Here is a 133440-nt window from a genome sequence, read left to right as displayed (position 1 = left end):
ACTTAATCATCGTGAATACAATGGAAAAGGAGTTTTGTCGGGGTCAACGTCAATGAGACAGAAAACTACCAAGACTAAAAAACAGACATTTTAAGACTTTCAGACGGGATCTAATTCATCCTGCATTTTTTTCAAGTGTAGAATCAATTTAACATTGAATAGAGGACCAATGGCTAATGCAACAAACAATGTTCTTGAATAGACAAGAATTAAGACATTAGGAGAATTGTCGTCATTTTGAAAATCTAATAAAAATGTGTTTGGTGCATTTCGATGACAGTTTGAATTCCATGACACAAATCAAAACAAAAATATGACTTATGATGAGTTAAACAGAGTATTTCACTTCACATTAAACGAAATGCACGCCCGTCAGACAAGTTGCAAATTAAAAGATGTTTTCTGCTTTCGACAAGGTGTAATCCGAATGGTTCTTTTAAGCCAGAAAATGTTTCGAGTAGAATTCGTCTTTCTGTTCCATCCGAGAGAACACGTGTCACATTATATGATATACTGTCACAGAACAATATGTTACCCCTTATATCAATTTAAACACCACGAGGACATTGCATGTCATAAAGCATTATATTCCATAACTCTACTCCATGAAGCTCGTGACAATGGACTGATCTATGATAACTGTCGGTACACCATTGTTTCGTTTGAAGCAGTCGCATACCAAACATCATAGGTGATGCATCTGATCAGAATGTTAACATTTTTACCCATAGATAGAGTACATATACCTTTTTGTCGTACAGCAACATAAATAATTCCGCGAAAACAACAGTTACCAGAACAATGTCTATAAACAGGCATTCGCTTTGTCAGATCAGCAACCACAATGTAAGTTAAAGATCCATATGAAATGACTAAGTGTTTATCATCAAGTATAGCTACATCATACGGACTACAAGATACTAATTGTACTATTTACTTTTCCTGTTTTATCTTGCATGGTTTCCATTCCGATGAACAAACAAGTATAAATCATTTGGAAGTATCAAACAACCTGTTACAGGATGATTTTGCTCATTTGGTAGAACTGCTATTTCTTGCTTTTGGGATAAAAAAGTATTTGCTTGCGTCGAGTGTGGTCTTAAAATTGGAATTTGGGCTTGTCGTTGCTTACAATCACGCATTTCCATCGCCATTTGGAGGTAATCAATTTGCACTGCCCCTAACGATGTTGCCATTGTTCTTAATGACTCAAAAATAGGGTCAAATGACCCTGATAATTCATATTTCTTCATGTCTTTCATCCTGTTTTCTAAATTTCTCTGTAATTTTATAATCTTATTTTCAATATTCCTAGAAAACATATTTCCTTTGATGTGAATTTTTTCATACAATTGATTTCCATGTTAAGTTTTAAAATATCTATTTTATACTGTTCTATATCTGTAATTGAACTGTCTATTTCCCTTATACAATCTTTGTATCCCTCTTCCATGTTCTGTAGCATTTTAATCTCTAGTTCATTTAGATATTTGTTAACCTTTCCACCGAAGCCTTGCACAAAGACAAAGATATTTTATTTTCCAAACAACTACTTATATTATATTTTCAATGTTATCTTTAGTGTCAGCCAACCTGTTCTGTACATCTTGGAAAACTTCTGAATTCTTTCAGTGATCTGCTATTACCTTGATAGGAATGAAATTCTCGCAATGCCGATGTTTTTTCGGGAATGCATATAGTACAAACCGGTTCATCGTGAGCTGGACAAAACAATTCTAACTTTCGTCCATGGTCAGCACAGTTCGTATTTACCTCTGATGGTGATACATGTGTTAATGTTAACGCGTACTCTTGTATTGGAATAACTTTATGTTTCTTCATGGAAACAAGTGACCTATGATTATCTAAACATTCCTTACAGAGACCTTCTTGACATTCTTTGCATCACTTGATTGCATGGTTTGTTTTCCCTTCAAATAAATATGGACTGCATCTGATGTCTGATGAAATATTTGATCTGTTGTTTTCTTCGTCCTTTTAAATAAGTTATCTGTTATAAAAGAAATACAAAAAAATATCAAATCATATACCATAACAGGAAAAGACAAACAAGATGAACATACTATTACTTTAAATCACGGGGGTTACGTTTAAAAATGACGCGTTTCAAATAGCATTTCACATGTGTAGGATATGAGTCGCTTTGAACACTTGAAAAGCACTGAAGGTTCATTGAAATAAAGGGAAGTTAAAGGTTGATTATACACAAGACTTTAAAAGTATCATTAGCCAAACCAAACATTTATAAATGTAGAGCCACTGCATGCTGTCCTGTCTCGAGAAAACCAGTGTCTAAATAAAAGTGAGAAATTGGGTAATTTTAATATGCCAAAAAAATAGGAAAAAACCCTTATTAAAATCTCCCCATCTCGCATGGAAATTACATGCATACATTTATTTTACTCTTTATACTGTGCGAGAAAATTCATAAAACGAATACTTACCTTGTTGGTGCATCCCTTCAATCCTTTGTTACCCGTTGTACCTTAGGACAAATATGACTAATTTAACACAGTCAAATCCATGAATGGGATGATAAATATATAAAATCGTTACTGCAAGTTTATAGGCTTTGGGGGTATTTTTTTATAATCTGAAGGAGTTACAAAATAAAAATGCATAGCATCTTTTAAGCTAACATTGAAATGCCTAGCGTTGGAAACAACAACATCATTATCTAGTTCGAACGACTAAATAATAACGATACAAATAATGTCCTTTTTTCATTTAACAGACTTAACCCGCAAACAGTAAGTAGATTCAAACAAGCAACAAATAAGAAGAATCAAGCTAGCAATTTGTTTTATAATAATAAGATTCAAGATAGCAAACAATAGGGTAATTCATACTAGTAAACAATAGGAAGAATCGAGCTAGCAAAAAATAAGAAAACTCAAACTAGCAAACAAAAAGAAAGGTCAAGTTAGCAAACAATAGGAAGAATCGAGTTAGCAAACAATATGAACACTCAAACTAGCAAACAATAGAAAGACTCAAGCTAGCAAACAATAGGAAGACTCAAGCTAGCAAACAACAACAAAAAATCAAGCTGGAAAACAATAGGAAGAATCGAGCTTACAAACAATAGGAAGAATCGTGCTAGCAAACAATAGGACGAATTGAGCCAGAAACCAATAAGAAGAATCGAGCTAGCAAAAAATAGAAAGAACCTAGCTAGCAAACAATAAGAAGAATCAAGCTAGCAAACAATAAGAAGAATCAAGCTAGCAAATAAAATGAAAAATCAAGCTAGCAAACAATTGGAAGAATGCAGCTAAAAAGCAAACAATAGAATTAACTAGCGAAAATGTGTTACAAAATAGTAGGATGAATCAATTTACCAAAATATAAAACCTTAAAAACAGCCCCAATAGTAGAATATATTCCCCGAAGATTCAAAAGAGTATACATCAAACATTCCATTTTACTCAGAGAGAAAATAAAAATTTCGCAAAATGATAATTTGAATAAACAAACTCCCCTTACTCCAAAAATGGGAAAACCGGTCAACAAAGACTAGTAAAATTAAACGAAAAGGTCGTTGTTCTTTTTAGAATAACAATTCGATTCCATACAGAAGAAAACATAAATATGGAGATTGTTATTGTAATGGGGATTTGCTGACATTTTACTCAATACAAACAAGTTAATCCATACGTTAGAATTGTTTCAAGTCTTACAACTTGTATTTCGTTCTTACCTTACTTTTGTAAAAAAAAACCAAACACACAAAACAAATAACAATAAACAAACAAGCAAAAAACAACGAAAATACCACCCCCCCCCCCCCCAAAAAAAAAGTAAAAAAAGAAACACCTTTTAACAGAAATTACACCATCTTTTGTTCGCTAATTAAAACATCCATGTTATTCCCCTATTCTCATATCTTGGTTAATTTAATTAAGCGATACTACACGGTTTACTGTTGACGCTTTACGTACAGTGACAAATATTTCAATCATACTTAGGAAAAATATAAAATAACAATTGATATTGATTATTTGTTGTTTGTTTAACGCCCAGTGAGAAATTTTGCATGCATGAACAAGACAAGAAAAATTTTAAGCAACTAATACAATAGGAATTTTTGCAATATGGGTCGACCAAGATGAAGAGCGGAAAATTTGGAAGACCACTGGATAATGCGGGTGTGTTTGTAAATGGGCAGGAATTTAGCCCTGCAATAGACCATCTATGGACCCCTCAAAAAGTTGTTGCAAGGGTCTTTAACGTGCAGAGAGCGTGGCACTCTCTCTACACGAGACATCAGATAAAACGTTCCCAGTCTGACCAGACGTGACTGCGAATTTATACATCTCGCAAATAAATATCATTGCTTACGATTAGCTGTTAATTGAATTTTCCTGTACATATATTTAGTGTTTTACGGAGCACAACATTACATTTAACATGGACTTTCAAAGATAAAATACTTATTCAATGTGAACAAACAAACTTTTTATATGTTTTCACAGTAAGGCAATCCCCATTTAATAAACGTTTGGTATATTTGAGTAATATGTTTTTGAAGCATAAGTTTTATCTCCAAGTAATAGTATATAGTTATGTTGTCGATCAGCGATCCGTTGAAAAGAGAACTGACAAATATAAAGATGAAGAAGATTTAGTGATGCCTTAAAATATAGATATGAGAACCTATTCCCGATCTCCGCTATACACAATATAAAATATATTGCAAACACAACACCAAAATACGAATGATGGTTTCGATAAAACTTAATAAAAATCCATGTATTTGTTTTAAAGTCATAACATTTGTACAATTACTTTGAATAGCACAAACCAGATTCGAATTTTTTTTTTTCATAATACAATAAAATTAGAAGAAATGTGGCAAAACTGTTGTAAAAATATCAACCAAAGATGAATTTGGATAAATAAAAAGATTGAATATTGGATACAGCTAGGCTTGTTTCATATCGTGACAAAAATCTAGAAATTGATAGCTACTACTTGACTTTAGGTCCTTTTTTGGTTTAATCATCTCTTCAATGTTTATATAAATTTCAGCTATTTCAAATAAATTGGCCGGAAGATACAATTTTTGTAGGAACGCGCATTTGGTGTTGTAAAATTAGTACCGCTAATGTTGTTGTTTTACATTTACTTTCTTATGACACTGCATAAAAAAAGCCGCCATAAATTAGAAAAAAAACGACATAAGTGCGATAACTCTAATGCGTTTTAAGTCAGACAATCAGATCAGATTGCCGTAGACTTTAAATACTTAATATTTTCAAGATCTGATTTGTGGAACAGAGTCTTAAAATATCGTTAATAGAGGACTGTAATTCTAGATATAAATTAATTTATTGTGAACTTACTTCTTGGCGAATGATGTTAGTCAGTGACAAAACGTCCATAACCAGTGAGTTCAGGAAATATGCTACCGGTACTGAATGTTGTTAACAAACCAAATGTATACATGTGTAGTATGCAACTTAATCATCGAGAATACAATGTAAATGGAGTTTGGTCGGGGTCAACGTCAATGAGACAGAAAACTACCAAGACTAAAAAAAAAACATTTAAAGACTTTCGGACGGGATCTACTTCATCCTGCATTTTGTTTTTCAAGTGTAGAATCAATTCAACATTGAATAGACGACCAATGGCTAATGCAACAAACAATGTTCTTGAATAGACAACAATTAAGACATTAGAGAATTGTCTTCATTTTGGAAGTCTAATAAAAATGTGTTTGATGCATTTCGATTTTACTTTTAATTTCATAACATGTGTAGTATGCAACTTGCATGTAGAATACAAAACGTCAATGAGACATAAAACTACCAAGGCTAAAAAACAGATATTTGATGAGCCTTTACATGTACAGCAAATGTCGGGATCTACTTCATTATTTTTAAGAATTAAGACTTCAGTGGGTTGTCTTCATTTTGGAAATCTAATAAAAATGTGTTTGATGCATTTCGTACCCAACTTTTAATTTCATGGCACAAATCTAAACCAAAAATATGACTTATGATGAGTTAAACAGAGTATTTCACTTCACATTAAACGAAAATGCACGCCCGTCAGACAAGTTGCAAATTAAAAGATGTGTTCTGCTTTCGTCAAGGTGTAATCCGAATGGTTCTTTTAAGTCAGAAGATGTTTCGAGTAGAATTTGTCTTTTTGTTCCGTCCGAGAGCACACGTGTTACATTATTTGATTTACTGTCACAGAACAATATGTTACCCCTTATATCAATTTGAACACCACGAGGACATTGCATGTCATTAAGCATTATATTCCATAACTCTACTCCAAGAAGATCATGACAATGGACTGATCTATGTTTACTGTCGGTATATACCAGTTTTTCGCTTGAAGCAGCCACATACCCAACATCAAAGGTGATGCATCTGATCAGAATGTTGACATTTTTACCCATAGATAAAGTACATATACCTTTTTGTCGTACAGCAACATAAATAATTCCGCGAAAACAACAGATACCAGAACAATGTCCATTAACAGGCATTCGTTTTGTCAGCTGGTCATTAGAAAGATCAACAACCTCAATATAAGCTAAAGATCCATATGAAATGACCATGTGTTTATCCTCAAGTATAGCTACATCATACGGACTACCAGAAATACTAACTGTACTATTTACGTTTCCAGTTTTATCTTGTATAACGAGGTAGTTTCCATTCCGATGGACAAACAAGTATAAATCATTTGGAAGTATTAAACAACCTGTTACAAGATGATTTTGCATATTTGGTAGAACTTCTATTTTTTGTTTTTGGGATAAAATAGTGTTTGCCTGCGTCGAATGTGGTCTTGGAATTGGAATTTGGGCCTGTCGATGCTTACAATCTCGCATTTCCACCGACATCGGGAGTTTTTCAAATTGCACTGTCCCCAACGATGCAGTCATTGTTCTTAATGATGCAAAAATAGGGTCAAATGACAATGATATTTCAAATTTTCTCATGTCATCCATCCGATTTTCTAAATTTCTCTTTAATTTTATAATCTTTTTTTCAATGTTCCGTGTTCCGAGAAAACATTTTTCCTTTGATGTTAAATTTTTCATACGATCGATTTCACTGTTAAGTTTTAAAATATCTGTTTTGTAGTGTTCTATATCTGTAAGTGAACTATTTATTTCCTTAATACAATCTTTGTATCTTTCTTCCATGTTCTGTAGCATTTTAATCTCTAGTCCATCTAGATATTCATTAACCCTACGACGCAAGGCTTTCATGTCTTGTTGTTTTGAAGCCTTGCCCAAAGTCAAAGAGGTTTTATTTTCCAAACAGGTACTTATTATATTGTCAATGTTATGCTTTGTGTCTGACAAGCTGTTCTTAATGTCCTGGAAAGCTTCTGAACGCTTCCAGTGTTCTGCTATTTCCTTGATAGGAATGAAATTCTCGCAATGCCGATGTTTTTCAGGAATGCATATAGTACAAACCGGTTCATCGTGAGCTGGACAAAACAATTCTAACTTCCGTCCATGGTCGGCACAGTTCGTATTTACCTCTGATGGTGATATATGGGTTAAGGTTAAAACGTACTCTTGGATTGGAATCACTTTATGTTTCTTTGCGGAAACAAGTGCTCTATGATTATCTAAACAATCCTTACAGAGACCTTCTTGACATTCTTTACACCACTTGATTGCATGGTTTGTTTTCCCTTCAAATAAACATGGACTACATCTGATGTCTGATGAAAAATTTGAAATTTTGTTTTCTTTATCCATTTCAATAAGTGATCTGTTATAAAAAAAAAAGGAAAAAAAATAAACTGATAGGGCTACAAATTGGATACTACTAGTATAAGAGACAAACAAGTTGAGCATTCTTAAATCTAATTATAAAAAAATCTGTTATACTAAATCATATGGGTCACGTTTAAAAATGACGCCTTTCAAAATGCATTTCATACATATGAAGGATACGAGTCGCTCTGGACACTTGACAAACTATTGAGGGTTCATAAGAATAAAGGAATGTAAATGGTGATTATACATAAGACATTTAACGTCTCATTAGACCAACCAGGCATTTATGAATGTAGAGTCACTGCATGTTGTCCTGTCACTAGAAAATCCATGCTTAAATTAAACTGGGGGATTGGACAATTTTGAATATTTAAACAAATAGACAAAATCCTTATTAAAATCTACTCATCTCACATCGAAATTACATGAATGAATTTATTCTGATCTTTATACTGTGGGAGAAAATTCATAAAACGAATATTTACCTTGTTGGTGCATCCATTCAATCCTTTGTCATCCGTTGTACCTGAGGACAAATATGACTAACTATCACAGTCACATCCATGAATGGGATGATAAATACTACATGCATGTATAAAATCATTAACTTCAAGTTTAATGGATTTGAGGTATCTTTATGATCTTAAGGAGTTACAAAATAAAAATTCACAGCATATTTAAAACTAAAATTAAAATGCTTAGCAGTGGAAACAATAACAGCATTATTTAGTTCGAGCGACTATTGTTAGCTTTTGTAATACAGATACAAAAATTGTCCTTTAAACGTTCATTTAACAGACTCCAACTAGCAAACAATACGAAGAATCAAGGTAGCAAAAATAATAAAAATCGAACAAGCAAACAATAGGAAAAATCAAGCTGACAAAAAATAGAAAATATCAAGCTAGCAAACAATACAAAATATCAAGCTAGCAAACAATACAAAATATCAAGCTAGCAAACAATACAAAATATCAAGCTAGCAAACATTAAGAATAATCAAGCTTACAAACAACGAGAAATATCGAACTAGCAAACAATAGGAAAAATCAAGCCAGCAAACAATAAGACGAACCAAACTAACAAATAATAGTAGGAATCAAGCTATCATTTTTTAACAATAAGAAGATTCAAACTAGCAAACAATAGGGAGATTGAAGCAAGAAAACAATAGGAAGACTAAAACTAGCAAACAATAGGAAGAATCAAGCTAGCAAACAATAAGAAGAATCACGCTAGGAAACAATTAGAAGAATTAAGCTAGCAAACAATTAGAAGAATCAAGCTAGCAAACAATAGGAAGAATCAAGCTAGCAAACAATAGGAAGAATCAAGCTAGCAAATAATTAGAAGAATCAAGCTAGCAAACAATAGGAAGAATCAAGCTATCAAACAATAGGAAGACTAAAACTAGCAAACAATAGGAAGAATCAAGCTAGCAAACAATAGGAAGAATCAAGCTAGCAAACAATAGGAAGAATCAAGCTAGCAAACAATAGGAAGAATCTAGCTATCAAACAATAGGAAGACTCAAGCTAGCAAACAATAGGAAGAATCAAGCTATCAAACAATAGGAAGAGTCAAGCTAGGAAACAATAGGAAGAATCAAGCTAGCAAACAATAAGAAGAATCAAGCTATCAAACAATAAGAAGAATTAAGCTAGCAAACAATAGGAAGAATTAAGCTAGGAAACAATAGGAAGAATCAAGCTATCAAACAATAGGAAGAGTCAAGCTAGCAAACAATAGAAAGAGTCAAGCTAGCAAACAATTAGAAGGATCAAGCTAGCAAACAATAGGAAGAGTCAAGCCAGCTATCAATAGGAAGAACCAAGCTAGCAAACAATAGGAAGAGTCGAGCCAGCTAACAATAGAAGAATCAAGATAGCAATCAATAGGAACACTCAAACTATCAAACAATAGAAAGACTCAATCTAGCGAGCAAACAATAAGAAAAATCAAGCTAGCAAACAATAAGTAAATTGAGCTAGCAAACAATAGAAAGAATCAAGCTAGTAAACATTTTGAATAATCGAGCTAGCAAACAACAAGAAAAATCGAACCAGGAAACAATAGGAAAAACCAAGCTAGCTAACAATAAGAAGAATCAAGCTAGTAAACAATTAGAAGAATCCAGCTAGCAACCGATATGACGAATCAAACTAGCAAACAATAGAATTAACTAGCGAAAATGTGCCAACGCATAGTAGATGAATCAATTTACCAAAAAATAAGCCTTGGAAAAAAACCCAAATAGTAGTAAATATTCCCCGAAGAATCGAAAGAGTATGCATCAAACGTTTCATTTTTCTCAGCAAAAAAAAGATTGCGGTAATGTGATAGTTTGAAAAACATAAAATGACAAATTCATAAATGGGATAGTCGGTCAACATAGGCTAGTATAATAATAGGAAAAGGTCATTGTTCTTTTCAGAATAACAATTCGATTCCATACAGAAGCCAACATGAATATGGTGATTGTTATTGTAATGAGGATTTGCTGACATTTTATACTCAATACAAACAAGTTAATCCATACCTTAGAATTGTTTCAAGTCTAATAATTTGTATTTCGTTCATACATTCCTTTTGGAGAAAAATTGTGAATTGATGCCATGAAAATTGGTGACGTTATCCAATCAAAATGACTGTTGTTTGTCTTTTCGTCGTTTTTCGTTTGTTTTATTTTTGCCATTGCGTTGTCGGGCTTGTCAGTTTGTAGTTGACTTATATGAGTTTGAATGTCCCTTTGGTATCTTTCGCCCCTATGCTAAGTTATTTTCAATTTAAAACAACCGATGTTTCTGTTTATCAGAGGAAGATATGCCTGGAAATTACTCAATGTTCGTATAAAACACGAAAAATGTGGTACATAAATATGGACACATTTAATACAACTTTCGATTTGATCAAAACTAGCCTCGCAGTCTGGGACCAAAAATTACATAGGAAAATATTGAGACTCAGTGAATCGTCTTGTCTTAATAAGACATGGATGTACAACTTTTTGTCACACAATCATTTAACCACCAAGGCATTGATGTATGCAGATCTTTGTGACCATGACTTTGATTATAACCACAACTTCCGTCGGAATTTAGGATGACACGACGGGGAAAATGATGTGAAGAGGCTCTGTCGCCACTTCTTATGATAAATTGTTCATTCTGACGGAGTCTAGTGCATAATATCTTTCATTTATTATTATCTCTTCATATGATCACAGAAAAAAAAACAATGTATGTACTTATTATATAAGCACAAGCCAAATACGGTTTATACAACTAAACCCTCAACTTGAAAAAAAGTAAGCGGATCTTGTGACCAATAGGTATGCATAAGTCGGGGAACATAGGTATGCCAGCAAAAAGTAATGCTGATTTAATTCCTTACCGGGTTCAATGGAGTATGATTGCTACGCTTGACTATTTTGGAGAATGTCCATTAGGAAATTCTGACAAGACTATACAGAATATAACAGAGTATTCCACATGTCAGTCAAGATCAGTCATTTCGTGGAAAATCAGTACTGAATACAATGGACCCCATATGACAAGCAACATACCAGTTTTATATATATTTAAGCCGTTCATTGGGAAATTTCCACAATGATAGGCTGGGGCTAAGAGACCGGTCATTTGTAACCTGAAAAGGGGAGGGGCCGGAAGGAAATTAATGGGGCATGACAATTTTTGGGAATGGAAAGGGGGTTTCCAATTTTTCAATACTTCAGATGGGGGCATCGATTTTTGTTAACAACATTTGAGCAATTCTGTATTTCAAACAGGCAAAAGTTATAGCTATTTTGATTAATACACTAAATCAGTATATATCATTCAGGAAAAGTGTCTAACACTTGATTCAGATGTCCTATCTATATCTCTTGTGTCATCATTTTTTACTTCAAACTTTATTTCAATTTTTGTTTGATGTGAGTCATTTACCATCTTCTGTTTGTTTGTTGGACATGAAGAACGACAACATCAGGGACTTATGGTTTGATGTCTTAGTTTATGCGGGTTTTCTCGGAACTTGTCTGATTATACCTCTTTTCATACGATAAAACACTGATAAACTGTTGACCCAGATGGAGATATGTTTCGCCTGTGTGTCATTTTGATAGTAAAGTACAAACATTGAAATAAAAATAACAATACTTTGAAATGTAAAATATGCAAAATATTCAAAGTCACTGAACCATGACTGAAGGTACAGGGTCAAATAATTTCCGAGGAAATAAAATATGCCAATGCTATTACAACTGCGTTCCAAGTATCATTGGCTTATCATAAGTGGTTCCCATTAAACTTACCTAATCACAACTTTAACATGTGAACTCGGCGCGTTACGTTTGCGCGAATTCGTCCTACGTTTGCACGAAAAAAAATCTACGTTTGCGCGGCAAAACGCAATTACGTTGGAGCGAAATTTACCTGTTAAAAAGTCACTACGTTTGCGTGGATTGATTTCTATTTTTTTCATAAAATATAAACCATTGACTTTTTATAAACAAATTATGATTTCCGAAATTAAAAAAAAATATGATTTCTAATGCCTAATGAAGAAACAAAACATACCAACAATGGGCCAAAGAGTCTTTTCACAGCTATAACAATGAACAGCTTTATTCTACTCATCCAGCCATCTACACCTTCATTGAGATTATACTGCAAGTTCAGGCGACTACTGACATTCAAATTCTCAGTAGCGTTAACCAAGCTCTTGTAAAGCGCACAGACAAAGAAGTTTACTGTTCAAAATTTTATGTTGATATTCAGACTGGGAAAATTTCCCGCCAATGTTATCTGAAATCTCTATCGTACAAAATTAAGTACCAGGCAAGAACTGATTGGTAAAAAGTTCCCGTATATATTATATATATGTATACTGTGTTTTATTCATGACTGTATGCTTTCAATGTTTCTTTCAGGATATTCACTGTATTTTATTCAAAACTTTCTTGTACATAAATGTAGTGCTTTTAAATATTTATTTAAACGAATAAAGACTTTTTTAATATATTTCAATATATCAAAAAAGAAGATGTAGTATGATAGCCAATTTATGTTCAAAATAATAAACGAAAAACAAACAACCAACGAAATAACTCATTTTCCTAAAACAAAAACGTACAAATCAGATTGTTCCCAGGATTAAATCACAGGTTAAAACTCAGGTAAATTTACAAGTAAAGGAGTAGGCCCGGTAAGACCCTTTTTTGGCATATTTGATAGATTTTTCATATTAAAGCTTGAATTTGAGCGTCTTTAATGACTAAATCAGTTCAAATCTTTCACATACACTAATTGAATCGGCTGAAGTAGACACTTAAGTGTTTAAAAAGTGTCTAAAATCTTTCATCAGATGAACCTGAATTTTGAGGCCAAAATCGGCCCTTATCGGACCTACTCCTTTGCGCAAACGTAATATCATTTCTTCGCGCAAACGTAATGCTTGTCATATTCAAATTCGGGCAAATGTAGGTCGCCCTGTGAACTATGCAATTGTTTTAGTCAATAGACCATGACTGAGCGGGTGGTGCCAAATAATTGCTTTTACAATTGCATGCCAAATATCTTTGACTAATTATAAGTCCCTTAAACTGGCCTTGTCATATTTCTTCCAACATGTAAACTATGCAAAAGCGCGAAAGTCAATAGGTAATGCCTGAGAGTGCAGGGCTAAATTATCTCAATGGAAATAAGATGTGCCAATCCTTATGTATACTGCATACGAAATATATATCATTGATTTGCCATTAGTGGTTTACTTAAAACTGACCTAATCACTAACATTAACACATTGTTGAAGCTGCCCGAAAAATCATACGTACCTAAGTCTAACTTTTTGACTCCGTCAAGGCGAGACAATAATACTAATAGCTGTTTCCTTACATGGTTAATCGTAAAACACATGATTTAGCATATATTTCAATAGTTTTTTTAGATTATATCTGGCGGAGTCAAGTGTGGCAGTTTTAATATGTCTTTACGTGAATAATTTTCCTTTATGTCCTGGAGATGCGATCTCAGGCGACCCATACCCATCCTTTCCCCTTACGATAAAAAAAAACGTAATTTTGTTGGCATGAGAGACATCATTCATTTTCGCCTTGTTCTGCTCGGCACAATTCGTAAGATCCAAATCTTAAGGTTTCAACATGTTCTCCCAGGAAAGTTGTTTTAACTGAAGTTAATTTACTAACTTTTCAATTTAGCATAAGAACAGTGTGCTGAAATTGAATATAAGCGTGGTAAATGAATCGACAATGAGACCATAACGGGCATTTCCCAAAAAAAAAAAAAAAAAAGAACTTTCCTGATGAAGTCATAAGTTTTTCTTTATTCAACTTCCCCATTTGAAGCTCTATTTACACTTCTGATGCAATATTCAATTGAATAATAAAAATAGAAATAGAAATTGTATGCATGTTTTTTATTGTTGTTGTAAAGATTAAAAGTATAAAGAACTGTTGCAGGTTTGAATTTTCATGACTATGGAAGGGGGTCTGTTGTCAGGTCATTAAAGATGGTATATTTTGGTATTAATATTGATTCACTCATATGGTCTTTGCATCGGAAATAAACACATTTATTCTAAAACCAGTTGTTGGCATGATACGGGACCCCGGGGTTATGTTCTTCTCAGTATATTTTATGATGGTATGATACTAAACCCCTAACGGGAGAAATTGTGCTTGATTTTCATATGATGAAGACATAATCTTTCAATCAGTTTAATTGAGGTCTGGAGCTGGCATGTCAGTAACTGCTAGTAGTCCTTTGTTAATTTATGTATCATTGTCTTTTTGCTTAGTTTCTTTTGTTACCTATTCTAACATCGGACGCGGACTTCTTTTAAATGAGTTTTACTGTGCGTATTGCTGTGTGTTTGTTTATTTTACATTGGCTAGAGGTATAGGTGGAGGGTTATTGAGATCTAACAAAACATGTTTAACCCCGCCGCATTTTTTATACTTTAGTTCATTTTTATGTTTTGGAGTTTAGTGTGACGTCCATTTTCATTGAACTAGACACATTTTTGTTTAGGGGTCAGCTGAAGCCCGCCACCGGGTGCGGGATTTTCTCGCTGTGTTGAAGACCCATTGGTGGCCTAATTTGGTGTTATTGTTGAGTGTTTAATAATCATGATTGTTGTTTTAACTTGCATTATAAAATGAAATATATATATATACTTATGTTTTTTTTACCTCATAGATAGTGTACCTCCAAACTTCTTCTAATATGGAAATAAATGCCCTGGATCGAAACTGCTATAAGGTGTATTCAACACACACACACAAAAAAACGTTGTCAGAATCTCACTTTATTCATAAACAATGAAAAAAAATGTTTATAGAAATACACTATCCAAAACATGATTACGAATTATTCAATCATGACATAAAAAAAAAACGTTGTCAGAATCCCAATTCCGTTTGAAACAATAAAAAAGAAATATTTATAACAATACACTAACCAACACATGATTAAAAATTATTCAACACAAAAATAAAATACTGGTTGTCAGAATCTCACTTTATTTAACTACAACGAAAAAAAAATGTTTATAGCAATACATTTACCATGACACAAAAAAAAAACCTTGTCAGAATTTCACTTTATTTAGAAACAATGAAAAAATATATATTTATAGCAATACACTTACCAAAACTCGTTTACAAATTGTCTCTGAACAAAATAAATAAAAAATAGCATTGGTTATTTTGTACACAAATATTTTCTTTCAATGATTTTCGTTTGTATATTTTATTACATAAACTATTTTAAAATCTGATACATAGATTTAATTGGTTCTTTAGATCATCCGAATACGAAAGAGGAAATTTTTATGGTAAAACTTCATGGAGAATTTTCACCTGGTCGATAACCGGAAATACACAAATGACGTCATGCATTAGCATAAACACAAACTAGCCAGCCATTTTACCATTACTCGACGACGATCTGTTTGACAATTTATTGTTTTACTGGAATACTTTAAATACATGAAGGCTTAAAAATGATACGAAGGACATATTTATATTTATTATGTTTAATTTTAACAGAATACGTAATTTGTATGTCGGGTAAGTTAATAATTTAGCTTCGTATTTCACGAACAGGTGCTTGATTATATATATTTGTGTTTATATTTTAATCATCATTTAAACTAAGAAAATTGTTTTCCTGTCTGAAGAAAATTCCCTTTAACTCAGAATATTCTCAAGACATTACAAATAAAACCGGTTATTTAAAAGCTTATACATGTTATACAAAAAGCCCAGGTACGAACCAAAATGTGGTATTATTGTGCACATAGTTTTCTCCCGGTGAAGAGAATACAATGTAATTTAGGTGCACCACATTAATCTATTGGTCCCAGGCAATATTGGCATTTGAATTGAAAAAGAGAACAAGTCTGGAGCACAATAAAATAATTATCCCTATCCCCAAAAATAAGAAAATGAAAATAAAAAACCCACACCAAATAATAACTGAAATTCTGTTACTGTAATGTGTAACTTTTAATTTACTTTTTGACCTTTTTTCTTCCTTTCAAAATAAGAAACAGTCGCAGGAGAAAATAATATTCCCATAAAATTTTTTGGTCCATATAGAAGCAAGGATTTGTATAGTAAGACTAATACTATACAAATCCTTGATAGAAGTAATAACATACCTGACATATGATAAGTTTAGATAGAACTTAAATTCACCATGTTTACATACATGTAGGCAGATCCATGGGGGCCAGGGCCCCCTTTTTGTGGGAAAAATTTGGTTGATTATATAGGGAATCACTGAAGAATGACTGGAGTGGGGCCCCCCTTATCATGCTTATAAAAAGTTCTGGATCCGCCACTGATTCATTTCAGACTTGCATTTCTTAAATGGTCTAGTCTTAAAAATATGCCAGGGTCTTCTTTGTCAGATATAAAATGAATATATGTCAGGCATTAATTTTGGGTCTTAAACCGTGGAATGCTAGGGAAATTTAAATTTTGATACCGGTTGGGTAAATTAACAGGCGGTCCTCCAGGTGTTTAATACAATGCCACTTTACTTTGTAATTAGTGACTATAGTAGACTCAAAACTATACGTGTATAGACTGTCCTTTTGGGCATTATTTCCGTTAATTTCATTTAAAAATAGAAACTAAGATACCTGTAGTTGAAATAAACATATGTGCCACCGAAATGAAAACCATATATATATATATATTATATACTTTTGTAAAATAAACCACCCTCTCACCCCAAAGAAAATGATTAAGTATCATTAAGGCCAACTAAAATTAATTAGTAGATTTTCATCCAAATTTTTGAAAAAAATGGGGCGGGTGGGAGGATTTTATTTTTTAATTTTTATTTCCTCCGAAACCCTTTTGTGACGTGTTCTTCATATGCCAGTCTGATTAAAACCAGCCCCCACTTTCCATTTGCCTTTGTAGATATTGGGGGCTGGTTTCAATCAGACTGTGCATATGCAAGGGTAATATTAGCTTATATCATGTATATATAAGGAATTCTACATAAATTTTCAAAGTCTTAATAAAGATTTTGGATTGGCAACCACTGTTCTACATGTGATTGCCACTTTAGAAATTTTTTTTTAGTAAATAGCAAAAAGGTGGAGAAATGTTCTCTTTTAGACTACCTACATCAAATTCATTTTGCTTTCTAAGTAGTACTTTGTAGTGCCCATTACAAGTATTATGAGTACAGAGTGAAATAAAAACTCAAACTATGTTGCAAATACTATGGTTTATGCTTTTAAGGTTCATGTGGACCCTTTGGCTACAAGGGCTGCATTTTCACCTCAAAATTTACTCTGAGTACAGATAACCCTGTGTATCTGGAAAAGTTTTAAGACATAGCATTACATTGGCCGACTTTTTTGTACTCAATATATGGTCTTAGATCGCACAAGTTCGTGCTTGTGTCAATTTCTCTATCCCAGTCATGATTTTTATTGCAGCAATGTGTTCCACGATTCTTGTGCTTTGGATATCATTCACAGTCCAAATTTCCTGACACAAAGTCATTGTATGAATAAAAAAATCCACAGGTTTCTAATCACTGACCGCGATTTGCGTTCTTGGACACCGCCTGTCACTCGTAACCCGAATATTTCATGCCCTTCTCGTAAGCAATCTCTTTTCTCGGAAGATAATGCTGTCATCATAGAGCAGCAGAATATTTCGACTTAATCATTTTGGTTAAATTACTCGAAGAAATACGAAAACCGAAATTTGCTACAGGAAGTTATGAATGAAACGAAATTATCGGTGGTTTCCGGTAACGGAAATGAACAAAATCCGGAAATCGTAAATTTGTTACAATAAAAAAAATCGGGGCGGGACGATTTCAGAGGGGCGGGCGGGGATGAAAATCTATCAATTAATTTTAATTGGCCTAACATGATTAACATAAATAATTTTTGTGTTATACATGTATACCTTCTGAAAAATAAGATAATCTTATTGAAATGAAAACATATGGTGTATTAGAAGACATTATGTTATTGAGAATAGACGTAAAGATAATGGCACATGCTGTGATTTGTACATGTTTGACTTGTATGAGATGATCTCATTTTCTCCTATTTTTAATACATTTAGTTTAAGGTATCATCATGATCATAGCAATACCCTTTTCTAGATCCAGAAAAAAGTACATACATTGTACACGTATATATTATAAATAGTAATTTTACAAATTGTGACTTGGATGGAGAGTTGTCTCATTGGCACTCATACCACATCTTCTTATATCTAGTGATTGTTTTCACTGATCTTTGAAGTGTACATTAAACTACATTTAGGGTTTTGAGATAAATTTATGATTTGGTTGATTCTAACAAGGCATAATCAAAAATGATGGTGCTAGATCATTGCATGATTTATTAAGGGCATCATTTGAACTCATCAAGTACATGACAATGATAACATACGAATATGAAACAAGAATAGAAAAGAATGAAATTTATGAAAAAAATACACATGCCTGATGCACGTAAATTTGCTCATTGTCAAAGGCTGTACAGTGACCTATGGTTGTTAATTTCTATGTCATTTGGTCTCTTGTGGAGAGATGTCTCATTGGCAATCATACCACATCTTATTTTTATATGTATGAAAAAAAATTTATGAAAAAAGATCAGAAGTGATTAACATGAGATTAAATTTGGTCAAAATCAAAATTGCTTGCAGTAGTCAGAACACTTAAACACCCTAATGATCCTGAATTTTGTATTGGGTATACACAAGTCCTGTACAGTAGATTTTCAAATTTTAGCCTCAGCCTTAGTTGTCAGCCCTCCGTCAAGCTAGAGGTTACATAATGTTTTCAAATATCTCCCTATCAATTATTATAATATTCAATACAGAAAGACTATAAATCATGGAAACAATTACAATTTATAGATTTATGCAGTATAACCATGATAACAGAAGAAGACCAGATTCAAAAGCTTGAAAATTGAATTATTTTTACAGGTCTTTGAAGTTCCATAAATCATTCAGGTCCATATATTTGGTTCTTGTTTTACAAGATAAATCTCGTTCATTTACATACTCAATGGTAGATTGTGTCATACCCTCTGTTGTCATAATTGAGTTCAAGCTCCTGAATAATCCATCATAATGACTCTATTGGAATTTGTGATTAAATTTGTATGTTATTATTGGAAGTCATCTCAGGGATATAGTGTTTAGGACTGTGTATTGATCCTGTCTGTATGTGACCATTGCATTGGTTCATTTTGCTTTAGAGAAAAATTTCATTATTTCATCTGATTAGCAAAGAAGTAATAGCATTATTATTATTAGTTGTTAAAGAGGTAACTGACTTTGTAGAAAGATATATTTGTACATTTTGTTTGTATTGATGAAAAAAAACATTGCTGCTGTTTGTAAACAAGATAACTTCGTTATGAAATTGCATTAGGGGAAGCCATCCAGTTTTATTTAATCATGATTGTTCATTGCTTTGGTCTCAGTATGGACAATAACATGGTTAAGTCAGTTCTATAGTCTGTGCTGTTTTTCATATACTTAGCAATTTCTCATTTTAACTTCCAAGACTGATTTGTGGTTTCAGGATTGATTGTTAATTAAAACTATTGTTTGAAGAAACCAAGTACACATCAAAATATACAAGTATTTACTCAGAACTTGTTTCTTAGTATATACACACACCCTAATTTCTAACTCTGCCATTAATATTATGTACCCAAATTTAGTGACCAACTCAGTTGTCTTAAAACATGTAAAAATAGACAATTTTTGGGCTCACTAAACAAATCCAGGGCTGTATACAGTTTATAAAACTTTCAGTTTGTTGTTTTTCTGTTAGTCTAATTTACACATTGACAAAGGGTACTATGATCATCTTCAATAACTGGTATCAAATAAATTAAAATAAGTCTTCAAGTTTTGTTCATGTTTCATATCTACCAAAATATTACATATTCAAAAAGGTTCAAATGATAAATGCTAGAAGATCCTAGACAAAATTAGACATGGATTCTCTTGTAATGACTAACATAATGAATAAGTTCCTAGAAATCTATGATGTCCAATTGTTCAGACTGATTAAACAGACAGTTGTTGTAATATTGATGTTTTGTTAATCTCAAATCACCCATTATACTTTGTTATATCTATCTACATAGAGTTGACAAACATCAAGTTAAAAATAATTATTACACAATTATATTCTAAATCAAATTATTTCTGTTTTCTATGAAATAAGTTACAAAACAGTTAAAACAATTGTATAATACATGAATAATAGAATTGTATAATCTGCATTGTCTAAATTAGTTTGTATATATAGTTATATGGTTGTCATTATATCATGTTTCCATGTCATATATGTACAATGTTTGACAGTTGCTGTTTAGTATTTCCTCTCCTGAAATAAATTCAACATTGTTAAACTATTGAAATTCTTTGCATTCCATCCTGTATAGTTTTGGCACAACAATAGTGGTGCACCGGTTGTCAGCTCATTAGGGTAAACATTGTTGCAGATATATGTGTTTTACATGTACAAAAGTATATAAATAAAATTCCTTTTCAATTTATTTTAATATTTATAACAAATATGCTTTAACATGGTAATTTATATACAAATGTTACATCGCATTGCAACATAAAAGGAGAATCTAAAATTGTACTCTTACCACATCACTGTAAAACAAATTTGGGAGAACACTGTAATATACATGTACATGTACATGCCACAATGAGCTTAATTCAGATTACATGTACAATAGCCAATCTCACTTCACAATTATCATGAATATACATGTATTACCATAATCATGAGTTATCAAATGGGCATAGCTACCCCTTAGACTCTGTCTGTGTATGTATTGGGTTGGTGGCAATGGTTCTTGAAGTAGCTGGAATACCTCCTTTTACATGTTTCATAAACATTTATGGAAATATTCTGGAACCTTGTGTAGTTACAATAAGCACCTACTTTCAAAGTGCCTGGATGTTTCCCTGGGACTTAACAAATTTTCCAAGGTATAAATGTACATGTAGGATTATTTTTGCCACTATTTGATTGATCATTGATTGATTTCCATTTATCATATTTCAATGAATAAACAATTATTTGATTTGATTGCCTCATACTTTTTGTGAAAAGTTGATTATAAGATATCCCATTACATTTATGGACCTTGATTATGTGATTACTTTTCTGAATATTTTAATTTTGTGTATGTGTGATTGCCACTTACCAATGTAGAGCATGTAGAGCCTCATTGTTTATATATACTCTTGATATTTTGTGAATGGGATTACAAATATCCCCATTCACAGCCTCATTTCGCCACTATGAATGTATACATTTAGTCAGGTACAATACAGTGTCTTAATCAGTTATTTACATCTATTTTGCTTAGACATTTGTTAGAGGATATATATGACAGACAACAGTACCACCTTTACCTCAAGCTAGTCAAGTAATGTTGAATAAGTACACCTGTAAATTTTGACCTCTTTTGTGTTTAAATCGAGTGTACATTTCATACAAATGTGGGTAATATGTTTCAAGTTAAAGATTGATTATTGTTTCAGGGTGATATGATTAAGAGTAATGTACTGGTGTGGGTAGTTATGATTTATGTGGACACCCCCTGTCAAAGATTTGTATCTTAAATTCTATTGTAATATAACAAAGACTTAGGTTCATATTTTTAGTATGATAACAAAAAACAGATTTTTAAAACAGATGCATTTTATAGTAGTTCAGAATTTGACTCATGCAGAACAATGAAAATGTTCATGTAATTAGGTATTAAAAATTAGAATATATCTTTCATCTTAAAAGGCTCTATCTTACAATCTAGTCTGGAAGATTCAGGTCTATTCTAATTGATATACATTTATTGCGTTGTAATAATTTATCTGAAACATAAATACATGTATTTATTTATGTATTAAGATTTTAGGACATTTTGGATATAGGCAGATATTTTCTTTACAAAAACTTAAAAAGCCACCTACATGTTCAATGTGACTCCTAGTACATATGTTGCATGTTAACCACAATGACCACAAAACTTGCATTTACAATTTACATTTACATGTAGTCATTGATAATTAATTTAGCACAATCTACATGTACAAGTAACTAAAATAACTTGTCTTCTTATATTACATATAATCAGATTAAAAATGATCACAGTTGATAAAAAGCTTTCAGAAACTTTGGTGACACCTTTATAATGTCTTTTCCACTGCACTGGACTACTTAAGTAAGCACCAATCAATCAATCAATCTTTTTGACAGCCATTCATTATCATCATATTGTCTTTTCTGTTTCCTCTCAGACCTACTTGTGCATGTCAATGCAGGGTCTATATTTAGAAAAAATATATGCACAGTTAAGATGTGATGAAAGAAATAGTGAATTTGTACAGACTACGCTTTGATAATAATGTAAGATAAGAGCAAATGAATAAGTGCTAGTGCATGGCAATTCTTGCATTTTAAAAGATGCTTTAAAAAAAGGCAATAACACATAACTTATCATTCAGCATGTTCTTTCATCTTAAAATAACCAATGTTATATAAAGTATCAAGAAGAGTAGCTAAAGGTTCATGCTAAATCCAGGGAAGGGGGCCTCAGTTGTCGAGTGGTCTTAGTAGTACAACTACTGCATCAATTACTTGTGAGCACAGAAGTTGTGAGTTCGAATCCCCAATAAAAACTGATCACCACGAATAAGCCGCTGATAATGATAGTGCTGAAAGTGGAGTTGAAGACCAACCAAACAATCAAAATCCAGGAGAGAATACAAGTGTCAGACTAACATCTTACATGTCTTATACAACAATGATTTGAAAATGCCAAAAACTAGGACTGAAATTCTAAGTTGTAAATGCAATATAGTATGATATTTCTAATATTTATGATAATTTCAGTAAGCCACAAGAATAGATTCAGAGAATTTCTATGGAAATGCTGTCCTTTTTATAAGTCCCCTACCGACGAAGTCGAAGGGGACTTCAGGATTCAATTACACTCTGTCTGTCCGTCTGTCTGTTTGTCTGTCTGTCTGTCTGTCTGCCCAGGCAGATTCCAGAAAAGAAAAAGAAATGTCCGTCAAAAGGAACAGATTAATAAAAATAATAATTTGTGAATGTTTTAATGAATAGTAATGTTAAATGAAGCAAGAAAACCAATTATTGGATATGATTAAAAGTAGAAATTTGAAAGTTGAAAAATTTGAAATGTTTGACGGAAATTACTTTCCCATTTTTTGACACAAGGTTTATGTGTTACAATGTTTTATGTTGACACTGGTATCCCTGTTTCCAAATCTTTTGCTTTTCTTTTGTTGAAAACACCTGTGATATATTTTTTTTCAATTTCAAATACCTTGCTTATTAGATGCTTGTTTGTCAATAAATGTTATGATAGCAACATGTTCATAAAATCTTGCCACATCATTGTAGGTACTCATAAAAGCCTGTTAAAATTGTATTTCATAATGTGCACTAAACAAACACATGTTGATCGGATCTTTCAATTAACTTTATTTAATCAATAGTTTTATCAAATCTGTTGCTAACATAAGTTCTGTCAAACTTATCATCTTATGTTAGCACCATTTGGCCATGGATGTGCTATAAATTAGAGTTATTGGTCCTGGTTTGAAATCTTGTTAAATGTCAGGCGGCGGTATTTCACAGGAGTTCTTAATATGACTTTCAACTAGGATAAGATCTCCAATATTAGTTAAAAATCTCAAATATATATTGTCTGTCAAATTTATCTTATATTAGCACAATTTTATGTTAGCATCAAGTCCGTCAAAATCTTATGTTAGCAACACTATTTAGTCTGTCAAATCTTATGTTAGCAACACTATTTAGTCTGTCAAATCTTATGTTAGCAACAATAATGTCCGTCAAATCTTATGTTAGCAACAATAATGTCTGTCAAATCTTATGTTAGCAACACAACAGAAAAGTCCGTCAAATCTTATGTTAGCAACAAGAAAGTCCGTCAAATATTATGTTAGCAACAATAAAGTCTGTCAATTCTTATGTTAGCAACGACGTTCTTTTCTGTCAAATCTTATGTTAGCAGCATTGTTCATGTCTGTCAAATCTTATGTTAGCAATTCCAAGATAATCTTTTTATACGCCCGTTTACGGGACGTATTATGGTATACCGCTGTCCGTCCGTCGTCAACATGTCAGACATTAACTTAAAAACGCTTTAACCAATTTGCATAAAACTTTGGTGAATTGTTTATATCTATTGACGTGAGCTCCCTTTCGTTTTTTTATAAATTTTAGATTTTACTTTTCCGAGTTATGGGGTTTTATTCATTAAAAAAAGGGGGATTTTCCAGTTTTCGGACAATAACTCAAGAATGCTTTCACCAACTTGCAAGAAATTTTGGTTAATTGTTTATATCTATTGACATGAGCTCCCTTTTGATTTTTATAAATTTTAGATTTTACGTTTCCAAGTTAGGGGGTTTTATTCATTAAAAAAAGGGGGATTTTCCAGTTTTCGGACAATAACTCAAAATTGCTTTCAGCAATTCTTATGAAACTTTGGTGAATTGATTATATCTATTGATGTTAGCTCCCTTTAGAATTTTATAAATTTTATTTGTTTATAGTCTGACAACAGATTTACTAAGTATTGCGCAACAGCATAGTGTATTGCACAACAGCAAGAAATCTTTAATTGAATATAAATTCAATTCATATAACCAATTTCAAGTTCTTTGACTACATTTATTCAGAAACCTATAATATGTCAAATATTTAATTACAATCCAAATTCAGACCTGTATCAAGCTTGAATATTGTGTCAATTTTTGCCCCAGCTGTTCAGGGTTGGACCTCTGCGGGCGTATCCAGCTGCGCTCAGCGAAGCAGTTTATTTTTTAAAGTTATTACAATTCCTTTTTAAAGGCAGTGCTTTAATGCCTTTCTAGTTGCCGTGTTAATATTTCTTTCCGCGATATCCAACTTATCTACGTGGGGGGTCATTTAGCTCCAAGTAGATCCGGAAAATGTTGATTCTCTCCTCTTCTTATTGTGGTATAAAATGTTTTTTGTCTCATTTCATTTACATTGGGAAATAGAGAAACGATCATTGTGTTTTGTTAGTTTTAAAAACTTTTGATATATTTGTATTTTACATTATAAGCAGTCAACCGATTGACAAACTAGAATTATTTGAATTCCGTGTGGAAAGAGCTCGGGTTAATTTCGAGTGTTTTCTGCAATCTAGATGTTTATAAATCATTTCAGTCGTTGATATAATAATTAAAGGTCGACTGAACATGAATTATATTATACAATTTAAAGCGCATTTCTGTTTATGCACGCGAACCCGTCTAACGTTATTGTTATTTCGCAGTTATATAAAGTAGCAAATTATCGTTCCTGAATAGGTGGCGCCGTGGTAGCCGATCCTGTACTTCAACTTCCGGTTTCTGCACTGTGCAACTATTACAGTTGCATTTTTAATTAACGATGCCAAGTACTTGTTGTTGTGTACCTGGATGTCATTTAAGAGGAGGACATGCATTTCCAAATGACTTAAAAAGAAGAAAAAGTTGTATCAACGCCATGGCCCATACGTAGATTGGACGAGAACACGATGAAATCGTGGAGTCCATCTCAATCAGCTGTTGCTTGCAAGGCACATTTTACTGAAAAAGACTACGTGCAGGAAACTATTCATGGTAAAACTCTATTTTCTTTTTAAAATATATAGTTATATATGTAATCGCCATGCGAATAAACCAAAGTCAGTTTACAACCGCAATTATCGTTTTAGAATACAAGGGGGTGGTTAATTCAAGACGTCATAATTTTTTGGATTACGATTCAATGTGATCTGTTTGAGATTTTTTGGTGCTTGCTACAATTATAATGATTTCTTACAAGAGGTATATCATACTGAGAATTATTTTAGCAGTAATTATGCTTATGTAGTAATGACAGGAATGCATAAGCTATGCCTCATAGACTTTCTTGAAAAATATCAATGACAATGTTAACAGGAACAAAACAATGACATGCTCTCATCTATATTATAGTTATTTAGGTACAAACAATGTATGTTTGTTGCATACGTCTCTCATTGTTTGTCCTTTGGATTTACATAACATACATTTTGATGTACATTGAATCAGGCTAACATAGTTTTATCCAGATTGTAATGAATAAATCTAGTTAATATTTTGCCAGGTTATGAGTACAAAGGAATTATAGTTATCTCGTACCATTGTAACTCGTACCAATGTCAACTCGTACCACTAAACAAAAACTCGTTCCAATGCAAACTCGTACCACTGCTAACTCGTACCACGGTAAATTCATACCATTGTAAACTCGTACCCACTTATTTAAATGCATTCAAATGGTGTTTAACTGAATATATACTTTAATTTCACTCAATACCTCTTAAGTCTGTAAAATGTATATAATTTGAAATTACAATAACCAATTTGTAGCTAATTTTCCTTGTCTAATTGGATAGAGAAAACCGTGGCAGATTGGCTTTGTTGTCTCCCTTGAATAGACTCTTTTTTAAACTTTTACTGACAACTATTTGATTTAATTTTTAATCATTCCAAATCAGTAACATTGAATAGATTTGGGTATTTTTCTATTGTTTCTAAAAGGAATTTTATTTAATGAAAGAATTTATTGATTGTGTTTTAAAGGTTTAAAATTGTTTATGACCAACAGTTAGAAAGTATGAAATTTATTTTTATACAATATTCAGCACATTTCAGCAGAATATGACCATGCTTATATGATTATACAAGTTGATTAGTTAAAGATAAAAAAAACCAAGTTGATTAGTTAATAATCAACCAATAATCACACAATCAAAGGAATTTAATATATTTATTAGCATGGTAATTAAGAAATTACATTTGTATTTTTGTCTAAAGTTTTCATTAAAATCTGGTATAAATTTCAAAGATATTTTAATTTTTTGTATAAAGCTTAAAAAAAAATAATCATAAAACATTCGTATTTTTGTCTAAGTTTTCATTAAAATCTAGTATAAAATTCAAGTAATTCAACTTTTTTTATTTAGTTTACCAAAAAAAAAATCATAAAACTTTCGTATTTTTTAATATATTTTTAATGGTACGAGTTTGCAGTGGTACGAGTTCTGATTGGTACGACTTCCCAGTGGTACGAGTTTACGTTGGTACGAGTTTACAATGGTATGAGTTAACTTGCTTCTGTACAAAGTATGCATTGCTAATGGAAGTTCATTTAATTATCAAAAAACTAATGTTTTATAACCTTTTTCAGGGCACAAACCCACCATCCAGAGACTTAAGTCTACTGCCAATCCCAGCCTATTTTCCTGGACCAAGCAAGAGACTGAATCGTCCGCAAAAAGAAAAATCAGGGCAGTTTCCTGTGAAAACAAAAGAACTAAACTTGATGAATATTGTAGTAGAAATCTAGAGGAAAGTTTTGATTGTAAAGGTGGTTTTCCTGAAGAAGTAATTCATACTGCAGACAGGATTTATGACTGTCCACCACCAACTGCCGAGCTAATGTTGAGCTTCACAGATGGAATTACGCAAACACCATCAATGCCTATATTTTCAGCAGAGAATTTTGAAATGAAGACACGTGACACAGCCATGCATTTTTATACCGGTTTAGAGTTGTATACTAAATTTTTATTTGTTTTGACCACACTTGGTCCAACAGCACATTGTTTGAGATACATATATTTTCAAATTGATAGGGTGTCATTTGAAAATCAGTTTTTTTATGACTTTTATGAAATTGATGCATTATACAACCAACTTTGAACTGTCTAGATTCTAGATTGAAACTAGTGTTAAGAATATTGTGTAAACATGGATTGTTTTTATGTCTAAACAGTGGCGTGAGGCTAACACTTGGCCATTTAGTGGTTTAGTCAGGTATTTTTCGCCATCCAACTTAGAATTAAAGTTTCCTACAACTTGGATTATTATTGACAGCACAGAATATCCCGTGATAAAACCTAAAGCTCCTAGAGCTCAGGCAACCTTTTCATCATATAAAAACAGAAACACTGAAAATACTTGTATGTTCGACACCTGGTGGTTTAGTCAACTATGTCTCTAATGCATATGTTGGTTGTACCAGTGACTGTGAAATAGTTGAAAGATGTAGAATAGTTCAATTATGTGATCCAGGTGACAGTGTGATGGCAGACAAAGGTTTAAATGTGCAAGATTTGTTTGCTCACTTTTTTCAAAAAAAGAAACAGAATTAGTTCCAAAACTCTTATACGGGATAGAAAAGTCTCCAATTAACACGTGCACATAGAGCTAATTATTGGACTTGGCAAAACATACAAAATTCTAAGAAATCCTATGAATGGAACTGAAACAAAACTTTCATCTGAAATAACATTTAGTTGTTTTCTGTTGTGTAATTTTAGAACTTGTATTGTGCCAAAGGATGCATAAATAAAAGTGACGCAATGAAGTTTGTTCTGATATATATATATAAATATTATTTACAATTACATGCACATGTAAATTGTAATGCATATAAAAATAAGGAGATGTGGTATGATATTCAGTGAGTTTATCGAACCAAAGTGCATAAGAAATGGGTTAAGCAGTTACAGGTGTTACTGTCACCATACAATCTCCAACAATTAGAAAAACTTGAACCGTGTAAATAATTTCAGAGATCTTACAACTAAGTTTTGTTGTCTCACCTTGACTTTGGTGAATTGTTTATATCTGTTGATGTAAATATAAAAAAGAAGATGTGGTATGATTGCCAATGAGACAACTCTCCACAAGAGACCAAATGACACAGAAATTAACAGCTATAGGTCACAGTACGGCCTTCAACAATGAGCAAAGCACATACCGCACAGTGAGCTATAAAAGGCCCCGAAATGACAATGTAAAACAATTCAAACAAGAAAACTAACGGCCTAATTTATGTACAAAATATGAACGAATAACAAATATGCAACACATAAACAAACGACAACCACTGAATTACAGGCTCCTGACTTGGGACAGGCACATACATGTACATACAGAATGTGGCGGGGTTAAACATGTTCGCGGGATCCCAACCCACCCCCTAACCTGGGACAGTGGTGTAACAGTACAATATAAGAGCGAACTATAAAAATCAGTTGAAAGAGGCTTAACTCATCAGATGGATAAATACAAATACAAGTGGACGTGGCCGGGTAGTTGTACATCCAAACAACAAAAAGACACTTAGTACAGATCTGAGTGTACTTGCATTTACTGACAGCTAGTTCAAAGCCACAAACTGATAAAAAAATCTTGCATCTAAGACTAAATTATCAATCAGTAAGCTCCCTTTAGAATTTTATAAATTTTAGATTTTACATTATTGAGTTATGGGGTTTTATTCATTAAAAAGGGGGGGATTTTCCAGTTTTTGGACAACAACTCAAAAATGCTTTAAGCAGTTCGCATGAAACTTTGGTGGTTTATTTATAGCTATTGATGTAATCTCCCTATTGATTTTCATAAATTTCAAATATGACATTGAGAATAAATTGAACTTTTTTTTTATTTGTTTATAGTCTGGCAACAGATTTATTAAGTATTGCACAACAGCACAGTGTATTGCACAACAGCAAGAAATCTTTAACTGAATATAAATTCAATTCATATAACCGATTTCAAGTTCTTTGACTACATTTAATCAGAAACTATAATATGTCAAATATTTAATTACAATCCAAATTCAGACCTGTATCAAGCTTGAATATTGTGTCCATTTTTGCCTCAACTGTTCAGGGTTGGACCTCTGTGGGTGTATCCAGCTGCGCTCAGCGAATCAGTTTATTACTTAATTAAGAACTCCTTTTTGTCGAGCCTGCAACTTTTGTCGCAGAGAGCTCCACATAGGGATAGTGATCCGGCGGCGGCGTTAGCTAACTTCTTAAAAGCTTTATATTTTAGAAGGTGGAAGGTCTGGATGCTTCATACTTTGTATATGGATGCCTCATGTTACGAAGTTTCCGTCAGTCACATGTCCAATGTCCTTGACCTCATTTTCATGGTTCAGTGACTACTTGAAAAAAAAGTTAAGATTTTTTGTAATGTTGAATTCTCTCTTATTATAAGTAATAGGATAACTATATTTGGTATGTGCATATCTTGCAAGGTCCTCATGCCCGTCAGACAGTTTTCACTTGACCTCGACCTCATTTCATGGATCAGTGAACAAGGTTAAGTTTTGGTGGTCAAGTCCATATCTCAGATACTATAAGCAATAGGTCTAGTATATTCGGTGTATGGAAGGACTGTAAGGTGTACATGTCCAACTGGCAGGTGTCATCTGATCTTGACCTCATTTTCATGGTTCAGTGGTTATAGTTAAGTTTTTGTGTTTTGGTCTGTTTTTCTTATACTGTATGCAATAGGTCTACTATATTTGGTGTATGGAATGATTGTAAGGTGTACATGTCTAGCTGGCAGGTGTCATCTGACCTTGACCTCATTTTCACGGTTCAGTGGTCAAAGTTAAGTTTTTGAGTTTTGTCTTTTTTTCTAATACTATATGCAATAGTTCAACTATATTTGGTGTATGGAAATATTTTATGATCTATATGTCAGTCACGCAGGTTTTTTTTTTACCTTGACCTCATTTTCAAGGTTCATTGCTCAGTTTTAAGTTTTTGTGTTTTGGTCTGTTTTTCTTAAACTATAAGCAATAGGTCAACTATATTTGTTGTATTGAAGAATTGTTAGCTGTACATGCCTGCCTAGCATGGTTCATCTGACCTTGACCTCATTTTCTTGGTTCATTGGTCAATGTTTAGTTTACTTGGTTAATGTTAAGTTTATGTGACAGTTGTAATAAAGCTTTATATTTAGGACTATCAACATAATATCAATGATTAGTAAAGAAGGCGAGACATTTCAGCGTGTGCACTCTTGTTTCATTCATAAATTACTTTATACTTGGAAATATAATTTTGCTTGGAGTTATAGTTTCTAAAAAAAGTATTGTCATTGAAAGAGTTGACATGTTGCAATGTACATTTATTCTACATAGTTCTATGGTACCAAATCAAAAGTTTATATTAAAGAAAGAAGTCAAAGGTTTCCCATCATAGTTTAGTTACATACATTTTTTTTGTACCTGAGGTCGTTGAATACAGATCATTATATAAATAAGGAGATGTGTTATGATTGCCAATGAAACAACTATCATCCATACATTGTACTTACCAGTAACAAACCACATTTGCAAAGTTGAATAAAATACAGTTGATAACATTTACTTATTACTTAAAAGAAAATGCCAAACTATTTTAAACAGTATTTGACTATAAACATAGATAAAAAAGGTACTAACTGGACATAATGCACTAGTTCGTAAACAAGTGAGAACAATCGCCTTCATATAGTGCTCAGAATATGACATTCATAAAACTTGTTCAATATCATTAGAGAACTCTAAATCTGAAATACTGAAAGCCACCTCTGATAAGTACAATGTACTATGCAAGATAATGATATAACTGGACTAAAAATACACACAACCTGTAATTAACTGCCTTTACAGCGCTTTCACGCTTTGATTTATTGGTGCAGATGATAAGAAATATTTTATTCCAATTTGCCTTTTATATTTAAGCAAGATATACATCCAAACCTTGAAAATACTGAAGATATCAGGATTGTTTGTGTTGCTCACATAAGAATTTTCCATCAAAATGTCTGTCAATTTTCTTCAGATAGCAACATTTTTTTAAGGTGTCCTTTATTTAAAAAATATAATGTGAATAGATCTATTTTTTGTCAAAAAGTTATTACTTATACATAAGTCTAACATGTATTCCAAAACAGAACTTCATTAGTGTTGATTTTGTCAAACATAATTTTGGGAATTTTTCAACTTTCTTATTTGGAATCTGCCTCCATCCATCAGTCCGGCAAATCAGTTTTCCACACTTTTTTTCTTCATGCTTGAAGATATTGATTTGATATTTAGTGTATTGTTTTATCATGACAAATTACAGATCAAGTTAGAATTTTGTTCCGGTCTGATGATTTTGTGCAGAGTTATGGTCCTTGGACTTAGAAAATTAACTAAAATAATCATTTTTCAGCACTTTTTTTCGTCATGCTTGAAGATATTGATTTGAAAATTGGTATATAGTTTAATTTACACCATGACAAGTAATAGATCAAGTTAGAATTTTGTTCAAATACAATGAATTTTTAACCGGTAGGGGACTATGTATTGCCATGCAATGCGCACAGAATGCTTGTTGATCATCATTTCCACTTGCAAATGCATTTTAGACGCAGTTAAAATTTATGCGATGTCATAGCAAATTGCATAACTTATAATGTTAATTTTGAAATGTTGATTTTGGTTGTAAAAAAACACATATATATATATAAAATCTTTTATTTCAGAACCTAATCTCCATGATCCTGTTATTGAATCTAGAACTAAGAACAAACGAGGCGTTCCAGTGCTACGTGGAACGATTTTAGAAAATGAAAGTACAGTTCAGTTGGATCAGCCTTTACAGGCTACGGATGCTGATGAAATGGGTGGAGCAAGTAAGTTATATATTTTTTTTTAAACCAAATTCTTTGAAAATTGACAAATGACCTTCGACATGTTTGAGGAATAGGATCCCCTGGCACTCACTAATGAAAAATCATAAGACCAGTCTACTAATTCAGTGGGCTTAGTTCTGAATTCTACATCACACAACTGGCACTTTAACAGACAGACAAAACAATGAAAGTCTTGGATGCAACAATGTTTTCTAATGAATTCGTATTTTAATTGACATATTCTGACTTTTAAGACACAAGTGAAAGACATGCATTGAATTTCTTGCCAAGTGACTTGTTCTTCATTGATTAAGAGCTCGAGTTGCTCCTTCATCATAAACCAGCTACTTGTGATTTATAGAATATTTCTCCAATATTAGAAATATCAAGAATATTATGATTCAGAATTTTGAGCTACTCTTTTATCTTAAACCAGCTTTTTCATTTATAGAGAAATATCAGAAATATGGTGGGTCAGAATTTTGAGGTTCAGTCTTATATAAAAACTGGACAAACATGACAAATGTACTGTGTTGCATAATTTTTAAAAGAGAGATAGACAAAAGTAAATGTTGTTGATAAACATTTATACAGGGATTAACTGGTAACATTTATCTACTGCTTATAAGATTATCAAACATATGTCTCACAGTCTGTTCATAATGATTTAATGCACAGAATGTAAAGTACAGAAATGCATGTACAATTTATGTTTTATTTATTATGACATCTTTAGATTTAAAAAATTTGCACTAAGATTTGAAATTTCACTAAAAATTTAATATACATGCACTGTAAATTTGTAAACTTTACATACAGACAAATAATCTATGAAGTATATCCAGGTAAAAAAGAAGGTAAAAATGTTGATTTGTAATTTCAAAGACAAACAGGTGTTCCTGTGTTACAGGAATGCAGACATTATTTTGTATAATGATTAAGTCGTAAATCATTAATTTGTCACAAAGTCCTGAATATTTGAAAAGAAACGGTAAAGAACTATAATGAACTGATTGTGGCGGGAAGGACAGATATTTCATTGACATTTGTCAATTCATAGTTTTAATGTTTTATAACCTTAAAAGTTAACTTAATAAATGTACCTTGCTGCGCTGGAAAACATATTTTATTAAAATGTCTTTTTGTTGAATGCAAAGATTATCCTTAATAATTTTATTGATGACTTTTTGGTTCTAATGTACCTGTTAAATTAAGTAGGAGGATTTTCTGATTAAGTGTAAATAATTCTGATAAACATCAATAAATGGCTTCCCTGTCTGACAACCAGAGATAAAAGTTTTAAGCTCTTCCTTCATAAAATACTGTTTCATTTATTGAATCCATACATAATCGTATGTGTAGCTACATACGCCTACTGGTAAAGTACTGAACTAATAGGAGTACATACATTTTGTTATGACTGCATTTGTACAACCACATGTCACCTATTCACAAAAATGACAAAGGATTGGTTCAAAATCTAAATTTGTCCAGTGTTCAAAATTTCCCACCGCAGATTAGTCCATGAACCCTGGACTCCAGAGACTTAGGCTGGACTCTTACCCTTATTTTGTTTTGATGATCATGAACTTTCTTGCATAATGAATAAACAATAAAGGCTTTGGTTAATTGTGTTTCCTTTGATCTTTTGACTCATCATTTGCAAACATGTTCGTCTTTGGGCTTGCTTGAAAACATAAACATTGTTTAATGACAATATTGGTATATTTACATAAATAAACATCACTTCAACTTTTCACCACTGTATAGTTTCAGTTGCAGTCATTTGCTAAACTTGCATGGTGCCTACAAAATGTTTCATCTAGCCTTGCTTAATTACAGGATGTTCATGAAGGTCTGTTGTTAACCCAAGGCTTGGCATGCATGCTTTTTGTGATTTGATCATATTAAGAAGACACCATTTTCTGTCAAAACCATGTTTCCTTGGCTACAGTACTAGTGTACAACTGTACATGCATGAAATTTGTTGGTGAGATTTGCTGTTCTCACAGTACAACTGATAAATAAATAACTAGAAAATCTCTTGATACACAAAGTTGAAACTGACAGTCAATGACATTTATTTGAATTAAAGAAACAGAATGAAAGATTTAAGAACAGTGACATGTTAAACCAAACAATTAGTCATTCTATACACAAAGGTTGTACCTTGAAATGTCAATGTATCTCAGTGCATATGGATGTTCTTTGTCAATGTTTCTTTGACAGATGATATATTTCAATTTAAAAAAAAAGAAAGAAACCAATTTGTATCTATATACTAGGAATTTAAAACTTGATAGGAACACTAAATTTCCATTATTAACAATCATATGTTTCAGAACTTTGTATTTAAAGGCTTTGCTTACAGTGTATTCATTTACAATGAAAATGGTGATTTGTTAATTGTTTCTTATTTTAATGCTAGACAGAATTGAAAATGGGAAGTTATGAATAATTAAAAGAGGAAGTGAAAAATCGTTTGCCTTTATAAAGTTTTACTTATTTAACTTTAGAGGTCAGGTTTCTCCCTCCACCAGTTTATTAACACAAAATAGTGCAGAAATAATCATTAAAATAAGGGTTTCCCCTGGGTCAATTTTCTATTTTGCCACCCCTTTTGACAAAACAATGTTTTTTTGCCAACTTATATCCTTTTTTGCAAATAAAAGAATTTCAATTTGCCATGTCGTATTCTCTTGTACATGTAGAAATTTTAAATTAACGATTTAGTTTAAATATGCTAAAATTAACTGGCTGCTTTGAAATAAAGATTGATTGATTGGTGATTGGTTTATGCCGCATCAGCACAAAAAGGCTATATCATGGCGATTGAATTAAAGAAGATGTACACATCAGATAAACGGTATAGGAAGGGTGGGGTTAAAAAAATGCCCTTTTATTGATTGATTGTTTGTGTTTTAAAGCCACTTTCTGCACTATTGGCTGTATCCTTATTCCTAACACTGATACACAGGAGATGAGCTACTAAGACCACTTGGCCACCCTTTTATAGCACTGGATACAGTATTTTCATTCATAAAGAATCTCAATTTCATTTGGCCGCTGTAAATGCAAAAATTACAATTTATTACATTCATGACATTGCATTGGTTGCAATGAATTACCGTGATTTCCCAGTGAAATAAAAACCTATAATTTCACATGTGAAATATACTCAATAATTTCACTCCTCTGACGTCATACAACAAAAGGTGTTGTCAAGAAGTTGTCAATGACCTTGCATCAAAACAAATTGTGAATGCACAGGAAAGGATATAGTTCCTTGCATTTTCCACTTTGTTTTCATTAAAAAGCCAATTTAATAATCAATGTAATAAAAAGAATAATTAATCAAAGAATTCAAATATCGAAAAATATTCAACTCGTGACCGAACATCGATTACTTATTCTATAATTATTATATAATTAGTATTTATGCAGAAAATTGGTGTGGTGTTTAGCACATTTGATATAAGTAATAAAAAATTATCAACAGTAATGTACTGTCAGACTGATCTAACAGAGTTTTATATAGCAGTAATAATTCTGGCATTTTTGATAGTTGTGACGAATTTGCAATAATGAGAACATGCATTATTTGCTAATGTGTGAATAAGCATGATTTTTAGTCATGATTTGAGTTGATAATTTAATAAAGATTATCACCAAGACTGCATGAATAATTTTTTATAGCTAAAACTACATGTATGTAATTGAAGTCATAAAATATACTTGCTAAAGGATAATCTCTTTTCTGAGTGATAATGTTATCATATATATATACGAGAATTATTAGATTAGTGAATGATTTTCTTTTGTTTTATAATCATTGACATTTATGATATACCAGATTGTCTGTAAACATGGTAAATATGACAAGGGGAGTGCAGCTCAGATTGTCAGTAAATAAGACAAGGGAGTGCAGCTCAGATTGTCTGTAAATATGACAAGGGGAGTGCAGCTCAGATTGTCTGTAAATATGACAAGGGGAGTGCAGCTCAGATTGTCAGTAAATAAGACAAGGGAGTGCAGCTCAGATTGTCTGTAAATATGACAAGGGGAGTGCAGCTCAGATTGTCTGTAAATATGACAAGGGGAGTGCAGCTCAGATTGTCTGTAAATATGACAAGGGGAGTGCAGCTCAGATTGTCTGTAAATATGACAAGGGGAGTGCAGCTCAGATTGTCTGTAAATATGACAAGGGGAGTGCAGCTCAGATTGTCTGTAAATATGACAAGGGGAGTGCAGCTCAGATTGTCTGTAAATATGACAAGGGGAGTGCAGCTCAGATTGTCTATAAATAAGACAAGGGGAGTACAGCTTAGATTGTCACTAAATAAGACAATGGGAGTGCAGCTCAGATTGTCTGTAAATATGACAAGGGGAGTGCAGCTCAGATTGTCTGTAAATATGACAAGGGGAGTGCAGCTCAGATTGTCTGTAAATATGACAAGGGGAGTGCAGCTCAGATTGTCTGTAAATATGACAAGGGGAGTGCAGCTCAGATTGTCTATAAATAAGACAAGGGGAGTACAGCTTAGATTGTCACTAAATAAGACAATGGGAGTGCAGCTCAGATTGTCTGTAAATATGACAAGGGGAGTGCAGCTCAGATTGTCTGTAAATATGACAAGGGGAGTGCAGCTCAGATTGTCTGTAAATAAAACAAGGGGAGTGCAGCTCAGATTGTCTGTAAATATGACAAGGGGAGTGCAGCTCAGATTGTCTGTAAATTAGACAAGGGGAGTGCAGCTCAGATTGTCTGTAAATATGACCAGCGAAGTGCAGCTCAGGCCAAAAATTAAAATGTTATTTTTTCTCTTTACATTACTATCTACCTATAACAATTGACCCTACCAAATTGATTTTATTGTCTCTTCTGTATGTGTCACATAGGGGTTACTCGGCAATGTAAGCTATTTGTATAAACTCTATATTTCAGACGATAAAAGACCTGGATGCTTCATACCTTGTATGCAGATACAGATATATAGTATATAGATGCCTTATGTTACGAAGTTTTCGTCTGGCATTTGTCCATTGTCCTAGACCTCATTTTCATGGTTCAGCGACTGATTGAAAAAAAATTACAGTTTTTTTGGTAAATTGTGAATTTCTCACTTATTATGAGTAAAAGGATAACTATATTTAGTATATGGGTTCCTTGCAAGTCTACATGTCTGTTAGACAGGGTTCACCTGACCTCCACCTCATTTCATGTATTATTGATCAAGGTTTAAGTTATGTGATTAGGTCTGTTTCTCAGATACTATAAGCAGTAGGTCATTATATGTGGTGTATGGAATGATTGTAGGGGGTGCAGGTCATGTCAGGTTTCATCTAACCTTGACCTCAATTTCATGGTTCATTGGTCAATGTTATGTTTTTGTGTTTCTGTCTGTTTTTCAAATATTAATAGCAAAAGGACAGCTATATTTGGTGTATGGAATAAATGTAAGGTGTACATTTCTGTTTGGCAGGTATCATCTGACCTTGACCTCATTTTCATAGTTCATTGGTCAATGTTAAGTATTTGTATTTTGGTCTGTTTTTCAATTACCATTTAGCATTAGGTCAGCTATATTTTTATATATATAGAATAATTGTCTGTCTGACAGGATTTATCTGACTTAAACCTCATTGTCATGGATCTTTAAAAAAGTTAAGTTAATGTGATTGTTGTAGGAAAATTTTTATCTTTAAGACTTACATTATAAAATCAATAGTCATTTAAGCCAGCTAGACATTTCAGCCTGTGCACTCTTGTTTAATGCTAGAATTAAAATTTTGTTGATACCCCCCACACAAGGGGGTTACTGGTTTATCTCTGTATGTCTGTGCATCCGTCTATCCTTATAAAATATCATGAATATGCCTGTAAATATGGAGATATTGTATGATTGCCAATGAGACAACTTTTCACCAGAGACCAAATGATGTAGAAGGTTAGCAATCATAGTTCAACATATGACATTCAACTATGAGCAAAACCCATACCTCATAGTAATCTATCAAAGGCCCAACATGACAGTATCATAGGTCAAACAATCCAATGGCCTGATATATATGTACAAAAAGTACTTAGTTTATAGACTTAAGTATTTAGACAAATGGTATAGAAATCCATTTAGAATATAGATATAGTGCTATGTACATGTAACAGTGAACATTTATTCCTTAGAAGTGTGTCAGATGCAATGTTTTTTTAATTTAGAAATGCATTTTAAATAGCCATAACAATTAAGTAGTACTCAATAATCTAAATCAAATCAGAAGGAAATTTGCCTGTAATGATTGATGGTTTAATTGTTATGCAATGCTCATGATGTTTAATGATTTGATGTTCTTCATAGTACATGTAATAGAAAAAGTGCTGGAGTTAATTTTTATATAGAGTATTCCCAAAACTGTTTTCTAGAGTAACATGTATGATTGAACTTATTTGTTTTTGGTATAATATAATTCAAATGGAATTTGTTTCTATGGGAACTAAGTAACAGTAAAAAATCAAGACATATATATTGATGTTTCTTCTTTGTAAAACTAAAATAATCACTGGGCCAATGTCTGAGGCCAAAAAATATGTTACTTTCTATAAAGCATTTTAATCTCCCTAAAAATGGTCTTGAAATAACTTGGAATTTTATTGTCTTAGTCCATTATACTTTACTTCATTTTTATGTTTCATCTAGTAGATAGTTAGTCAAGTAAGGCTATCTATGGTCCTTTATGATTTGTTGGTTTTAGTGGTAACAAAAAAAGCTGATTGCAGATGAAATAAGGCTATCTATAGTCCTTTATGATTTGTTGGTTTTAGTGATAACAAAAAAGCTGATTGCAGATGAATAAAGGCCATCTATAGTCCTTTATGATTTGTTGGTTTTAGTGGTAACAAAAAAGCTGATTGCAGATGAAGTAAGGCTATCTATAGTCTTTTATGATTTGTTGGTTTTAGTCATGGTAACAAAAAAGCTGATTGCAGATGAAGTAAGGCTATCTATATTCCTTTATGATTTGTTGGTTTTAGTGGTAACAAAAAGCTGATTGCAGATGAAGTAAGGCTGTCTATAGCATGTATAGTCCTTTATGATTTGTTGGTTTTAGTGGTAACAAAAAAGCTGATTACAGATGAAGACCAGGATCATCAGGCAATTTCTTACTTGTATAAAATAGCAAAAGTACTGTGGATTCATTTATTTTCTTGGGTACCAATTTCCGCGTATTGCGGAAAACTTGTCTTTTTGTTGATATGTGATTTCTTGGGTCTGCCAAAGTCTGCATACAACCTGATAGAAAATTTGTAATTCGTTGAAAATTTGAATTCTTGGTTCACCTGTACCCATGAAAACCACGAAAATTGGTATTCAATGAATAATAATGAATTCACAGTATGCTATTTGAAGTTGATATCAATATAAATTTATTTTCAATAAAACTGATATTCATAAGCTTTTGATAATGACATTTGCTTCAAGCAGTTAAGGTTGCCTCAGTGGACGAGCGATAGTAGTTCATCTGCAGTGATTTATAGGCAGTCAACACTGAGGTTGTGAGTTTAAATCCTGCCAGTGGCAAGGTGCGTTTAATGTCGATTTTTAATTATCTAGGAGTGCCAGTTTTCTTGCTGAAGGTCAGGGTTCTCTTTTGGCACTCTGGCTTCCTGCGCCAATAAAAGCAGACTGTTATTATATAGCCAAGAGTGCTGAAAGTGGCATAAAACATCAACAATCAATCAATCAATAGAGTGGTTATAAATAGGAACAGAGATTCTCTGTACATGATATGGGTGTGACAAAGCTGAATGTAAAAATGTATAATTATATTTAATTTTGTTAGTAGAACATCAATATCTACTACTGAATTCTTGAAAAAAAAAGGGACAATAAAACTCAACACAACACAAAGCAAAGAAGAGCTTTAATCGATTTGGAAAAGAGTTCTTCAATAAACCACCTCATAAAATGTAAAAAAATGCAAATCGGATTTAATCATGAAAGGCTCAGTTTCATCATCAAGCAATTCTTCAGGACTAAATATGGCTTAGAATATCCTAAGCACTTCACATCTGAAAATTGGATGTGTTAATTGTTTTCTTTGATAAAGGGTCCGTGATGGTATTTTGAAATGTCAATGGCATAGCGGAAAAAAACCTGCTGGCACTAAATTGAACTAGCAATCCAGTAATGAAAAGCTTTTGTAATTAGTACACAGAAAATATGTGCAGTTGTCAAATTATTGGTTGATATAATAATTGAAAAAGTTGAAAAAATTACATCAATATTTAATAGTCTTATGTTGGCAGATTTGATGTAAGTTGCTTAAGGCAAAGCACATTTAATTTATAAAGTACATTTGTGATTTAATTGAAATTCTATTGTCACGAAACAATAATATTCAACATATTCCAATAATCAAATTATTTTCTAATTCAAGGATGTTTTTTTTTTCCGTTCTAATTCCAGCATATTTTTTTATTAATTCCAGCATGTTTTTTTTTTCTTCTAATTCCAGCATGTTTTTTTTTCTAATTCCAGCATACTTTTTTTTTCTTATTCCAGCATGTTTTTCTAATTCCATTATGTTTTTTTTCTAATTCCAGCATACTTTTTTTGTTATTCCATGCAGCATGTTTTTTTCTAATTCCAGCATGTTTTTTTTTCTAATTCCAGCATGTTTTTTTTTCTCTAATTCCAGCATCCTTTTTTCTGAAACTTGTGGAATAAAGTAGAAATTGTAAAATTGCAAAATATTCATGGATTTATTGAAGTTTTTTTTTACCCTTGAATCTTCAAACTCATTCTAAATATCATTGCATAAATAAGTGATGGTTATCAAATAATGTTATGTACTTATCTTGAATGTTGGCTGCAAAAGGAATGAAGTTATTTTCAAGAAGTTTGTACACAAAATTAAGTCAGCAATTTAAATGTCTAGTTTTCTTTGGAGATGATAATGATTTCGAACTCAGCTTATCAGTTGATTTCATGTTTGGGAATTTGGATTTAATTTTGAATACAACTAAACCAGAAAGTGAATTATAGCTCTGAATGACAAATATATATTGAGTTTTGAATTTGAAATTAGATTTAAAACATATTAAACTTATTCTCTTTAATACAGTATAAATTGTAAGTAAGTTAAGCAAGAAATAACAGAACTGATTTAATCTTCAATCAAGAGATAACTTTTTTGTAGATCAATGTAAAAACTTGTCATAGGCATGTCCAGACTACTTGACCACTAGTTTATTAACATACATGTAGATCTGGTAGGCCAAAGTAAAGATTGTGCAATTTCTGTAGAATAATCGCAACATGAACCCTGGTTAATTATAGGTGTTATTCAGTAAACAAACTTTTTTTCTTAGATCTTCTTTAACCCTTACTCGTTGTATTCATATAAGATAAGCTCCAATATATTCTCATATTTGCGTTATTTTTATATTTGCAAAAGCTAGCTTTTATAGCTCAGGAAAATTACTTGGTTTCAGTAATTTAATATTTTAAAATATTTATCACTAACAGTAAGAATTGGCCATATGCTGATGCTTTGAATTAATACCTGTTTTGTATCTAGTAGCAGTTCTTCTTACGAAGAAACATGCAATGTAGTCATTACTTTCCGTTTATCTTCCATGAAGTATATTGATTGTTACATCATGAAAAGACAGTTATAAAATACGAAAAATGCTGGAAGTTTTATTACCTTATTCAAAATGTAGTTTAAAAGTAGCATTATTACATGACTTCATTAAAAGTCTTGGATCCTCTATCGTATCTCTAAGGAATTATTGACTTATTTTGAATCGTCTGATAGACATGCAATCGCCATTCATCAGAGTTATTAATAATTAAAGCATTATTATATATGTTTGATTGTTTGCAGTGAAATTCTGATGAGAATAATATTACATGCAATTTATCATGAAGTGACAATGGAGAGTATTCCTTTTCAGTAGATATCCTGTTATTATCTAAGGAATCTGTAGTAAAACTCTTAAGTTATTTTTGTACCATCCAGACTTCGGTGACGAACCTTGTAAATCTAATTCATTTATCAATATATTTACTGGTACAAATTTTAAAAAATACAGGTATTATTTATTATTTCCATTGAAAAGAACAAAGTCTTTTTATTTAAAGATACTATATTTCATTTGATGTATAAATGTTAGGTTGACTTTTATACTATAATTTCTTCATAGAGTATTTGTTTTCATTTAATCACACGAAAATTTAAAAAGATTGTTTAACAGTTTACAAATTTGTCAACAGTCTTCAATAACTCACTGTAAAGTATATAGTCTTGTGAAAAAGTATATCTTTTCCTTTATTTAGGTATACATGTGACCATGCAAGCTTACATAGACTCTAAATAAAATGTATGTGTAAATTATAATATGTCACATACAGAATCCTAAGATATCCAAATTTTAACCTGATTTTTGAAAGAAAAATTGGTTATTGATTTGGTGATGTACGGCGGGCGGTTGGATGGCTGCCAAACAGTGTCCGTTCATTAACATGAAAACGCTTTGACCAAATCTTTTTTTCAAGGTTGTACTGTTAGGTTCATATCTTGATGTAAATAAGATCTTTTGAATTGTTTTTAAATATAAAAATAAGAAGATGTGGTATAATTGCCAACGAGACAACTCTCCACAAGAGACCAAATGACACAGAAATGTAAGCTTGTTTGTATCAGGTCTGGAGATCGACAAATCTAAGCTTCATTCAAAGTAAAAGGGCACTGAGTGACTGTGATGTGTAACTAGACCTAAAAGCCTACAAGCATTTTGACTAAATATTGTAATTTTAACCAAAAGTGTGCGCAAATACAATTGGTGAAAGGGATGTAAATTCAAATCCAAACCTTAACAATAATAACTGTATCAAGAGGTCATGTTTATGGATTTTTATATGTACAACTGCATGGATCTATTACAGTTCTTTCATTTAATTTGTCTTAATGATTTTATCATGCTTGTGAGGATTGTTTCAATTTAACACTAACTTAATCAAGAATAATCTGAAAGTTGTCACAAAGTGTTTTGGTAATGAAAGTCAATATAAAAATTCAAACATTTAATATTATATAAGATTTCTTCAAATTTATTCAGCACTTCTTTGTTGGTTCAATATGAAAACCTGTCATTATAGTTGATAGATTGAATTACAGATTTGTGGAATATCCTAAACTGTCAGGTTTCAAATAGATCTTGTATCATGATTACTTTTAAAACTGAATTTTGATGAAATTAAATTGAATTTCAATTTGCTGTTCACAGATCTCTGATCAACATTCAAGCTCATTAATAAATGGAAGTAAAAGGAAATTTTAAGGAAGATTTCCTTCTATTTGTCAGATATTTGTGATTAAATAACTCGGTATTAGTAGAGTGATTTGTATATATCGGAGGCTGGAAAACTTTCAAATGCAATGAATAAAATTGACAGTTAAATGGCTGATGCAGTTAAAATACAAAATGTTAAAAATATGAAAAAGAACAAAATGTTTGTTATTCTGAAAGGTTATTACATGTATTAAGAGGTTTACATGTTTTGAAACCATCATCAACAGAACTTAACTTTTTTCTCTATGTACCATTGTCTAAAACAAATGAAAATGGCTAACAGACAAAACCAGTCATTATAACTTGCTTTGTTTGTATTTTTGCATATTTCTGCTCTTTTTGATAATTTGACCAAATTAGTTCACTATAAATCTGACTGGGCCAGACAGAAATATTTACAAATCTTGAAAAAAGTCCTAATAGCTAGTTACACAACTTTTACGGCTATTCTTAATTGATAAGTTACTCTGAACTGCCAGTTAAGCACAACAGCTTATTCAAATGTTTACTTGTAATTTGCATACTGGGTAAATTTATTGGAACATTGTCATTATTGTTAAAAGCTTTTTGTTGTAATTCATTATATCTTTCAGTCTCTCTCAGGTTAATTTGTGGAAATCTTTTATTTATGTGTAGCTTTTGTATACTGCACTTGTTAAGCATTCTATAAAGACAGATAACATCCACAATGAAATTGTTGATAATGTTAAAGTTAAGAACTTAAGTATTAATTGTAAGGAAGTAATGTTGAAATTCAACAGAAAATGTCATGGTTTGCACTTAAATATCTTAGAAAGGCCAAACACAAACAAATATATGTTTAAAGAGAAAGCCTTTATGTTGGGTTATATCATCTAGGAAAACATTTTTTGAAAGGCTTAGAATTGGCATTGATATTGTTGACCTTTGAACAGAAAATGATGTTGAAGAGTCTTAGTTGGTACAATACAATTAGTTGTACTTTGATACATTAATTTTGAGATCCTACTTATTTCCAAAGGAACTGAGTATTGATCCGTAGTGCAATTAATTAATTGCCAATAAAATAACCAGGGCAAAAGTCATTTATTATTTGAAATTTAATGAGCATAGGGTATGATATCTAATAAAAGCCACTTGAAGACCAACCTTCATTAAAGGTCTGTATGATCATGACTACCAAGAAAGTATTTGTACTTATTATGTTTGAAATATATTCTACTGAACCATCTGCAATTGATGATCAATAATTGTTTGCTTAACATCCAGTGGCAAATATTTCATGGATATTCAGGACAAGAAGTATTTATGTACAAGTCACAGTTGTTTATTATTCCTCTGTATAAATGCTAAGACACGATGGAATTCTATATTTGTTTGAATAAGACTTTTTGCAACATAATTTTTAAGACATTGATTTTTTCATTAAGAAAAAATCATTATGAACAGTAGATAATCGTTTCAGATATTTTAATTCTGTGATGTTTCTAATGTTATCTGGGGAAAAAAGAGAATAAACTGATGTAATGATCGATAAGTCATCTTGCTATTGAAAAAAATAGATGTTTTGTACGAAATTGACAAGTAAGATAAAGGACAGCATTATCGATTTAATATTGATCTTGTAAAACGTATTTACCATCCTAACTCTCACTTGGAGATAGCAAATTCCTTTAAGGTCTTAAGTTGTTTAAGATAATAACACAATATTTTTGTTTTTAGCCTGTTGACATTTTAAACGTGAAATCTAAGAAAGATTGAATATTTTCTTAAGTTGATAGAATTAATCAGGCATGGATACTGACAGTGAACAATTATTGGTCGATTGTCACCTGAAGCTATGTACCATAATAAATGATATAAAATCAACAGATCAAGAATTACTGCAATAATTCAAAGGAGCATTAGGCAAGTCGCAGACTGAGGATATATGATATATGATCATTTGGGGAACTCTTTGTGGTTAGGTTGTCGTTCTGTTTGAAAATATGACATTTCTTAAGCTACAGATTTATCTTTTGTAAACAGATTATTTTATAGATTTTTTTTTAACCAAATTGATTGAAGATATAGAGGGTTCATTTTCATGTCAAGTTGTTCAAAAACATAGAGTTAGTAAACAAGTCCATGGATGACTTGCACATGCAAGAAGTTTTATGTTTAAATGAAGATAATTTGTTATTAACAGACCTGCCAACTATCCCGATTTATGGGGGATATCCCCTATGAGAGGTCTCTGACAACCTGTATTTTGAAATTCATTATTTTATAACTTGAACACCTCAAAACAGACATTAAAATGAGATAAAAGGGTATTTAAGCACATACATAATCATTCAAACAATTTTGAAGTATATTAAAAACACTTATGGTAATAACAGAGGAGCATTAGTTCCTCTTTTCGCTTAAAATCCCCCATGAAATTTTGAAAAGTTGGCAGGTATGTATTAAGCCTTTTTTCTGGAATGTACTTCGGGATTGGTAGAAAACCTTAATAAATGAATTAACTATAAGGGATCAGTGGAAGAAAACAAAATGTTTGTCAAATCTATCTTGGTTTACGGTGGATTAATTACTATGCATGGGATACCAATTTTCAAGGATTTTGTGGGTAAATGGTGAACCACGAGTTTCACTGTTCAAGGAAGTACAAATTTTCTATCAGCTTGTATGCAAAACCACAAATCAAATATCCATGTAAATGCAATTTTTCTTTAATCCACGAAAATAAATGAATCCACATGTTTGGTCTCTGAATAAATGACAATAGACCTCTGAACAAACATCTGCACCACCTGTTAAAACAAATGTTTGGGCCCATGTGAGGCTTTTAAGGTTGTGCATGTACTTAATCATGTCTGTTTAAACTGAGAAACACTTAAACTAATAAATATTGTAAAGGTCCAATAAAACACTGGTTGATCAAGAAAAAAATACTGGACCATATGTCTGCAACTAATCTTAGACCTTTTGAATCAATGTAAAACATCTAATGATGTCATTATTAGGTGTTAACCAAATATATGTTTTATTTTTCAGAAATAATATGTGGATACAGAGTTCTGTCAGCCAAACACAACTGTCCATTTACAGTGCAAATGATAGACAGAAAAAAGGGCACAGCTGAAATTAGATTGAAAGAAGGACAGAAACTGAATTTTGAGAAAAGAATAAGATATAAATTCTCAGTTGTAGCTTATGATTGTGGAGAGATTGCTAGAGAATCAGACAGGTAAAAATAAAGCAATACTTATATTAGCATCAGTATATATAATTAAGTTGCGTTTCAAGTTGACACCTACATGTATGAGTCAAAACAAATGTTGGATTTTTCAGTTTAGTTGAGAACCCCAAAAGGGGGTATGGCTGCTTGGATAGATATTTTTTACCTAACTAAGATTATCATATAAACTTTAACATTATGTTTGTGTAAATATGCAAAATTTTCCAAATTGTTTTTCCGTTGTTGATGGTTATCTTGGTATTGTTTTTCAAGATCAGGTAAAAACAAGTATGATACTCAGATAAGAACAAAAAACAAAACGAGATGTTTCGTCATCAAATTTTAACTTAAAATTCAATGACATTTATACTGCAGTTTGTAACAGACAAGAGGAATGATTTAGTTTGAGTCAGAAATGGCACAATTTTTTCCCTCATTTTGAATATAAAAAGATAAAAGAGGGAGTGAGGGTTGGTTGGCTTATTAAAACCAGTAATAAATCATTTTTTCTTGACCTCAATTAAAGGCTATTTCTAGTATGGTATTTAAACAAAGGGAGAAATTATGCTAATTATAACTAATATTAATAACTATTTAACAGGGTGTGTGGATGTAGTTGGTAGTTTCCTCCAGTTATATAATGTACAATGATGAAATGGCATAAATAAATAGATGGTGGTGTTAATTACACTCCCCCCCCCCTTTTTTACAAAAAAATTTAAATTGGAACTTACTTATTCTTGTCTTCAACAGACAGTCATACATGTACATTAAAGTACAAACAGTTGAATTTCTAATTGTGCACGGTCAGGTTATCCTGTTTGATCAAGTGTAATTTAAATTGTCGCCAAGAGCTGTGTAAACTATTAAAATTTAAAATCATACAAATCCATTAGAATATGTCATTTTCAAATAATTAAATAATTGGAAATCAATATATATACCAGAGTGTAGTGGAAGATTTGTTAAATGTTGATAACAGCCATTTATTTTCAAAAGAACTGTGGAATCTTGCTGTCAAGGAGACACTAATTATCACAATTTATCTTTTTAATTCCAAAGTCTTTCAGGATTCTACGTCTTGATAATCAGAATTATTGCATCTTCATCTGTGAAAATTAATGCAATATTCAAACTTCATGATTAGATTAATTATTGATGTATGACGTTTATTTTGTTTTAAATTAATTTGAGCATCAAATAGTTCTAACAGAATTGATATCTGCTAACGAGATGTGGTATGGTTGCCATTGAGACAACCATCCACCAGAGTTCAAATGAAGTGGATATACATGTAAGCAGTTATAGGTAACCGTACAGCCTTCAGCAATGAGAAAAAACACATACCATTTAGTCTGCTAGACTACTAGTACTGGTATTCATTCTAACAATTTAAGGGTTTTTCAACCATTGAAACCAATATTGAACTAGCACGGATAGATAAAAAAAACTACAATAACAAACACACAATGAAGCATGTATACAGCATAAATTCACTTTATTTTAATGAAAATGATTTTTATGGTTTCATAAATAGTTGCTGTTAATTGTAGTTTTAAGATCTGCACCTATGAGATCATTTGGAATGGAAAATTATGCTGTTTAGTGAAAACTCAAAAGTATTATACAAAAATAAAAATCTAATGGTCAAACAGCCAACATACATGTAAAATACTGATGAAACAAATGTTAAAGGACTGTCATAATCCAGAGTATTATGTACACTTTCCACTATCATAATCTAAAGCTAGTTTATACACTTTTCATAGAAAATTTGTATTTAGCATATGATAATTATTAATTCATAGAAATCTATATGCTATTCGATCAAAAAGATTTACAACATACATGTAAACTATTCCTGTGTTTAACAATTCTCTTTCAAGTAGTTTCAATTTTATTTAGATTGTTACATATGCATTTGAGGGGGGAAAAACCGTATTGATTTTTTTTATATTTTGAAATTGAAATTTATAAAGTGGGATAGGTTTATTCAGTTCACTCTATGGTAGATTTACTTCTTATGTTTCAACTTTAGAAAATTGCTTCCTGCATGCAAGAATTTTTCTTGTTTTAAATAGAATTAAGCCATTTGACTGTGCAAGATGTAAAAATACTCTTAAATAAAATAAGGTTTAGCACATGTTTTGTAGTTGTGTAAGATCCATGAATATGCAGCCACTTCAGACTACATGAGAACCAGACAGATTGTTATGTTAAAAGTGGAAAGATTAAAACACAAAAATAAACTTGGTTTATTAACCTAATAATTTCATTTGAAAGTGACTGTAACATATATGTACCAAGACAATACCCCTGATGACACTCTGACTTGAATAGCCAACCTTCAATCTGAATCTCAATTTAAATAGTCTGATAATATTATTTTAGGGGGTTCATCTCCAGCACCCCTGTGTACGGATGTGTTTAGGATTCATAGATCTCTTATAATTGAAGTAGCAATTGTAGAAACATAGGTGCATTTGGAGTCAAGTATTGTTATATTATATACTGTAAATTCAAAATTTTTTGCGAGGTTTTTTTTTGTTGTGAAAAATGCAACTGGGTGATAATAGCAATGCTAAGAACTTACATTCTGATATCTTAATTATACATAGAAGTGTATGCAGATTTTCCTGAAATCGTAATAATAAATATCTCATTTTTGTCCTTTCTTCAAAAATCCCAATAAAAAATGCAGGCAATAATTTCTGAATTTACAGTAATGTGTCAAATCATAAGAGAATAGCTTGATCAAACACTAATCTTAGTATCATTTACTTATTGTATATTTCAGGGCTGTTGTTTTTGTAAAAGTTTTAGACGTGGATGAATTTTCACCCAAGTTTGAGAAAACTAATTTGTTTGCTGATTTAAGAGAAGGGAAGTTATACGATTCCCTGGTTAAAGTTCAGGCAATAGACCAAGACGAATCTCAACAATATGGGAAAATCTGTTCATATGAAGTTATCACACCAGGAGTGCCATTTTCAGTTGATAATGAGGGTAATTTAATGTTTCAAACACATATATGTGTTAATTTCAGTATACTGTATAAAGGAATGGTTAGGTCAAGTGCAAGTACAGGGTAGCTGCATTTGTAATGCTCAGACTACATGTCTGCTTATAATATACATAATTCAGAATTACTAATGAGTATTTTTTTTTTGACAGATTTCCAAAATGTTTCTATATTAGGAATAAGTAAAACCACATAATTCAACGATTATCAAATGTACTACATGTGTAGCAATTTGATATTTTGTAGGTGTAGGTCCAATAGGTATCAGCAGAAAAACATTAAAAAAGAAAATTTAAGATTAGATGCATCAACTAATACATTGTTGATAAAAATCTATAGCAAATTTTCTAAAATATAAAGATGAACTGATTTTTGCATAATATGCACATTGTAAGTTTTAACAAAAATAACAAAATATAAAAAATTAAATTAGATAAAATTTTGCTGGCAATGGGGTAAAATATTCACCAGTTTTAATATCAATATGAAGAAATGAATCCAAACTGCAACTTGGAAAAATCACATTAGCCAATTGCTATTTTTACAAAAGCTTATGGAATACAATGGAATAAGCACAGTTGATTAATTTAACATGGCAGTAGGAATCTTTGAGAAATAACAGTTTTCTGTTGTAATGGTCACTGTCCTTGTTGTATCTTTAGTAACCATGGAAATTCATTGTCAGGAGAATAGATATAGGAGATAGTAATTACCAACAATAAAATGATAAATTAATATTGCTAGGTGTAAAACTCAGTCTAAATTAATGATATTTTTGTGCTATTGATTATGAAATTTTAGCAGACTTACGAAGGTGAGGTCATAGAAAGTTTAGTTGATTAAATCTGGTCATTTCTTCCTCCTTAAAGATATACGAGATAACACCCACCGGATCAAAAGTGTAAATTGGATACTGCAAATGTAGAAATATTTTGGATGTTTTCATTATCGGGAAAATTGCCATGTGATAGAGGTTTAACAAAAAAATACCCTAACAATTTAACTTTGATCGCATTATTTCTATGCTGCCTTTCTTGAAATCGTAATATTAAATTAATCTGCCAGTTGTGTCCATTATGCAACAATCTCAATAATAAATGCACATCAAAATTTCTCAATGTTCAGTAAATATTATTTTTATATGACTGTGAAAATAAAAAAAAATTTTTTATACGACCGCAAAAATTATTTTGGTCGTATATTGGTATCACGTCGTCGTTATCGTTGTCATCATCAGAAGACAGATGGTTTCCGGATAATAACTTTAGTATAAGTAAATAGAAATCAATAAAATTTTAACACAAGGTTTATAACCACTAAAGGAAGGTTGGGATTGCTTTTGGGGGTTATGGTCCCAACTGTTTTGGAATTAGGGGCCAAAAAGGGGCCCAAATAAGCATTTTTGTAGTTTCCAGACAATAACTTGTGTTAAAGTATATGAATCTCTCTGAAATTATACCACAAGTTTTCATACTACAAAGAGATGGTTAGGATTGACTTTGGGGGGTTATGGCTCAAACCAATTAGTAATTAGGGGCAAAAAAAGGGGAAAAACAAGGGTTTTTCCTGTTAAAGGACAATTGAGACAATTTAAAAGCAGTGTAAGGGAGGTAATCCAAATCAATTAAAGAACACTGTTTGATTACCTCCCATACACTGCTTGTAAATTATGTATGAAGAAATGATGATTGTCTTGAGGTGATTAGCTGTCAATTTATCTTTAGCAGTTACTATTAATAAATATTAATTTTAGCCATGACTATGTATGTCATTTTATATTTTAAAACTTTTATGATGTATTTAAATGGGTAGTTATGGTTACAAACTCCAATAGAAATTTGAATTGAGATACTGACCATATCTTGATGGAAAGACATTTTTTGGGGAATAAGGGAAAAGGGGGGGTGAAAAAAATTGGAGGGGGGACAATTTTTCTCATTTCAGGTTTCAGAAATTAAAAGAAAATTTATTCAAATATTTTTTTTTGGGGGTTAATATTCAACAGCATAGTGTATTGCACAAAAGCCAAAAACCGGGGTAAAATTAATTTTTTTTGGGGGGGGGGGGGGTTCAATTCGCAACAGCATAGTGTATTGCACAAAAGCAAATTTAGTTACAATCCAAATTCAGACCTATATCAAGCGTGAATATTGTGTCCATTTTGGCCCCAACTTTTCAGGGTTGGACATCTGCGGTTGTATCCAGCTGCGCTCAGCGAAGCAATTTATTGATATTTGGAATAGTCATTGTCATCTGAATAAGTACATGTATGTGTAGTAATTATTGAAAACAAATTAGTTAGCTATGAATGTCAAATCCAGTTGCTTCCAAATTCCATTTGTTTTTGGACCATTTATATTTTCTTTTAGACTTTTAAATTAGCAATGTTATGAGTTGTTGTTGGAAACCTATGGTGATTTTTTGTCCAATTTTATATCATTCAGAATGACATATGTTAGTATGCTTGGTGCGTTATCATTGGGGTACTTTATTTGAGTTGAGTCATATCTTTGCTGATCCCAGAAGTCATGTGTGCATAAAGCCATTATGCATGCACATAACAATATAAATGTGTCAAATAACATGAATAAAGGCTCATGATTCTGGAATTTTTTTAACAAAAAATAAAGACTGAAAAATGATTGATTCGAAATTTCAGAGTTAATATTGTAGAAACAATTTGCAGGCCACATATAGGTTTATGCGATTTCAGTTTCAGAGGAGTTGTGGCTCATAAAAAATTGCCACTGAATAAGTAGTATAGACTCGTAGTTTAGAGTAAAATACAATATTTGGGATATTCTATCTCAAAGAAAAGAGATACTGACTGACATGACTTGTTTACAGTCATGTGTTGGGAGGAAATTCATTTATCGTGTTTATGGACACATATATAAGCAATTATTTACAGGCTAATTTTATTTAGAAACCTTTTAGCATCAAATACTTAATCAAGCATTGACCTAGAGCTGAGGTGATCATACTAAATGCTGTCCAAGTACTTTAAGGCTTAAGAAGGCAACTAAATCTTTATTTTAAGTACTTTTTGGCTTCTTCAGAAGGCATCTATATCCTTATTAAGTACTATTATCATGATTATTATTAGACGGTACAACTCTGAGTACTACAGAAAAAACAAATTCAGCGTCATATTGATTTGTTTTGAAATTACCAATGATATAGACACTGGTATACTAATTGAATACGAATCGTGAAGTTATATTGATGGCTTAGGATCAATGAATGTTGTGATCTAAAGAAATGTGACTCATCTCTTGTATTTATAGAAGTACGTCTGAAATTGTAATGGGATGGGGGTATGAATATCTTCATTCTGAGGATTATTTTCTTTATTGCCGTAGATGAGTTGTCAAGAACTGTCATTCATCTCTTTAAAGCAATGAACTTTTCTGTTTTATGATGTGATTATGTTTTTGTATGACATATTCCTTATAGGATAGGTAGATAAGATTTCTAAAGAATCATTATGTCATGTATGTCTGCTTAGGGGTATTTTTTAATTTTTTTTATTCGAATAGAAAAATTGTAATAGTTACCTTTTTATTTTTTAATAGGGTTACATGAGTAGGGTATGGGCCCTAATTTGCCTCAAATATTTAGTCCATTAAATTGTTTCGAGTTAATGCATATACATGTTAGAAAGTAAAATCGAATGATTTTTGTAGCTTTAACATTTACACTCTAAAAGGGTAAAAAATTAGATTTTGATGAAAGCTGACTAAATATCCTGTTTTATCTGTCTAGAAAGTGAAATACCCAAGATTCAACAATATAAGTATTCAAGTTAGATGTGTTCTAACAAACCTTATTGTCAATTTATGCAATTTATGTTCTGATGGAAAGCTGCATTTTCTCAGAATTTTGCAGTCTATGCTAATTTTGATGTCATTTAAAGCAAACTTATTTTCTATTTAGTCATTATTTTAACTGTAATTCTTTGTGAAAACACCCATTAAATCCTAATTGGCCGAAAAATAAAAAATTGAATAGCGGCCATATAGGGGCCTTATCGAACTTACTCCTTTTGTAACATTGTACGTGTGCAGAAGTTTGAGTTTGTTTTTTCTAAATATTGATTTTAAGAACAATGTTTTCTGTAAGTGAAACGTATCTCCTCTGTTAGTTGTCATAATGAGGTAAAACTGTAATAGTTCTAATCAAATACTATCATGACTATGGGGGATGTTTTTCCAGTTTCATCACTTTGGATGAGTCATTTTGCGGAGTTGGCAAAATTTACCATAATTGTCCTGATGCTAATGTCGTCTTTCAGGACAATAAATAATTAGTTTTGTAATGTATCTCATAATTTCAATTACCAATTTTAATTGTTAACACTTAGGATATCAATGAAAGTGCCATTTCTTACATAACAATTACACAACAGACATGACAAAATAAGTACATGTAATTAGATGTTTGAGATTATAGCAGAATGCTCAGTTTTGTTATAGCAGGATAATGAGGTTTGTAAATAATGGGAGGTTTTGGGTATAGATTTTCTCTGAACTGAAAAAAAAACCCAAATATTCTGAAGAATTTAGATGCCCATCCTTATCCATGTAAGGCTGTATATAAAATATGGATTTCATCTTTAGAGATTTTGAAAATAAAGCTGAATATGACATGTTCCACATACTGTGGATTCAGTTTTTTTTTTTTTGGGTGGGGGGTGTCTGATTTTTCATTGATTGGGAAAAAGTCGTATTTTCGTGGATATTTGATTTTGAAAAAGTTTGTATATATTAACCTATAGAAAATTTATAAGTTGTTGAACCAGTGTTCTCCTCAGATATTTCATTTAGCATCCTGGTAAACAGGGGGAATTGAAATACCATCTTGTTTCTAAAAATTATAACATCACATCCATAACATAATCTATAAGAAAACCAATTCAGATAACATCACATTCTAGCAATATAGCATCACATTACATTGATGCTAAAAGGCCCTGGGGAGAACACTGGTTGAACATTTGAATTTGTGGTTTCCTTTTTTAACAACAAATATTGGTACTCATGAACATGATGAATAATTAGAAATTCACAGTTTTAAAGAAAAAAAATCAATTTAGAAATAATTATAAGAAGGTCTATTGACATAGATGCTCAAAAGTTTTGGATAAAAAGTTACTTTTTTAAAAGAATTAAATTATATTTTTCAGGAACTGTTAAGAATACAAGGGCATTATATTACAATGAAATGCATAGCTACATTATACAAGTGGTGGCCAAAGACTGTGGAGGCAAGAAATCTAAACCAATCTCTATCAATATCAGAGTTAAGGAAGTCTGTAAAAATGGATGGAAAGGTGAGATCATATAAGATATTTAATGGAAGCTACATGTATTACAAGAACTAACCCCTACTTCAGTGAACAGTACATCTTAACAAGAACTATTGGCTTAGTGTTCCTATTTTGGATTGAGCTTTGGCATTTTAACTAAAAAAAACTAAAAACAAACCAAAGAAAAGAAACTAAAGAAAAGATAAAAAATTAAGATTAAACACAAAATAAAAAATATATATTCATAATTGAATGCACATCTTAATTTGTTTGCTATTTTTTTTAACTCAGCATATTAAAGAATTTAAACTGGACCCCCCCCCCCCCCCCCCCCCACACACACACACACCAAAAAAACCCCAAAAAGATACACAAAACAACACAAAACAAAAACAAAACAATAAAAAAACCTAAAAGATAGAACAGAAATAATAAATATCACTAAAAAAGTTGTATTATGATATCATTGGCCCTTAATAATTGTTTCAGACATTGGTTCCTGGATTATCTTGTTAATTAATAAAGTTACAAACAGCTATACAGCAGCAAAGAGTTGTAGTTTTAAGATTTTGAAAAATCATTTTCAAAGGCAATTTTATTTTATTACAGATTTTCCATCAGCAATGGAATATTTGCCCCAGTCTGGAGCCCAGAAGATAGCTCCTCATGCCAGCCTGGATTGGTGTGATGCCTGTGTGCCAGAGAAAGTCAGCCTAAAGATGCATCTGGCTACAAAACATATCGGTAAAGGATGTGATAGAGACACGTACTCTATAGCTTCACAGAGGAAACTATGTGGTAAGGATCACTTCAGTTTTATTATTGAAAAAAAAAAATGTGGTATGATTGCCAATGAGACGACTCTCCACCAGAGATCAAATGACATAAGTGAGCAATTATAGGTCATTGTATGGCCTTCAACAAGGAGCAAAATTAATACTGTATTACAAATCTATAAAAGGTTCTGAAATGACAAATGTAAAACAATTCAAACAAGAAAACTAACGGCCTGATTTATGTACAAAACAATAAATGATAAACAAATATGATACACAGCAACAAACGACAACCACTGAATTAAAGGCTCTTGACTTGGGACAGGAATATACCAAAGTCTTTTATTGGATTTTGAAATTCAAAAACATCAAGACAAGAAAATTTTGTAAGAAAACATTGCCATGGAAAAATGCAAAGGATGGCACAATAACATGATGATATGGATAAAATGACATGTGGGGTTTATGCCAATGAGGAAGCAACCTAACAACACAAAAAAACCAAAAGCCATAGTTCAACATATGGTCTTATCCAAAAGACAGGTGTCTATACAACATGTTCGCTTTTCATTGTGTAATGATTTTAGTCATTTTACAATGGCTATTGCTAGACCTGGGATTACTTTTCTGAATCTCTGAATTAAATATTTTGACTTGTATGGTGGAATAAGTAATTGTATTGAATTCTCTGACTGATTTGTCCAGGTTGTAGGCAGGAATTGAAGTCTTATTGGTTGCTAAGATATAGTCCATCAGAATATGTTTTATAGAATAAGATTGCACTTTTGTACCTTCTGTTTATGTATTGTAAGTCATTCACATTTGAAATTTGTGAAAAGGAAATTTTTTTAAAGAACTGTCATGTATCTTATAGGTCTTTAAAAGGAAATTATCAGGCATACCTGCCAACTGTCACTATTTGCAGGGGATTTCCCCCATGAAGGCTCCTAATTGGTAAATTTGAAAGAGCAATTTTGTCCACAATTTAAAACAAAACAATCAATTTTACCATGAATATAGGATTATAAAAGTATGAAGAAGCAAATAAACAAACATTGAAATAAATTTGAAAGCCCCTTTAAAGGTTTTTTAGGACTATGAGAGCCATCTTGCATGTAAAACCCCCTTGGGCATTTTGAAATGTTGGCAGGTATGATCAGGATAGTTATTGATTGTAGTACTGGAACCATTTTCATTGTGGAATGTGACAATACTAATACTCTTGACAAAATATTGATTATCTGATCATGAAAGATGTAGACCTATTGCATAATTGATGTTTGTATTTCTAGATTTTCAAATTCAAATTCAAATTTAAAGTACATTAATCCAATTTCTTTTAGTTGTATTATGATATTGTCATGCTGAATGCTTAAGGTGTCACATCATCTTATTTGTATATATAGTTGTATTTTCTGCATCTGTGGTATCAAAAATTCATTGTTTGTAGATCACTTTAGTCGCACCCCTCTCGTGATAAATTTTTTTGCTGTAGTAGAAAGTTATCATTTAAATTTGCAACAAATGGGCGTGACTACTGTGGATTCATTAATAGGGAACTAATTTTCATAGATTTCATGAAATCGGTTAACCACAAGTTTTAGACTTCAACGAAATACAATTTCCCTAAAGGCTTGTTAATAGAATTTGCTCAAACCATGGAAACACAATGTTTCCCTATCCACGAAAATTTGGTACTACGGCAGTAAATGAGTCCACAGTAGTGTTATTGTTTTGTTAGTCCCTTACAGACAAAGTCAAAGTTGAAGGGAACTTTAGGTTTGCACTCCGTCTGTCTGTCTGGCAAATCAGTTTTGTCTGTCTGTCTGTCTGTCTGTCTGTCAGTCTGGCAAATCAGTTTTCCACACCTTTTTTCTTTATGCTTGAAGATATTTGATTTGATATTTGGTATATTATTTTATCATGACAAGTTTCAGATCAAGTTCGAATTTTGTTCCGGTCTGATGATTTTGTGCAGAGTTATGGTCCTTGGACTTAAAAAATTCATTTAAACAATCAGTTTTCCACACTTTTTTTCGTCATGCTTGGAGATATTGACTTGATATTTGTTATATAGTTTACAACATGACAAGTTATAGATTAAGTCAGCATTTTGTTTCAGTACAATAAATTTTAACCGGTAGGGAACTATGTATTGCCATGCAATACTCTCAGAATGCTTGTTTAATTTTTGATTTATTTTTAACATTTTCCCCTTTGTGATGGCATATATATTTTTATTTTCCAGGTGCCAGTGGTGAGAGTATAGACTTATTACCATCTCCGGGAGTGGGTACAGGATGGACCAAAAATCTGCCCACTGATGACGGCAAGGAAAGTGACCAGATCTTCTATTTCGATGGAAAGACAAATGCTGTTGAGGTCCCTAAGGCTTCATTCAACCACACATTACACAAACATTTTACAATTTCTACATGGATGAAACACACTTTTTCAGAAGACACAGAATCAAAAAAGAAGACACAAAAGGAACATATTTTATGTAACAGTGATGGGGATGGTAAGATTTTTTGTTTTCAAGTGTGCATTAAAGTGTGTATTTAAGTGTGTATTTCATTGAAAAAGATTAAACACAGCTGAATGCACCACAGATGAGGAGGATTTTACTCGTTCGACATATGCCAAGTCCGGGGGGGGGGGGGGGGGGGGGGGGGGGGGTATATGAGTGGCAAAAGAGAGGGGGAAGATACCTAAAGGGATATTCAGACTCATATGCGATTGACATCGCCATGGCAAAAAAAAACACACACAAAAGACAAACAACAGTCTACAAAACACAACACAGAAAACTAAAGACTGAGTAACACTATCTCCAACAAAACCTGTAGGTGATCACAGGTGCTCTGGAAGGGTAAGCATATCCTGCTCCACATCATGTGGCACAATTCCAGCTTGTATACTCTAGTTATCCCATTGAACAGAAATGATAAAAGAAAGCAAACTCAGATAAACATCTATACAAGTTTTTTTTATGAAAGAAGAGACAGCAATTGAAATGTGTGGCCTAGCCAATATGGAAAAGATAAAATTCATGTAAACTGGTGTTCTTCAGATATGACATAATAAACATAGATATAGAATCAAATAATAATCATGTAATTGTTTGAGTGGAAGAAGATTAGGTTTCTTGTCTTGTTACAGGAGTATTTAACAATATTCTCTTACTTTCAGTTTCAATTTTAAGGTAGAATTTGTCAGGTTATGTTAGATTTAAAATGTAAAGAGAACCAATTTAAAAAAAAACATATTTTGATGCCTCATATTACACATGTTTATCAACTTTTTTGTATTAACTTGAAGAAGAAGATGTTGAGTAAACATCAACGAGACAGCACCTGAACATATTGTGTTGATGAAAAAAGCCATCTAGATGGAATTTGTGCACTAAGATAGTATCTTTACATATCATTTTGATAAGAATTGATGTGCAAATAATTTTTGTAGCTTTCTGTTTTGTTGGATCACTGCCTCAGTGGCATATACACCCAATATCTCCTTTTATTAATATCTAAAGTTTTCCATACAACTTGCAACAATGGACAGCCATTCACAATTTTTACAAGCATTTAACACTTTTTATAATTGAAATGATTATAATATTACATGTGTAAATGTTAACAGGAATGGACAGACATCATTATTCCATGTTTGTACATGGAGAGAAATTTGTTTTCTTACTGAGACGTGAAGCAGAGGATGAAACGGACATGGATGTGTTTAAACCAGCTGAGTGGAGGTGGCACATACCACAGATCAATGATAACGAGTGGCATCATTATGCTGTCAGTGTGGACTTCCCTGAGGTAATACCACTATTTGTAAATTTAGTGCATAGTTCACGAATACTGTCATTTCTTTCATTTGATGCTTGTTTTTTACCAATTATAATTTCTTCCAATTATAAATGACAGTTACGATATGAAAAACATCACATCATCAGATTTTGTCAACAAATGTTTTATCTACCTTAATTAGAAGTGGTGTTAGTTGCCATATTATAACTGTTATTTAATCTTAAGACTTGTAGCAGTCATTGGCTTTCTAAATTAAAATGTTTGGAGGCACCAAAGCATGAAAATATCCCAATCTGGGGATTGTCTTATGGAAATCAATTTGAATAGGAAACTCCACAGTGTATTTATATTTATAAGCAAACAAATTATTTTTCCTAAATAGGAAATGTTTTTCGTGCACATAGATGATTTTCACATAAATTTAGCTAAGACCTAAATCACCTGGGAATATTTCTTAATCAGGTATAGACAATTCATGTTTAACTAACATCTTGATTGGTAGTGCCTGATTAGAATCGTGATATATTGTTTCAATACCAAACATACATTTCCTCCTGATCCTTGTATTTAACTAATTTACTCAGTTTACGGTGGCTTTGATTTGACAGAACAAATAGCACACATATTAAATGTCGACGAAAATTGAAGTATTGATAAGTTTAACAGATAATGTTGGGCTGTGAATGTACATGTATACCAAGATACTAGTAAGTCTGGAATATCAGAGGAATCTTTTTCCAAAGAAAATGTCTTAAATTTTTGGCAAAAATTGAGGATAAGAATGTAAGTAAAATAGAGAAAATGAGGTGAAAAAAGAGGATATGAAAAATAAAATGATTTAATTTAAGTACTTATATATATTGGTTATTTGTTTTTCGGTTAGATGATATATTGATTTTGATTTTGATTTTTTGATTTTTTGTGTTTTTAACGCCACTTTTAATCACTGCTTTTGGGCTATTACGTGGCGGCCAGTTTTTATTGGTGGAGGAAGCTGGAGTGCCTGGGGAAAACCACGACCATCGATAGGAAAACTGACAATCCTAGTCAATTAAGATTGGAGTCGAGTGCACCCGCACGAGCGGGGTTTGAACTCACAACCTCAGTGTTAACTGGCTAGTGATTACAGTAGTAACTACTTAGACCACTCGGCCACCGAGGCCCTGATGATATATTGATGGGATGTTACTGTTCCCAGATTTTTAATTAAATATTGGTCATTTTATTTCTAGGTTAGATTATATATCGATGGTATGCTTCTGATCCCAGATACTTCTAATGAAGAAATCTTAGATGACTGGCCAATCCATAATTCAAAGAAAGTCCATTTTACAAAACTTGTTGTTGGAGCCTGTTGGCAAGGTAAGAAGGAAATTAAATATTGAAGAACATTTGCGCATAATTTATGTTACATTTGTAATAGTTCAATATTCAGATTTTGAAATTGTAAAATGGGCAAAATAAGCTTATAATAACCAAAACAATAATACATGGAAAGGATACAAGAAATATTGGATGGTACAACATACCCCACCAACCACTGACTCCTCCAAGAAAATAGATGTACAAATACAAAGACAAAGGAACACCACATTCAAAGTAGAGTACTGTGATTCAATTATAATTCGTGGAATACTAATTTTCTTTGATTCTGTGTTTATAGGTTAACAAAAAATTCAAATGTTCAGCCAAGTACAAATTAACCATAGGATTGTATGCAGATTTTGTCAAAACCACAAAATCAAATATCTAAGAAACTACAATTTTCCCTCTTATCCAAGAAAATTGGTATTCACAAAAATAATCCACAGTAAATCAAATAGAAAAGTAAAAAAAATGCTTTAAATTCCATTTTGATAAAATTGTACAAATTGTAGATCAGTGGTTGTAATAAACGTATTTACACTTTTTGTATTTAGCTGAATTTTGTCTCTGAATGACCTTAGATCTGCTTCGAATAACCTTCTGACGTCAAGCAACAATCACTTTTTAGTTGTGACGTCAAATTTTTTAAATTGTGATGTCAAATTTTATGTAATGGTGAACAAATTTATATACAAGTGTAAATACATCTATTGTAAAGATTATTTACATATTTTTTGCAGGAAAAGAAAATGAATTTGGTAAATATTTCCATGGATATTTAGCTGGATTGTCTATACTGAAGGATAAAACAGAGAGTGAAAGAGTTATCAGATGTTTAAATGACTGTAAAGAAAACTTAGAATTTCATGCTCTGTCAGAAATGGAAAGTGGTACAGTAAGTATAAGTTTTCACAGGTAACATAACCCTGCCACATGGTCATGTGCCTGGTCCAAATCAGGAACCTTGTTGGTATTAAAATAATGAGATGTTGTATGATTGCCAATGAGACAACTATCCAGCAGAGTCAAAATGACTTGGATGTAAGCAACTATAGGTCACAGTAGGGCCTTTAACAATAAACAAAACCCCTAGTCAGCTTTTAAAGGCCCCAACATGACAAAATGAGAAACAATTCATATGAGGAGACCAATGGCCTGATTAATAACAGAACACAAACAGTTGTCTTTTGTTTTGTTCTAAAGTTTCTTGTCTTTAGTGAATTTACAATACACGATATTCTGATGGGTCATTTGGATCATTTGGGAGGAAAACGTGTCATTGGATATTGTGATTTAAAGATATGTGCTTTTCTGAGGTCAATTTTTCTGGGAAAAAGCACCAATTAGAAGCTTAAATTGCCCAGAATTTGCCCCCCCCCCCCCCCCCCCCCAAAAAAAAAAGAATTTTATTTAAAATCAAAATTCTGCATTTATTGATGCTATTAAAAATTATGATGAGATTGTCCAGAATGCAAAATATATGAAAATAATTGAAATGTATTTGAATTTGTAATGGATACATATGATGTTCTGAAGTATGCTAGTCAAATAATGTTAAATTTTATACTTTGAGAAATAAAACAGAAATATAAACATCAAAATCAATGTTGTACATACAATTGATTTGTAATTTCAGTCTGTAAGCTTCAACAGTGAAATGACAGAGTTCAGTATTACCAGTCATAATATTACTGAAGTAGAGAGACTGCTGCATGAAGTATCATATATCAACTCCAGACGATATCCTACACCCGGCAGACGTAATATTGATATGAGGACTTCTATCTTGTAAGTAATAAAACACAATCCAATTGAAGAGTAGGAAATACATATATATTTTTACAAAAGTAAACATCTGTTTTACAATAATCAGTATATTTTGATTGATTGATTTATTAATTGGTTGACAAATGCTTTACACAAATAACTTTCTATTTAGAAAAAACCCAATTCCAATTTTCCTAACACATTCTCTGTAATATCATTTCTGAAATAAGATTTAACAGTTGAAATTGATTGATTGATTGATTGATTGATTAATTGTTGGTATTAAACTAAAACATAAAGAAGCAGAGAAACATTACATCATAATTGAATTTTGACCAATGATCAAACGAGAACAATTGAATCTCACATTAATTTAAGAATAAAATGAAAAACCATTCAGGAAAGTATAACTAGGCTAAAATAAAGAAATGCAATTCTGCTATATTATCCAAATGGGGACAATGCATGTTCAACCTTTAACTCTGAAGTTCAAGAGACTGAAGAGAATATATGCTAATCACTAAGTTAAATCTCAAAATATCTTTCAAAAATATTATTTGACTGTATTAGAGATTATCTGCTGTTATCTCTATTTTGGGTATTTTTCCTTTGATCTATTTTTGTGAAAATTTTTCATATCATGCTACTTGCTTGAGATAGAAAATTATCGCTAGAAACTAAGGACGCACATGCCATTGTCAATATAAACATCTATGTCATCATAGGCAAAATTATTATAAACAATTTATCAACGGTCTTTCAAAGTTAAGCTTGTTTCTCAGCCACATTTTATCTCAGGGCTGTCACCCTTTGATGAGATTGTATCTGAGAAACACCCTCTAGTATGAAAAACCATCAATAATCTATAGTTATACATTTAATTTTTTTCCAGATGTAAAGAGAAAGAGACCATTCTACCTCTATCTGAGAGTTACATAATGGTACAACAATCTGCTCAACCAACCTTAACCATCCAAGGAAAGTCAAATATAGATGCTTCCGTCAAAGATCTGAAAGCTGGACGTAGAATATTTGAAGATATTGGCATCAATGTCGACATGCATATTCAAGGTGACTTTGTGGATGAAATTTTGGATGATGGGAATAATGCGGTTCAGGACGACTTAAATAATTTAAATTATAGAGCTAAAGCTTATAAGATGCAGAAGAAATTAGAGAAAAAATTAAAATTACGTAAGTATGGCTCAGTAACGTAAGGACAAGAAGAACCAAACGTAAGCATTTTCACATCGGTATTCAAGGAATCTGCACAGGATCAGAACTCTCGGTCTTTAAGCTTTACTCATTACTCCAAGTACAAAATTTGTGCTCAAAATACCAAATCCAGTATTTTGTTTGGTTGAATTCTAACTCTGATTACTGTAATCATACTCAAAATTTGTGTAACTGCAAGGCCAGAACTTATTTTATGGTTCAAAATTGTGTATAATTTTTCAAAAACTGTTTTAAAAAAAAATCAAATTTTAAAGTTTTTCAATAAATTATGTTAAACCAGTTCCAATAAGGATGTTAAAAAGAAACACTGAATTAGTTATTCTCTGTGCATTTTCTTAGAATTACTAGTGCATGCTTATGTGATGGGGCAGCAAATTCTATAGAGCTTTCTTGCTTTTTCAGTTTAGATTATTTGTCTTCAAAAACAGTGCTTACTGCATAAATAAATATTTGGTTTTGGAGAATATCTTGTTTTTGACATGTTTTTATAGAATTATTTTGTTTTATGATTGGACAATTTTATACTATTCAGTAAAGCATAAAATTTTTTCTTAGTAAAGCTTAGTTCATTTCTTTTTTTAAAAAAAAACCATTATGTCAAATTTTGGAAAATTTTCTAACTGAATCGATAAATGTTACGGAAGATAGTGTTGCCGTAGTTGTTTTTATGTGCTATTGCTCAAAGTAAAATAGGGCAAAACATTTGAAAAATTTTCGGGATAACAAAAAGGTTCAAGAATACACTTTAAAAGTTTTTTTTAACAGTTTGAATTTTACTCTATATTCTATATAAAGATGCAAATCTAAATTTGATATTCATTTATGATATTGATGATTATTTGTCAACTTGTTAAATTTTGGATATTGTAAATCACCTTATTTTCGCAGACAATTTTTTTCGTATTGAGTCCTTTCTATCCATTTTTGTGACAGTTTATGCCCGAGATTTTCTAATTTTCATAACATACATGTATTTAAATAAGAAAAGATTCAAGTTTTACATATTGGCGATGATCTATATTGATGTTATTTTTCCACTTTCAAAAGTTGTGAAATTTAGTTGGTTTACAGCATTAATTAGCATAGATGAAATGTGCCCTTTAAGAAGAAGGTTTACAGCTTTAATTAGCATAGATGAAATGTGCCCTTTAAGAAGAAGGTTTACAGCTTTAATTAGCATAGATGAAATGTGCCCTTTAAGAAGAAGGTTTACAGCATTAATTAGCATAGATGAAATGTGCCCTTTAAGAAGAAGGTTTACAGCATTAATTAGCATAGATGAAATGTGCCCTTTAAGAAGAAGGTTTACAGCTTTAATTAGCATAGATGAAATGTGCCCTTTAAGAAGAAATGTATGATGTATTTTATTAGAAAAAACCGTGCCAGACGATGCCCTGCTACTGGACAGATGTACAATTAAAGCAGAGCCTCCACTTGATTTCCACGTAGAGCATATGACAGTCCCTGTAGACATCATGTCACAATTCAACATGAAATTAGAATCCAGTGAAACAAACAGTGGATTACAAATTACAAGTAAGGATATATGATATGAATAGTCATTGTTATTTATGAGCTACTTCTATTAGTTGATTTTATTATATCTTGAAGGGTTGTTTGCAGAATTTGCTAAAACAATGAAATAAGTCTTCACAAAGATGAAATTTTTCTTCAATCCCCAAACATTTGTATCCATGAAAATAAAGGAATCTGCATACAATACACTTAAAGAACGATACAAGAGAATATTTGATACATGGGTAATATTAAAGTGTCAGATATTCTATGTATTTCAAACAAGAAAACTCTATGTACTTGCCTTTATTGATGTTAACTTTCCAATACGGAAAACCTTTCAACAACAGTCTTTCAGGTGAAACTAAGGTATATTTTGTATTGTACAACAATTACAAAAAGAAATCTATCATTTATTAAAATCTTATGTTTTTGGTCTAATATCTAGGAAATCAATTCTGATTCAATGCTTCCTTTATCGATGTTGACTTTTGAATACGGAACAGCCATCATCATCAATATTTCAGATGACACTAATGTGTACTTGGTATATGTTTTGAATAAAAATCAAAAATAAATATTTATCACATTACTTCTTGTATAAGAATATTCAATGGTGTAATATGGAGGATATTGAAGTTCATATCATACATCATACAAGATTGATCATTATTAGTTATTATTGATATTACTGGTATGAGCTGTGCTGATACTCAGCAATTTAGGTTTTTTATTCACTCAGTCTGTATTTTCGCTTATTTCATGAACACGTCAAATGCATGAATAATTTGTAAAAATCAATGATGTGAAGGATACCATTTTCATTTGATGCAGGATTTTAAGTCCCGTGCAAAAGGTTTATGCACAAATTTTACCTGTGTGCAAAAGGATTATGCTAGAATTTAACCTGTGTGCAAAAGGTTTATACTTTGTTAGTCTTGTAAGTTTTTTTTAAATTTTGGTTCATTTATACATTTGGGAGTTTAGTGTGACATTCTCTGAACTAGTATACATTATTATTTAGGGGCCAGCTGAAGCCAGCCTCTGGGTGTGGGATTTTCTAGCTGTGTTGAAGACCCATTGGCGGCTATGGGCTGTTTTCTGCTCTTTGTTCTGTTTTTTTGTCTCGTTGATGTATTCCCCGTTTCCATTCTCAATTATATTTGAAATTGCATTTAAAATAAGAACCCATGTAAATATCAATGTTTACAATAATTTAATATTTTGATACTTTGATTGCATATTGAGTTGTGTATTACAGACGCTGACAAGATGAAGAATTATGAGTTAGTCCTACAAGGAGTGACTTATGTCCATAACAATGCTGAAATGTTAAGCAGCAGAAAGTTTGTACTCAGCTGTTCATCACAGAATGGTAGATTTATCAGTAATGATTTCCTCATTAAGGCAAGTGTATTAAAATAAAGGGTGACATTAACAATAGCATTAGAATGCAAACACATTATTAAAGTTTATATGTTGCTAGAATATTATGAAACTCTAAACATACTCTTTTATAAATTATCAAATTTTATTTTAAAAACTTTTTCATCACTGAAAAATGTTGACATACATATAGTTTTCCTTCCTAAGGTAAAGTCCATTTTGAAAATGTATAACAGTCCTCCCAGTCAGATTTTAGATTTTCTTGTTTCAGAAAATATTAATGATTTTTTATATAATTTTTATATAGAGCTATTTCAGGGGATGAGGGCTGTTATGGTATTTTGTTTTGAAATTTATGCATAAAATGAAAACAAAGTTTAGATGGCTACTTATCTGCCCTTTTGTTTACCAAGTCCCTTTTGTTTTGAAAACAGAAAACACACAAACATTCAAATTTATACACTACAGTAAGGTTTTATCAGGAAAACAAATGCCCATATTAACTGCTTAATAAGATTTTCTTAAGAATTGTTTATTTTTGTTGGTTCTAATTTTCATGGATTGAGAAAAAAATGTATTTTCTTGGATATGACAAAGTCTGCATACAAGCAGATAGAAAATTTATACTTACTATGTATTCATTTGTTTTTCATGGGTACAAATTTTCATGGATTGAGGAAAATTTATAGTTACTATGAATTCATTTGTTTTTCATATGTACAAATTTTCATGAATTGAGGAAAACTTACATTTTCGTAGATATTTGATTTGGTGGTTATGTCAAAGTCTGCAAACAAACACATAGATAAATTTATAATTTCATTGAACATTCAAATTCGTGGTTCACCTGTACCCAAGAAATCAATGAAAATTGGTGTCCAACGAATAATTATGAATCCACAGTACTTAATCAACCAGACATGATTTCCCAGAGCTTTCCATTGTATGTCATTTTGAAATCATACTATTATTTTTAAATGATGACTTCTTCATTTGATTGATTTACATTACAGGTTGTAGCCATGCACCAGGAACCCATTCAGCCAGTTGCTGCACATGCTGAGAAATCTGTGCAACATGTACAACAGTCACAACACATGAACATGCCAGTTAACTCTATGGGAATGGTTAATAGCTCCTCTCCAAGTATGTATATAGCTAGGATATTGAAATCTTGGATAGTCAGTTAAAATAAAAATTTTACCATTTAGCATTTTAATTTTTAATGATGAAGCAAGTTTTGAAAAGAATAGCTATTGCCTTTAGAATTATTATAAATTATTCTTCTATAATAGTGGAAATATTTTGATTGTTTACTTATTCAAATACATGCCAGTTATTAAATACTGAGCAACAAAAACAGCTGATCTTAGTTTAACTGCTTTTTATACGACCGCAAAAATTAAAAATTTTTTGGTCGTATATTGGTATCACATTGTGGTCGTCGTCGTCAGCGTCGTCCGAAGACAGACGATTTCCGGATAATAACTTTAGTATAAGTAAATAGAAATCAATAAAATTTTAACACAAGGTTTATAACCACTATAGGAAGGTTGGGATTGATTTTGGGGGTTATGGTCCCAACTGATTAGGAATTGGAGGCCAAAAAAGGGGCCAAAATAAGCATTTTTGTAGTTTCCAGACAATAACTTGTGTTAAAGTGTATGAATCTCTTTGAAATTATACCACAAGTTTCCATACTACAGAGGGATGGTTAGGATTGAATTTGGGGGGGGGGGGTTATGGCTCAAACCATTTAGGAATTAGGGGCAAAAAAGGGAAAAAACAAGGGTTTTTCTGGTTAAAGGACAATTGAGACAATTTAAAAGCAGTGTAAGGGAGGTAATCCAAATCAAAATCCAAATCAATTTAAATAACAATGTTTGATTACCTCCCTTACACTGCTTGTAAATTATGTATTAAGAAATGATGATTGTCTGAGATACTGACCATAACTTGAGGGAATGAATTATTTTTTGGAATAAGGGAAAGGAGGGAGGTGAAAAAAATTGGAGGGGGACAATTTTTCTCATTTCAGATTTCAGAAATTAAAAGAAAATTTCTTCAAATATTTTTTTTTGGGGGGGTTAATATTCAACAGCATAGTGTATTGCACAAACACAAAAAAACGGGGTAAATTTTTTTTGGGGGGGGGGGGGGCAATTCCGCATAGGGTATTGCACAAAAGCAAAAAATTGAATATAAATTCAAATCATGTAACCAATTTGAAGTTCTTTGACTACAGTTATTCTGTGTCAGAAACCTATTAAGTGTCAAAAATTTAATTACAATCCAAACTCAGACCTGTATCAAGCATGAATATTGTGTCCATTTTGGCCCCAACTTTTCAGGGTTGGACATCTGCGGTCGTATACAGCTGCGCTCAGCGAAGCAATTTATTTTGCTTTTCTGTAATTTATAAATAACTTGTGGATAGAAAAAAAAAAAAAAAAAATTTTTGTTGATGAAAAGATTGCTATACAAATGTTAATGTAATAAAATTCCAATTAGACCAGTGAACTGAATTTAATATAGGTTCCTGAATCATTGATGCCTTGTTGCTAACATATCTTTATTTATATTTCAGATGTTGGTATGGTAGCCATTATTGTTGTGTGTGTTGGTTTTCTGATGTTTATGATTATCTTGGGTGTAATCAGGATTAGAGCTACACACAGGAAGACCCAAGTTGTCCAGGTGGAAGACAAATTAGATATGGAATGGGACAATACTGAACTAAATATCACCGAAAATCCAATGGAGAAAGAGGTATTATTTTTTATGTAACATTATACATCTGTAGAGGTTATTTCATAAAAATAGGTCAAGCACACGAAAATCAGTTTTATACTTTTTTTTATAAATATTTACTTAGTAGACAAATGTTACTCAGTAATGTTTTCAGGCCAAATGAAAATATATGTGTGGTTCCAGTTACCCATTTTGGGCAATGTGAACTTTGATAATTAAATTCACAGATTTCTATCATCTGAATTTCTATTAGATGTAACCCCATCCACTAAAATGCAACAATTGGTTAACAGAATGTCACTAAATTAACTAAAAATGTAACATTTTTGTTTATTTTACAGTAAATATATAAAATGGTTAACTTCCGGTATGGGTGTGTATAATACTAAATAAGGACTTGGTGAAAACACATTTTTTTCTCTAGATTTTGACAATCCAATGAAAAAAAAAAAAAAAAAGTGCCAACATACTGAGCCTTTTTTTTTCCAGGATGTAAATGGAACCACACATATATTTTTATTTGGCCTGTTGTGAATTTCAAGTTTGATTTTGATATTTTTCTTGTATTACTATTATTTTTGTTGGTACCAAGTTTCATGGATGAGGAATGAATTGTGTTTTCATGGATATTTTATCTTGTGGTTTTGCCAAAATCTGTATACAAGCCTATAGAAAATTTGTACTTGATTGCACATTTGAATTCCTCATTCACATGTACCCAAACTATCCTATAGAAAATTTGTACTTGATTGAACATTTAAATTCCTAATTCACATGTACCCTCAAAATCCACAAACATTGTTATCCTGCAAATAGTAGTGAATCCACAGTTGTACAGTAGAAATACAGGAACACAATGTTCTATCAGACGACTTTCAAATTTGTGCTTTTTCATGCTCATTTCCTATGTCACTGTGCTTGTGTTATTAAGTCACAATAAGAACAGATAGTTCAATGATGTCATTTGCGTAGGTAGACCACGGATCAACCTGTGTAACTTATTCATAAAAAACAACTCCAGATTGATCTATAGCTAAGGAATATTTGCATTAGGGAAAGAAGTCATTTAAAACAAGTAACTGCTTCGAGATAAAAATTCCTATGAATATTCTTTTATAATTTGTCAGGTATTTGATTATGAAGAAGAAGCCAGTAAACCATTACAGGATGACAGTGATTCAGAAGATGATATCAGTAGTTACCATGACAACAGCGATAGTTCAGAGGAGGAGGAAACAGAAAGAAAACAGAAAATGGGAGACTTAGAGTGGGACGATTCTACAATGTCCATTTAAATACTCTTATCACCATACTGAGAAATTTGTAATCTTTCTTTTTAAATCATGTGAAAGTTTTATTATTCATACAGTTTTATTACTTTTTATTGGGTATTGTGTTTACAAACATGAATTTATTTTTTTTTAAGCTTAACCACAAGCTGTTGGATTGTTTGTACAATGAAGATAAGATTATGCGAAGGGTTAGTTAGTGTCCAGTTGAAAAAAAAAATGTCCTTATTTAGCAAAGAAGTTGTTGGAATGATTAATGGTGCTTATTGTTTGTACTTATTCACATCTATTTTATTCATTCAAACAATTCATGTGTTAATACATATGAAAAGGACATTCAATTCCTAGCCATATCTATAGAAACATCCTTGGACATAACTCCTTGACATTTTCAATGTTAAGTGTGTTTATATGGTAGAGAAGATAGACGATGAAATAAAAATATTTGCCAGAAAAAAAATATGAAGGAAAATATCTACATTAAGTAAGGCATAATGCTATATTTATAGTGTTGAATATTTTTATGCTTTTACACAAAGGTTTTATAATAGGAATGAAATAAAGTTTGCTTTTGGGGGGAAAAGGGAGAGATGGGAATTAATTAGAAATAAAGGTTGTTTTTTATAAAGAATATTTTTATCATTCGTTTTTATACATTTCATAAATCATGATTGAATCATAAAATAATTATGTGTTGCACATCATTATATGTTAGATAGAAGACTTGCTTGTACATTTGCTTTCTTTTCAAAGCACACACTATGTTAACATTTTGGGAGTTCCTATATTTGGATTATTTTCATGTGCACTTACATTCAAAATTTATGTATTTGAGAAGGGTACACATGTACTTCAAGGTCCATTAAAATTAATCAAAAGCTATAGTGACATTCAATTTGAATTTAATGTACTGCCCCCTTAAAAAACTACCATTCATGAAATTTGTCAAACAAAAAACTGCTAAAACAAAACAAAATACAATGAAGTTAGTTATATTTTGAGGATTGAATTTTTAATGAAATCATCTGAACAAAACACAAATTGTTGGAAACAAAATCCTCAAATATCACAAGTAGGGAATTATGGTAACAGAAAGTGTCGTAAATAAAATATGCATTAAGGCTTTAATGATTGAAATGCAGTTCCACATGGATGAACATGTAAAAAGAAAGTATAGGTAGAAAAAGACCAACCAGTTGAAATTTTATAGGAAATTTGATTTTTCACAGTTTGTGCTTTGAAAATTTGTACATAAGAGAAGTAGAGAGTAAAATTACTTATATGCTATTTTATTTATTATAGTGCTTTAATTTTTTTGTAAATACTTAATGTTGAGAGTATGACTGATAAATATGTAAATTGTCTGTTTCACACATGATTTGTTTGTTGTTTACAGTTGAGTAAGGGGAGATAATGCTGCAAAAAAATTCTACATGTAAATAAAATGTTTATTTGTATCTTTTAAGATTCCAAACTTAATGTGACTGTTGTGTATTCAATCATTTGGTTCCCCGTCAAATACCATCTGACATTGTAAGAATGCTGTAGCTTGTCAGTGAAACACTTTATAACTGTTAATTATATTTTATCAATTTAATAAGATTATTTAATATTTAAATTCAAGGCAAATTATACAAAAGCTTACAGTGACTTTTTGAAAAAAAAAAACAGCTGACCAGAAGCTGAATTTTGGGAAGAAAATGAGAAAAATATGCTTAATAGAATATCAATGGAAATTAAAATAAAAAAGATAACTGCAGCATCATCACATTTTATTTAGAAAAAAAATATTATTGTTTTTACATTGTTTCACAATATTTCCAAATTTTTCTTAGATACAAAGTAAGAATTTACTAACTTTGTTCTCAAGGATGGTTGACAATATAAACAGTTCCAATTTTGCTGCACCAGATGGGCATTTTGACAATTTAATCTCTCTTTAATTTAGAAAAAATAATACGTAGAATTATAACTCATATCATTTGGAGCTTTTAAGCTTATGAAAACACCCAAACCCATCCTAAGACTCATAAAAAAATAATTCAACTATTTATATAAGAACAATTTTAGTAACACACTTCATTTGTGTTTATTAGATAAAGTTGATAATAAGAAATACAATCTGAGACTAAGATAATAATCCCTCTATAAATAAAAACTTTTATAACATTAAATATATATCCGATGGGATTACTGTTTTAGGTTTTAAGATTTTTTAATTGCTCACTTTTCTCTCGGAAGCAATGAGCGGCAATCAAAATATTTATCTATTGTAAATAATTTCTAGGAAAACATTCCTCACAAATGCAGAACTTCAAGGTGTAAAATTATATAAAAAAGTTTAATAAACATATCAATTATTTGCTTTACATTCCTTTGTTTTATTGCTTCATAGATTTTAGAACTATTGAGGAGAAAATTTGATTTTAGGAATTATTGAACTTTAGATTGTATACTGCATGCGACAGTAAAATGTTTACAAAAACAATATGAGACAAATATTGTGTAGAAGTGTGCAATAATTTTTCTTATCTTTATAAATAATTTTCTATAGGCAATAGCTAAACAAAAAAAATGCTGATTTCAAAAATATTTTTTTAAAGAAATATTAGTATCAAATTTGAATAAAAAATGAAAGGCAATTTCAGTATACTAACTGCATTGGTAAGGATAAACTTTTAATTAATATGACATTATTTAGTCTTGTTTTTTACTTCCTTATAGGGATAACTTAGACTTAATTGAAATAATTAATATTTATACATAAATCATCGTCAATGTGATAATTGTTCAGTGTTGTGACTTTTTGTGTATTTTTATTTGTTCTGTGTACATTGTTTTAACAGGTTGTATGTAAATAATATATGACCACTGGTACAGTGGTGGGATAAAATTTGTTATAATGACATAAACCCAATTTTAACCTATTCTAATGGTTGTTTTTTTGAAACTAGCAAAACAACTTTTGAATTAATAAATTCTTGTTTTGTAATTAAGGTGTAATATACATGATATATTGTCAGTCAGGTTGGTAGGCATTATTTATGATAAAAAATGGTTAAAAAGTTGTAATGGCTTGACTGTTACTATTTTATCCAAGTCAGATTGACTGAAAAATAGATTGTTTAGGGATGCATTTTGAAATTAAAAGTATATTCCATACAAACAAGAAATGTGAAAATTTATGATCATTAATTTCCTTTTTTGTGCAATAGCTGAATACAACATTGTTTGCATCTTAAAGTGAAAGACATGCATTTCGTTTTACAAAAGCTAGAGTTTGCTCCCATTTTTCAAGTGTCATGGTTACATTTAACATTACTTACAGCATAAAGAAGTCTTTCGTTTGCTTTGTTACATCTTTATCATTGCTACATTTGTTATTTAAAAGGTTGTTTTGTTTTTAAGCAGAGAAAACGTTTTTTAAATGTGCTTGTTCCAGACCTGTTTCCATTGAAATTAGATACATTCATTAATATACTACTTCAAAAATGTGTTGTTAGAAAAAGAAATAGATTGTCGATTTCACTATTAATTTAAAGATTTGTAACACTTCTGTTTTCTGTCTTGAAGTTGATACCAAATTTTTTGTGATATTTAATGTTCACTATGTATAAAGGTATAGGATCCTTCAAAATCCTTCAAAATTTTTGTTTCAGATTAAATTTAACTTGTAAGGTGTTTATTCTTGTAACAAATAAAGTACCAAATTAAAGAAAAAAAACCTCATTGAACATTTTATAGGTGAGATATAGATTTAAAGTAAAAGGTGCAAATTCTATTTTTTTTTTATTTTCCAGTTTATTTTATGTCTAGTTTACAAATTTTCCATAATGAAATACTTGTTTAGCATTTCCTGAATTTCTAATCAAGTTAGAATTGCAAAATATTCCCTATGCAAAAATTTGCAGGTACATGTATGAGGTGAATAACAGACAAGAACACAAAAATGTGAAAATAAAATCTTATGAACAGGCACTGCATTGGAAATCACAAAATTTAAACTTTGGGAAAAAAAATTGTGTTTTTGTTAATATTTGTTTTAATGATCAGAATTTAGAGAATAAAATTGCAAAGAAAATTTCCTGCTGCACTTGAAACTTGTAAAACTTAAATGATAGAGGCTAAATATTTATTTTGTTATATGAGTATCATAATTTTTTAGAAGACATTTTTATGGCCGTTCTTTCTGTTAGTATTTTTAAATAAATTATCTACCTCCACAATACTTGTAAAAAGCTAGAGATATATAATTACTTTCAAGCTGTCTGATTTGAATTGCCGTAAGGCAACATTTGAATAACTTGTAGTGAACAAAACCAAGCCATGATCTCTATGTTACTAACATTATTGATTTATAATTATCTTTGATAGCCTGTTCTTTTTGTTGTATTATTTTTCAGAAGTAAGGAAAAACTTCAGATCAAAATTGTTTCTTCTAGTTAAGAGGCATGATGTTATTATTATTTTTTTTTACCAAATAAACGATAATTTTGACATTCATTATATAAAATTATTTGAACTCTTCAGAACATCAATACATGTACATCAGTTATTTTTAAATTTATTTGGGCCAAAATTGCCAAAATGGTCCCGTTCCATTGATATATTGAGAGTCAATTGTAAAAGGTTATTCTATTACCATGTTAGACTTAATATAGTCCTATGTCCACACAAAGGTATTGCTCTGTAAAATTATTAAGAAAAAAAATGAATATTGTTAAAATATGCATGTATGAAGCAGTTCCCCCTTTTAGTTCAAACTGAATGTCTTTTAAGGCACTGCATATTAATATTAGGTTGGATATGGTATAACAGCTGTTGTTGACAGGATGTACATCTTTAGAATGTGTGTGTCTTCCTGTTTCAAATAAAAGTACTTTTCAAAACTTTGTCTTTTTATATATAACAGATTTACAAGGTTGATTGATTGATTGTCGCTTGCTTAACGACAAGTGGCAATCCCATTGATTTATTATTATTCGTGGTATATCAATTTTCGTGGATTTCGTGGGTAAAGTTGAGAGTAAAGTGAGAGGTTTAGCGCTATAAAACTAGGTTCAATCCACCATTTGCTACATAAGAAAATGCCTGTACCAAGTCAGGAATATGACAGTTGTTGTCCATTTGTTTGATGTGTTTGTGCTTTTGATTTTGCCATTTGATTAGGGATTTTCCGTTTTGAATTTTCCTCGGAGTTCAGTATTTTTGTGATTTAACTTTTTGAACCATGAATTCAAATGTTCAACAAAATACAAATGTTCTGTAGGCTTGTATTCATACTTTTGCAAAACGACGAAAACAATTGAAAAGAAGTTTCACTGACCATGTCTAACCTGTCAATAATGTTGTGGAAAAATTACAAATATAAGGTACTTCTGAATGGTAAAAAACCCTACCGTGTTCAAAGGATAAAACGTGATATGTGCACAGTCTTTTTTGCAAGTAGTCGTTTTGCCCTCATCAGGTCCTGATGGATTTTTTTTAGTCTATGATAACTATATCTCTTGACAAAGAACAGTATGCTGCAATTTTTGTCTTTTTGTTTGTGATTTAAAAAAAAGAGGCGAAGGATAGCAAAGGGACATTCAAACTCATAAGTTGAAAATAAACTGACTACGCCATGGATAAAAGAAAAAGACAAACAACAGTTCACAAAACATAACATAGAAAACCAAAGACTGAGCAACACAAACCCCACCAAAAACGGGGTGATCTCAGGTGCTCTGGAAGAGTAAGCAGATCCTGATCCACATGTGGCACCCGTTAATTTACTAGTAATGGTGTTACTTTTAAACTTTGATTGTTCTACCGTTTCGTATGAATAAAAGAAGAAGGGTATAGGTGCTTGTGTTTAAACTTACTAGCATGGTTGTAGTCCGATACTTATGTGTGCGTCCCTTATGCACTTCATTGTCGCATTTTTCAATCAGATTTTGACCTTTGTCTGACGAAGAATAAAATGCAAGTGTGTGGTATTGTTACCGACTTTGATTTTTAATCGTTTTTGAAAGACAAAACACCTTTCCACTATCTACTGGTATGCCCTGCCCCCTTAGCAACACATGACAACCCAGCATCCTAGGTCAAGCTTATCAACAAATGGCAGTTATTATGAACAACTATGAATAAGAGCAATATTTTGTTCATATATTTGCTTGTGTTAAAGTATGATGAGATAGTTACTCCTGAAGGGTTGAGAGATAAATGTATGACATTTTGAAGAAATTATGTCCATTTATACTGAATAAAAAGAAACAATTAAAATATTGTAAATTTGAAGCTACTGAATCACCCTTATTCCCCAAAAATGTAGTTTAACAACAAGATATAGAATATTACATTTCATGATTAATACGATAAATTATGATGATAAATTACAGGTTTAATTAAGCATGTCTAATGAATGCTGATAAGTGTGTTTACTGTGTAGACAAACACAGCATGGGTCAACATGTAAAACAAGCATCATTGCTCCAGTACCTATTGATTGTTTATCAAATAACATTTAACCGGTTTTCTGTTTTTATATCCATAGAGAACTTAATGATAATTAAAATTCCTATCACTAAGTGAAATATAAAGAACAAAAGAAAATTAATTGATTATTTAATTGCAGGAATATTTGGCCATTGTACTTCGTCTTTGTTTTAAATTTATATACAACTCTTGTCCTTAACAGGAATCTTTGCACATTTTACTGACCCTTTTTTCAAATTAAGAAAATACAATGTATCCAATTTTGTAATTTATTCAAACAAATTGAAAAAGGTCAAGAACAATCAGCAAATTCTCCCACAGTAGACCAAAGTCATATCAAAATTAAACATTATCTTACTTCCTATGAAGCATCTATTGAAATATATTTTTTTATTATTATTTGAGTTTCCCCTCTGTCTTTTAACGAAATGCTAGCGATGAGAGCAGTACAAACAAATACTTTCATTTTTATATATATAATTTGTACACAAAAAGACTACAAATATCTAATTCACTACATCATTTCATTCCATGCAGACTTTCAGATCAGTAATTTTAATTTCCATCTCATTCCAATGAGGTTGTATATTTTTCTTCCAGATTAGTTTTAAGGTGGTAAAACTTACACTACCTCTAAAATGTTTTGATTGTAAAAGAATGGAATAGTTCTTGTACAAATATTATACTGGAAAATGAAAATACTATTTTGTAAATTTGTTCATCCAAAAGATGATATCCTGAAGTTTTCAATTTAAACTGCTTCCAAGTACAAGTATTTTAACATTTGAATAAGTTATATATAATTCTTTGTAATTGAAATGGGAAAGGTGTCAATTCTTTTGTTGCTGAATCTTTACTATAAGATATATAATGTAATGTCCAGAAATTATACATACTAAATTGCATTTTTTATAGTATGAATCATTTCAATTAATGAAAAAATATCAATTTCAACTCAATTTGTACACCAATTCAAATCTTGTGTTTCAGAATATATATATTTTTTTCATTTTTCAAAATAGCATATAAACAATATTTGAAAAACAATAAGAACATTGATTCCTTTCTCAAAAAACAAAATTCTTGACGATTTAATTGTGAAAATTTAAAGAAATGTTAGATCAAATTAACTGTTTAGATAAGAATGTTTGACCGAGGTTATGGCCGACAACACGTGCTGCTATCAAATGTTTACACATGTGATTGGTCAATTTATTGATGATTGATAGGAGAGTGGAAAGGTGTATTGCATTTATTGTTATGAGACCCATATTAAGAGGTTATCATTTCAGGTTGTTCGAAGTACATTCTTCTACAGCAAAACGAGCCCGGTTTTTGGTGGGGTTCGTGTTGCTAAATCTTTAGCTTTCTATGTTTTGTTTTGTGCTCTGTTGTTTGTCTTTTCGTCGTTTGTCTTTTTTTTTCATAGCGTTGTCAGTTTGTCATCGGCTTATCATTTTGGATATCCCGTCGGTATCTTCCGCTTCTCTTTTACCAAGTCTAAAGCTTTTTGATTATTTGAAGATGTCGAAACATAAGAATTTCATTTATTCATTTGGCATACATTTTTGCTTCTGCCGGACCAAATCATTGTGACAATTGACTTTTGAAGGTTGGTCTAATTTTTTCAAGGAGAAAAATAGTTTAAATAGTTTTTCCAAAACAGAAGAGACTGTTATGTCCTGATATTTATCTAATATCCTGTCATCTTTACCCTTTTCACAAACTGGTGTTATATTTGTCAGATTTGAATTGTGTTTATCTTTCTGAAAATATTGGATCGAAAATAATTAGCGAAAGGTATGATAGTTTCTCTCGCTAATTTTAGATTCTGCAGAAATGTGCCATATTCATCTCCGGCTTTTCCTGAGTTTAGTTTTTAAAAACGAAAGTCGCGAAGTCTTTTTGTGCAAAATCTTTTACACTAAAGGTTTGTGTATGTTAATCATGATTTTAATCATTAAATTGGATTATGTTTTAATAACTTGCACTTGAATAGCTTTTAAGGAAGTGATTAATAATTGCATTTAGTATACTTTTAGTCTGTGATGAAGCAAGCGAAAATGTTGCACAATAATTCAGAGTTATTTCTCTTTGCAAGTTATTTTTTCTAAGAAATGACTTTGCGACTTTAGTTTTCTATGTTTTTGTTTTGAATACTGTTGTGTTTCTTTTGGTCTTTTTTTTTGTCATGGCGTTAACGTTGTCAATTTTTTTTTCTCGATATATTAGTTAATTTCTTCGTTCTTAAAAATAGTATTAGTCTCAATAATATTTTCAAAATTATCTTAACTGTATTACAGCACAATGGCACATGTGGATATACTCCTCATTAAGATTGATGTTTTGAGGCGTGGCAAGATTTTAATAATACTTTGCAAAAAGTAAAATAACAAAAATACCAAACTCCAAGGAAAATTCAAACTGGAAAGTCCATTATCAAATGGCAAAATCAAAAGCTCAAACACATCAAACGAATGGAAAACAACTATCATATTCTTGAATTGGTACAGGCATTTTCTTATGTAGAAAATGGTGGACTAAACCTGGTTTTATAGCTAGCTAAACCTCTCACTAGTATAACAGTCGCATAAAATTCGTTTATATTGACAACAATGTGTGAACACATCAAACAGACACAATAGGTAAAAATGTCAAAAATAGGGGTACAGCAGAGGTTCAGGGGTATTGCAAATATATGGTAAGTTTTCTACTTAAGTTAGTTTGATAGAAAGTGCTTGTGATAGATCATTGATATTTAATATGAAGTTGCATTACTATCAGTTCACACGAGTTTGACAACTATTTTGAGGCCCTGTCCCCTAAGTCATGGTCCAGTGATTTTGAATTAATAAGCAATTTTCAATGTTAAGTTTTCCACTTAAGTTAGTTTGATAGGAACTGCTTGTGATAGATCATTGGTATTTAATACGAAGTTGCATTACTATCAGTACACATCAGTTTGACGACTATTTTGAGGCCCTGCCCCCTAAGTCATGGTCCAGTGACTTTGAATTAATAAGCAATTTTCAATGTTAAGTTTTCTGCTTAAGTTAGTTTGATATGATCTACTTGTGATAGATCAATGATATTCTGTATGAAGTCGAATTACTATCAGTACATATCAGTTTGACGACTATTTTGAGGCCCTGGCCCCTAGGACATGGTCCAGTAACTTTGAATTAATAAAAAATGTTCAATGTTAAGTTTTCTGCTTGAGTTAGTTTGATAGGATCTACTTGTGAAATATCAATGATTTTTGTATGAAGTTGCATTACTATCAGTACATATCTGTTTGACGACTATTTTGAGGCCCTGCTCCCTAGGTCCAGTGACTTTGAATGAATCAGCAATTTTCAATGTTAAGTTTTCTGCTTAAGTCAGTTTGATAAGAACTACTTGTGACAGATCAATGATATTTTGTATAAAGTTGCGATACTATCAGTACATTTCAGTTTGTCGACCATTTCTAGGCCATGTTCACAAGATCATGGTTCAGCGACTTTGAATTAATAAACAATGTTTCTGTCCATCACATTGTTTTTTTCGGAATTTTATGCGGACAGGCGAGACAATATCTGTGTCAACAGTTAAATTTGGGGTTCATATTATTCAAGAATATCTTACAATTTTGTTTAATACTTGCTTAAATCGGGCTAACTTTAAACTTTTTCTCTGAGGTGGTACTTTTTTTGTATATTTTGATCATAATTTGAATTATTAATCTGTATTATGTTTCAATAACTCGCGCGGGAATATTAGAGAGTTATTTCTCTTTGCAAGTTATTTGTTTTAAGAAATGACTTTGCGAGTTTAGTTTTCTATGTTGTGTTTTGTATACTGTTGTTTGTATTTTGGTGTTTTTTTCTTTTTTTGTCATGGCGTTCTCAGTTTATTTGCGACATATGAGTTTGAATGTCCCTTTGGTAACTTTCGCCTCTCTTTTAAGAGTAGTAGAACATTGATATTTTTTGTGAGAATATAAACTCGCTTATAATGAATTATGTACTAGTAATATATTTTTAGTTTAACAATAATGCCGTAAATCAGAGGCAACAGTAGTTTACCGATGTTCAAAACTCATCAATTCAATAAGAAGCTACAAATCAAGGGATATCAAAAACTGTTTGAGTCGCATGGACTTCAAAAGGAACGAGATCGGATGCGTCAACCGGGTTAGGGTAAGCTTCTCCTGTTGTGCATACATCATCAGCCATACGAATCCACACCGTAAAACTGATGCTGTACATGTAGTGCCCATTTCGGGCGTTCTCCCTCATTACTCTATTGGCACAGCTTTTGTGACAGGATCACAGTCCATCTAGTAGGGACATACACGAGAGTTACGTATAGAATTAAGATATCTAAACGCCTTACGATGGGGCAGGGAGTATGTTACTGCCGAGAAACGGGAAGTAGACAATTGAAAATTTGAATAATCACGTTTGTTATAGTTAATTGTTTGAAAGATTGATTGAATGATTTTTGGTGTTTAGCGCCACACTAAGCACTATTGGCTTTATCATGGTAGTCAGTTTTTATTGGTGGAGAATGCCGGATTGTCCGCAGAGAACCACCGACCTTCAGCAGGAAAACTTACAATCCTTTTCAATTAATATCGCAGTCGAACGCAACTGCCACATATGGGCGGGATTCGAACTCGCCACCTCATTGTTGACAGGCTAGTGATACAGAAGACGAACTTCGTAGACTACCAGCCACCGAGGACCCACCATTCTTGTCTTAAGTCGTCCATTTGTGTCAATATCGATGAAAAAGGTTAATATATCAAGAAGACCTTTCAGTTTCAGTAGTTTCCTTAATATCAAGTTCACTGGGATATACGAGATGCAAGCACTCACTGAAAAGTGGGTTAGTGAGTGACAGGATATCATCAATATATTTGAAGGTGTAATTAATGAACTTTGTAAGTTGCTGTGTCTTTGAGACGGTTATGTATAAATTGAGCTTTATATGAGTACATAAACAAATCACCCAGTAGGGTTGTAAAACCCTTGAACCTGTTTTTAAAAAAAAAAGTTATAAAGTGTAGGAAGAAAGGCCAGGATTGAGGTAGGACTATACCTAACCATTCAAACTTGTGGCCTACATTGTCATAAAGTCATATTGTGACAATCCAAGCTTCTATATCTTTTTTTTATTGAAAAAATAAAATTATCGAGTTTTCATTATAAAACAAAACACGCTTCATATAGTTCAAGTGAATTTGAAATTTAAAGTTTGAATTGATTGCAGTGTTTTAAAGTATTCATAAACATCAAATCCTACTAATGTGTTGTCAGTAGATTTGTTGAAATTTGCGTCGTTTGAAGGACAAAGAAAAAAAAAATTTATCCGTAAGCCGACGTTTTGTTTTATTCAACGGTATCATACGTACATTGAGACACATGATTTTTTTTGTGTGATGTTGTTCTATGGGAAACATTAGAAAATTGGACACCGAATAAAAACTTGAACCCCGAAGAAATTAAAAAAAAGGAAATGAAAATATGTAATGTTTCTTAAACATTGTCAAATCTCGAGCAAATAAAGTCAGGTTTAGAAAGTCAATAAAATGGCAGATTTGAAACATACAAATATAGAATTTAGAATATTTACCATAACTCATGTATTACAATATCACTTGTTTGTCCCAATGAAATTAGATCTTAATAAATGTATTTCATGTAATTACTTACCTTTCTAGAAAGGAATAGTAATACTGTCTATATGTTCAATCGTACTAACCATATATAAAAAGAAACTGACTATAAAGTGATCGAGTCTATTTCAAATGTGAGGCCAACATGGCATCTAAACATTATACATAACTTTGTATTGTTTTATTGTTAAAAATCCATCTATCTCGTCCAAATAATTTTAAAACTGATTTATAAATTACGAATGTATAAACAAAACGTTTTGAATATTTAATTTCAAATCAAAGAAGGTTTTATTTCACAGACAACATACACATTCGAAGAAAAAATCTTTAAAATAGACGGAACTTAAATGGAATTCCTTATTTCATCTTATGACCTACAATAATCCCAATAATACATACAGCAATCATGTTTTCCACACAAATTTAAAGAAGAAAAACATGTTAACAGCCATTATTTTGTCCCCGACAATAATAGTACCAATGAGAATTTGCGATCTTACAACAAAGTAAGTTAATCACTTTTTCGTATTAGTAACCACACTTGATCATCATTTTCATCTCCACTTCCGTTTAGTTCGTCTTCCTCTGCGGCATAGAAAACGTAGTCGTTGTATACCTTATTAATGATGCGAACGAAGCCTTTACTTTCGCTGTCTTCTTCAAAAACCCAGAGGGAGTTGTCACGAGCTACATCCGTCATCGACAATGCGCAGCCGTCATAACATAAATGCTTCCGGTCTCTTACAATGGAATAGTAACCGTTAGATTTCTTTGAAATAAACCACAACTGATCTTCAAACATTTGTCCGTCGAAGCACCCAAGCTCCTCTCGATCATCGTTGTAAAATAAGCGGAATCCATTGAGTTTGTTCTGAATAAAGTATTTCCCTGCTGTTAAATCAACCATGGTTTGTGGTGGGTCTGAGGTAGGATACCTGAATTGCAAATCAGTATATTACGTTTAATAAAAAAAACAATTATAGAGAAAACAATTTAATATTGGTCCCACTACACGTGCTCATATAAAAGATTCAAACTAAAAGTTAATCCTTGTAGCAGTCAAATCAATACATAATTTCTAAAAAGTCTTTGTCATATGCATTCTTGATTACTTAACAAAGTAATAACCTTGTTTGTTTCTCCCACTCTGACACTCTGAAAGGATATGCCATTATACATTTCTATCGTTTTTATACTGATGGTTAGATCCAAATTTGTAAAGAAATGATATATTTTTTGAAATTAGACAAAGAAGTTTTATTCTTGTCAGAGTGCCGAATTAGCATACAACATTTATTAATGAAAACAACACGTTATAAATTTCATGCGTCCGAAGCGCTTTCACCAGTAACGCCATAATCCAAATATTTGAAAGCCAAGGAAGTATAAGAAACGAAACGAAACAGCTGAAGAGCTATGTGATCAAAAAGGAACATAGCAAAATCCATCTAATGTCAATTTTGCCTGAGGGAGTTTCTTTATAATTTCAAAATTTATAAGCGGACAATTTTAAAAAAGTTTGTTATAAATCATGACAGTACCGAGGTACCGACTACTGAGCTGATGACACCCGCGGGGACTGATCTTCCTCAAGCAGAAGTATCGACCCAGTGCTGTAAAAACACGTTATGAATTTCATGCGTCCGATGCGTTTTATGGATTTAACTTCATCAGGAACGATCAAAGCCGAATATTTGGAAGCCAAGGATGTATAAGAACCGAAACAATTGAAGAGCTATGAGATAAAAAAAGGACCTAGAAAATAGCCAAATCCATCTAATACTGATTATCAACAGTCATTTCAAATTACTTTTATATTCATTATCATACAAGTACACTTTGTTATATGAAAGGTCACTCCTTGCTTGCTCATGTAAAGGATTATTAGAATTGCATGGATGTTCACTTGGAGACGATAGTTTGGCATTATTCTATACTCAATTTTGCAAAAGATTGTTTCAATTAATGCAGACATCAGAATAAAATATGGAAGAAAAAAGGCTAAAAAGTTATGTAGCATATCAGGTTGCACTAGGCTAAATATTGTATATTTGAAAGCTGACTTTTGTTTGATACCAAAAGTAGTGCAGACTGGAAGGTTATGAGGTACTTATGTATTAAATAGACTACGATACTTTGAAAGTATAAGCTGTGATTTTAATTATCTGACAATTTTCCAGAAGAATTTGAAATTATATACATTATTAAATGGCTTCTCATATATCTCTAGGCTTATACTATATTCCAGGGCTTGTGTTTCATATCATGATTTCCAAATGATACACTTGATGTCATTATTTCGACAGTTTTACGGACGCCATCATGACTTGGTTGACCGTTCTGTGTCACTGATGACCACGGATATGTTTCACTTGTCGTAGCCACAACCACGTCATCACTACCACAACGTCTGCAACCACTGGAGGAGGAACCGCTACCCTCTTTGAGCTTCTCAGTTCACTCTTGGATTTTTGGTTCAGTGTGTTGCTTAATCTTTAGTACTTTAGTAGTGTTTTATTGACCTTTTTGTTCTGTTCGCCATTTTTCTGTATAGCTATGGTGTTACTAAATTGCTAAGATCATTCTGGTCTGAACCGATATCAAAAGATTGACAACATACGAAGGAAATGTTTTACAGTGTCATACATTTAATGTTCATTTCGCCGTCAAATTTATTTGCAGCGAATTAAGAAGAAGATAATTTATTTTCCGGATGTTTAGTACATGTATTATACCAGGGAGAAACTTACGTACAAAGTGCCTCAAATGTTTTATAGGCTATTGAACTAACTGCAAGGAAACATTAAACTCAAAAGAATAGCTCTAGATTTTTAAAACATCTTTGATTGTTTATGTTGAGGCATTTCAGGCAGTGTCAATACCACAATGGCATTTGGTTTATATCTGAAACTTGTAAAACCATCCGAGAAGACACTTTTACATCATTATGATCCTTGACTTTCAGTTCTATATGTACAAAATCAATGCTAACTTGAGTCTGGACTAAAGAGGTAAAGGTTATGAATAAATTTTATCACGAGGGAAGCCGAAACACATTACAAACTTTTAAAACAGTAAACAATGGTTTTGGTTTACTTCGAATACGAATAAAACACAACAACTTGCAACTGACTTGTGTTAAAACATTCCTTAATTAGAAACCAGTTGCCAACATGGAATTTGTTTATTCTTAGCTTCGGTAAACATTGAAGAATTTTCTGTGAAAGACAGTTGGCTACATAATGTAATTTTACAGACGCACATAGTTTAAACATCAATAATTTCCATTGGATACCACACAGTGTCGAGCAAAGGTTTCATAATAAACTGATTCTGCCGTTGTCTTTTTCTTACATAATCGTTTCCTTTAACTCTATGCAAAAATGTGTTTGCAAAGATTCAGTGAAGATTTAAATGCATTTCACTACAGAAATGGAATCTAAGAAAGTCTTAACAAAATCCCGAACCCCAATGTAAATTCAAAAAAGGGGTTGTCCATAAAAACTCAAACAAAATTATAAAATTCTGGCTTTTTACACCAACATATTGGTTTTGTATAGAATACAGGAAATCAAAGACTTTTTATTGAAGTTCACACGTTAACGAATATGACAGGGCTTTATAAGCAAATAGTGATACTTATTTACCTGATGCTGTTAAGACAATAGTCGGAGAAAAAAACCCCGCCGAATCGTTACACGGCTTCCAATGGAATGAATCTTTAGTTAATGGCGTATGGGCATATTGTAATACAATGAATTACAAAGAAATATGTAAATAGATAAAACTACTAATAAGTGTTCAGTACGACATTAATAGGTATCATTTTATGATAATATTTGTTTACCGCTAATGTAAATAGAACATAGTTACAACAACCATATGTTACAATCGGTTATTTTCGAGTTACTTCAATGCTTGTTCTCTTTATTTGTAATAGTGACTTGTCAAAAGAGAATGCAATTAGTAACTAACTGTAGTCACGAGAACATGTTTTAATTGTATTTATTGATTATATCAAAACGATATTACTTAAAGTTTTGAAAGGAACGAGTCTATGGAGAGAAAATGATCATACCAAGAGATGTAGTTTAAAAGTACAAAATACTATATACTCATGTAATATTTACATAGTTATGTTCTGTTTCTTGAAGACAAAATCTTGAAGAAAAAACGTCCTTTGCGTTTATGACTTATCATAATATTTTTTCCTTATTACAACCAATACATCGGGTACCAATCAATAGAGTAGACATTGCTCGCCCCTACGTAACACCCTAGTTGATACTCAGTTCACATCTGCTTGTTGTTGGGGTTTCTATCCCTCAATGTTTGATTTTCTGTTGAATGCTTTGTCGGTTACTATTTGTCTTTTCATGTTCATTTCACTGGTGTCGTTTGTTTTGGACTTGTTAATAATGTTAGAGTTTATGTAAAGTTCAATTTCGTCTTTTGCTGATGTTATACATGTATTTACCCTGGCAACAGGACAATGACATCAGGACGATGTGTTAAACTCATCACATACTGATGGGTGTGATCTCTGTTCAGTTTGTTGAACTCATACAATATGTCCCTTAAAGGCCATGACCTGCAAACAGCTTTAACATAATAAATGCTGCGTCCAATTTAAAGCTGCTGACCAAAACACCTGTCCCATTTATCTCTTCTGTATCATGATCTAATAATCATTGATGTACTGGTAATAATAATTTATCCGCAAATTTGTGTTCTAGGTAAGTTTTCGTTTATCTACATAGGAATGAATATTTTTGTAATCTGGAAAATGTAACAGTCTAAAAACTTATATATACATCAACTGTTAAATGTTTCTTTTCTTTCAAATTTCTTTTGTTGCGACATTACAAATTACGATGCTGACTAACGTAAGCGCAGCAACTACGATTTTTCAAATCTTTGGTTTGACCCGGCCGCTTGGATTCTCACACAACCCCCGCAGTAGAGGCGAGCAAGCCACCACTAGATCAACAAGCCGTTTCACACAAGTGATGCAGCCAAGTCTTATCAAGGTACTTCGAAATCAAATAATTTAATTTATATTATTTTAAATAACTTTAAAGCTGGCCTATTGGTTGTCTATATAATAGAAAAAAACAGACACATTATTTCGTGATTTCTCCCATTCAATGCTGAATTTTGATTATCAATAATTTTCTAATACTACATCGGGAACCTACCCAAAGGATCTTTAATTAAAAAAGATTCATAGCAATAGCAAACATAAACGTGGTTATCACATCTTAAGTTTTTTTTCCGAGAAGACGAAATTATTTACAGTTGACATTCTTGGAATGCCTGCTACAAAAAAACCTGTGGGCGAGTGGCAAGGAAATGCACCAGATTATCAAGTTAGTTTTTACTATATCTAGCAGTTAAATCTGATATGTGAAAGTTTCGTGTAATACATGTGTAAGTAATATCTGCATGACATTGGACTGAAAATCTTTCTGTTCTTAAGGATGTTCGCTCCTCTTGTTTTTGAATTTTTACCAGATATTCGAAATCCTTGGGTTTTATACATGTAGTGTCATTAAAAAAATTTGCCCACAAACCCCTACTTTTCTTTTTATAATTTTATTATGTAAAGTTTAAAAAGCAAGTTTAGAAAATCTTATAAAATCCTTTTTATTTTTTCATAGTCTTTGAAAGTAAAAAGATGCCAATGTTAAATGTATGAAAAATCTAGAGAGAATCACTTCCCGCCAAATTTTCAATCACTTATATCTCGAAAACAAGCACACGAACCCTTCATTTTTTTCTGCTTTTTTAGTTCCTTTATTCATATACTTCCAATTTATAACAATCTTTTCAAAAGCTTGTTAAGGAGAGGAATTTGTATAAGTAACTTGTCACTTGTTTTCCAATCCATGTATTGTATTGATGTACGTATTTACTTATCTGTTTCTAAATAAAATATTGTTTACACTAAAAGCTTGTTATTTTGAAACAGAGTAGCGAACATCCTTAATATTGACAAGAACTAATGAAACCACAAAATCAGTCTTGGAAATCCCGTATTAACGCAAACATGAATACAATAAACCACACATCGGTAGTTTTTCCTAATATATGTTGTTCTGTGGAAATGTTTTCCAAGAAGAATGCTTCTCATCACGTATAACTACTTTGACATGTAAACGTGATTTGCAGCAAATTAGTATTAGGTGTACCAGTTATTGCAAAAATGAAAGTATGATGTACTGTTAATTGCAGGTATCGACATTTATTTCATGGAAATGACCGGTACACCGAATTCCAAGACAATGATTTTAAATCAACATCTGAACTACCCTACAAAAATGTATATTTTGTTTATTTCAGTATTCTACTTAAATGTGTTATACATTCCATTGTTCATGTACCCCTTGAGCCCATTTATATGAAAAATAAAATTGTTCGTTTGTGGGAGATTTAAACTGGTGTGCACGAGGATCAAAAGCTATACGCGCAAATTTCAAACTAGTATGCACGACTTATAATACTAGTTCGCACAAATTAATCTAGCGCGCATGGTGTTCAAATCATTAAATAGGAGTGTTACTTAACACCGAGTTAAAGTTCAAGTTTCACTTCGATTTCGAGTTCAATTAAAATTCAAATTTGTCTTTTGTTGCTTTTATACATGTATTAACCCTCAAAACAGGACAATGACAGCAGTACAATGACACCAGAACAATGTGTTATACTCGTCACATACTAATGGGTATGGTCTCAGTTCAGTTTGTTGAACTCAAACAATATGTCCCTTAACGGTCGTGACCTGTAAACAGCTTTCAAACATTAAATGCTGCGTCAAAGTTGACGCTGCTGACAAAACACCTGTCCCATTTAACTCTTGTGTAGCACGTTTGTATAATACTGAAATGATAATTGATGTACTGGTAATAATAATTTATCCGCAAAATTGTGTTATAGCTATTTGATACAGATAACTTTCCGTTTATCATCATATGAACGAATATTTTCGTAATCTGAAAAATGTAACAGTTTAATAACTTATATATACATCAACTGTTAAATGTTTCTTATTTCAAATTTCGTGATTGTTTTCTTGTTAGGCCGTTGCGATATTACTAATTATGATAATTATGAATTAGCGGAGGAGCAGTAACTACGAATTTCCAAATCCTTGGTTTGACCCGGCCGCGGAGATTTCTCTATACACCCAAATAGTCGTTGTTTTCTTCCTCGGTGGTTAAGTTTTTTTTTTTTTGACGGTGATATTTTTTTCTTTTGTCCTTCCCTATGAAGCATAAATTTATAACTATGTCGCGATTCCCATGTCTATAGTCATGTTTTATATGTCAATGTACGCCATCTATGTATACATAATAAATTATAAATTCACGGATTACTCATAAACTTAAATAAAATATTTCATAGATACAAAGATTTAATTTCGGAGTCTTGCTGTATTTGTATAAATCTTATAACAAACTGGTTAACGCATCGTTAATATTTCGAGGATGATGTTACTAGTGCTCGTAGATAAATATACTATCCATATACAAAAGAGATGGAAACTTATTGATTCTTTAAAATTCCTAAATATTATTAATTTAGCATTGAAGTAATATCTTTGAATATTGTCTGTTTCTTGGTTCTAACATTGTTTTTTTTTAAGTTTGAACAGAGGCAACAGTAGTTTACTGATGTTCAAATCGCGTACGTCCATTAAGAATAGAAATAAAAATAAAAATAAAAAGATAAGAACAGCCCCTGAGGGAATTGCATAATTTTCAAATGGGGCGAGACCGGATCCGTCGACAGGGTAAGCGACTCCTGCTTTGCTAATCCACACTCAGTATAAACGTATACTAGGGAATAGGACACAATGGGTAAATTTACGGATCACATGACTTTTATGCTATCTGAAGAACCGTGAAAACATATCTCTTGTGAGATGAGACACAAACATATCGGATTGATCAACAATGATGCTGACATAACTAAGAATGGCCATCCAGGTATTTTAAATACTTATGGTCCTACATCCTGTCAATACTCATATTTCTTATTTGCAAAAGGTCATACTTTCATCACACGTGATATCATATATTACACTTAATCCATTTACTGCGTACTGATTATTATTTCAATCTTACTTAACATAGAGCTAATTTTAAGTAACTGCAAAGTACTCTTAGCTTAGATCAGTACTTTGTGTCTGTTTCCTTCTCGTTTTTTTTTGTGCCAAGTACAAATCGAAAAAGTCATGTCCTTTCCAACTTATGTTAAACATTTATTCTTATGGTGTTGTTACAACACTTACCAATGTTAGGGGAGAGTTGAACATTCACAAATATGTTAAACCCGCTTCATTCTTTATGTGCCTGTTTAAAGCCATAAAGCATAAATTTTCTCTTTATAATTGTCCTACATTTTGTCAAGGTAGGTCCTTGTAGTTTTGCTCATCGTTGAAGGCCATATTGTGACCTATTTGTGTTTTTGCATCTTTGTCATTTTGATTTAATGGATAGTTGTCTTATTGGGTATCATACCACATATTCTTTTTAGGCTCTTCAACATACTACTGCATCTATCCTATCAATAGATTGACATAGATCAAGAGAAAAGCAGAAATAAAACAATGATTGACAATTTGTCCAACACTATTTCAAAATAATAAGTTTTCTAAAATGTTATGAATATAATATCTGAACTGCTGCATGTTCTGTTGATGTATTTTTCTTTTTTGTCCATATACTGCCGATGGAACATATGTAATTTACCAGTCATCGGGTATCTTTCCTTTCTTTATTTAAAAATTTCACTGGCTAGTTCTTTCAGTATCGTGGTTTGATGTTGTCTGGTACTACTGCCTTGTGTGATTTAAGATTTTACTTTTTTTCACTGCATTATAAGCGATGATTATATCTGCGTTGTATGGATAATTTTCTGATATAACTGTCATGAGCTTTGTTTTCCTGTCAAATTGTCTTTTACTGATAGGACATGCAGTGTGAAAGACTGATTGGAACTGAGCAATTAGTATACTAGTATTTGCTTTATTTATTAAATCAGTTTCTGCTTTGAAATTTCTTCGAAGTTCTGCTACTCCATTTTTATCACTCTTCTTATGTTTGATGTAGAACTGTCAGGTCAGGATCTGTTCTAGGGTAGAGCCGTCAGCACCTATTATAGGGTAGCACTGTCAGATTTTTTTCTATTAGGACATATTCTAAGGTAGAACTGGCAGAATCTATTCTAGGGTAGAACTGTCAGAATTTATTCTATGGTAGAGCTGTCAGGATCTATTTCACAATATGTATTCTAGGGTAGAACCTTCATGATCTTGTCAAGGGTAGGGCTACCTTGATCAGTTCTAAAGTAGAACTGTCATGATGTATTTGATGTAGAACTCTCAGGATATATTCTTGGGTAGAGCTGTTTGTGAGTACCTATTCTGATGCAGAACTGTCATGATCTATTCCAAGGTACACCTGTCACAATCTACTCTAGGGTAGGGCTGTCATGATCTATTCTCTCATGATCTATTCTAGGGTAGAACTGTCAGGATATATTCTTTGGTAGAGGCGTGAGGACTTCTTCTAGGGTAGGAACGACATTATATAAATAACACATATCTGAGAAGGTGATATAGTAAATTGTTACCCCGAGAAAACATTGTCAACTGAGGCGAAGCCAAGGTTGACAATGTCTTTTCGAGGGGTAACAATCTGCTCTTACAGCCTCTCAGATATGTGTTATTTAATATATTATACCGAATGTTCTATTATTACTGTCTATCAAATTTCAAATTCAAAGTAATAAACTATGTCGTCTTGTACATAACAATCATCCGTATTTGTTAAAGCGCACATTTGAGCAAGCGTGTCTGTGAAGGGTAATATGAGGTTTTTTTCCATGGGATAGAGTAAATTGTCTCCCCCGTATTAACCAATCAAAATCTGGCATTTTGACATGAAATATAATAAAATCTATTAGCAGGTACAATTGCCACGATCTATTCTCTCATGATCTATTCTAGGGTAGAAATGTCTTGATCCTTTCAAGGTTTTGACTGTCAAGATATATCCTTAGGTAGAGCCATCAGGACCTATTCTAGGGTAGCACTGTTTTTCTATGGTATACTGAAAGGATATATTCTTTGGTAGAGCTGTGAGGACCTATTCTAGGGTAAAACTGACATAATTTATTATAAGGTACAATTGTCAAGATCTATTCTGTCATGATCTATTCTAATGTAGAACCGTCATGATCAAAATTCAAGGCTATAACTGTCAAGATATATCCTTGGGTAGAGCTGTGAGGACCTATTGTAGGGTAGAACTGTCAAGATCTTTTCTAGGATAAAGCTATCAGGATCAATTTGAGGATAGAACTATCTAGATTGTGATTTCGCATTTGAAAATACAACGCGACAACACAAACTATCAGGATCTATTCTAGGGTCAGCATCAATTTTCTCATGATGTATTTTAGAGTAGAGCTGTCTTGATATATTCTAAGGTAGAGCTGTCATGATCACAAAATCGCAAAATAATGAACGCGAAAATCTTGAATGAAAAAAGCGCCAAAGCGGAAGTAAAAAACGCGAAATAAAATTTATTTTGTGTTTTCTCATTTCCGCTTTAGCGATTTTGCGATTTCGCATTTGAAAATACCACGTGACAACGCGAATCGCGAAAATGCAAAATTAGCCGCATCCGACTGCCATATCGATTAAACTATTCTGACGAAAATTGATATCAATGTTTAGTCATGACGGTAAATTTCCATAAAAGCTGATGAGTTTACTAATATTAGAATTGATTGTAAGTAATTTGAAAAATACATATATTGTAAGGTATAGCTCCCTCGTGCAAAATGAAATGGTATGATGAATTGTGAAAATACGGAAATTTGGTAAAAGGACAGATCATGAGTAACGTCCTTTTCCACATGAATCATGGTCTTTAATTTGAACGTTTATTGCTGTGTTTTTTCTACATTAAAGTGCTTAAGTTTAATACTTATAGTATCGTTATTACTTTCTTAATAGAGCGTTATTTCTATAGCAGTATTCATGATTGTCCGTTGCTGCTGTTGTCTTTGACTCATTGTAATTGTGGGTATGCAAAAATTGACGCTTCTGACTGAATTTGAAGAAATAATTAACTAAAATTATACATAGATACGATAAATAGCCTTATAAAACGTCTATTTACTTTGATAGTTGTCCTTCTTTAAGCGAAAGTGTTCAATGAAACAAATAAAACTGTTAAGGATGACATTAAATAAGTCAAATCTATATCAAAGTTTCCAAATTCGAATACAATAAGTGAAAGTTATAAAATGCATTTGATAATGTCTCAAAATGGTGATAAGAGTAGTTTCATCTTCCTTGACACGGGCAAATGTTTGATAAAAGACGCCAAAGGTACCAAGAAGACATTTAGAACTCATAAGTCGAAGAAAACACTACATAGAAATCTAAAGATTGAGCAACACGAACCAAACCAAAACAAAAGGAAATGAACACAGTTGTCATTGGAATATTAAGCAGTTTCTGCTCCACATTTTGCATCTGACATGTTGCTCATGCAAATATATTTCATAACAGTCAACCAACTCGTGATTGCTATCGAGAATCCTTCAAAGGAATGACGTTAATTTTGCCACGCACGTGGAACACTTGGTTCAATAGCTTCAGTGTAGGAAGCCCACCTTTATCAGAGAAATCATGATAGAAATTGCGAGCTTGGAATATCGTTTCAACTGGAAGATATATACTCAATATGCAGGTGCTGCTGGAAAATGCTAAATAGAAATGGAAGGTTCACTACTGGGAACTATTATTATCCCTTTTAACGTAAAGTTTTGGTCTCAACCGACCATCAATCTCTAGAGATTTGAGTCTGCCTTAACTGTATCTGTAGTATGATTTCATATTCGATAGTATAAATGGGTTGGACATAGTATTCAAACTTTGATTTATTAACTTAAAGAACATCCTCTGTATAGCGGAACTTTAAGTTAAAGAACAACTAACTATGTTTGTTTGATTTTGTTTATCAAAAGCTCCTGTTGGAAGTCTGCCTCATATGAATAAAGGAAAAAGTCGTCCAGAAGTTGAGCACAATTGGTTCCCATAGGAATGCCGATTGTTTGTTGAAAAACACGTTCTCCAAACGTAACAAATATGTTGTCAATAAAAATATTAAGCATTTTGAAGATGTTACTTTTGGAGAACTTTTTTTGAATCATAGTGTTTTTTGTTTTTACAAAGCATGATCGATCCCTTCATAAAAAAGATATGTGTATCTACGTTGGCCTTTATTTTTATGAAACAAAGTTCTTTAAATTTGACCTTAAGTTAAGAACGGGATATACTAGTGTAAAGAGTAGATAAGGTTTTGATATATGATAAAGAGAACTGTATATTAAGTAAAAATGTTTGTTCACCTCTTTTTATATCTATAAAAAAAAATATTTCTGGCGTGTTAAAAGTGTTTGGTCTAATTGATATTCGAAACTTTCTGCCTTGTGCGCTTGCTGACGGAATAAGTTTAGTTAGAATTATAATAGACTTCACACGTTTGTCATAATCTACACTACTAAATATATCGAATGAAATTACTCTAATTTTCATAAGTTGATATTAAAAGGCTATAGATTATAGAAAGAAACGGCAAGATGCCGAAAGCAGGTGGCTAAATATACATTTACAGCGTGATAATTTGCTTACATTTAACAGGAAAATTCACCAGATATGTAACTGACATGAATTAATTTTATTTTATAGCATTATGTTGAGGTATCTTTGTTTGATCGCTATTATCTTCAGCACATTGCATGTGTCTAATGCAGAACGTAAGTTATTTTATATTTTTTCATGGTGCAATAATGAACAAAATATATCTAGTTATCAATGATATTGTGTTGGTGGGTTTGTTTACATTTTATCAAAACGGAAATAAAACAACAGTTCTGTTGATAACTTTTCACAAGTTCCTGATACGTACTTCGAATAATTGTTTCTTTCAAATGTTATGCGCATTCATAAATGGAAATTGTCTTACCAATGTACTGGTTTTGAGAAAACAAAAATATGTCCTGGTATTGTGCACATATGTCCTGGTTTTGAGATACAAATGTCCTGGTATTGTGCCCATTTGTCCTGCCTGGTAATATAATATAAAGTGGCAAATAGCCAAGACTGTTGATGCAGAAATGTTTATTATTGGTAGAAAAAACTTCTACACTACATTTGATGGCTGCATAATGTCAGATAAGCAATATCCCATTTTGAACATTTTTAAGTTTTCAAATAGGATAATATGTATATAATTGACAGGTGCATGATCAGAAAACACCGTTTAAAATACAGTATGTGTATGCCTTGTGGTGATCTTCTTTTTCATAAGGTACCCGCCAATACAAAGACATATTACTCCTTTCTATTAGTTTATCTCAAGAACTGATCTGCAATATGACTATGGGTTCAAAGTGTGAAGTGTAATACTAGTAAAATAGCGTGCTTAAAAAAGTTATAGCTGTACATTGGAACGTCTATTTATCTTGAAGGTGTGATGGGTCCCAGTAAGATATAAAAAGTCTTATGTGCTTTGCAGATTACTATACATTTTCTGATTCATACATTATAAGCAATGGTTTGAAACAAAAACTAAATAAAAAATAAGAAATGGTAAAAAAGGCTAATTTCTTGTAGTGAATGTGTTTCTTTTTATTCAAATTTATGAATTACAGAGTCATTATTCCATGTAGTTAATGGGTTGAAAAGGGAGAGGTCGAAAAGATATTCATATAGATTCATACAGCATTAACGTCTGCTGCATTTGATACACCACAATAATATGACAGGTATCGTTTTAAGCTCATCTGGATCACATGACCAGGTGGTCTTTTCTTATAACGATGTGCCCTGTTATGATTCTTGACATCCGTATTCGTTTATATATCTTCAAAACATTATGTTAAACCATTAAAGAGTTATTGCCTTGAGATGTCTGTTACAGTACAGAGTGGTTCATAAAACATTGCCTTGTTGTAAAGAATTGTCTTAATATTGTCCTTTTTAGGTCTCAGTCGTGAATGCAAGGCTCTGAATGGTACGTGCGGGGTGAAAGATGTGGCTTGTGATGACATGTTTGGCTCAAATTGGTTATCTATTGGGAAATGTTGTAGTGAAAGACCTTGCTGCAAACGTAAGTACACACACGACATATGTACTATATAGCATTCAGTATTTTGGGTCTGCTCTTTATTCAACAGATATAGTTTCGTCTGCACTGTAACATCACTTTAGCGGAGTAAAACGGTCTGTTTTGTCTGGCAATGACCTCTACATCGTTATATTTGTTCTACAGTGTGTCAATAATTAGATTGATGGATTGATTACTGTGTTTAATTCTCTTTAAGCATTCAAGCTTATAACGCTGCGGCCAGATTTATAGGTGGAAGACATCGGAGCGCCCGGAGAACCACCAAACATCGACAGGAAAACTGGCAATCGTTGTCTATTCTAGTCGGGATTGAACGAACCTGACATGTACAGGTTTATACTCAAAACATAGGCGTTAACAGGGTAAACAGACCCTCTCAGCTATGGAGTCCCCTGTTCAACATAAGTCCTCTGTTTTATACTGCATTTGTTTGTTCAAGAAAGAGGTGCGCTAAGATCGCCATTCGGACAAAAGCGAAGTATTAAAAAATCAAGGGATTTTAGCTTAAACTACAACGTTTAACAGTATAATTTATAAAAAAAAAAGAATAAACTAAAACTTTTCGTGACATGGTATGAATAATTTTACACGTATTGCATGTTGGGAAATATTAAGTACTTGCAAGTAGTAAATAACTATTTACATGAAGGTGTTGTTCATATATAGACAAACAATGTGGTAAATTATTTAGTTGTTACTTCATAATTGCAGATACATCAACTATCTGCAAAATGTCGAAAATCTATGAATTTTTCATGAAAAGACGGCGAAGAGTCGTTTCTGTGACGTCACGACTGCAGTTATTGTAATGTCATGGGTCGAAAACTTCTCGTTTCTGATTTTACATTACTTGAACTTTAAAACAGACATACATGGCAATCTCAAATCAAAAGCTCAAATCTAAGTGAAACAATAGGTCGAATAAGGCCCTTTTCTGACCCTGTCCTTTGCAGGGTTACAGTACTTACAGCGTAAGACGTAACTGTTTGACGTGAACTTGATTAATCGGTGAAAGATCGGTGACGCGGAAATGACTGGTCCTTGAATGATCGTTGATAGATACAATGTAGTTTAATTATTTGACTTACCTGAAGAATTATATGCAAAAGTTGTCGTGACAACCGTCAGCGAACGACTAGTCAATTAATTATATGCACGGATCGGACGGATACATATTTAAATACAATTTTTATGGTAATGAATTCAGAAATATTGTCATGCGACAAACGCGGACCTCGACGAAGACACTTTTACCGAGAATTTGTAGTCAACTTGGTTGACTAAGTCAAAATCATTCATTGTTTGATAAAACTACCGAAGAACTATCAATTTCTAAATGTCAAAAGTAGAGCTGTTGGTGCGGTTTCCGGAATTTAATTGTTTTTGTTTACAAAACTTGATAAATCCATATGGTGGAACGTTATAAATACTGTTCAAAATTAAGCATGTACATATTTTTGTCCGTCGATAAAAATACGTCAAATTTATTGTAGCGACCCAGGTGTGACTAACCCAAAAGATAACAAAATATAAAACTCTAGTATTCCAACCATTGGAAAAATAATAACTCAAGACTAGTACCAAATAGACTGATTTATTAACTAAATGATTAGTAGTTCTCCTACCTTAATGAAATTACGGACAACCAGATTATGATGAGCTAATGTATATCCTTCTTAAAATAACACCAAACAAATTATTGAAGTTTCAATTATCTATTATGTATGTAGTTTCTCTTTATATATTTCTCAGTTTGTACAGCAATTAATAATACAGAAAAATTCTAGCACCTTTCTAAACCTCTCTGAACAAGTCTACTGAGTTCCAAATAAAAAATGTAGGAAATTCTATTCTTGTAAAAATATAAATCACAGTTTAAAATTTGGTATATAAAATACAATATTCATTGCCTTAATATTCATGACAAATAGGAGGTTTTGATCTGAGTTCCATGTATTACTCTATGTAGTACTATACAAGGATATGTAACTGATATATACGAGCTTTTACACATTTGAGTCTTGCTATGTAATTTACTAATTTAAACTAACATTTCTAAATAAGTTTTCATAATTTCTATGGAAGCTAATCAGAATCCTTCGCTGACTAAGATACATTTAGTTGTTTAAAATACTGATTCCTTATCAGTTCAAAAGGTGTTTTTAATTACTGTCAGGTCCTTCCTTAGAAGTTAAAAAATGCTAATTAATAAAATAGTGTCAGGTCCTTCCTTACACAGTATTCATAAAAAATATCAAGTAACTGCCAGGTCCTTCCTGGAACCTTTCTAATTGTTATCGAATTTAAAAATGGTTTCCACACCTTATGGAAACCATAACACCCATTTCCAAATATTGCCTATTTATTTCCTATTAAAATTTATGTGTTATAAATTCAAACATCGAATAAAATAGCTATTCAACAGATTAACCTTAAGAAAACTAAAACTAATACAACTGAAGCATTCGCCTGCAAAATCTATAAAGAGATTCAATAAAGTGGACTGACAGCAGGAATAACAATTCTTCTTACAACAATCACAGTTTATTTACAACACGCATACAAATAGCATATTTCTTACACTATATGGATTGACATCAGCACATGTAAAATGCAAATTATGTTTCGGAACGAGGCAGCAGACGACACTTTTAGCCTTAATGAACATGATGAAGATGGACAAAAGTTTCAACAATTTCAAATGAATTTTCCAGAGAGGCATATATTCATATAAGAGCTTGTGATTTTACAAATCAGTGTAAAGATGTTATGGGAAGTACGTCATACAATTTAATTTCAACTATGAAAAAAATGAGAAAAGAGAAATCTGTATGTGCAATTAATAATTCAAAAATAATAATAAGTGCATGTTGAAAATTTTCTAGTCAAAAATAAAATTGAATAAAATATGTACTGTTTCTGTTATGTGTTCTAAAAAGAACACTTTAAATATGAAATTCTTCGAGCTACTTGTCAATACAAAATATTGCATATTGTGAAAATTCAAATAAACAACAACACATATATATATATATGCACAATTCAAAATATACAATTTATCAAATACTTGTCAGATAGCATACACACTATTACATCAACAACAAAATTCCTATATGGTTAATTTGCTTGTGTCTTAAAATATCGACACATGGTGAATTGGAATGGCTATCTTGTCTTATCAGGCAGCGTATTGTTTTGTATAAAACTTTTATGTAAATTAACATGGATGGACCAAAACAAAAAAACATTTAATGTTTGGCATTGGGCATCAAGACGAAAAGAAGGATGGAAGTATGAAGTGAATAAAACTGTTACTTTTTTAAAAATAAATGAAGAAGTGAGCAATGCAATTTTAAAGTTACGATCAGGCGAGTATTCAAATTTCAAATTATTAATGTACAATATATACAAACAAATAAATGATGACACATATTAAATTTGACTAGCTAACTTTAGCGTTGGTATTCTGATATATCTTTTATAAACTTTCGATTCCCAACGACCAAAATCCTGAATTTCATCATCAGAAAACCCCATTTTCGAAGACTGAGATGCAGCTCCGATCCTAAAACTATGACTTTGAAAATTATCCGATGTAATATTCGCCACATTCAGAGCTTTCTTTAGAACAGCGTTAACGTGTAACATAGTTTCCACCGAAGTGTATGAATGCAGGACCAATACTTTTGGGCCTGGCAATAAAATATCTCTTTAATAAATGAACAGGACATACATGAGAATTAATTGAAGGTATAATTATTAAACTACCTTTGCCTAACTGATCAGTTTTTGAAAATTTTGGGTTGATAGAAACTTTATTTTCCGAAAAACTAAAATCATCTAACGACAAAGTGTGAGAATGTGCCAGTGATTTATTGACTACTAATTCCCCTATCCTGAAAAAGCCGAAATAGGCCAAACTAAACAATCCCGAAAACAATAAGGTCTCATACTGTGAGAGACATACAGATGGTAATAGAGAAATCAATTTATCTAAAATCTGTGGCGTAATTAGCAATCTTGAATCCGCTCGTTTGTCAAGCCTTTCCATTCCAATTAACATTTTCTTAATTATAAAATTTTGAGTGTTATCAATAATATTTAACATTTTACATTTAAAGGCTATACCAAAAATATAAGACTTGACAGTAGACGGAGCATAACCTCGCACAGATAAATATGCTATAAAGTTACAGATAACATTAAGTGAGGGTGGCCAAACAATGGCATGTCCGTGTGAAGATCTAAATTGATCAAATGACCTGACAGCAGTTTCATAAGTGTCACTTGTGTTTGGTGAGATTGACGCCGTTAACAACTTGTTGGATTCAAATTTGAGATCACTTGTAGAAAAGACTGTGGGACCTTTTCTGGTTCTTGTAGAGCCTCTGGAGACATGCGACGAAACCGTGCCCACTGTTGACGAGAAATTGCATCCGCAATACAGTTTTTGTTTGATGTAATATGCATTGCTTTGAACTGAATATTATAAACCATAGCTTTTAAGACTAAAGGACGAAGAATATGCATTACCCTTCTTGATCTAGACGTTTTATAATTCAAGATATGAACAATTGCTTTATTGTCAACGTGTAAGATAATTTTTATTATTCGCAAAGGTCTCATACCACAAATGAAAGGCTAATACAATAGGTAATAACTCTAAAAATGTAATGTCCTTTAATATATCGCAACCTAACCAAAATGACGGCCAAGGAAAGAAAGCCCAATTAGGATGTAAATACGAAGCACATCCACCAAATGCACTCCCAGCACTATCAGTAAATAACTCCATATCAACATTTGATATCCAATCGGAATCGGGAAAATAAAATTTGCCATTAAAACAATCTAAAAATAACGACCACAGCCTTATGTCTTCCTTAATTGACGCAGTGAGCCTTATATGGTGCCGAGGATTTGATATTCCTGACATTGCATCATAAAAACGTCTGTTGAATGCCCTACCCGTAGGGATCACTCGCGAACAAAAATTCAAAATGCCTGTAAAAGACTGGAGAACACGTAATGTTGTTCTTTTTTTGCCTAACAAGTTTGAAATTATTGTTTTCAATTTTAGCAATTTCTCTTGGGGAATTTTTACTGACATTTCAATTGTATTAATTTCAAGCCCCAAAAAAGTAAGAACATGAGTTGGACCGACGGTCTTGTCATGTGACAAAGGAACTCCTAAGTGATCACATAAACAATCAAATTCACTCATCAGGTTAAGGCAAGTTGAATCAGCCCCCGGGCCTGCAAACAAAAAATCATCTAAGTAGTGTATAACACTATCCGATCCCGTTTTGTCCTTAAAGATACATTCTAAAAATGTTGAGAATTTCTCAAATGTTGCACAAGACAAACTACAACCTTGAGGCAAACAGCGGTCCACGAAGTAAAGTCCAAAAATTTGAAACCCAATAACTCGAAGTCATCCGGGTTTACTGGTAAAAGCCTAAATGCCGAGCTGATATCTTTTTGTCCAATTAGGGCGAACTTTCCTTGGCTATCCACCATATCTAGTGCGTGGTCAAACGGCGTATAAGTCACAGAACACAAGCCCTTATCAATATCATAATTTACACATAAACCGTGTATAAATGCTGTATAAGCCTCCAAGAACCATCCTTTTTAGGACATAAGCCAATCGGAGACAATCTTAGATTAAAAAGAGGTATATTGTTAAAGGGGCCAGCTATTCTACCCAAATTAATTTCTTTCAATAATTTTTTTGCAACTTCAACTTCATTGCCAAAAACAGAAACTAGATTTCTACAATCAGTAGTCATCCTAGGTCCAGTATAATTTAGACGAAAACCTTCCAAAAATCCCAAATATAATTCCGAAGCGACTATTTTATTACTATAATTTCCCAAAAATATGCAAAGAACATCAAATTTAATTGGCGTATAAGCGATTGAATGAACCGTGGAAAGCTGGTCGCTGGAATCTGACAGCTGCCCTTGGATTAGCACTCGAGCCTCGTTGCGAACTGTTATTTGGTTGTCCAGCAGGGAATCTAGGACCACGCCTAAAATTAAAATTTGTCTGAGCAACATAAAATCGTGTACAGTTTACCGATGGGTGAATACCTGTACAACGTAAACAACTATGTGAATAATGACAGTTAGGCCTAGTACAGGAGCCATTGTTATAATTATAACACTTATACACATTAGTTACATGGTTTTGGTTATTTTGTGTGTTATCATCATACATGAAGAGTAAAGCTCTAAATCAACTGTTGCCCAGTTACAAGACGGCATTCTTATTTTTTTTAAACGGAATTGCTCGTCGTACCTCTTCCAGCCTAAACCGGGAACCCTACTAGCTCCCAGTCGTATGTTACTCATGTATTTTAGAAACCCTCTTGCCTCTCCCAAATGACTTGACAGATAAATATCAATAAAAATCAGAAATGCATCAGTCCACTGACTTATATTATTAATCTTTACTGTTGATGCTTTTGGTTTAGATTGTAGAACACCATCTTTTATTATTAAAGTATTAGAATTATCATCAATAGTTACAAGGTTCGACAATAAACAACCCAGATCAATATATTCACCATTTAAGATTTTTTGTCTGATATTGCTCGAAACATTATTACCCAAACCATTGCTGATGATGGGAATTTCATGTACAGAATTGACATTAGATTCAAAATTTTGAAATGTACCTTGTTCATTGATGTTTTGTGAATACAATAAATTTAGACATGCGTGTCTGCTTTGACCCGCTAATGAACTATTGCTGGTCTTCCTCTGATAACGCGATTTAATGGTCGAGCCCTTTAAATCGAATTATTAAAACTTTTAGCAACAAGATCAACATTCTTGACAATGATAAATTTCATCACGAGCAATTTTGATGACCGTGGAAACCAAACGGAAATAAACTACGAACGAATAGACAGTTTGAACACGAACAAAATATTGAACTGTATATCTCACTTTTAAAACCCAGACAACATAAACGCGGTTTGGTTATGTTTCGCGCCGGATCGCTATCGTTTGCCATCGAAACCGGAAGGTATGCCAGACAGCCAATTCCAGTTTATAAAATGTATGAACAACTGTGTTGAATCTGAAAAACACCCTTAATTTAAATTGCATTTTTATGATGACTTGAGACTTGGGTTTAATTTTCTGAATGTTTAGATTATATTGAAAATTTTGTTAGCTTAGACGATGATCAGAAATTAGTTAAAATTATGAAAAGTCATGAAATTAAACCTATTTTATAACTAAAAGTATTTTAATATTTTTCATGAGGCGAAAGTTATTTTTAGTTTACGACACTCAATTTGATAGTTTTCAGTAGACTTTAAAAAAAAAATGTTCTTCCTTTAAAGTCTAAATTATCTGCTTATTTTTTATTGTTTCTTTTCTTTTCTTTTCTTTTAAATATATTATATAAATGCAGCAAAATGACACGCTCATCACGTTTTCTACATCAATTAAAAGCGCCAAAATATTATCATTTGAAATCAGTACTCTTTGTATCTCATGTCTATAAAAGAGTTATATTTCATAAAATATGGATAATATAAGAGTTAAGATACTTAAACTTTTGTGTGTGTTGATTAAGAGTGCTTCTTCCTTTTAATGGAAATTTTCACTGTCATTGGATATTAGTACTTTTTATACACCAGGATAGGTTGTTTTTAAAATAATACGATGCACATAAGACAAACAAAACGAAAAAAGTTTCCCGATTGTTTAAAAATGTGAACATTTCTTCTTTTTATTGAAATAAATGCACCGTTGTATGCAATGAATAATTTTAAGTGGCTCTGGATGAGGTTTTTTTTTATATATATAAATATATAAATAAGATAATTATATAAAAAAAAATAAAAATTAAAGTTTGTATATGTTTAATAAGGGCGTTTTTATCATTTGATTTTCATGGAAATCACGCACCGTCATTATATACCAGAACCATTTGTACATCAGGATAGTTTTTCTTTCTTATATAATATGATGAATATCAGAGGAATTTTTGGTCCTCAATAATCTTTAACTTCGTACTTTATTTGGCCTTTTTATCTTTTTTTTTTATTCGAGCGTCACAGATGAGTCTTTTGTAGGCGAAATGCGCGTATGGCGTACAACAAAACGAAAAAAGTTTCCCGATTGTTTAAAAATGTGAACATTTCTTCTTTTTATTGAAATAAATGCACCGTTGTATGCAATGAATAATTTTAAGTGGCTCTGGATGAGGTTTTTTTTTATATATATAAATATATAAATAAGATAATTATATAAAAAAAAATAAAAATTAAAGTTTGTATATGTTTAATAAGGGCGTTTTTATCATTTGATTTTCATGGAAATCACGCACCGTCATTATATACCAGAACCATTTGTACATCAGGATAGTTTTTCTTTCTTATATAATATGATGAATATCAGAGGAATTTTTGGTCCTCAATAATCTTTAACTTCGTACTTTATTTGGCCTTTTTATCTTTTTTTTTTATTCGAGCGTCACAGATGAGTCTTTTGTAGGCGAAATGCGCGTATGGCGTACAACATTTTTATTCTGGTATCAATAATGAGTTTATCAAACATTTTAGTTTTCCAAATGAAAATGCCGAAAATTCTTCTTTAATTGAAATTAGTGCACTGGTATTATAGCATAAATGATAAAGATAGTTAAACTTTTGTTTGAGTTGAATACAATATCTTCATTTTAATAAAAATCGTAAACTGTTATTAGATATTACTACCTTTTGTTACTTAAGATGATTTGTTTTCAATAAAAGCATGTGGTTAATATAGGAGTAAAAATATTTCGAATTGTGTTTTTGTTGAAATAATTGCAATTATATCTTCATTTTAATGAAATTATTTACTGTCATTGAATATAATTATTTTTAGATCGGTATGATTGTTTTCCATAAATCATGGCGAATATAGGAGACATTATAATATGTATTTTGTTTGCCTTTTTTGTAGAGTGTTAATATTTCTTTATTTTATTGAAAATCATGCACCGATATAGGCAATGTCGATTTATGACTTTTGAACAGCGGTATACTACTGTTGCCTTTATTTGATTATTTGAATTTTCAAGAGCAATTTGTTTTGTTTTTTTTTTGTTTTGTTTTATTTGTTTTGTTTTGTTTTTTTTGGGGGGGGGGGGGGTGTGGTTAATTAGATTATCGTTAGAAATACCGATGTTTTTACACACATCTGGTTGTCAAAACATACCTATATATTTATTTAAATATCAATCAATCAGACGGATCAACTTGTCAGATCCATCTGATCAGTCAAACGGATTCTTGTAATAAGTCTCGCGGACTGATGACGGGAACTGGACACCAACGTGACTTACGACTTTTTGCTAAAATACTAATGCATAATGTTACAAGTTCTGTACGTCTTGCACTTGTTATATTGGTTTGCTTGCAGGAATTAATTTATATTAAATTATATAATTTAATGTCGATGCCACTGCTGGTGGACGTTTCGTCCCCGAGGGTATCACCAGCCCAGTAGTCAGCACTTCGGTGTTGACATGAATATCAATTATATGGTCATTTTTATAAATTTCCTGTTACAAAACTTTGAATTTTTAAAAAACTAAGGATTTTCTTATCCCAGGAATAGATAACATTAGCCTTATTTGGCACAACGTTTTGTAATTTTGGGTCCTCAATGCCCTTCAACTTTGTACTTGTTTGGCTTTATAACTATTTTGATTTGAGCGTCACTGATGAGTCTGTAGACGAAACGCGCGTCTGGCGTATTAAATTATAATCCTGGTACCTTTGATAACTATTAATGTCTGTTTAATATCTCAAATGAGCTTGATATCATTTTACGGTCACGTAGTCAGAAATGAGTTCTATACAATACATCAGTAAACATGTAGATTGTGACTGTTTTAAAATGGGTATGTTAATTTGACATACGTCATATGACGTTATTTTCATTTAGACCTATTCCTCCCTTTTTTTTAGGTTGATGTGGGTTTCTCAAGAAATTAAGTATCATAGGATAAAAAGAAATTGAGAACTGATTATTTGAAGATAACAAATGTACTTACCATATGTCATTTTACAAGTAACCTCAGTATAAACAAAACTTTAACTTAAAAATCAATTCGACAGCAGATGAGACAATTTTGTTAGTACACTTTTGTCAAACTTTAGTACAATTTGATATTTACCTTCGTCAAGGTTCTACCTTCAGCTTTTTTTTTAAATCAAAAGTATTTTGAGGACATTTAATGAAAAGATACATATGATTGATGTTATAAAGTAAAAAGGTAAACAAAAGAATCATCTAACTCAGCAAAGTTACCTTCAAAGAAATGAAAATAGTAATTCAATTGCTTGGTTTCGATTTAAGCTGTTCGTATGTCAAAAAAATGTACCCCTACTGCGACACTCCTCAGAATTAGTAACTGATGTTGGAAAACATGATAAGTACAAGAATCCTGAAGACAGATGTACAAACAAGACGGGTTATTGGCCACCACACAATGGCAAAAACCAACAAACAAAAATAAAACCAAATCAACAACAAAAAACCAAAAACCAAAAACCCAATATTCATATATATGAGTACTGCATGAATGTAGCCATTTAGATACTTGTTTATTTTTATTGTGTGGCTAGAATATATTTCTATTTCATTGGTATAAATCCTACCCTTTTCTTTGTTACTCGTTCACATAGCAACATATTTGGAAAATCAAACCGATGTTCGATTAAAGGAAATGAAATGCTACAGCTATAATGTCCTCACCAATTGGCTATGCCATTTACAGTATTAATACACTTTGGCGTTTAATTCAATTTAACCCTCGTCGGTCTTTTTACGAAATATTGATTATATCTATCATAATGATATTAATAATTAATGTGCTAAACAGAGTTTGCGGTGATTACTTAGTAAATGCAGTACCGGGATTAAAATAAGGAGTAGAAAGTAACCTCTCTACTAATTGTTAGTTGCACCACATGCCGGGTCTAGTGACAAACCGGTGAAACGTGGCAATGGTGTATATCACCGTGTACAATTTATATATCTATGTTTTTGACAATAATAAAAAAAAAAATCAACTATTCAAATGCCAGAACAGTTTATGCCAAACATATTGCCTTTTTCTTTAAAATGTTATCTATTTTAGAAAAAAAAATATAACAACATAGATATCAACAATACATTGGTGTCTACACAGTATGTCAATATCTGACATTGTTTTGGAAAGAAATGTGGATAATTCTAATAATGACTTTCAAAGACCTACCACTAGCACATATGTTTCAAATAGCAAACCATTAAGATATCAGACAAGGTAACAACTTACGAGGTAAAGCTCTTGGCTTAGAACTGGTACATGAACATAAAGTTTTCTTTCTAAATTTATGGGAACAATGAAGGCAAATTATGCATTACATTAATTCCTATTGGATATTTTCATTGTAGTTGGAGAATGTCCAGAGATTGTTGCTTACTTCAGTGGGTCAAAGTACATATTCAGATGTGACGGATCTAATTGGACCGATGCAGAGGTATATAGTTTAAAATTTTTGTTCGAAACCGTCCAAAATAAATTAAATGTGAAACATCGTTAGAAATCGACAGAAGTTAATATATTTTCCGCCCAAAATAACGTATTTATTTGTTCACATAAGTGAGTTTAATAATGGTTCTACTATATCCGTACTGGAAATTAATATTTGTATTGTTTTATTTAAAAACTATATGTTATGTTTATGACAAATCAACAATAACAAGATACTGATATTACTTGGAAAATGACAAATTCAAATCTCGTCCGAAATAATGATTAACCAATAATTAAAACCTACTGTGAAAATTGAACTGACGATATAGAATGGTTCAATTAACTATCCACATATATGTAAAAACCTTTTATCAAGAGAAGAGGTCATATATATGGGGTAATCTGATGAATTAAAGCAACAGAAGTTAACTGATGTTCAAATCTCATATATCGATTAAGAAGACAAATAAAGGTAACACAAAAATATTAAGAGAATCACATGAACTTCAAAAGAAGCGAGACTGGTTGTGTCGATAGGGTAAGCACCTCTATGCATGCATCACCTGACATGCAAGTTGACACTCAGTCAAATATATAGATTCCACCATTGCAACAAGTGTGTTACGATATTTCTCCACTCGAGACAGTTAAATTTTAATATTTAAAGCGCGAGGCTTGCCGAGCTCTTTAAATATTAAAATTTAACTGTTGAGAGTGGAGAAATATAGTAATACACGAGTTATACTGGTGGAATCTGTTTCTCTAATGATTTTTATCCTTCCTTTTCAAAGATTTGCAGAAAGTTGTGTTCTTTATATGTAACGTCATCAGGCATGGTCGCCTTTTTTATGACGTCACAGTCTGGAATTCAGAAGAAACCAAGAAAATTTTACGTCATAATTAATTTTCGACCAATCATTTGCCGATTACAGATATTTCACTAGTGAGGAGAACAATTTTTTCACAATCGGTTGGGAAATGTAAAAATAGTGACAAAATTAGAGAAATCACAATCGGGAATAAGACATCATCTGTAAAATTAAAGATTAGACGACTAATCTGGTATTTGTTAGAAAAAATGTAAAAATAAATCTAAAATATATAAATAATATATTTATTACGCTTGTATTGATAGCAAATGAAAAACCAGCATGCGTACAACTTCAAAAGTATGCAAAAATTGAAAAACGTTTATAAAAAAACAAGCACTTATTGCTATGATTCAAAGTTTAAGTAAGGCCAAATTCCTGTGATCTGTATAAGGGTTTACATCCTTTTTTTTGTTGTCTCCTGTGGAGAATTGGCTTTTTAGTTAATCTTACAACACTTAACTATTTGCATATGAAAAATCTATTTCAAAAATGCATTTGTTTTCAAATTAAAATTCTATAAATAGATGCATGACCGGTCAATAGCTCCGGATTATGTTGAAGTTTATTTTAAAGATATAAATATATATGTAACAGTGAATTTGTAAAGCTAGTGATTTGTAAAATCTACGAAATTTCAAACTACAAATTGATTAGGAAATTTATAAATCCCTGAATTTGACTAGGGATTTTACAAAATTACTGAAATAATTGAGAATTTATTTTTACAGATTCACTAGTTTTATTCTGGGAAATACAAAAAAAAAATACAAATAAAATTGAGTCTTTGCAATAACACTCCGGATTCTAGTTCCCTGGACGTGCTATCCAAAGATTTTATGATACGGGTTATGTTCTTCTCATATATTTTATGATGGTATGATACTAAACCACTAATGGGAGGGATTGTGCGATTTTCATATGATGAAGACATAATCTTTCAATCAGTTTAATTGAGGTCTGGAGTTGGCATGTCAGTAACTGCTAGTTATCCTTTGTTAATTTATGTATCATTGTCATTTTGCTTAGTTTCTTCTGTTACCTATTCTGACATCGGACTCGGACTTCTTTTAAACTGAGCTTTACTGTGTGTATTGCTGTGTGTTTGCTTATTATACATTGCCTAGAGGTATAGGGGGAGGGTTGAGATCTCACAAAACATGTTTAACCCCGCCGCATTCTTGCGCCTGTCCCAAGTCAGGAGTCTCTGGCCTTTGTTAGTCTTGTATGTTTTGTAATTTCAGTTCATTTATATGTTTCGGAGTTTAGTGATGTCCATTTTCACTGAACTAGTACACATTTTTGTTTAGGGGCCAGCTGAAGCCCGCCTCTAGGTGCGGGATTTTCTCGCTGTGTAAAAGACCCATTGGTGGCCTTGGGCTGTTTTCTGCTCTTTGGTCGGGTTGTTGTCTCTTTGACACATTCCCCATTTCCATTCTCAATTTTATGGAACAAAAAACTTTGCTCATAGACATACGTTGTAATGGACAGATCAACTACTTTGGTTATTGTCATATTTGGGGTACTGACATATCTGAAGGTATATAAATTGCATCATCGGATATTCAAATAAATGTCTACTTTTTATAGAATTAATGTCTACGTTTTTTATAATCAGAACCACGAATATGACAGTTGTTTTCCATTCGTTTGATGTGTGTGAGCTTTTGATTTTGCCATTTGATAAGGGACTTTCCGTTTTGAATTTTCCTTCGAGTTCGGTATTAAAAGTTGGTGTATATCAAAATGTATTTTTAAAGTGCATGTATGTATGAAGATCAGCAGTGAGTGATGTTTAACAAATCATTACAAATTCCTGGGGTAGGTTGATTTATATGATTCGGATCACCCCTACCAGATCACCCTAGCTTGCGTTTCTTTGTTCTGTATGCTTTCCTTTGTTCAGTAACATTTTGGCGGGAATGTCAAATCCACAATAAAACTTAGAAATATTCACACGGAGAAGACTAACTATCAAAATTTATGTAGAAAAAATCCAGTGTCTATGCTTGGAATCGAACTCAAGACCTTTAGAATATAGATCCACGATTCATACCCCTACACCATGACGACTGGATGAAAACTCTCAGTTAATTAAGCATATTTAAACATTGTGTCCCGGGCTCATATAGGGTATATACTATATAGTAATATATAAAGTATATTATAATGATTGTGTTGCGTTCTAAAACTAGACGTTATGAAGCGTAAATGTTTTTTTATATTATCTAGAACAGCTGGGATGTAAAATAGTTATCCCATTCGGACTTGGTGTGTCAGTGTAAGATTACCCTCCGGTCGTCGGGGTGATCTTGCACTGACACACTGCGTCCTAATGGGATAACTATTACTGCCATTAGAGTTAGAGAAGGTTTATCAACATATGTAAAAGGTCGTTGTTCATATAAAAAAGAAACGGTTAAGAGAATAAGGCTAGGCACAATGAACGTACAGCGTAATTGTTTACTTCACAACATCTTGACAATATCATGTTAAACATATCACGGTAATTTGTAATCGTTATAACTGTTAACAAAAATTTTATAAATATCTATCCAAGAAAGTCTTAGCCGTTAATGCCTCTTAAAAAATAAAGTTTAAACAAATTTCCAAATACATTCATGACATTTGATACTTTTTAACAAAATCCTTAGCCACAATTTCAGTGAATTTCTGAGGTCAGTAACATTTTCAGGGATTTTACAGAATTAATCAAGCTGTTAGTGACTTTTTAAAATCTTTAACAATAATCCGGGCTTTAAAAATTAACGGTAATATATATATATATATATATAGAACTGACATTACTATTTCAGGACTATTGTAAAACGAAAGGTGGTCACCTGGCTTCTATTGAAAGTGAAGAAGAGAACAACTTTTTAAAACGTGTAGCAACAGATATACTGTCGACGGGACAAGCATCTCCTGGTAAGAAAAAGTTTATTGGATTTGTATCAATCGTTTCAAGGTTTTAAATCTTAAAGGACAGTCTTTATTCGGATACTAACAGATAAGTTTGTTTACTGTTTGTCTTTATATGCTCTACGAATACCTTTTTCGATATGAATTATTAATCTTGTCTATATTAGTAGAGAATGTAGTATGCTAATATTGTGTAATCTCATGTTTGCTTTTCAATAAAACCGTTTTCTTGTTTAAATATATTTAGATCATTGGTGGATAGGTCTTACAGACAGCAAGACGGAAGGCACATTTGTATGGCTGTCGGGTCAACCACTTATATATAATGACTGGTATCAAGGTCCCCCAAAGCAACCAGATAATAAAAGTGGGCAAGGTTTTACTAATCTCATCAGTGACTGTGGTTCGCTACAGCCATTATATTCATTTCAGTGGGGAGACGAACCTTGTTCCTTCAATCTTTGCCAATCAATTTGTGAAATTCAGTAAGTATTTTGCAAATTTTGTATTCTTTTCTTCTTTATCACACTTTTGATTTTCGATATGGAACAATGCGACTGTTGGCTGTAAGGACAAACACCCCAGATACGTTTAACATTCCAGTCTTAAGGACACACATTCCACAGTTCACAGATATCGACTAGATATCGCTCGAAAGGTTACATGCATACGAAAAGGAATACACACTAACGTAGACGTATTAGTAGCCGTCCGATCACCGCTTTAAACCATGTTAATCAAAAACAATAGTTCATGTCTATGTATTATTTCCTCGAAAATATGTCCTTAACAATTCAACAAATGTATCTTTTACAAGCTGTACTATACGTTAAATAAGTCCATACATAAAGACTTGGTGAAAATTACCATACCTTAAACTAATTGCGAATTCTTCAAACAAAAAAATACGTGAAATGTTATAACTTATTTCTCATTTTTATTATAGTGTATACGGCACAAAGGTCACTCAAATCGACAAACATGAAGTAGGTGCTGCATGTTTGACAATACGGTGTGTCTGTATCATAACGAAGAGACAATTTTTCGTGGTCGACAGAATTTACGTCTAATTTGTAATAAAGCGATTATGTCCCAATTTGGACATTTCTAACTGAGCCTTGAATCTCATGTAGGACGATCCATGCATAGTCAGTAAAACGTATCCTGTCGATGCATCAATTCGCACCCCGTTTTGAGTGCATGCAATTGCATCTGCTTTTCCTCATTGGTGTTTTCAAAATGTATTTCCGAGTTTAGATATCTGTAAAATACTGTTGACTCTTATTTAACGAACACAATGCTTTGTTATCTCGTTGATTAACACAAACAAATACCGTTTAAGAACAGTAGAATAACTATAGAAATTTGACTTTTAACCAATAATGAACAATTCATTAGGCATAAATAGTTAAAACTCTTGCTCATACACATGACATTTTGTGTCCTTCTATACTGAAAAATCTCTAACGGTCTAATAAAATCGATAGTTTTAGTTCAAAAAAAAATTGACTATTTGACAAACACATCTAAATAAAATTTGATGAAAACTTTTTTTTTGCAAACCTGGCTTTCAAATGTTTAGCTTTGAGCGTTCCTGTTGAAGGTAAATTCAGAAAAGCGCTTCGGATGCACGAAATGAATTAGGTGTTATTTAATTGAATTTTTATGAATTCCTTAATTCAATGAAATCTCTCATCGGTATCAAAAGCTGAAAGTACAGTATGAGTACGACACGATAAGAAAAAATAAGTCATAAATTGTTGTCATTCTTAAAAAAAAAGCTTATAATGTCCAAGGTAGGGGAACTTGAGAGATCGCAATCATGTAAAAACCCGCCACTATGTGCCTGCCCTAAGCGTGTTCATTTTTGTATACATATTTGCTCCAAAATAATCAGATTTATACACAGTGCTTGGCCATGGTGTTGACATTTTATCTTCGACTTTTGAGTTTTGAATGCCTTTCTTGTATCTTCCATTTCATAATAAATGATAGGCGCACGCCACAAGTAGGACACGGCACACACAAATAGTACGCAAGTATCTGCAACACAGGTGAAAGTGGTTCTATTTTTTCAGTTTTTTTTTCGACTCTTCAATTTAATTGAATTTAGAATTGACGGTAGAATACGATCTAAATTTTTGACAAGTTAACTGTATATATTTATAGTGTACAGATTAAAACGCATGGAAATGTTGTTTTTTTTTAATTTGGAATTATTCGAAAAAAATAGATTTTTCATCAAAATGAAGTAAATTGAGTGTTGCCATGGTTATTATGTAAAAAAGCTCAATAGGAAGATATTCATGCTATTATTTGATAATAATTTCAAAAAAAAAGATAACACAATGCGTCTTTTACAAACAATTTTCCTGGTTTTATAATTAAATGTCGCAACTTTAGAAAGTAGGAGTATTATTGTAAATTTCTGCAAAATGCCACCGTTTACCATAAAGGTGACATAAGATTGATAATGGAAATGGGGAATGTGCCAAAGAGACAACAACCCGACCAAAGAGCAGAAATCGGCCGAAGGCCACCAATGGGTCTTCAACACAGCGAGAAAATCCCGCACCCGGAGGCGGGCTTCAGCTGGCCCCTAAACAAAAATGTTTACTATTTCAATGAAAATGGACGTCACACTAAATTCCAAAACATATAAATGAACTAAAATGTTTGCTAGTTCAATGAAAATGGACGTCACACTAAATTCCAAAATTCCAAAACATATAAATGAACTAAATTCCTGTGATGTCAAAGAAATCCAGAATATGCTTCTGTTCGGAGAATCTCGCATTAAAAGTCATACAAAATGCATTTACAAATAAACCCAAGGAAAGTTATACCTGTAAGGGAAAATTGCGTAATGTGAGAGCAAAAAAAAAAGGAAAAATTGAAAAAACAACAACATTATAAAATTTCATGCATCCGAAGCGCTTTCCTGCATTCGAAGACAAATATTTGAAGGTCAAGTATGTCTAAGAACCGAAATAGTTGAAGAGCAATATAACCAAAAAGGACTTAAAAAACCAACCTGTACAATTCAAACTATATCTCTTTCAGCTCGAGTCAAGCGTTTTTGGTAAAAAAATCTTCAAATATGTTCCTTTATTGTTATACATTTATATTTGAATCTCGCATATATATGAAATGGCATTTCTAATGTTTTCATTTCTTCTGTATCTTTTGCAGATAAAAATACTCTGGAAGACATGCGATTCATACGAGGCTACTGCACTGATGTTTCTATTTCTAATTGAATAATGTAAAAGTAACATAATTATTCCCATGTAATACTTCTACAAGAGTAACGTAAAATGTCTCAATAGAAGTTTCCTTGCCTTGACTAAAGATTAAATTCTAATGCTTTAGAGTCTTTCATATGGCATATGTCATATGTAGAAATTGTATCAACTGATTGATAAAAAGTTAAAAATTTTCACTGTAATGTGGCATTGCTTTTTGCTTTATACCAATAAAAATATATATTTAGTTTTATTATTACACTCAAGCGTTCACTTTGCTCTCCGTTTTTGTCCATAATCATTGCGTTAAATTCTGCTGCATTTGTATTTGGGTCCCAGCAAAAATGATTTAGCTAAGTGTAACTGTATCATTTACATGACATTGAATTTGCTATTCATGGGATTTAAAGAGGTGTGGTGAAATGATCATTTGGATACTAACCCGAATTCACAAAATCTTGAAAGGTATATTGCGTTTACATACGTTTTTAAGAATGGAAAGATGAGTACCAAATTTTGTAGCTTTTTAAATCATTCATTATCCAAAAATAGTATAAAATTCGATCATCTTTAAGAGACCATCAAAGTTCTGAATTCAAATAATCACTTACAGGACAGAGCATAACCAAACAAAAAATAAACCCTCATAGATACCAGATTAACACTGACCATGACGATTTTTCTGACTAGATAAAGAAACCTATCATGTGGTAAGTTTCCACTAGTCTTTTATCGCCCATCCCTTCCCCGTCAATTCTAATCCCTCTACAAAAACAACCTTATAAAAAACGGTTACTTCCGTACTCCTAACAACAAAATTATTATGTTTAAAGGAGTAGGCCCAGTAAGACCCCTTTTTGACCACAAAATATAGCAGTTTTACAAAATTGTTAAAATGTAAATTTTTAGCTATTTATTGGAAAGAAGAATACAATACCACATCTTCTTATTTATATACCTACATTAATAGCAAATCCAGGAATTGACTATAAATGCAATTAAGACTTTGACGTTTCTGTGCCCAAAGCTATTTCTTCATTTATCTTCACTTTGAACGCTCAAATAAAAAGTAAAAGCCGGGGCTGTATAAATACTTTGGAAACTATATAAATAAATGAACATAGAAAATATAGCAAAATTGATCAAGCCTAGCCTGAGGAAGTTGCAACATTGGTTTCTTGGATTCAAGAAAGCATGTTGTAAATATAACCAATGACGCTGGGTTGACGATACCCTAGGGAAATAGCATTCAAATTGCAGTAGTATCCGCCCAGTGCCTGTATCATGTACCATTTTGTTTAATTTAAAGTTCCTAAACCTATTGATGAAGAAATTGTTTAATTCCACGTTCCTATTTTCGGGGTAGTATTGATAAATTCATCACACATATCTACTTGTGCGTGCAATTCCCAAGAAAGTTTTCAAAAGATGTCAATTTTGTACAAGTGACTTTCAAACTGTTGGTACGCAACTTCGTATTAATCCAAACAAACACCTTACTTTATGATTTAACGACAAATTGTAATAGAATAACACTTATCAATAGTCTATTAAGGGAAAATTGAAGGTCTGATTAACAACATCTGCGTTTTTTACCGTTGTAATAATATTATAACACAAGTCGAGTGAAAATAACCACTGTTTATCTCACCTGGTCTAAAAGGCCAGTGTGAGCTTTTGCCATCACTTGACGTCCGTCGTCTGTCGTCGTACATTGACTTTTGCAAAGATCATCTCCCCTCAAACTACTTGGCCAAATTTAAGCAAACTTGACTAAAGTCATCATTGAAGTATATAATTTATAACTTGTGTCCGATGACCCCGCTTGCCAACCAACATGGCCGACATTGCTCAAAATGGAACATAGGGTTAAAATGCAAGTTTTCTATATCAAATTGAAAACCACTATAGATAGAGAAAATCTGATAGGGGCAAAAACGCTCAAAATGATGAGATGTACCTTCTGTCTTTTAACTTCAGAACCGTCAGACAACTTCTTGTAGGAGATATTACACCAAAATTATTTCGAAAGACCATATATATATATATTAAATACGCAATGATTGTTTTGATAATATCAGTGTGTAAAACGCCAATTTTAAGAAATTAAACATTCGTCAAATACAATATGTTGGCATCTTTTTCAGGTTTAAAGTCTCTTAATAAGACCAGGATTGGCAATTAAACGAAAGATATAATTGAACAAATATACATAAATATATTGTTTACAAAATATAATAGAAAGTAAAACCAATCCGTAGAATCTTTCCGGATGAGAAATTGGTCTCACAGTGATAACGATTTGAATAAGATACTTGAAGTCGTCCTAATATATATATAGTAAGTTAAGTCTTTACTTTGGCACATATTCACCTATTCATCCAAGAAAAACGTAACCTTAACAAAGTTAATGTCTATGTGTCCTCCCGTCTGTTAATACATTGAACTATTTACCCTCATTTCTGTTATAGAAAAAGTCCAAATAACTGTCCATTCCTGGGAAATGATGGATTAGAGGCCCGTATGGCCGACGCTTATTTTTCCCAGGAATTGACAGTTATTTTGACTTTCGCTTACTTAAAATACGCCTTAAATATTGAAAACGAATCTTCAGAGTATAGAATTTAAAGAATTTCATTTTTTTTGTAATGGTTTTCCTTTCATATTCCCTGTGTTGTACCCAATAATCCGCGGGCAAACTTTTAAGATCAAGCCGACCATCTACTCACGTAACAGAGTATTTATGAACATTAGCATACACACTATCAAAAGATCTTGAATACAGTTCATCCAGATTTATGTTATAAGTCATTGGATACACACGTCTTCCTTGTAGTTCAATTAGAAGGATATGTACGGGTGCCACATGTAGAGCAGGGTCTGCTTACCCTTCCGGAGCACTTGAGATCACCTGCAGGTTTTCGGTGGGGTTTGTGTTGCTCAGTCTTTAGTTTTCTATGTTGTGTTTTGTGTACTATTGTTTGACTGTTTGTCTTTTTCTTTTTTAATCATGGCGTTGTCCGTCTATTTTCGACTTGTGAGTTTTAATGTCCCTTTGGTATCCTTCGCCTCTCTTTTACTTATGTGTTATGCTATCTTAAAGAAAAAAAGAAATGGATGCTCTTTTTTTGTAAACAGATATAAAAAATGTAAGGTTCTCCACATGCAGTAGTATTAATAAATAATTCCGGATGTTGATCAAAGATGTGGTGTGATTGATGTTGCGACACTCTCCACCAGAGACCGCATAGTAAACTATAAAAGGCCCCTAAATGACAAATGTAAAAACAATTCAAACAAAAAAACTGACGGCCAGATGTATGTACAAAAACAATAAACGAAAAACAAATATCAAAAATACGACAACAAACGACAATCACTGAATTACAGGCTCCTGTCCGCGGACAGACACATACAGAATGTGGCGGGGTAAACATGTTTGATGGCGCTTAATCCTCCCCTTAGCCTGGGACAGTGGTGTAACAGTACATCATAAGAATAAACAATAAAAATCAGTTGAAAAGAGCTTAACATTAGATTATTTCAATGCACAAACAAAAACTAACATAATCACATGACACACAGTACAGATCTGAGAGTTCTTAGGTTAATGAAAGCTAGTGCAAAGCCAATAACAACTAATAAGAAAATCATGCATCTATGAAACTAGGTTTAATCCACCATTTTCAACATGAGGAAATGTCTATACCTAGTCAGGAATATATTACAGTTGTCTTTCATTCGTTTGATGTGTTTGAGCTTTTGATTTTACCATTTAATAAGGGACTTTCCGTATTAAATTTTGCTTGGAGTTCATTGTACTTGTTATTTTACTTTTTAAGACTAAAATCATATTTTTCTACAAAAGACCAAAACGGAGCATTAAACGCCATGGTCGACTACAGTACTCTAGAAAAATATGATCGACTACAGTACCATAGAAACACATGATCAACGACATTACTATAGAAACAAATGATCGACATATACAGTACTATAGAAACACATGATCGACTACAGTACCATAGAAACACATGGTCGACTACAGTACCATAGACACACATAGTCGTCGATAGAACCATATGAACACATGATCAACTTCAGTACCATAGAAACACATAGTAGTCTACAGTACTATAAAAACACATAGTCGACTACAGTACCATAAAAACACATGGATGACTACAGTACTATAGAAATATATCAGCTCATAGACAAAATTTTGTCATGTGACCGTGACGTCATCAACATTTTTATCATGATTTACTCCTTTTTAGAATTAAATTATAAGGAATGACTGTAATATTTTCCCTGTCTATTCGAAATAACCTAAAAAATGTGGTGCACACTTTTAAATAACCTACTACGCGGGTTATTCAGTGTGCACCACATTTTTGATGTTATTTCTTCATAGACAGAAAAAAATATTACAGTCATTCCTTAAATAATAAATACTAATTAGTAAAGGGGAAATCAAGCTTCTCAATGATTAAAATTAGTGGTTGTCGTACTGCTATAATATATATCCAATGAAATTATTTCGGTAAATTGTGTGGTTCGAATTTCTTGAAATTTTTATATTTTTTTAACAGGTCAAAGTAAATATTTTGAACGAGCCAAATCTTTTTTAGTCCAAGTGTTGGGTACCCTTTAATTCAAACTAAAAGGCCCTCAATGGCTTATATAGATTACAGCTGTTATCCTAATGCTAGCAAGTTAAAGGTTTGGTTTGATTGCTTGCTTTGTTTGTATTAAATGTTTGCTCAAGCATTGTAATTAAGATTGACATCTGCAAACAATATAAGTAAGCGGAGTTAAACCTGTATATAGGTAAATTTGATTATTTGATAATGTCCAATCAAATTTAAATATAATGTATACAAGTTTAACTCCACCTTTTTATATTGTTTTCAGATGTCAATCTTAATAACAATGCTTGAGCAAACATGAATACAAACAAAGCAAGCAAGGTAACCAAACCTTTAACTTGCTAGCATTAGGATTACAGCTGTAATGGAGTTTGATATATAACAGTTATTGAATTGAATATAATGACTTAGCCTGGACAAAAGAAAACTTGGAGCTGTGCTAATTAGTTTCAATGTGTACTCTCCATCACACACAAGCTATCATGCGTTTTTGTAGAATAAGCCATTGAAATGAATTGCATGTTTCTGTTTTACGTGGGGAAGTTGCAAAAGTGTTTTAGAAAAAAAACTCAATATAGACAAGCTGTGAAACGACGAAACATTTAGGTTGTCTGGTTTAAATGTCATTGCTAAAAGTTTTCTTATGATACTGCCTTATAAGAATAAGAAAATGTGGATTGATTAAAATTGGCCAAACTATTTTATAAATCAAGATAATTCCTTAATTAAGTCATTCGGGACCTAATAATTAAGACAATTAAGTTACTGTGTAGTACGCAAAAGACACCTAACCGACTTATGATTGCAAATGATACAACTATTCACAAACAAAAAAAACAACAACCAAATAACTATAGGTCATCCATAAGCATGGCCAAACTTTGAGCAAAACCCAACATGTATAAAAGGCTACGGCGTGACAAAATGTGAAACAATTAAAGTAAAACAAAAATACTAAATTCCAAGGCACATTCAGAAAGGAGAGTCCATAAAAGCTGGCAAAATCAAATGCTATCAATCAACGGAACAAATGAAAAATAACTGGCACATCCCTACTTTTTTAAATGAGAAAACCATCGTCCTGATTTATTCTGAAATAAAAAAAAAACTAAAAGTATTTTGGTTGCTCCCTTGATATGTCCTCCATTTTATAATTACTGAACACAACTGTGAATGACTCCGGTATGGCAGGATATGTAGATGTGTATGGTCGCACTTTGATTGGAGCTTATACGATTCCGATTGGCCTTCTTCACATTTGTGCATGCTTATAACCCGACATAAGATGAAACAGCAGTATTCACTCTTTTTTCCTCACATTTTTACATAATTTAATTTTGGATGTAACACGTCTTCTGATTGGCTGAAAGTGTTTTGTTTATCAGCTCATAGACATAATTTTGTCATGTGACCGTGACGTCATCAACGTTTATATCATGATTTACTCCTTTTCAGAATAAAATTATAAGGAATGACTGTGATATTTTTTTCTGTCTATTCTAAATAACCTAAAAAATGCGGTGCACACTTTTAAATAACTCGCTACGCGAGTTATTCAGTGTGCACCACATTTTTTATGTTATTTCTTCATTCATAGACAGAAAAAATATTACAGTCATTCCATTCCTTAAATATATATAATTCGACATAAGCTACGACTAAACATCAGTATTCGACCTTTATATTTAAATGATAGAAACGTTTGGTAAATAAGAACACTTGATGAATGGTGTGATAAAATAATTTGATCAAATATTTTTTTTACTTTATGTCACACATATATACTAGTAACCATTTTATACAAACTTACTTATTCATACATGTCAATCAACAATCAAGACGCGCATATGCAGCATGAAATTTTTACGATAAATAATCCGAATAGTGTAACACATTCACCTTTTTAAATGACCTCTCCTAACAAACCTTTCTAACTCAGAAAGGAGAAGGTCCGGTAAGGGCTTATTTTGGCCTAAATTTTGAAGTACATCTGATGAAAGATTTTTGACATTTTTTAAACACTTAAGTGTCTTCTACAGTCGATTTAATTAGTTTGAGTAAAGGATTTGAACCGATTTGGTCATTAGAGAAGCCTTTAGTTAATTCAAGCTGAAATATGAAAATCTATCAAATTTGCCACAAAACGTCACTTTCAGATGGTTTTTGTCTAAAATGGAAGTGGCCGCATTCGTGTTCAGTCTCAACCTTCATATATGTTATGTATCACCATCAAATACAACATATATTTAAATATTAAGACTGAACACAAGTGCGGCAACTTTTATTTGAATCAAAAACCGTCTAAAAGTAGCAGAAATGCTAAAATTGTGAAGATATCAGTATTTTTACATGAATTACTGATGCTAGTATCTGATGCATGTGAAGTGTCCCATATTTATGTTGCATACGTATTCTTCTTTCCAATAACTAGCTAAAAGTTTACATTTTTAACAATTTTTGAAATGCTATATTTTGGGGCCAAAAAGGGGTCTTACCAGGCCTACTCCTTTGTGGGATATCCCTAAACATCAATTCGATTTCGAAATATATCTAATATTTCCAGTCTGTCGACAAAAACAAAGATTGTGATGGTTATTAAAAATACGCCTTAAACTGTTATCAAAATGAACATAGAAAAACATGCTTCAAACAATTTAAAAAGATAAAAAAATACAAGACACACGTATTTTGTCAGATGTTTGTTAGCGCTTTATCTGTTAAATACATAAGTGTTTTATAAATTCTAAAGTGCATTGTATCATGAAAATCTACACACCAGACCCTAAATTATTTTTTCGTTTCTTTGCGCGAAAAAAAAAAACCACACAATTTCTTTACTTCATGGTCAGACTTCATACAGATGCAAGAAAATAAAGAAAAGACACTATCATTTTCCATGAACTTCTCTGACTAATTGACACTTGAATTGGTTGGTCGCATATCTGTGTCTTTGAATTGAAATAAATGATTTCGTGTGAAATTATTTTCATGTTTCTGTATTACTTAGTGAAAATTGAAAAAAGGTGTTTTGAGAAATAGATATAAATATATTTTAATTAGACGCCATTCTTACAAGCTATACCATGATTCTGCTAGGACATTTTGCTTGCCCTTTAGGTGTCTCCTCATTCTTTCTATTACTGGATATGTCTTTGAAATCGTACGAAAAATGACGTAGTCATGGCTGGAGATGTCGACGCACATGGTCTCAAAACGCGGGATACATTGCATGTGAGTAAACATGAAAACTAATTAGCTGTATAATATGTACCGGATTTGCCATGAAACTCAGTATTAGAAATTATTCAGAAACTGCTAGGGATTTTGCAATTTCTCCTTGACCTATTTAAATAAAAATCTTTCAATTTTCAAAACTTAACAGAAAAAGCTTCATGTGTGTACTATGAGGTTCTAACAATATCGTGGCTTATTCTAAACGTATTGCCAGTATAGTCAATTCATAGATATATTGTTACAAACGATAGCTTAACACTGTAAATTAATTGTTGGCATGCTTTGAGTATTCATAACAAATTGTATAACAAGAATTTACTGATCAAGACGTTCATTCTGGCGAACGTAAGGTTAAAGTTTGTTTTCAAAAACAGCTTAATTCAATTTGCTTCAGTTTGCTAAAAGATATCCGTCGATGTGAACGTTTAGAAAACATGTTGCAATATTGTCACGTTATTGTGTCAAGAGCAAAGTTAAGTGCCGAATAATATTTAGAACTATCTGAAATTTGTAAACACATTTTCAAAATGTTTCATGTATTCTATATAGATTCTTTAGGACGAAATTTAAAACAGGCAATAAGAGCACCTTGTAAGAACTCTCTGAGGTATCCATATGTAGCCTGTATCAATTTAAACTTTTTTCCAGTGACACAGAAACAGTATCAACATCATTCTGGTTGTGAAATTTTGACTAAAACAAATAAAGGGGAAATTGGCCAAACCATCTTTGCATTTTAGTCAAATGATTTGAGGAAATGATGGAAATATAGAACATTGACTCTAAAACATACATAAAGGGTGATAAGTACCTTCTTAAACGCATATGAATAAATATCATTAGTCTTAAAAATTCCACTGTAATTACATTACCGAAAACGGACAGTTTATCAAGATAACGATATTTACTATTTTCAGACAGTAATTATCTTAATTTTGAACAAAAAATGTCTCCAGTGACCTTATAATTATATCGATGTCAGACACGTCCGCATCTGTAGAGGATTGTTTATTACGTTTGCTACTTTTTTGTTTCACCATTAGACAAATAGCTAGAACAAAATGTATATGTTTTAAATATTACATTCGCTTTATTGTGATAAAACGTTAACAATTATAACACTTTCTCTTTTTTCAAGCGGATCTTTATTATTAAGTTCTTACACACAGTTAATTTTAAGGGGAACCCTACTAAATATTCCATTTAGTTTATTATCTTTACACTAAAAGTAGATTTACCCAAATGAAAAAAAAAAAAATACTTTCAGTTAATAGATGTTGATTTATTTGATCTGTACTAAACTACAATCCTTGCGTGGTTCAGCAGTTCAAATAGTACAATATTATATAAGGCAAAAATATGATGCTGGCACTCAAATTATACACTTATTTGGTGAAAGCAAATATCAAAAAGTGAAAGATAAAGACTTACCTGCATTTGCTTAATTCCAATGTTTGTGTATTTTGTATTCAGGCATTTTCAAAATGAAATGGACCTTCTCCAAAAAAAAAAACCACCCAAATGCATGGCTACATCCGTATGAAGATCATGCGTCAATGTGTCCTATGGTTAAGATACTTTTTTTCATCTAAAAACTTATTTATTGCTTCTTTTGTTTTGCTGTTATGACAAATTAAGGTAGATAGAGTGTCTTCTGCCATCTTGGATTGTAGAATAGTAGGAAACAATCGGTCTAGATCTTTAATGAAATGGGTAAATTTCGAGAGAAGAATGTAATTCATTTTGTAAAACTTTTCAACTAAATGAAGAAAATAATATTTTATGACTATTACTTACAAATACATAATATATTTGTTTGATTCAATTTTTGTCAATTTTTTGCTATTTAAGGGGAGATAACTCTGATACAATTACTTATATAAAGGATTGTGTTATGATTTGACATGTTTTTTTTAGTAGAATGAAAACGAGTTTGGTGACCCAACTTTTCTTTATATTTTCTGAAAGCACATTATAAGAGCTATCTTTTCATATTTTATCTTTAAATTCTATGGTTTAGTTTTCTTTTCATCACAAAACAATAGGAGTTTCCATGAATAACCCATACAAAATCTGACAACTTTGCACAACCTGTAGCTTGACAAGAAGCCCAGTGACCCATACGTTTTTTATATTTTGGAAAATAGCATGAAATAAACTGGTTTTTTTTGAAAATTATTAAAAAAGTCTATGGATTTTAATTTAGAACCCCATCTACCTTAAGATACTTGCAACTTTTCTGGAACCTTGGTTTGGGATTATGGCAGCCGTAACTTTGCTATCAAGATATATTGAAGTTGAGAAAAATTGAGAGTTATGGTCACGACTTTTTTGGAAACTTATGTCCCTTACGTAAGATCAGTGTTTTTTGTTAAAAGTTAACGATATTGTTGCTTGATGTCCAAAACATATTCCTCCTTTTACCTCTTCTCTAACTATAACTGCTCCAAATAAATATATTATCCTGTTACCAGCTCTAAGGTAGAAAGTTCACGGTGCACTTTATCTTTAATCTTTGCAAATACCAAGAAGACTATTGTTTTTATACGACCGCAAAAAAAATTTTGTGGTCGTATATTGGTATGACGTTGGCGTCGTCGTCGTCGTCGTCGGCGTCGTCGTCGTCCGAAGACACATTAGTTTTCGCACTTTAACTTTAGTTTAAGTGAATGGATCTCAATGAAATTTTACCATAAGGATCAATACCACAAAAGGAAGGTTGGGATTGATATTGGTGGTTATGGTACCAACAGTTAAGGAATTAGGGGCCAAAAAGGGGCCAAAAATAAGCATTTTTGTAACTTCCAGACATAACTTGTGTGTAAGTGTATGGATCTCTCTGACATTATACCACAAGGTTCCATATCACAAAGGGAATGCTGGGATTGATTTTGGGGGTAATTGCCTCCAAATTTTAGGAATTAGGGGCCAAAAAGGGGCAAAAAACAAGCATTTTTCTAGTTTCATGACAATAACTTGTGTGTAAGTCTATGGATCTCTCTGAAATTATATCACAAGGTTCCATATCACAAAGGGAATGCTGGGATTGATTTTGGGGGTAATTGCCTCCAAATTTTAGGAATAAGGGGGCCAAAAAGGGGCAAAAAACAAGCATTTTTCTAGTTTCATGACAATAACTTGTGTGTAAGTGTATGGATCTCTCTGAAATTGTATCACAAGGTTCCATATCACAAAGGAAATGCTGGGATTGATTTTGGGGGTGATTGCTTCCAAATTTTAGGAATTAGGGGCCAAAAAGGGGCAAAAAACAAGCATTTTTCTAGTTTCATGACAATAACTTGTGTGTAGGTGTATGGATCTTTATGAAATTGTACTACAAGGTTCCATATCACAAAGGGAAAGCTGGCATTGAGTTTCGGGGTAATTGCCCAAAACGTTTAGGAATTTGGGGCCAAAAAGGGGCCAAAAAACAAGCATTTTTCTAGTTTCCAGACAATAACTTGTGTTCAAGTGTATGGATCTCTCTGAAATTGTACTGCAAGGTACCATACCACAAAGGGAAGGCTGGGATTGAGTTTGGGGGTGATGAATCATAAGGGGGTTCACAAAATTTCGGGGGGGGGGATTTTTTTTTCCTTTTTTTTTCTTTAAAATTTTCCATTTTAAATTGGTTATTTCTGATTTATATATAAAAGCAAATAAAAATGATATGGTTTGAATAGGTAAATTAAAATTTTTTAAGTTCTTAGACCACTTTCATTCTGTGTCAGAAACCTATGCTGTGTCAAATATTTAATTACAATCCAAATTCAGTGCTGTATCAAGCTTGAATGTTGTGTCCATACTTGCCCCAACTGTTAAGGGGTTCGACCTCTGAGGTCGTATCAAGCTGCGCCCCAGCGGAGCATTTTATTGCAATTTGATTTTTGACAGAGTAAGTTCAGATATGGTGCGGATTTATCATATAAGGAAGGGTGGATTTTTTTCTGTCAATAGGTAATGAAGCACATCCACGAGACACGGAACAATCTCGTCCCTTCAGGTTTTATTCTACGTGGTACTCTTGTCCCAAAGAGTGTGACCAGAACAACTTAAGTAATTATTTTTCATTACTACAGTAACAATCACTCTTAAAAAATTTGAAATACTAAGGATTTTATACCTCAGGAATAGATTACCTAAGCTGTATTTGACAAAACTTTTAGGAATTTTTGGTCCTCAATGCTCTTCAACTTCATAATTTATTTGGCCTTTTTAACTTTTTTGATTCGAGCGTCACTGATGAGTCTTTTGTAGACGAAACGCGCATCTGGCGCAAATACAAAATTTCAATCCTGGTATCTATGATGAGTTTATCTTAAATTCACTGTGTCTAAACTACCCCGGCAAAAAATGTTTGGACTCGATAATATCTAATGTCCGGTACGGTGACGGACAATCAACAGACAGAGAAAAGGTAGAATTTCTGTTTATTTATTTGTTTTTTAATGACATTGAAGAATAAACATACACATATAACTATTTTCGATTGTGTGATGTAATATTTTCTACAACCGTTCTAGATTAATGGAGAAATAAGTAAAAAGGCACATGAAAATGGTGAATTGAGTGAACCTTGCTACGAATTTGTTTAATTTCTTTTTAAATTGTGCACATTGTACGGAAAGAAAAGTACGGAAAGAAAGACATTAACACAGAGATTGCATGGCTAGTCACTATGAGCACCTCAATATTTGCATTTCTGTGCATGGAACGAAAGAAATGGGTCATGTCAAAATGGAAGGACCCTGTTTCGTCAATGTTGTTTATTACACAAGGACCCTGTTTTGTCTCAGTATAGGACCCGGTTTTGTTTTGTTTTGAAACCACAAATTTATGAAAAGCACGGATCTGGACATTGCCCATCGGAAGAAATTAAATATTTGAGTCAAAAAGATGTTATAAAGATGTTATTGCAATACAAACATGTGTTAAAATATATTTCAAACGGGAACTTTTCGAAATAGGGACTAGACATTTTTGAATGCTATTCGTATACCTTATTGATATTATCTTCGAACTAAGTTTAAATGGAAATAAATACTTTATATCATGTACTTACATTAATTCCTTATGATAGAAAAAAGAAGATGTGGTGTGATTGCCAATGAGACAGCTCGTCACAAGAGATCCAATGACACAGAAATTAACAACTATAGGTCGCCGTACGGCCTTCAACAAAGGCTTAAGTCATCAGATGGATACAAATGGAAATACATCTCAAAAATGTTTGTTTGTTTTCTATACTACTGTAATGATGTAAAAATAAGAAGATGTGGAATGATTGTGTTACCATATCAATTTATCAAAAGAGTAAGAATAGTATGCTTTACTACACTATACGCTATGTTTACAATATATTTACTCATTCGTTCATCCATTGACGGACAGTGAGAGAAAAAGCTCCGTTTTGAAGGCCGTACTTTGACCTATAATGGTTTACTTTTACAAATTGTGACTTGGATGGAGAGTTGTTTCATTGGCACTCATACCACATCTTCTTATATATATTAGAACGTTTTGGATATCTCAATCAAAATGGTTGCCTTTCGAACGTGTATTTTATGTCCGCTTCGAAATACACAAGTTCTAAACTTCCCCATTAGAAACAAAATAATTCTATCATGCCATGCTCTACGCTCATTTTAACATAGGTAGGCATTATATTTGTCAATATTTTATACCTGGCTAACGCTTGGTTTAAAAATTTTAACAAATATAATGCCTTCCTATGTTAAAATGAGCATTGAGCATGGCATGAAAGAATTATTTCTTTTTATAAATAAAAGTTGGTTTGCAACATTATAACGTCCAATATCTTCGTCTTCGTAGAACAACCTAATTGGCAATTTAGCCCGTGAAAAATGACAATGAGACAGCTTTCCATCAGAGACCAAATGACATAAAAGTTAACAAATATAGAACACCGTATGCCATCCAACAATGAGAAACGTCCATACGGCATAGGAAGCTAAAAAAGGCCCCGAAATGAAAACTGTAAAAAAAACTAATGTGGAAACTAACGACCTAGATTTATGTACAAAATAAAAAACGAAAAACAAATACATGTATGATATATAGCAACAAAAGACAACAACCGATTTACAGGCTCCTGAATTCGGTACCGTCACATACAGAATGGCGAGGTTGAACGTGTAAGCCCCCCCCCCCCCCCCCCCCCCACGCTCCCCTCCAAGAAAAAAAAAAAAAAAAAAAAAAAAAAGTGGTATAACAGCACAACATATGAACAAACTATAAAATTCAGTGAGTTGAAAAAGGCTTAACTCATTTGATTACAGAGCCCCTATAGTAAATATGCGATTGGTGGCTATCTCTGTTTTTCGTCTTTTATTAAATTTTATGATGGTATACGATATAGTTACATCATATCAGTGGCGGATCCAAGGGAGTAGAGGGAGTACGCCGACCCTACCCCCCCCCCCCCCCCTTTTTGGTGGCTAGAAATAATTATCTTATCATGTTTTTACGATTTATATATGATTTTTTATTAAGCATAACATTTAGAAAAAAAAAGTTCCCCTTACTACGCTCGGCGGTATAAAATCCGTTTATGAATACGCCCCTTTCAAAAATCATGGCCTCGGTCCGCCCTTGCATATTGACAATTTTAAACTTGACCAAATTGCTTAAATTGTAGAACATTTGTCAATGTACGATAATCATTATGCAATGAAGAGATAAACCTATATATAAAAGTTGTACTATATAGGGCAGTTGTTAACAACTTGGTACTAGTGAATTAAAGAATTTGTTAATGTTAAAAAAAAAGAGAGATAAAACATCGTTTATTTATAAAAATTACTAATCAAATAATCATTATTGCAATTTCCGGATGGCCTAAGACTTTTATACTAATTTATACTTAGTATTATTGTAACAAGGAGGGGTAAACAGATTTTTAACGCACTATTATTGTGATCCTTTGCGCCGCATGGAAATTCCTTTTCTTTGGCGATTCTGCATGCACATACATTTGTCTTATTCTCTTGCTTTATAATGAACGTTTAGTTTCAGAATATTTATTTTCAAACGATTATACTGTCTTCCCTTTAAGTAGAGCGGAACACTAAGATAACCATCTTGTTGTCCCAGAAAATCACATATCAAATGTGCGTCCTTAAATTTTCAAGGCCGTACACTAATTAAGTTTGAAGACTTAAATTTACATAGATGATATAAAAAAATCTAATTCCGTTTCAAAACTTTCATTTATTTTTAATTTTTCCTTTTTTTTATACAAAACAAGATTGAAATTTGCTTTGTTCTAATATAGCAGGAATTCAAGTGTTTACGGATTCAAAAAGGTTATAAGTTATCCTCTGAAAGAAAATGTTTTTCAACGATCCCTCAAACTGCTGTTGAACGCCATCTTTTAATTTTCGTCATGCGATTATGCATTATTTTCTATGACAAAACCGGGTCTGCTTTGTAAAATTTAAGGACAAAACCGGGTCGTACACATTGACAAAACAGGGTGCTTCAATTTTGACATGACCCACTTCTTTCATTCCATGCACAGACATGCAAATATTGAGGCGATCATAGTGAAAAGTCATGAAATCTCCGTGTTAATATCTTTCTGTCCGTACCTTTCTTTCCGTACAATGTGCTCAATTTAAAGAGAAATTAAACAAATTCGAGGCAGGGTTCACTCAATTCACAATTTTGATGTGCATTTTTACTTATTTCTCCATTAATCTAGAACGGTGGTAGAAAATATTACATCACACTATCGAAAATAGTTATATGTGTATGTATATTCTTTAATATCATTAAAACAACATATAAATAAACAGAATTTCTACATTTCTCTGTCTGTTGATTGTCCGTCACCGTACCGGACATTAGATACTATTGAGTCCAAACATTTTTCGCCGGGGTAGTTTAGATACAGTGAAATTGGTTTATCGCTAAAGTGTCTAAACTACCCGAGATATGTTTACCGTGTCATAGATGCCACGTGTACTTTGTTATCCGTCTACTTTTATTACACACACCGGATTTAGTAATACCATGTTTTTTTCAATACATTTTTTAATTAAAAAAAGGCTGAAGTATCGTTTCACTGATGATGATTGAACTACAGTAGATGTGTTAGTTACCTTGTCAAAAAACACTATGTCTTAATGTTTAATTTTACGCGAGCCAACGTTTTCCATCTACATCCTTTCACGTAGACACACAAATTTTAAACCTTTTTCTTAGTTCCAGGGTCCATTTCATTTTTTTTTTGCACACAATAGTTAGATTATTTGTACTAGTTTTAGTAATTTCGAAAATGATATGAAAATATGGGCACGTGACGTTTGCACTTTTTTTTTTTACCTGTAACACAATAGGACATTTGCGCTTTAAATTTTGATACATCTGCATGTATCAAGTTGACCGGACATTTGCGCTTTTTACCTATAATCGTCTACCTGTAATTTTATTGAGTTGTAATCATTACGTAAATAAATTCAACTTATATTTTTGGTTAGTTAGGTTCACATTGACTCAGTCTTAAACATAAACATAGAGTTTAAAGTTATAGACTAGTAAAGGAAAAAAGATGTAATAGTTATACACTTAGGGATAGGTGTGTCTGGATAAGAAACCCCAACGGCCGGAGGCCGTAGGGGTTTCTTATCCAGACACGCCGTATCCCAAGGTGTATAACTAACTTACACCCGATGCTAAACCCTATATTTGTTAACATTGATTATTAAATGAAAAAGAACGTATAACATATTTATTGACAATATCAACCGATGATTAATAAGAATTGTTTTTTACATGAAACCCCACTAGTTACCTTACTTTGGCTATCTTCGTTCAAACTTTGACACGTGAGTTGATTTTACAAATGTCAAAGTTGCTGTTTTGCATATTCCCATTAAATACACGTGCTAGCCTAATATGGATCATCAGGTCAAGGTTGACCGTTTC

The 133440-nt window shown here is 32.0% G+C and overlaps 3 protein-coding genes across 4 annotated transcripts; 2 read left to right on the top strand and 1 right to left on the bottom strand.

Annotated features, from left to right (window-relative positions):
- Positions 1-5966: 5966 nt before the first annotated feature.
- Positions 5967-8319, bottom strand: LOC127720148 (uncharacterized). The gene is made up of 2 exons (XM_052226614.1): positions 8266-8319; positions 5967-7772 (listed from the first exon to the last, which is right to left on the bottom strand). Exons 1-2 carry the CDS (start codon positions 8280-8282, stop codon positions 6047-6049), a joined length of 1743 nt encoding a protein of 580 aa, XP_052082574.1. The 5' UTR covers positions 8283-8319; the 3' UTR covers positions 5967-6046.
- A 7371-nt stretch (positions 8320-15690) lies between these two features.
- Positions 15691-76574, top strand: LOC127720144 (calsyntenin-1-like). Of its 2 annotated transcripts, none has more exons than XM_052226608.1 (17): positions 15691-15869; positions 32748-32897; positions 47272-47464; positions 50253-50461; positions 55663-55809; positions 56395-56583; positions 58810-59082; positions 60204-60385; positions 61609-61738; positions 62482-62636; positions 63378-63529; positions 64401-64579; positions 66116-66280; positions 67521-67666; positions 68659-68791; positions 70233-70414; positions 71524-76574. In XM_052226608.1, exons 1-17 carry the CDS (start codon positions 15803-15805, stop codon positions 71689-71691), a joined length of 2820 nt encoding a protein of 939 aa, XP_052082568.1. In that variant the 5' UTR covers positions 15691-15802; the 3' UTR covers positions 71692-76574. The 2 variants fall into 2 exon arrangements, with proteins under 2 accessions (XP_052082568.1, XP_052082567.1); XM_052226607.1 differs by having other exon boundaries at positions 64401-64702.
- Positions 25252-28797, top strand: LOC127720161 (uncharacterized). The gene is made up of 2 exons (XM_052226634.1): positions 25252-26021; positions 27616-28797. Exons 1-2 carry the CDS (start codon positions 25937-25939, stop codon positions 28128-28130), a joined length of 600 nt encoding a protein of 199 aa, XP_052082594.1. The 5' UTR covers positions 25252-25936; the 3' UTR covers positions 28131-28797.
- Positions 76575-133440: the final 56866 nt, after the last annotated feature.

The sequence above is a fragment of the Mytilus californianus genome, unplaced genomic scaffold, assembly GCF_021869535.1.
Source record: "Mytilus californianus isolate M0D057914Y unplaced genomic scaffold, xbMytCali1.0.p SCAF_11, whole genome shotgun sequence".
In the NCBI taxonomy this organism is placed as follows: domain Eukaryota; kingdom Metazoa; phylum Mollusca; class Bivalvia; order Mytilida; family Mytilidae; genus Mytilus; species Mytilus californianus.
Note: the sequence above shows the minus strand (reverse complement) of the source record. Positions and strands in the feature narration are given on the sequence as shown.

Coding starts and splice junctions, on each gene's coding strand:
- LOC127720144 (XM_052226607.1), top strand. CDS start 15,803: ATGATACGAAGGACATATTTATATTTATTATGTTTAATTTTAACAGAA. Junction 47,465..50,252: donor ATTGCTAGAGAATCAGACAG/GTAAAAATAAAG, acceptor TGTATATTTCAG/GGCTGTTGTTTTTGTAAAAG. Junction 66,281..67,520: donor CAGTGGATTACAAATTACAA/GTAAGGATATAT, acceptor TGTGTATTACAG/ACGCTGACAAGATGAAGAAT.
- LOC127720161 (XM_052226634.1), top strand. CDS start 25,937: ATGAAATCGTGGAGTCCATCTCAATCAGCTGTTGCTTGCAAGGCACAT. Junction 26,022..27,615: donor CGTGCAGGAAACTATTCATG/GTAAAACTCTAT, acceptor AACCTTTTTCAG/GGCACAAACCCACCATCCAG.